Below are 128,119 nucleotides of genomic sequence, written 5' to 3' on the forward strand. Positions count from 1 at the left end.
CACACAGGCAGGTAAGTAAAGCTGGCAGGTGCAGGCAAAGGAAAACCCCGTGCAGCAACGAGAGACAACCCGACAAAGAAGAAAAGGAACTGAGGTGGTATAGTGACATTAACAAGCTGCGCAGAAGGTGAGGTGAATGCAGGACCAATGAGGAACAAGTTAAACTGATCAGGGCGGAAAAGTCACAAAGACGACGGGATGTAAATCCAAACACCACAGATGAGGAGTGAACTTTCAAAGTAAAACAGAAAACAGACGAAACTAAATAGAAAGACAGTTTGTGTGTTCCAATAGTATATGCCAGAATAGAGTATGCCAGAAAAAGATTTAGTGTGTCTCTATACATAGTATGTCAAACGCAGTTTGCCAAAAATACTAGAATGTAATGCATTCGGTCACATTTTACAGTGTGCAAGCAAGTTGGGTTTTCTGGCCATTCTGACCCACAATCCTCTGCACAGCAGACATATGAGCAAGAAGGTCAAAGTTTAAGGTGCAATGTTGTGACAAAGTGGTTTGTCTCAATTGAATGCATGCAACCAGTACGTACTTTGTAAGGTAAGCTGCAGGTATGTACTGAAAGAAAAAAAGAAAAAGCATGTGATTTGCAACTCAGTGCATGACACCAAATGTACTTGAGATATTACGGGCAGAGTTTTGCAAGTTTAAAAACTGAAGCATAATAATTTACCCTCCCTTCTCACTCCAGTCATTCTCATACGGTCCCTAAGAATTCGGGACGATGCCAAACAGAACAAAACCATAAAGCTCTCAACGCTGCACAATGCTGCAAATTCATGTTTTAAATACTTTATTCCATATCTGGGCCAGGGTCTTCCTCAAAGCATGCATTTATACGCTGATGACTTGATGTAGCCATCGTGTACCATATAAAACATGTACATGGTAATACTACATCAGCTCCAACATGGCCTGGATATGTGCAGCCATAATTATGACCTGTATAACAGTACAGTTAATGTTCGGGGGTCACAGCTGGCTGCAGTGGCTGCTGTTGTACAATCTCATGGCTGTCGGCACAACGTCTGAGTCCTGGCGGCAGAAGGGGCTCCCATGTGCTGCAGCAGTGATCTCACCATTCACATCACTCTTCCTCAAAAATGTTCATCATCAGACCGCTTGATGTATTTTTGATGAAATAAACCTTGCTGCTGTCTTGCAGACGGCGGTTAACTGTCGCATCGCCATGGTGATGATGCAGTACAGCATCATGGCCAACAGCTACTGGCTGCTGGTGGAAGGCATCTACCTCCACAACCTGCTGGTCATCACCGTGTTTACAGAGAGGAACTACTTCAAAATCTACCTGTGCATTGGCTGGGGTGAGCTGGCGGTTAGCGGACGTGCAGGGTTATGCATTATGTGCTGAAGTGGTACTTTTTGCATGAAAGGAAATGAAATGAGAGCAGATGAATTAAAATGTCTGATTGAATGTAAAAGGCTGAAAACGCTGGTGGACAAAATGAGTGCTTTGCATTTAGACGGCTCTCATTCTTTACAGGCACCCCGTTAATATTCCTCGTGCCCTGGATGATAGCTAAACACCTTTATGAAAATCAAGAGTAAGTTTCCACAACGCTCCGCCTCTCTCTATTCACTAACGTCTTCTATCTGTAGCTGCTGTCGGAGATTGCCAAACATTTGACATTTTAGCTCACATGTGTTGACAGAACCTCATATCTGAAAAACATCTGGCAGGTGTTCTTTCTCTTAAACATATGATTGCTGATACTCACCAGCTTGCGGACAATTTAACGCTGAATTACCACACGAGGAGTTGGCTGCACCTTAACTTTTCACAGAAGCACTTTTTGTGTCAGAACAGCGGTGTTGGCGTGTTTTTAATATTTCATGTACCCACACTCAGGATCTGGAGTGCACTCTTAAGCAGCAAATGCGGGTGAAAGGGATCTTAAAGCTGCACTTTCTAAACCGCCGACACAGTGTGATGCTACGTAAAGTTTTAAAATCCCATCATGGTGCCGTCACATTTCATCAGCAGCTTTCTGAGTGTAGTGACATGTGTTTGAGAGTGAGCCATGTTTGACAGCATGTGAGGTGTTTCTGGTTTGCTACACTGATCTTTCCTTTGTGATTTTCTCTTTCAGGTGCTGGGGGCAAAATATAAACATGAATTACTGGTGGATCATCCGTTCCCCGATACTGCTGGCAGTTGTGGTAATTTCCCCTTCCTTGCTCTCACTCTGTTGCAGTTTTTTTTAAATTACGTTCCCTCCTTTTTCCTTATGATATGCCGTTTCCTAAACATTTAAATCCAAAGTGCATAAGTTGTTTATTCATTTTTGCATTGACAAAAAAAGTGCATACACTCTAAAATCCTTCATATTTACCACTCCACCGTTTCCATTCATACACGATTCAATATTTAACACTTCATTTATTCATGAAATGTAAAAGGCTGTCTGTGCTTTAGGCCAAACATCTGGAAAACATCTTACGAGACAAATGTTTTTGGATTAAGGAAATACAATTTTTGCGAGTGTAGCTAAGCCCTTTCCATACCGTGACCAGGCCTTTATTGAAGGTGTGCTCTGCAAAGGTCAGTGCTTAACTTTTATATAAGTCAGAGTTGTCTTTGCTCTAACGTCAGCCCAGTTACACAGACATCCTGGTATTTTCCATGCATTAATCTTCCTGCTAAGTGCCCTGTATCTCACAGGAATTCCTGTGTTTGAGTTGTCGCAGGGACGGGAGGGCTGCTTCCCATTCCAGTGTTTCCCTCTTTACCCTGATCCCACCACGTTCAAGGTGCACATCGGTAGAAAACTACACTCACGTGTATGCCTCTGCAAGAACATGTGATTTTGTCATTGTGAGGCGGTTTGGAGGGGTGGATTCAAACAAACAGGACTTTGGTCCAGGAGATCCGAGATGAAACTAAAAGTACACGTTGACACATCACTCGTTAGTTACATGAGTCGTTCGTCACTCTGTAGTGATGCGAGTCATTAGTCAAGATCACATCAACCACGCTCTTTTCCTGAGCCGAAGGGGCTTCATCTACGTACCCTCTCCAGCCGACGCTGGAGAGGGTACGTAGATGAAGCTTAGGGCCACTGACCAAGCGGCGGCGTTTGACGAGTTAGATACTGTACGCATTGCAGTGTATGCATATCAAGTATGTAGTGGTTAAATCAACAGCATGTGTACCATCTTATCATGAGACTTTCAAAGTGGTACGTATTTGTCTTATTTTGAGTTTATATAATTTTTACTGAACAGAAACTGTTTATAATAATCACAACATGTCTGGACATTTGACTGCACTGTGTGTACATGATGTCCTTTCACTTCCTTTGTTCGGGCGTCTCTGCAAATTACCAGTAACATACAACTTAATTGTAAAGGTCACAAAATTAGTGATTTTCATTAGAGGAACTCCTGCCGTTTCTTGAAATGTCAGCTGCTATGAAAGGGCTCCTTGATGTCACTGCACTTTAATACCAATAGTGGAAAGTGCAAAACATGTTTTTTTTGTGATTTATCCTTGCAGATAGTGGTGGTTTTACCTGCAAAAAGTTTGGAAAGTTCTCATTGGAAATACTTTTTTGCATGTACAGTATGTGGTAGTATGAGGATTGTGCTTTGTTTCTGGAGAAACGTATCGCTGTTGAATTTTTCAAGTATGAATTTTCAATGCTTTGAGCAGCAAAGCAGTCAAAACTGTACACCTCAAATGTTTTTGCAGCCGAGTTTCAAAACCTTTGCACATACAACCTTTATCGTGCAATTAAACGGTTACTATAAACACTATAAATGTCTCCGTCTTTTACAGATCAACTTCCTTATCTTCATCCACATCATCAAAATTCTTGTGTCAAAACTTCGAGCGCACCAAATGAGATACACAGATTACAAATTCAGGTGAGCTCAAACGTCAAAACATTTTATTTATTTTTTTGCTCTCTACATCAGAAAATTCTCTCCACTTATTCTGTCCTCCCTCTCTCATCCCCGTCCATCTCAGGTTGGCTAAGTCGACTCTAACCCTGATCCCTCTGCTGGGCATCCATCAGGTGGTCTTCATCTTTGTCACGGACGAGTCCACAAAGGCCACCATCGGACTGCGTCTCACCAAGCTCTTCAGCGACCTCTTCTTCTCCTCCTTCCAGGTTAGACTTGAACCAACGCCTCTATTGTCATTTTCACAACAACCACCCCATTCATGAAAGAATTCAGCGTCAACAGTCAGCTTAGATCAGGGGTTTCGAGTGAGAGTTGAGGCATTGATGAGGCATTTTATGGTTGATAATTTGCTTTCTGCACCGAGTCAAAAAATAAAAGCGGAAGCAACAATGTGCTCTGGGGAGAGATGTGAGATAAAGGGGTAAGACATGGCAAAACAGGAAGTTCAAAGCACGGCCATTGTTCTCCAGCTTGAATCAACCGTAACAAGATTAATTAGACGACAACTGCAGCTGAAAATTACATTTATCTCCTCATCAAATACAAATCTCATAATTCATTCGACACCAAATGAACAATAAAAATTCATGCTTTCATCTTGTCTAAGTGTCATTCCAGATGAGTTGTTTTCAGCGATACAGATGTTGCTTCGTGTCTGGGTTTGTCTTTCCCCAGACAACTGAATACTGTGCTGTATTCACTCATGTGTCAGGAGGTTTGACATTAACATAATGAGCTGTCTGTGCTGCTACATGCGGCACACAGCGACACAGTGACAGTGACCTTTTCGATACGGGGACACAGAAGACGTGTGTCAAATATAGACACGGGAAACGCCTTAATTAAGAAAGAAACAGCGAGAGACCACAAGACAAAGTCTGTCTTCAAAGACAACAGGAGATACTGTGACATGCGTGTGATTGCACTCCGTAGTTTTGTCATAAAGCAACACATTTGCAACTGCCCCATTTAACCAAAAAAAAAGGTGCATGCATTGACAGCAACACATTGGATTGTCAACAATATTCACTCACATTATTTTGTCTCCACAGGGTCTCTTGGTGGCCATCTTGTACTGCTTCGTCAACAAAGAAGTGAGTCTCCTCACTTCTGTGACAAAAAACAAAAAATGACTTTTCCCCCGTTATCGCATTAATACCATCCGCTTTTGTCTCCATCCTCTCCTCAGGTGCAGTCAGAGATCCTGAAGAAGTGGAAGCGCTGGAAGCTTGGGAGGAACATCGAGGAGGAGTACCGCCACACCTACAGCAATACCCCCAACACCAAGACAGCCAGCCTGTTGAACCACGTCTCCCGAGTGCCTCATCTCCCGGACATCGGCAAAACCTCGTCCCCGGTCTGCAGCCCCGAGGAGACGCACATGCTTGTGGCTGGATGCCACAACGGTGGGGTCGGCAGTAAGGGGGCGAGTCGGTGCGCCTCACCCATTCACGAGGGAACCATCAGCAGCTGCACGCTACTGGAGGACATCAGCCTTACGGACAAGGTGCGGTGTTACGAGGGTCAGAGAGAGAATGTGGAGAGCCACCTTTGAGAGGAGCTGTGAACAAGAACATGATGAGGAGGAATGTTGGAGGGCCTTGAGCTCTGACATACTGAAACCCCGGGTGGTTGTGAAGAGCCGGGCTGACTCATCCGTCAAAGCGGTCTTAGTCCAGAGACCGATGTCACCTGAAGGCCGAGTGGCACTCGGCCCTCTCCACAGCCTGAGAACGGAGAATAATACGGCAGACTCCCACGCTGAGAAGTCGAATGTGATGTGAGCCTCGTGAACGGATTTCTGTAGATGTTTGTCGGACAGCGAAAGGAACTGCTGCATGTTGAACAATGCAGCATCTCAAGGCAGATAAGCCATGCAAAATAATAATGAAAAAATAAATAAAAAAACCTCAAACCTCAAATTGCAACAAAACAAGACAACAACAAACAAAAAAACAGGGTCATTGCTTGAGCCTCTACTTTACTTTGTGCTGTGTATCAAATGTGTGTTTTGCGGTACTGGAGGTTTAAGACAAACTGGATATTGAACTGCCTACACAAAAAAAAAAGACCAAAACTACGTATAGTAGGGAACAGAGGCGTTTCTATTTCCTTTGCTCCTGTATCTGTAAATGATTTCTTGTCTGTACTGACTTTGATGAAAATGTACAGAAAAGAAGAAACGTTCTGCTGGCTGTAGCTGATATGGTGACCACAGTGCTGCTCAAGCAGGTAAAGAGAAAGGGTGAATTATAAATAGCTTAAAATGATCATCGTTTGACGAGGTGTTTTACAATAAAAGAAAAGTGTGTTTTTGATATCTTGGATATTGCCGAGTCTACAGTTGTGACTGTGTTCATGTGCCAGGTGTGTTTTCAAGGGGAACAGTTGCAGTTCTGTGCCATTACAGGCGTTTCCCTTTCCCCCTTGCTGTCAAGATGTTGTCCGACTCAATGTCAACTCTGGCACAAAGGTGTTTTTTTTTAAGTCTAAATATAGGTTTAAGCAGTGCCATCCCATCAGTATTTACATTGTGCACACGCCAGATAAATCAGAAAGCCTGTGTCAGTGATGCATCCAGTACAGTGTTTAATATTCAGACTAATCTTAGACGCTTAGAACAAAACTCTGTCCCCTGAAAGCAGAACAAAAGCTCTAATGACAAAGAAAGCCAAATCAGCAGCGGTACATTGGCTTCTGAATATGTTGCATTGATTTTTAAAGAAAGGACGTCTCCTACAGAACGTTAACTTTTAAGTTGCTAAACCTTTTGCCAGAACGAACTGAACTTGACTGTGTATGTATGACTATTTGCACAACGTTAATTTATAATTGGTAAACTGTGTGTGTGTGTGTGTGTGTGTGTGTGTTAAACAGGTGATTTATTTGATTGCTGTCAATATTGTATTTGCCTGTGTGTATATTTTTTCAGGTGAGTGTGAATGGGTGTGGCTTCAGTGTTCCAGATTTGTGGATGTTGGATGAATCGTCGGCTGCAGCGATAGGTTGATATGAACCAGTACAACTGGGTTCACACCGCACAGAGGTGGTTATCAGTCCCACTCTAGCATATACAGTATGGTACCACGTGACATTCCCAGAAGTCATGCCTATATGGAGGCATAAGGAGGACACAGCGCTGTATTTTATCATGGAAGCTATACTCTCAGTGTCATTTTGTAGTTTCACAGCTAAATTAGAGCACGACAGCAGCATGTCTGTCATCCAGATAAGAGCTCTGTGCATTTACACCTCAGCCAGGTGCAGGCGTTGAGTCTGTTCAAAATAAAAAGAGGGTATTTTTCGTCAACATCTGCTGAGGATTGTAATTGAGCAGTCCAATACTCAGAACTGAGCTGGGAGCATGATGCACACACTGGCGCTGCTGTTGCCCGAGTTTGACTTTACAGTGTTTTTCTCGTTTTCCAGGGCGGGAGAAATGCTCGGATACTGACACAGAAACAAAGGGATGTTGTGCACCTTGAGTGAAATTGTATTCAGTAGAGTATATATATATATATATATGTATGGTCAAAGTATATTGCTAATTGTATTTCAAACTAATACATGTATTTTAAGCTGTGACCATCACTATATGTTTTTGAAGCCAGCAGCTCGGGTCACTCCCCTTTCTGGACCAAAGTGGTTCGGTCTGAATGTATTCTACAGGAGCCCAGATCACAATGCTGCCCTTTGCTTTCTCTTAAAACAGTGCATTCGCTGTGAGGAACTATTCAGTAAAAACTGACTGTGTTTGCTGTTCATCATATATTGTGTCTGCTTTTATATTTGTCCTATTGGTAAAAGAATAAATTACAATGTATGTGAAAGAGTATTTTAACTTGACTGTGTCTTTTCTATTGGTGCACATGCATAACGTTTAAATAAAAGAAGAGAAAGCACGATCGACTTTCTTGGCCTGTTGGTGATGTTCGACGGCTTTGGATGAATTTGCTTCATGGCGGAGAGTTAAATGAGAAGATAGATTCCACGGTTGCGTCGGTATGCTAGCGCTGTTTCCCCATTGTCTCTCTTGCTTCCAGCAGCTAGCCAGGCTCTGTCCAACAAGCCAATTTACCAATTTACATCGGCTTATCTGCTTGACTATTTCCAGCCCAGTCGCCAGAAGAAGGAAAAAAAAAAGAGTAGGCATTCTACGTTTTTGCAAACCACGGGATACATTGAATACAGGATGTTGTTGAGCAGCATGCATTATTGCCCTTGTGGAGTGAGAATGCAGCGCACGCAAATATTACAGTGTTTTGGTTTGAAACTTACTTCAACTAATTGACATGCCGTATATTATAAGCTATATTCATGCAGGTAATATCAGGGCTCTCAGATTATTTCTGGTGTCTAAATTGGTAAAAAGTATTTCTCAATCTGTCACAGAGAGCACAAAGTGAATACAAGTCCTTTAAGTCAACAATTATTTTCGACTGGCTGTTTGGAAACAATCACAGAAAACTATCACATACTTTAGGCGCTCATCTTTGCTTACTCGGTTTAACTATTGATCCCTTTCAACTCCATGCAGCCTCTTTTACTGTTGTATGAATCAACCTCGCCAAGCAGCGCCCATTCATGGCCCACACCAGTGGCGGCTGGTGGAACATGTTCTAGGTAGGGCCATCTTATCAATTTCAGCAAACATCCCAGTATGATTTAATGCAAAAAAAATGTAAGTATCAAACACGCATTATTACTTGGCAGTTAAATATTTAACATGTATTCCAACACGAAAACAATCAGTAAATAACACTTCTATAATATAATATAACATGTTCATTTCTTGAGATGCCCCTATGGACCTTGTTATAGGAGGTAAAGATCAGGAGAAGTAAACATGAAGTGTAATTATGAATACTGATGTTAAATTAAGCTGTGATGAGTTTTCACTGTTAATTTAACATCTCTATTACATGTTGATGCCTCCATGACCAAGTTAAGCAGATGAGACTGAGGACAACTATGTAGAAGAAAAGATGTTCACTTTGTCTAATATGTAGCTTGACAGAGTTCTCATGTGTGTCCTGGTGTTTCCTTACCTCCTCATCCCTCACTCCCGTAACTGTCCGTGCTGGATCCGTCCCCGTTGTTTTAAAAAGCTCAATAAATTATTAGCATGACGTCATCCATCTAGCCAAACCTGTCTGGTGTTCAGCTAGTACAGAAGCTCCGCATGTACTGCTTCCCTTTCCCGCGAGTCTGCTGTCTGATTGTGAGGTCAGGCTGATCTGATATCAGCTCTTTGGCTGCAGAATCTCCGCCAAAGTTCTCCTCTCAAACGGGTCTTGGAGGAGGAGTGCTCGCGCTGGCGCGGGCGCCTGTAGAGACTTCTCCTGACGAGAACGCTCAGCGAGGGGGGCCTGATCGTTCTGGCCCATAGCTGAATCTATTTGAGGGCGCTGATTGGCTAAATTGTATGTCACTCATTTATATCTTGAATCAGCAATTGGCTAAACTGCTTCATAGACCCGTCTCTTTTGGGCCAAAACGATCAGGCCCCCCAAGCTGCGCGTTCTCAGAGTGTCGTGCACACAGAGAGCACGAGCAGAGAGCACACAGACAGAGAGAGCACGAGCAGAGAGAGCACGAGCAGAGAGAGCACGAGCAGAGAGAGCACGAGCAGAGAGAGCACGAGCAGAGAGAGCACGAGCAGAGAGAGCACGAGCAGAGAGAGCACGAGCAGAGAGAGCACGAGCAGAGAGAGCACGAGCAGAGAGAGCACACAGACAGAGAGCACGAGCAGGAAAAGCATATATTTTGCGCAGATCATATTTTACACACATTACTGGGTACATTCCACAGTTCAAAAACACAAATATTGACAATTTGTATAATTTATGATTATTATAATTATTATAATTATTATTATTTTTTTGTTTTTTTTTGTGGCTCATGGTGGGGCCATGCCCCATGGCCCTCTATTGACCAGCCGCCACTGGCCCACACAGAGAGCGAGCGTGGTCGCTGTCGGTGTCTGCAGCAGCTCATGCAAACATCGTTTCTAAGGGTAGCCAGTGTGTACATTATAACATTTACTTAACCTCTTGACTTATTGTAAACTCACATGAAAACAGTAGAAAAATCAATAAATAGAACCATTTATTTGTATAAATACATATATATACATATATATATAAATATGTCCTTGAGTTCGTTAATGTGTGTCGAGTTTCCCTAAAAAGACGATTGATGATATCTATTTATCCAAATTGGACCAATAAACAAACAATTCAATGCAGACAGTACATACAGTGTGTAGGCTGATTCATGTTAAATGAATATACGTGACAATATGAAGATGTCAATTAAACGTTATTGCCTCTATTAAATGGGCCGTGATGGTAAATGGACTTGTATCGCGCCTTTTCTAGTCTTGTGAAAACTCAAAGTGCTTTAACACTCCATGTCATTCTTCTATTCACACACTGATTGCAGAAGCTACCATACAAAGTGTCACTTTGAACCAACTAATCATTCACACTCAATCACACACCAACGGCAAAGCCCTCAGCAGCAATTTGCGGTTAAGTGTCTGGGAGAGCCGTGGATCGAACCGCTAATCTTCTGAGCCACAGTCATAGTGACTGTGGCAATTAGCAAACAACATCAGAAACATTGCCACTCGGCCAGCAGATTTATTCTCCCCTCAGAACTACAAATGTTTGCCACAAATTAGTTTAGTCTCAGTCGCTGAAAGCGTGGCACGACTTACACACAAACGTTTCCTCAGATAAATTACCATAATTTACTGATGTAGAAGAGAGACAAGAGGCGAGAGACCAGCTTCATTGATTGGGTTAATGTCCGAGCCTCATCAGTCAGGTTGTTAGAGCTCATTAGCTGTGTTTGAGAGGTCGTGTTATCGTGCTTCTCAAGCAGAGCAGAGTCCCCTGGGCACACACACTGTGGGTGGAAGCAACCCAATCTACCATACTACATCCGCATGTAATATGAAGAAGACCCTCTCAGCTTACGCACACGCACACATCTCTGAGAGATCCCCCCCCCCCCCCGTCACTACGGCCTGATAGTCTGTCAACAGCCCTGCACGGCCTGTTCTCAAGCATGGCAAATTGAATCAACTAAATGTGCAATCACATTATCGCCCATGAAACACAGAATAAGTTGAATCAATTCAATATCTCAGACAGCGCGGTGTTTGGAGCGGAGGCACTGAGGCAGAGTGACTGACGTGGCTCTGGGTAAATTCACAGGTTAAGATGGGAGTCCGATAGCAAAAACGCTTCTCTCAGAGGAAGATTGAAAGAACAGCTTTCAGTTCAGCAGTACGGACAAAATTGCCAGAGGAAACAAAAAGCAGTTGCTGACAGGCCCACAGTAGAAATGGCAATTCAAATTTCCCTTTGAAAGGAATAATATGACATTTGGGGTAATGGCGGAGAGTTAAATGAGAAGATGGTTGCGTCGGTATGTTCGAGCTGTTTCCCTTTGTCTCGAGACAAAGGGAAACAGCTCTAACGGGGCCCATTATACGTTGGCATATCTGCTTGACTTGACTTGCAAAAAGTATCAACCGTCTAAAAACGTCCAGGTTCAACGCTCAACCTTTCAAACATAATACATCATAAGTCATGTCAGTTTAACAGTACGAAACACTTTCGTCTACTCTGCTCGATTGTCATTTCTGGAGGAAATTTGAATTGAAAAAATACAGCCGCACTCTTAACAATTTACTCAAATCAGACTGACAGTGACAGGACAGCAAATGTATAGAGGTCTAAACTCCAACAACACTTGAGGTGGCCTGTTGATGAAGATATTACATCAGAAATCCCTACAATGTAACACATGCTATAAATGATTCCTTCAATTGCTTTCATCCTGCTATTACTTAAAGACATTTCTGTCATTTTCTTCAATTATGTGTTCCAATATCTGTCCATCTATAATTTGACCGTACACTTAATATGACATTCACTCTGATTGACAAGATAATAATGGCAATTATGAAACAGTGAGGAAAATAATTACAGATTGCCAAAAAACAATATGTTAATGATTTTGATTCAGAACGTAGCATGTCTGACATTTAGCAGTTTTTAATGGGATACAGTCAGACGTAGCACAGGGTTATGCACTTCATTGGAGCAAAACACTCCAAAAAACTCTGGTTCAGAAAAACACATGACCCAGCGTTTCATCACATTTTAACTTAGACAGATTTGTGGGTAATTATTATTATTACATGCTGTACTCGGAAATACAAAACCTTGCTGCAGTAAATTAGAAATGATGGTATATGGAAAACATCCCAAAGAGTTTGGGAGGCCAAACTCATGAAACAGGGTTTTCATGGTTTCTCTGGAAAAATGACAGGAGCCCTAATCGCCTGGAGTTAAGAGGCACTTACCACCTCTGTGGGGTTTTTTTCAAAGCTGGAAGTATCCTTTTAAAAGATACATTCATCTCTATTAAAGCAGGGACCATTCGGTGGTTTTTCAAAGAAACGTTGAGAGTTTCTTTGAAAAACCACCTTTTGTGAGAGACTGAACAAATAAGAGGATAAAAGCTTGTCAAACATTGAAATTGAAATGAATAGTAATTAAATGGATTATTTAATGAACTCACTCGTCACAGATCTATTAAACTGTCCGTCTTTTATTTCATTGAAAACCAAATTGAAACCGCGTGGTTGTGTGCCGTTACAATCGTCCCTGAATAAACTGACATGCCACGATTTGTTTCTTACGGTTGAAAATAAAATATGTATCATTTCATCATTATGTACAACTAACAATACAGGTGAAAATTGAGCTTGTTGTGCCCAAGTCGTATATGTAAATAATGAACAGTGGACCTACAGTAAAGATCCTCTTACAGTCAGCCTGCAAGTTGCTGCCAACACTCATGACGCTCACACCACAATAAAGTGACATCATCCTAATTGTTAAGTATTGAATTTCAGCTGTATATCATAACTCATCAGAATGAAAGATTACATCATTAAAAGCTTTGAATCGGATGTGAAGTACACGTCATTATAAGATAAACCCCCAAAATGGAGCAGCGACGCCCCGGCTCGAATGGATTTTCCAGCCTACTGAAATCGATAAGCCTCGTGACCAACGAGTGGACAGCTTGACATCCGCTTGGCCCCCTTAATGGGACTACCTTCTTATTACAGTGTCACATCTTTGGATACACCCCCGCCTCGCCTCAAGGACCACATGTAACTTCCTGCTCACGGTTTCATGGCCTCCTTGATGGTCTTGCTGAAGAGTTAGCGAGAACATGCATGTCATTTCCATCTGGGCCTTAAAGTGCTTGTCGAGACTGTTGAGCGAGAGGCGACATTAGCGTCACGCTGCTCTGCTTCATGATGCAGCTTCACACCGTGGAGACAAATCCAGTGAACAGAAGCCGCGGGGGAGATTAAAGCCGTCTGTCTGGCTCTCTGCACAGTCATTTACCCAGCAGCCCGGTGAGTGAGTTTCTGATGCAACACTAAACCCCACCTGGTAGGAGACGTAAACACAGAAACAAACAAGTTAATGATGCCTGTTGGGAGTTGGACTGTCTGCTCATACAAAGCAGCTGGATTTCAGCTAAATACATAAACTTGCCTTCTTTGAATTCATGTCTGCTCATTAATCCGCGCCATATGTAGCGCGAGAACACTAAATCCTCGGTGCCGGTGGCTGCTCTGGGTAAGGGGAGTGTTGCAGACGGTGAAAGCCTTACTGAGAGGCTCTACAGATTGGTCACTCGCAGGTGTTGTACTGCAATCGGATGTTTCATGAGTGTCCAGTCAATCAGGACTCATGTTCTGCTCTCTTGTGTGGCAGTCACAGCTGAGGGAATTCAGGATGGGTAGAAGCAAAAGGGAAATAGGGCAGAGTTCACCGAGTAAACTCTTTATTTAAAGTGGAAAAAGTTGAACTTGCTGCAGGACTTCGACAACTCCTAAAGGAGTCAATTCTTTTTGAATTGCAGACCACTAAATCAAAGGCCAAAGCTGCCTCAGCTCCTTAAGTTGATTGAAACATCTCATGGTTGGCCTTTACAGGTTGTATTTATTTCTTCATCATTCGTGATATGGATGCATGGTTCAAATGTTTTATCTGGAGAGGGAAATCAAACGTTCTATGAAAACAAACAAAAACCAGTTTGACCAAGTCAAAAGGTGTGTTTCATAGGCGTGAATGCAGGAAGCAGGCTGTAATGAATTGACCAAAAACAACCTGTTGTAAAGCAAACTGTAACAGTTTGACACACGACATTTTAAGGCAAAGTGCCTTTTCCTATCATACCCTCTTCTCATGGACATCACAGTCCCAACTATTCATTCTACTTCTGCAGTTTTCCATGCATTTTCCACAATTGGTATTCCGACCACTTTACCTTCTTCCTACACATTCAATCAAGCAATTCGGCGTCCACCATTCACTTTGCAATTTTGTGAGCAATTGATGTTTGGAGTTCTTTGTAATCTATTTAGCACAAGAGCCCTCATAAAAAAACAAGCCATTACCCCCTCTCCACAAAGCCACATCCTCTGACCGCAGACGTCCCTCTCCCTGTACAGCCTCTCTGTGCTGTCCCATCTGCAGTCCGCCTACAAGCCTCTGCAATCGAAGGAATAAGCTGAGCTGAGTGTGTCTCTTGAAAGGGATGTGTTGGTTTTTGCCTAAACGGTACATCTAGTCTTGTTGATTACGTCATCCACATCTATTTATTTGCTGTGCCAGCGGACATTCGGAGGTGGTGAGAGCTTTGAGGAGGAGTTAGTCAATCGTCGACAGGCTTCCTTGGCGATGAACAAGCTGCTGAGACGACGTCCCTTTTTGTCCGGGATTGTCCTGGTTTCAGGCTCGAGTCCCGTCAAAAATATTTGTAAAAACACAAACATTTTCACCACAATTAAAATAATAATGAACTTGTTTTTCATACCGAGACGGCCAGATAGCAATAGCGTGTACATGAACACTATATGTACTACATGTACACTAAAAAAAACAAAAAACATCACCCTACAACAAGCAAATCACACAACGTCTCCACTGACACATTCTCAAGACTGTTTCTTTATACTGGACTCACGAATGACACAATACAGGGAAAGTAAAAGTACCATGAAGCAGTGCTGGCAAGTATACACATGTTGCAGTCAGGTAAGCGAATGCCTTTGACTTCAGCATGTTAAGTGTAGTAAACTATAGCAGCCACCCGGAGGCTGTATTTATTATTTTCAAAAAAGTTTCAGGTTGACATATTAAGAACTAAAAGGGAACAGTTTATTCTATTGAAAGAGTCCACTCTAACTTGTACTTTGTTATCTGAAGTCAATCTCACCCTTTTGGTGTACCCACCCAAACCTGTATTAATTGCTTTTTTGGCCATTTGACGGCATGGACTTGAATTCACAAAGCAGCTTTCTGGTCATCCGAACACTACATACCAAAATTCATCACATTCACACACACACACACACACACACACACTCACACACACTCACATTGCCCTCCCACGCCCCCAGACAACAGGTGTGAACATGTCAAGCTCATTCATTGTCACATTTATGTTATGGGGCTAAAAATAAAAACAGTTGCTCCCACCACTCGTGGCTAAAAATAAAAAAGTACTCTCTTTAGAATTCATTGCACTGATTCAGTTTTAGTTCCTTCATCGTGAAGCCGTTATAGACTATGTCCCGAGGTTAAGTGTCTCCAATCTGCACTGTTTTGAGGTGATGGAGCATCCCAAGAGCCTCACAGACATAAAGCAGCACATTATCACTTTGAGCATCAGCTAGTTCGCCTCAGGAGGATGAAAGCTAGTTTGCCTTGCAGATTTAATTCAAACACAATAGAAGGAGCTTCACATTCCAGATGCCCAGTTCCTTAGAAATGTGATTTAAAAACAAAAGTCCTCCAGCAGCATCAAAAAAACACAACTGGCACTTACATATCCTTAATATGAAATGGTAATAAAGTATTTTATGATGAAAAAAGTGGCCTTACTAACACAAACATGTCTTGCTCTCATTCATGTAACTTGTTTCGGTTAGGCTAATCATTGTAAACCAGGCATAGCCACAGCAACTAGGGGGAGTAGCATAACTGATGAGGAAACCAAATGATAGAGTTCAGCTGTGTTAAAGTTTGACAACATGATGCCAATTACTCCTTAAAATGGCTTCAGGGAGTCCTGCTGTTGAATGTGCTCAATGATCCCCAACTCACCAAATGTAGTGAGCCTAATTAGAGTCATCAGTGTTTAGAATAGCCCGCCGTTGTCAGAGCTCGCAGATATTAAGGATCAACCATTTTCTCTCATTTTCTGAAAAATCATTATTGCTTTTTAAGATAGAAGGAAAAACGCATCAGGAAGCTAGATTGTAATATAAGGAAATTAAATTGCAAGCTAATGAGTGGTTAGGAACAATGATGGGGTGGGTGGGTGTGCATTTGTGTGTGTGTGGGGGGGGGGGAAGGGGTAACAAACATTTGCAATCAACCAAACCACTGTTGCTATAAGACCAATTGATTTTGTGAACTTACTGCAAACTGAGTGAGTATGAGTTATCCTGGAAACAAATTCAAAATACAGACGCTTGGTCAGCGCCCCTTGGCATCGGAGATTGACGGACTATGGCGGTAGTTTTCAACCAGTCATGGTTTTTTGTAGATGAGACTTGACAGATGGAGTTAATTCCAATGAAGGCACTATATCAGTCCCGAGTGGCTAGGACCTTGGGAAGAGGTAATACATTGAAATTTGTGAAATCATGAATGTGATTTGAAGTTTGCTCACGAATGAGATTTTGAAGGGCTTTCATTTTGAAACGCGACATCAGAATGTGCTGGTTCTGTCTGAGTGGTCCCTTGAGGGTTAGGGTGATAGGCAGGTCTACCAGCAGGCTCTACCCCCACTAAAGCGGTCATCGTTCGATTGGATGCATCAAATCAAATAAACAGTTTATGTATCAAAAGAACATCAGATTGTGGCTCCGTCGATGAGCTCCAAATTACTTTTCATGTCCGGGTCTCTAAATCTTCTTAATCTGCTTTACAGTGTCAGTTCCCAGGAATCCTCATCAACAAAAACATCACAAAAACAGCCATTTCCTCAGACTCCGTGGTTTCATATTGCCCACAAAGCTGAACATGAAACTGTCGTTAAAATAGTTCACAGCCGTGACAGTTTGACTCGCCAGCTTGGAGGTTGTGAGGCACGTGGAGGTATTGTGGTGATTGGAAATAGATTGGAGGAAGAAGGCGGAAAGGAGTTATCCTTGGAAGGCAGGCTGCAATAATTCGGCGCCACCATAGGAAACGGTGTGTGGTTCACACCTCACTGCAGACTGAGTGGAATCAGGTGAGCCGTCCGGGAAGTGTGGAGTGGAAACGGAGAGCAGGATAAGACAGCTGATCAAACATGTCCAGTGAGAAGAGAAGAGAAGAGGACGGGGAGTTGCTGTCATGGTTGGGTCCGACTGCCAATCCACTGCTTCAACATATGTCGGCTACTGGCCACTGTGACCATGACCACAAATAACAACCGGGATTTGTTTGATTAACCCCTCTGAGTAGGTTCATGGACATCCATCTCTCTAGCTAGCTAGAAGTATAGATTCCTCCTTTTATCTGTGTCATTAATAATACACAATTAATTTGGCTCCATATCATTGAACAAAACATCATCAGGGCAATGAACATATTCTATTTGACGCTCAAGGATTATCCAACTATTTAAAAACCTTAATTAAGGACTGTGTGTTTTAATTACAAATGTGCTCACTCAGTACATTGGATGTCAATCATGCCTTTTAGATAATGAGATATCTGCTGTGCAATGCTGACATTTCCAGACGGGTGAAGCTGTCCAAGATGGATTGCGACAGAGAGCATATATGTCTCGTGAAATATTACACACAATGCTGGCATAAATATTCCACAATGCAATGCACTAGTTATAACGTTCATAACAGACAATTGAAAGCTGTAACGTCAATTACGTTCCATTGAAAGTGTAAGATTCCACTTTGCTCGCGGAAATATATATTTTTTAAAGTTCAGACTTCAAAATAATGAATTAAAAGATACAAATACAGAAAAGTATGTTGAAGGATGGTCCACATAATGAGTATAGAGCATAGTATGTGATTTTAGAGGCAGCCAAACTGCTCTGACAGCCCTATCGGCAGGATGACATCATTTTACAAATCACTGTTAAAATAAACAAAAATCTGCTGTACTGTATGTGACAAAGCTCTGGTTAGGTTTAGACACAAAAACTGGCCTACTTTTTCAACAGTGCCATTGGGTGCATAACCAGTAAAAAAAGGTTTAATCATCGTTAAGTTGCTACGGTATTAAGGGAAAACAAATAAAATGCTGTGTTAACATTCAGAATCAACATTTTGATACTTGCTAATCACATTATTTAACATTCCTTAATTATGTTGATAAAAGAAAAATACATTTTTTTAAAAGAAAAATACATTTTTTTAAAAGAAAAATACATTTTTTTAAAAGAAAAATACATTTTTTTAAAAGAAAAATACATTTTTTTAAAAGAAAAATACATTTTTTTTTAAAGAAAAATACATTTTTTTTAAAGAAAAATACATTTTTTTTTAAAGAAAAATACATTTTTTTAAAAGAAAAATACATTTTTTTAAAAGAAAAATACATTTTTTTTAAAGAAAAATACATTTTTTTTAAAGAAAAATACATTTTTTTTAAAGAAAAATACATTTTTTTTAAAGAAAAATACATTTTGTTTAAAGAAAAATACATTTTTTTTAAAGAAAAATACATTTTGGAGGCATTACGTTTCCCCCAAAACGTAGTAACACAGCAGTTGCATGAAAATAAATAAATAAATAAATAAAAATCGAAGCGACAGACAGACCTGTACAAACACATTAGTAAGGAACCGAGATAAACACACACCTAGCATGCAGAACCACGGAGTTAAATTCACAGAGCGGATGTCTCCCATATTCAGGTCTAACATGTTAACCTTAAGGTATGATCCTGCATGGTCGGCACTGAGTCAGTTTAAATTAGAGCTCTTCCTAATGTAAAGTCGCATTACATCATCATGGGTTCAGAGAAGGTGGTTTCTTTTAAATTGTTGCTGGCTAGATTAAAATACCTACAGGAGATTAATGCCAGTTCCCTTCTGAAATTAAGTTTTATTTATCTCATTCGGTTTAACATTTCAGACTTCAGAACTAAAAAAAACGAGTTGGTCTGACAAAAGTAATAGGACTTGAAATATAAACTGCTGTGACTTCACTCAACTCATTAAATAAAGTTGCTAAAGAAACATAATCAGCATATTAGCAGAACACCCTGCATGCGTTGAGTCCCCTCCAGGGATCCAGAGTGCGACCAAAAAAACCATCAAACCACATTGAAGATGAACTGGAAATAAACGTTTGTCAGAAATGACAAAACATCACCTAACAAATGGAAAAACATGCGTGAATCTCACTTGTCACACACGTGGACCATTTGCAGACAATTAGCCTACACTCCATGTACACAGTGATGAGACTACATTGTAAATTTCCATCTTCAACATGCCACCGAATTGTTGTTTGGGGACTTCAGAGCAGCGTTGTACGTTTCTCCACGAATACCTAAAAGGATAGCTCCTCATCTGCATTTCATCAGTTAAAATGTCTGCGGTCCTTATCCTACAACCACTTAAAACCCTCAAACATCTTCCTACATTCTGAGTTATAAAAGGAGGATTGTCTTTGGGCTGTTTTCCCCTCAGTGCTCCAGTGTTAACAGTGCCGTTCGTGCCATGGCACCGGCATCCTCCCTGACGAGATTATTACTGTAATAATCTGTTTGATTCTGCACACTTCCACTTTGTTTTCATTCAACAGCCTGCATGCCAACTGGTTCTGAGGGAATGTGCTGGAAGAGATGATGCTGCTAAGATGTAATTGATCTTTTTCGACTGGTTGTGGTCGACAGCACTCTGCCCGGCGCCCATTAAAAACACTGGCAATTAGCACAGAACACAAAGTACAGGTGATACTGATGGGTGTGGCATTGGTTCCGCAGGTTTTGGGTCATAAACGAAAGTGTTACATTGATTGAACCAACGCTGGTTTTGTAACAGTTCCATCCAACAATGCTGGATGGGACCCAAATGCAGCAAGCTAAGGCAACAAGACAAATTCAGAGGCATCAAGAGTCCAAACAGGCAGTAAATCCAACAAGCAGGTAACAGAAAAACACACTAAAATAATCTGAGAGGAAGAGGATTTGTAAATGTGAAGAGTGGCTAGATGAGTGAATTAGATGCAGGTGAGGAGGAAGGTGGGGAAGGCCTGGCAGAGCTGATTAGGGAAGTGTGGACAGGTGTGTAGGTGCAGAGGGGATGTCAGGTGACTTGGACTGGCAAGAGAGTCTGGGTGCAGCTAGTGCATGGTTCAGAATGGCAGGTGTGGGGAGTGAGGGGGGAGTATGTGGCCTGAGGGAAGTGAGCAGGGGCCGGGGACAGGGAATAAGAAACAAAAGTTGTCGTGACAGATTGTTACACTGGATTAAAAATGAAGGGATCACCAAAGGTACAATTCATCCTGAGGGGACCACACATGTCTGTACTAGTTGTGCTGCTAACTAGGTATGTCATTCTGACTCCAATATGTGATCGATCAGATGGAACAATTCTGGAAGGAAATTACTTTAATTACAAATAGCATGTGGAGATGGAAAATGTCATTGAGAATGAACAGCAGCACAGTTTACGCCGTGTTCGTACAATGCTGATCCATCTGCACGTTAGCAGATGCTTGAGGAAACATTTCCGCTGCCTGCCTGCCCACACATGCACGTGTGCTGCATGCAGCGAAAAGGTGAGAGCTGGAACTCTGCTTGCAACCACACTAACTGTAGAAGTCTTGCGGTGCCTGCTGGGAATCATTATCCAGCACTGGAAACTGAGCAGAGGCCGCCAAGAGTTAATATCCAGCTACCTTTTCTCACAACCTTGTGCAGTCAACTGAGGGATAAAAGACACTCACACACACACTTACATACACACTCGAACTCTCTTGTTTATGTCTCTGACATTTTCACTCATGAAGCTGTTCTGAATCTCAGCAGGGATAATTAATCAAATAGAGATTCAAGAGGCTTGTTGTCCTCTGTTGAGTGGGTTTAATGGGCCCATTATGTGATGACAATGTTTTTACCGGGGGCTCCGTCGCTGTGTTAGACGCTGCATGCAGACAGGACCATGGCGGCGGGTTGCAGTGTTTAAACCGCCACCTTGTTAGTCTGTGAGTCGGTTATAATCATGTTCCCCTGGCTGCAGCTGATAAGCACCAGCACTTTTCCCATTCAGGCCCTGTCGTATCGCTCTGTCATTTCTCTGGATCATTTACCTCCTCCATTCTTTCCCCCGAGAGACATTTTCAACCGAGAACCACAGGACATAAAATACAAACAACCCCAGCGATGAGAGTGGCTGATGTTCAGCTGCAGAGGCAATCGTCGCCTCCATTCCAGCCACTCCTGTGTCTGAATCACTGTCGTCAAGAGCCCCCTCGGTGGGAGACGTGCACACATTCCTTCACCTTTTTTGGACACATTTGGGTGCAAAGTGGATCTCATTAGTCGAACTATCAAAATGAATGCGGTAAACCAAACATAGCAGTAAGTCAGCCCAATTACAACATGCATAAAACATCTTTTATTTGTTTTACTTGGAGATATACTCTCAAGTGGTGATAGATTACATTCGTCTGAAATAGGAAAAGCACATCGGAGGGGAAAAAAAGAGGACAAAGCTACTTCGAAAACGTATACATTTTCGGACTTAATGAGTGATTTTATGATGTTCTGTACTGGGCGTATGTGTGCGTTTTCATGTGTGCACATGCTCATTGAAAGGTTGAACATCAGACCATCTATGATAGACTATTTTATAATTACCGCTGTTATTGTAGCCAAATATGTCTTATGTTTCCTCTCCCCTGCTCCTTTTCAATATAACAAAATATGCAAATAGTAGCTTATATTTTCTGTGGAATTTTGTGTTGGAAGTGTTCACTTCAGTGAATGAATGAACAAGAAAAAATCAAATCAAATGAACACAAAATAAAATAAACATATTACACAACGTACAATAGGCTACTCCATTACAACAATCAAAAATAAAGTTATGCCTGTGTCTGATACATTTCTCTGATTGCTTTTTTTGTGAAATATTGTTTCATTTGACCTCTTAGGGCCTTCAACAGTTATTTGCATGTATTTACAACCATCTGAGACGGTCAAGAAGCCCCAACTAGACATTGCTTTCTTTGTCAAAGCTCAGAAACAAAAAAGACAAGGATTTAATATTTCCTATGCATCGTACTTTATGAAACTATAGATATATTGTTCTTGTAAAATTGTTTAATCTGAGAAGTGACTTCCAAGTATAGCTGTCCGACAAATGTAGTAGAGCAAAAAGTATGAATAATATACACTGTGTACTAATAATACTATTGAGCGAAGTACAAGTACCTCAAAATTATACTTGAGTAAATGTACTTTGAAAATTGAAAACAAGTCAAACTCTCTAATGGATGCAGAATAATGCCACACTGAAATAAGCCCCAATCGTTGGCCCTTTGCAGCTCAGTGTGTCTGAATACATTGTGCTGAAACCTATTGACCTGCCACAGTTGAGGCAGAAAATGTCGATGACACACGACTCTGCAAATGACTCGCATCCGCCTCACCCAGGATGCCGTTGATATCAGAGGCCAAGGTGCGAGCAGAACAATATCCCACTAACTCTGTTCTTCCGCTGTTTATTGGAGGAGGCATATTAGGTTTGTAATGAGAAGCTTAAAGACATCAGCAACAAGCAGAAATAACATTTGAGCTATAGTGTCAGGTGTTTTTTTTCCATCATCGGAAATATGCATCAATAGGTAAATCTGCTGTTTATTTCAAATCAAGTCAAATTGGCCACAGGGGAAAACATACAAGAACAGGAAATGAAAGCAATTGTTTTATAATGTGGCCACAAAACAGTATTTGACTCTTCACATGTGTTAATGGCAAAAGAAGTATCCCGAGACACATCGTGGAAAATACAAAAGTGAATTAAAAGCAGGTAGAGGCTCGCAAAAGTGACTATTTTAGAGATCTGTTTGGACTAAATGTCAGACCAGTTTACAACAAACAAGGCTGTAGTGAAGGGGGACATTGTTGTATTTGTTTTCATTTAACTTATAGCCACTTTAGAGAGCCAGAGACATAAAAATAAAAGCCATTCGGATCAAATTCATTCTGTATTGTCTCCATCTGAAATGCGACAGAAACTTGTTTTGGTTGTCTGGTTTCATGCTCCATTAAAACGGACATAATGTTGCTGCAAATTGAATATAAGAAACAGAACCTATGTCATCCATCTAAGATTTCCTGAACATGTCAGATGTGTTTGGACTAATAACATACGATCGGGAAGTAAGATGCTGCTCATCAACAAATATGTTCCAAAGAAATGTGATGAATGAAAAAAACACTCTATAGCTACACCTCACCTTTTTCTATTCATCATATAAACTGTAATTTGTGATTGCAAAACAAATATTACGTGATTGTTTTGTCGCCTCAGTTTGAGACATAACTGTGCATATAGAATATTATTTGGACTGAAACAACAAGAACATGTTCTGTATGTTTTAAGCCCATCGTCTATACAAACTACATGAGATTTTATAAAGCATCAGTTTAAGACAGTACTTTACATTGAAATATTGTTGTTTGTATCATTGCAGCATAGAAGTGCAGTTGAAAGCACTGACTTGAGAACTTCATGGTCCATTCAGAACTGCCGAAGAAGCAATAATGTAGATATTCCTCGCTATCCGTGAACTGTGCAGCCAGAAAACAGAACTCATAACACACGCATTAAGCAAATGACGATTGTGAAAATAATGAAATTGTGTAGCCTTTTGCATTTCAGGTTGATGTTCTCAAAGATGCCAGTGTTTCTTATTAAAAAGAAAACCTCCAATCATAATAATTAAACTTTTCCAATTAAGACTTAATAAACAAAACCTGTATTAAATAAATATGTATTATCGTGCTGCACTGGCATTAAGCGAGACAACTGCTGCCTGAAAGGGAGTAAAAACACATCAGTCTGAAAATCTGTAGTTTATATATAAATTATATCTGAAGCTGTCAAGTAAATGTAAAGGAGTAGAAATATAGAGTAGCATAAAATGAAAATAATCCAGTAAAATACAAGTTCCTCAAAGAAAAACTGAAGTACATGTAATTAGTTACATTCCACCAGTGAAAATCATCGGCCTCCATGTCGTTCTTATGGCAATACGAGCCGGATGCCAGTGTGAAACATGTGCAAGTCATTCATGCATAAGACTGTAAAGTAGTCGGCCATTAATCAGTTCACTGCAATCATTGTTAACACTTTTGTGTGATGCAGCAGCAGCAGTTTTATTTCAGTAAATCCAACCAAAACTTGAAAATGTATCTCCATTGTATAGCACTACAGAAATGCACATTCTGATTTTCAAGTAATTCACATGCGTACTGCCTTTTAAGGACAGATGAAGGAATTGTTGTGATTTGTTGTATAACTTTAATGTGAATCTTCACGTAACGGCATCCCCCGAGGATAAACAACAAAAGAATGACAAGCATGAGGATGAACTTCCTCCTTCAGAATAGCTGCAGATCTGCACGAGTGAACTTTTCTGTTTATCACAAACTTCCACTTCATTTAAAGTAAAATTTAGGGCACAGGGCATAAGAAGTGGATTACATCATTAGAATTAAGAGTATTTTTTAATTATTTCCCACCTTTCACTCTCCGTTGTTGTAGTCATGCCTTTATTATAGGACAGCCAGGGTTCAGTGTCAAGGACTGAGTTTCTATATTGGGATGAAAGGCAATATGATTACCTTGGTCCACTAATAGCTTCTGTACGTCCACTGATGTTATTAAGCCTTGAGATAAATGCAAACCCCACAGTTCAGTCATTAGTTTTGTTTTGTAACTTCACTTCCTGCTGCACCAAATAGGCTGAAATTAAAGCACACACTAAATTGCTCTGACAGGGAAAATGGGCCTTGGTCCATTTGTCTCCATCACTGTTGCTGTTATTTTGGACTCAGGAGTCTGACATGTCAAGCGGCTGGATGACAGAACCACGGTGGGATAATATCCTTTGTCAGCATGAGACTTTGGGTAATTCTAACAAACATCTCTGCTGTTCCAGATGAATGGTTTGCTCTCCTGTGATCTGTTTAATTTTCACTGAGAGCAGGACCTGCTGGCTTTCTAAAAATCTTCATCATTATCATTAGCAGTCGCAGCAGCCTCTTGTTTTGTCTTCTCCTATAATTATGTTGTCAGATTGAAAGAGCTCCTTAGCTCTGCTTCATAATTAGAGAAAATGCGAGAGAACACACAGAAACACAATTTTTTTTTGTGTGTGTGTGTTCCGCACCAAATGCTGAAATTAGACTGACGCTCTGGTCTTGATGCTCTGGTCCCACCATGATCCTCGTCTAACGTCTTTGTGGCATCTTCCCCATTTGGCTTTGCATCATGTTTGTGTGAAGATCACGGCTCTGGCTGTATGTACGATGGCTAAATGCCGGAGCAGAGAAGGGAGGCACGTATAGGCTCAGAGAGAAAGGCTTGGCTCCCACTCTCCATCCCACAAACGTTTCCATAACATGAAACCATCGCTCATTCTCTCAACTCTGTCATTGTTCCAAACCAAGGAGATCAGCACTTCCTACCACCCAGTGAGAAACAGGCAACAAAATACCTCAAGAGAGAGTAATATCACTGTTGTCGAGTTAAGATCTGGTTATTTCCCATATAATTACACAGATGTATGGCTCCTCTGTTGCACACATTTGGTCTTCTGAAGCACTTCGAAAAGACTTTGGAAAAGTGGCAGATGGACTGTACAGGTGGTGCCATGAAGAAGTCCTGCATAAGTAGAGATACTGCAGACATGGATATTAAAAAGGCAAACAAAGATATTCTCCAGCCACCAAGAGCATTGGGTTGGCAATGGGGGGCAAACTAGCGCAGTCCTGTTCTCCATGGACAGTGGGAGGGGACCTCAATTGACTAAGTTATTGTTGCTATGTCTGTCAAACTTTCCATTATCGCGCCACATAACTGCACCAAATATGCAGTTTACGATGATAACGGTGGGAAATGTAGCACTCATAAGTCCTTTGTATTAAGACAAAAGCAGGTTTCTCATTCATAGCCGGTGGCTGTCAATGGAATCTCGACTGTTGCCAGCAAAATCTTTGAACTTGCAAGCTAAATAAGCTAACGTTGGCTTCATGAGTCGCTTGCATGGGTGTATAAAGAGATAATCTTCTTTACATTGTGACCTATTAACACCCAAAAAGTAAGAGCAGTGGTGGCCCCCTGGTGTCTTTACACCAACCTGCCAGAAAGTCGCAGCTGTGCACAGACAGTATTGTGTTTGCAGTGCATTTAGTTGTTGGCGTATTGCAGCTAAGCAGTGTTGCTCCATGCAAATGTCCACTTCAGTCAATTCAATTTAGGCAACATATGAATCACTGGGGTGTTTGTTGTCCCACTGGCTCGCATCTCTCACACACACACACACACACACACACACACACACACACACACACACACACACACACACACACGTGAAGATGTAGTGCAGTTCATTTGTTAACAGGTGCACGCTAATGTGCTGATGTTGCGGGATACGGGTTTATCAAACCAGAGCTGAGGGGAAGAACACAACACTGCTTTTACATGCTCATTCATTTTACAACAGATTATGTGACCCAGAACGTTTTAAACATGGATCCAAATTACTCTCAGTGTAGTTTACAAACATCTTGTTGATGGATGGGGAATGTTGAGGACAGTCACAGTTAAAGTAAACAGCGTTATGTTCTCCTTTAAAGGCTTCAGAACAGTTGAAGAGGAGAACCTTCTCAGCGGACCTAGACCATTCTTTATTAAAATGAACTTGGACTTTCAAATGCAAAAGAAATCTTGAGGTTGACAATTTATAATTTTATTGATCCAAACACATTCAGTCAGGATTAGTCATTTATGTTTCTTGAAATACACATTACCGATATCCTGATTCAGGTAGTTGCATTACAATACGCATTTTCAATTCCTGGGCTTTTTTCAGGTGATCCTGTCACATGCTGGTAAGAGACATGAGTCACAACATGTCTTGGTGTTGACTTTCCATTAAGAGGCAAACATCTCATCAGTGTTTACCATATCAGTGGAACACAAACCTTGTTAATGCTCCTGTTGCAACACCATGAAATTGAATGCCTGTCCTTTGCCCGTTTTTCATCGAACAGATGTCTCCACCGTGTTTAGTCTTTGGTATTTGCACTGGCCATGTTTCTGTGTAGAGAGAGAAATGTGCTCTGTCTGATGAGCCTCACAGCGACTGAAACGTTTTCAGACGATTTTCAACGATTCAAAAGGGACAAAAAAAGCTACGAAACATATTTGTTCACATGTACGCAGTGAGCATCTTCTCTGGTTAAAATCAAAGCTAGAAATAATTTTTCCTCACGTGCTTATTTATGTACCCACAACATCTGGAATAACATTTATTCCAGTCGGAAATCTCAAATTCAGTCATTTTGAGGTCTCTTTCCCCTGTTTTTCCATAAACAAAGATTGAGAGAGAAAGAAGGTATCTATGCTTCTCTGTGTGTGTGTGTGTGTGTGTGTGTGTGTGTGTGTGTGTGTGTGTGTGTGTGTGTGTGTGTGTGTGTGTGTGTGTGTGTGTGTGTGTGTGTGTGTGTGTGTGTGTGTGCGTGTGTGTGTGTGTGTGTGCGTGTGTGTGGGTGGGTCATTACCATCATTGACTGCATCCCCAGTGGATGCTTCCCAACCCAGTGGGCATGTGTCTGTAATCTATCAGCGATAGAGTGCCTGATAAAGCAGAAACTACAAACGTAAGCCTGCGTCTGTCACTTACCTACAAAGTAAAGCAGGACGTACTAGAAAAGGACGAATGCGCTGCGTTACATGTCATTACCAGTATATGTCGTCACGCCGCTCCTTCAGTGAGCTCCAACACAACCAGATGATAACTGTCTCACCACTAGATCAGGTTTTTGCACCGATTCAACATGGTTATATAACTTGTCCATTAACTATAAGCAACAGAAGAGCTGATGAAAAGGAAAAGCTGTCACAACTACCATTCCTCTAACACCGGCCTCGGTGATGCGTAAACCGAGGGGGCATGGAAAAATATCAGGTGTCTTTTAAAGCTGAATTTGATGGATTGTACGGAGCAATACTTGGAAAATTACACCTGGAACAATATGAAAGAAGCCACCAACCCACACACTGCAGCTGAACCAAGACTCACAACTCTTTTCTCAGAATTTAAGAGTCAAACATCTGCATCTCCACGTGGAGATTGTTTAACAAAAAGCTGCTGATTGTCCTCGCGACAGCAAAGTTATATTGTATAAAAGTGCTCTTAATTGGCAGCTTTTGTTCAGTCTTGTACATGCTGAACAGGCCAACTTCAGTAAGTATTTCTGTTTAAGAGAGAGGAGACCTGACAGGCAGCTGAACATGTGCAACATAACAGTGCTCAGACTGACAGAAGTTCAGTAAAGAAAGAAATAATCTACAAGGTGGTGGTGGATTGTTTTATTGAACACATCATGTCTTGTTCTCACTACCAACCGCAGCATTTCAAGTGCAATGTCAAGAAACATCCTCTTGCCTTCACAAACTTTTAAATATGAATTTTTAGGCAATGGTCACCAAAAATGATCTGGTACAAATGCGCTAACATTCTGCATCACTACAACAACAAATACACAGTAAACATAGGCACACTGTTTGTCAGTGTAACACTGTCCCCCAGAGGGCAAAGAAAGCCTAGCATTAAAAAGTGTAATTGCCTGGTGCTCGACCACACAGGAGTGATCAGTTGATATATGAACTTTAAAGACCTCTGGCTTCAATACACCTTCACAACCCTTGTGTGAGATTTATTTATGTATGCTGTACATTTCATCACAGGTTATGTGACTCAAGTCATGTGTTTGTAATGCTGTTGGAGACACGGAAACAATTAATTAAATTTCTTAAGAGTGGGTACGCAGGTCTGGCTGGTGGACGGGGTCCGTGGGTGCTCCAGCTCTGGGCGTGGTGTCAGGGTCTGGCTCCCCAAGGTTAGGGTTAGGGCTTGCGGAGTGAGGTGCCTGTTAGGGGCATTGGAAGAAGGCCAGTGGTGCCTGGGTTCTGCCCTCCGGCCCTGGACCAGGATGGTTAGCTGTATGGTTAGATTCATGATCGTCCCTGATGGTCTAGTGGTTAGGATTCGGCGCTCTCACCGCCGCGGCCCGGGTTCGATTCCCGGTCAGGGAACGGCTGTTTTGTAAATCAGTTCGAGTAATAAGCGGTATACAGACTGATAGTTAATTCGCCTCGTGATCACTCATCGAGCACGGCACCTGAAACACTTCACTCCCAATGACTAACGTTAACATGCAGATTCCCTTTATATTATAAACATGTCTGGTAACAACTAGAAACATCCCAGACAGGAATAGATGTGTGAATTTAAACCTTCTTTACAGTCTATGGTTTAAAAAAAAATGTTTCAAACAGTCTGAGATCATTAAAAGCATCTAGTGGTCAAAAACCAGAGGGCATGACGCACTCTACCGTAGTTCAAAATATTCACATCTACCCTTTAGTCACAGTGAACTTTTCAGTCTGAGCGTCATGATACATTTAACAGAACAGTTTCATTGTCATCATTAAGTTTTTATATCCAATAGTTTGCATTAAATCACACACAAGAACATGTTGCAAATATTTATGATATTTCAACTTTGATCACATTATTAACAATTCTATTAGTAATAAGGACTCAGCCTGCCATCCTGAACTAGATACAGAATCTGGTGTTCTTCAACATAGGCAACCATGTCCCTACTGCTTAATCTTTTTTTCTGTAAAAAGTTATACATACACACAAAAAAAAAATCACCAACTGCCATACTTGTCACAAGTATCAGAACGACACACGAGCAGACAAAAACAAACGCAAACATCTGGGCGGCCATTCGTGCAGCCTGTGTGCCTGGAAAGTTCAGTCCGAGTTGTACTGCCCCATCTGATGCTGTTAAGACAGTATTAATGTCAGAAGGCATTTCTCTGTTTCCCAGGACGCTCCTCTTTGTCATGTTTTTAAATTAAAAAAGGAAATAACAGAATGAAGTGCATGAGCAGCAAAACAGTGGAGAACAGGTGGGGACGTAGATCTACTCCAACACGACGGTGCCGCCTGCTGCCTCCAGGGATGCTTTCAGTTTCTCTGCCTCTTCTTTTGATACATTGGCTCGGATTTCCTGAGGAAGAGCCTCCACTAGTTTCTTAGCCTGGTTTAGGAAAGACAGAAAAGAAGATTTCGTGTGCCGTGTTACCCAATCTGTGAAAACAGGAACTACGATACTGAGCCAACGTGCAACACGTTGCAGAAACCAATAATATACATTTCTAAAAAGGGACCAATATTAGAAAGTCTGATTGTGGTGTTGAAAGAGAGGCTGTCGAAATATTCCTGCTTTATCAGATTAACGATGACACTTCCATAGATATTACAGATATTACACCAAACACCATAAGAAATAAAGAAAATCTGTGATTAACACTATATTTTCTTTATACAGACCTTCCCTGCTGTCATATATTATTGTGAGTTTACTCTTGGAACTACAAAGCTGTATTATCTGGGAAAATACAAGTATAGTCTAAAAGCATATTAAGGGCACCCTGTGGAGTTTCCTTGTAAACAAAGTTTCTCAAATTAACACACTGTGTACTCTTGACGTGGAACAAACATGTTAAATGCTTCAGTTTCCTAGAATATAAAATCTGCATTGTTGACAGTCTCTAACATGCAGCCGTCCTCTACAATGTGCATTTATTGGCACCTTGCTGCCACCTGCTGTCAATCAGCAGACAGTATTCCTTAGCGTTGGCTACATTTAGGTGACTCAATACCAAGGACTAAGCACTAATGATGAGACCTACCTGCACCAGATTCAGGCCTTGGATGCAGTTCTTCACTTCCTTTATAAGTTTTACTTTTTCAGCTGCCTTTAATTCTGTCAACTTTACAATGAAGTGGGTCTGCTCCTTCTTGACTGGTACTTCGTCCTCTTCTGCGGCCTAGTTTCACACGGAGAAGAAAAGGGAAATTCAATTTGAGCATGGAAAACGATAAGAAACGAGTAAATAAAAACATGAATATCCTGTGGCAGAGAAGTGTTGATTAAACTCAAAAATATTTTTTGAAGTTGTGGTGTCTGGTGGTGTAGCAGATGAAGTTATATTGCAACGCGTCTACTTTCTGTACTTACAGCCACAGGTACAGCTGACGCCATCGCCCCCATCGGCATCATTCCAACATCCTGAATGTTCAGAGTTTTCTGCAACAAAAAAAAAAAAAACAGATCACTCAAGATGCACCACAGCGGTCTGACGAGACGTACTGCGGTTCAGATTCAGGGACTTTTCACACAAACCTTGAGGAGCTCGTTGAGGTCCGACACCTCTAATAAAGTGAGGCTGGCTATGTCACCGACGAGCTGTTGGATTTTGGCGGAATACAGTTTGGCTGCTCCATCGAGAGGAGGGGTGGCGATGGCGTCTGAGTGGTTGGCTGGGCTGGTCTTCAGAAGTCTGAGCGCACACCAGGCTGGTGTTTGCCGCTGAAGCTGTTGCCTGGAAAATGAGAAGATGGATTAACTGAGGTCCTCAGAGCTCAAGATGCAGCATATCCAGATGTGCATCCGTCATCAGAAGACTTTGTCGATGCAGAAACTGAAACTACCATTTACCAAAAAAGTGCTCCGCCTTACAAAAATATATGAGGTTTACAGTCAGCGTATGGTCCAGACTTCCAATCCGTGTCTGGCATCAGCACACTGAATGTTTAGGCAGTGTTTCTCATTCTGCAACATGTATTCAGTGGATGCATTCACAATGTACCACTGACCAGTTGTTGACAATGTGGCTTAAGTTACTGGATCATGATGTATTCATGTCGGTCTACCTGTGATCAGCTGGCACATTATGAACATTTGTGACCCCTATTAAAAACAATTCGGTCTACATGAGTGCACTTATCCGAGACCAGTTCAAATGATTATTCTTTTTAGGGTGTTGAAGAGGTAAAAATAATTTATTAATTCATAAGAACTAAAACAATATGTCAATTCATTGATTACTTGACCAACCAAGTCACTACTTTGATAACTGATCGCTGGTCAGTCAAAACATGCTTGTGATCCCTCAGATATAGCCAATGACTCTTTGTTGGGGAAGTTACATATACACCAAGATGAGAACCAAAGCTGTGCTGGCCTGGCATCAGTACCAACAGATCTGGGGGCTTATAGTTGAACCCGGTTGGTTCCTTAACAAATAATCTCAAGTTATATGTTAAATGACCAGTGCAACGAGCCAGTTGAACAGATGCAGCGTGCAGTTAGTTGAATGAATTCCCAGTCACACGAGTGTGACCTTGGTGATGTTCGCCGCTTCATGGAGGAACATGTCACACAGATTGTAGTTGTACATGTTTACCACCAAACTAATGGAGAGGACAACGTGTTTTGATATGATTAAATACAGATTGTATGTCATGGTTCCGCAGTTAAAGCCTGCAAGTGTTCAGCTAACGTTCCTGCTGGCTAAAGCTAACGTTAGCTAACATACTTCACATAAACGTCACATGACTGCAGACTAAATACAGCTTCTGAGCTCGCACGAGCAACAGAGGCATGTTTTACAACTAGAATAACCGACAGCAGTCACCGATTGTCTGCCCTTGAAGATGCAGGCAGTCAGATCGTGATGTACCCGTGAACCGTTGCCTCCATTGACGTGACTGACCGATGCCTGTTGGGCTGACGTTACGTACCGGTGTGAGGTCGCTGCAACCTGCAGCGCGGTCCGGAGGCAGCGTCTGGTGCAGTACATGCTTAACGTTAACGGGAGCCGTTTCACCCGGTGTGCCTTAAAAATACAACAAGCCAAGTCTGTCACAGCCGGGTCCCCTTTTTACTCGCTCTGCCTCACAAGCACATGGCGTCCTCTCTGCTGCTGACCTACCCACAAGGCATTGCGTGAACTGGAGGAAAATCTACGGGAACTCATAAGGGACGTGGGAAAGTATAAATAAATATCCGTGCATACCACTGATATTTAATACAGATTATATTATAAAAAAGTGTAAGGTATCAATACGTGTATTTATAGATAATACTACTAACTAATGTTAACAGTACCTGCATTGATGCATCGCATACTGTTGTACCAGACATATAATATATAATACTATTAAATTATTATAATATTAAATATATAATAATAATATATGTTGGTTTATATATGTATGAACCAACATAATAATTTAATATTATTATATTGTTGCAGTTTTTCACTATGACCACTAGGTGACAGTAAACACTCAAGGTTGTAAACATACCGGTACTCAGGTGCAATACACCACCATGCAATATGATCCCACACAGTATGACGATGGTTATCATGTTGATTACCATTGCTATCCAGAGACAAGCTTATTGTATGGATTGATCTCGGTCCCTCTGTTTGTTTGTGTGTCATACCTGTACTGTACCAGTCAGTGCTGAACACTTGGGAGGAGCACAGAGGGAATCCTCTTCAACCAGGTAATCTCTGCACCCATCTGCTGTTGCAGTCATCCACCACGTTCAGTCTCCACCACTATGCCATTTACCAGCTAGTTTCTATCAACCAGCACAAGTTAAGGTAAGAGGAATCCTCTGAGACAGAACAACAACGCATAGACTGGCATACAAGATGATAGGGTAACATGTCCCTCTGCTTTTCTCCTCCAGACCATGCTGTTGTCTCCACTGGCAGAGAGGAACTGGGAGGATCTGTGTTTAGTGCTTGAAGAAGTGCTGGAGCACCAGTTCCACAGGCAACTGTTCGCCTTAGAGCTGGGCTCTGGAACTGGGCAGCATGTCATACGCTTTGCCCAGAAGATGCCCTTTGTTACCTGGCAGCCATCAGACATCAAAGAAGAGTCTCGGGACAGGTTTGTGTCTTACAGATAAAGGCTTCCGATAGTTATGCTGGCTATTTGTGTGTGACAGTAAGCTTTGTGGTTTTGCATTTTTCAGTTATATAGATATGAAATAGTTGCAAGTGATTCATGTATTTCATGTTGAAATACACATGTAAGATTAAGTCTGCATACTCACTTACAGTATTAAGGCATACATTGCTGCAACCCATGCAAAGAATGTGCTGCAGCCTGTCCACCTGGATGCCAGTGAACCGTGGGAGAAATGGGCCGGCCTTTCTCACAACTCCTGTGACGTTATTGCCATTAACTTACTGCAATACAGCTCATTTCAAACAGCACAGGTAGGCCTGCTTGTTTATTTATTTTTTTTAAGATTATGAGCTAAGTAATTGATAATATTTTGTGAAGGCTGTGCCAGAACCTGTTTCATAAACATTTTTTTTAAATAATTTCCCTAGGGTGTCTTGCCGGTCAGACCCTCAGACAAAATGGCCTTTTGATAACATATGCGGTTCGTAACCAGAAGTCAGAAAGTTTCTATGCACTCAAAATACTATGACGTCATCATGAGAGTGTGAAGTGCAAAAGCTGACACATTTCCAAATCTTAAACATGTTCCAGGTGTATGCCATCAATGGCACCATCACACCGAGTTGTAACGAACACCTGGAGGCAGAGCTACGACGACTGTGAGTGGCCGTTTATTTCCCCCGAATGCAACAGTATGCGTCCAACTGACATGTTTCATGCTTTTTTACACAGGGATGCGCATGGAGGATGGTGAGTCACATACTTCAGCACCGGGTAACAATACCTGGGAATAACTTCAAGATGCTTTCACACCAGTATCATTTTTCATTTCCAGATCGAGATGGAAGAATACTACAAATGCCTCATCTTCAGAAAACTATGAAGAAGCCAAAATGAATAAAAGTTGTCATACCTCAAAAAAAAAAATCCAAGTGAAAGCAAGTTGACAATAAGAATCAGATATTTATTAAATATAATTTTAAAATTACTTTTAAAGTCAGACAGATCAGTATGATGGAATAAAGAAGTTCACAGATGGCAACTGAAGGGTTACAGAAATCACAGATTGGGTGCGTGATACATAATACATACATGCGGCACATGTTTGCTCTGCAAGCATTTCCACATTTCTGGAGAGCCAAGTACACTTTAGAAACGAGCTCCCACCTTTATTTACTACGTAGATGTCCTCACCTGTGCCAGTAACGCCCGAATGCAGACGGGATGGGGTGCCTGGGGGTCATTTTCAGTTAATAATAGGTTCCCGTACTGTGTTTCTTTCACTTTTATCATGTGGCAGTACTTTTATCTGCAACACAAATCATTTTAATGAAGCGAAGCGGGCTGCTAGAGCTACTGTACAGCGTTACTTTGTCTATGGTCACTAGCTGTGTCATTTAAATTATTTAAATTATGAAAGTGTATTTATTGAGGATTAAACAACCACCCAGCTAATTTTATAACACTCCTCCCACAATGTCCAATCCCTGAAATAAGTTTCATTATTTAAGAAACGACATAAAAGACCTTTGTTAATCCAAGCAGTGCACAACAAATGAATGCCAAAACAAGATGGAGCCCACAGCTGCGAACATGATGGAGATTTGAGTTAGTGCCACATATTTCAGGCCTCTTCACTGTGCTTCACCCTTCATCCTCACGCCCACAATCTCTTAAACAGCATGCAAAGATGCCTCTCAATCACTGCCCACACTGACAGGATACGTCGAATTCACTTCCATTTCAGAAAATAATGAAACTTTAACATGCAGATTTTGCTTTAGAAAAATATGAGACAACGGATGGTTATGTCTTGTCTTTTTTGTCCTAAATTATGATCATATGTTCTTATTCTTTTTTTTACTTTAATAGCACTGACTATTTCTGACCTTCAGTTATTCATTTAACGAGGAAACACTACATACATATCAGCTGGAAAGAGGGAGAAACGGTTATGGTGCCCTGTCTTGCAGCGTCACCCTGCATTCCCATACTTTAGTGGGGGAGATGCAACATCATCACAATATCTTACATTGCCACAACATCACAGCAAGGTGGGAGAGGTGTGTGTATGTTTCTAGAGAGCAGAGAGTCCGGAGAGTGGAGGAGGAGAGAGGGTGTAGTGCGTGAGACTCTGCAGCATGCAGGCTTTCAATCGAAGGAGATGAGCTGTGCCTCTGCACTGCCGGGCACAGCCTGAGGGACCTGCTGCTGCTGCTGCTGTGGGCCACCAGGGGGAGCCACCTAGCAAGAGAAATGGCAACGGTTAAAATAAGAGAATTAGCGAGGTTTGAATTAACTTTAAAATTTAAAAATCAAGAATAAATCATTAACGTAGAAGGAAGACGTAAAAAGCGGCTGACCTGTTGGTACATGGGCGGCTGGCCTGGCATGTAATGCTGTTGTGGGGGCATATTGGGGTCCTGTCCTGGCAATGCTGAAATCATGTTCTGCATGGGGTATGGCTGGTAGCCCATGTAACCCATACCGTTGGTTGGGGCAGGCTGGGGCATCGGGGGCATACTCTGGGCCTGAGAGACCACATTCTGCACAGAACAAGGACAACATTGAGTGGCCTGATTATTTCTCTTTGAATATTTTGGCTATAGTTTTTTTTTAATCGTGAAAAGAGAATCAATCAGACCTGGTAGCCCTGTGTGGGTGTGGGCTGATAGTTGGAATAGGGTGGACTAGTTGTGGGCGGAGCCTGACCAGGAGGAGGAGCAGGCTGCCCGTTAGTGCCTGCAGCCTGGTACATGTATGCATTTACCATGTTGGGATCTGGAGGAAGAGAGGACAATCAGTCACACACACAGCAGCACACTGGAATACACTGAAAAACATGGTATTGATGGTTTTCTAGTTGTCAAGCTATCAAAACGCCTTCTCACCCGGGGCAGCATTGGGCATGGCCTGGTACTGTGGTGGGGCTGTCTGCCCAGGCTGGTTCATGTACATGTTGTGCATAGGCGAACCCTCCACAGAACCAGCAGGGCTGAAGGTACCCGGGTAGCTGGGTGGAGCACCGGGCTGGTACACCACCCCTCCTGCCACATTGGGGGGCAAAGATTGCATCTGCGTAACAGCACATGCATATATAAATCAGACATTTAATCCCAAAGAGTTACGAATCACCATTTTATTTAGATGTCAAAACCAAATAAATACATTATGTAACAGGAAGGCCTGTGTGTCTTGCCAACGGGTTGCAGTCGGAGCTACCCTCTCGATCACTTTTGTTAATCCTAAACGCGGTGCGTACCTGAGCGTAGGGCAGAGAGAAAGCAGGCATTTGGGCTCTCATCTGGATCGTGTGCTTCTGCTGCTCCAGACGCATCTGCCTCTCCTTCTCCTGCTCCTGGAGACGCTGGATGGCCAACTGTCTCTGCATCTCCAGGTACTCCTGCAGGTCAAAGACAAAAACACTTGTGAGCATGGTAGTGAATAGTGTGTCAACGCGTGCATTTTTCCGTGGAGAGCCTTGTTTCCTCACCTGTTTCTTCTGCCTCATGATCTCCAGTTTCTGCGCCAGCTGGATGTGCCTCTGTCGCTCCGCTTCCTCTGTGGCACGACGCAGCTTCTCTCTGTGTTCGTCCCGGAGTGCGTTGAGGGCGGCCCGAGCGTCACGCACCTGAGCCAACTTGTCCTGCAGCCCCTCATAGTACACTGCGGACGGCATACGTGACGCGACAGTTCAGGGACTGGGACACTCGGAAATGCATCGGTACACATGCGCACACACACTCAATCTCGTACTCACACTCATACTAACACTCACATCGCTTCTCATCTAGCTGGTTGAGGATGTCCAACAGCTGCGGGTGCATGTTGTTGATGGACTGGAAGAGTGAGAGCACAGCGCTGTCGTTGGTGATGCTGCGCCCGCGCATGTGGTTGCTCTTCATGCGGTTGAGGAAGGTGGTGACGGAGTTCTGCAGAGCCTTCAGAAACTGCTCGTGGTTCTCCTCCGACTCGCCGTTCTGGTACTGCTGCTGAAGGACGGAGACGAGAGGGAAGCAAAACACGGAAAGTCATTTTGTGGTTTTGCTCGACATAAAACAACCAACATCGGCTCTCAGCACAGAGCGTCAACATACCTCCACTATGCTGACCGGCTGGACGGGGACATGACTTTCTACTGGCTGACTGATTGGTGGTGGTGGTGGTGGAAGCGGCTCAGCCAATGGCACGGGGGCCGGAGCTGAGGGGGTGGGACTCTTGCGAGCCTCTTCCTGCTTCTTCTCCCAGTACGTTCTGTTCAGGTAGCGAGCCAGCTGGAATAATGTGACATATTACCATCAGCACTACAAGCAAGAAGTCAAATTCCCACTAGTGTATTATAACACAGGTATTGAAGAAGAGAAGGATGCGACATGTACCTCGGGGTCTACATCTTCAGCTGATGGAGCAGAGGAGTTCTGAAGAGAGCGTATAGTTCACATCGGTCAGTGACAAAAACATATTTCCAGAACTTGTAGAGTAAATAATTAATTTTGCCAGAGAGAGAAAGGCAGCATGAGAAGAGGTCTCACCACAGGGGAGGTGTAGAGCGAGTTGACTGGTGGAGCGGAGGAAGTCACTGGAGTGGGATCAGCTTTGGGATACATCGAGTAGGAGTTCTTATGCCTCTGTAAGAACACATACAGGCATGCATCACTGTGTCTTTAGAGTCTAAATACAAAGCAGAAATGTCAGCTGTGCAACCCACCATGCGCTCCTTCTCCTCGGCCTCGCTTTGGGAAAGGGCAATGGCCAGCTGCAGCTCCTCTTCCTCCTGCAGGGCTGCCTCGTCTTTCTTGGGAGGCACCTGGTGAGAGAGCAGAGCAATTGTAGGATCCAGAAACAGCTCACAAACTACAATAGATATATACGAATAATATACAATGTTTGGATGAGTGAAAAAAATATTCTTATACAGAGCCTGATGAAGCCATGGGGATCTGTTTTCCTATGGGGGAGTCCTTTGATATCCACTTCCTATCCTCAACAAAATGCATTTCAACTGTAACCGGTTACACCATCGACTAAGCCATCTCATTTTTTACTTCTACCTGGGATTGTTGAGACAGCGGGCTGGTCAGGTACTCGGGAGGCAGCTCTGCGGGGCCTGGGGTGGGGGCTTTCCCTTCAGCTTTCCTGAGTGGAGGAGAGAGGGAGGGGTGGCTGGAAAAGAAAAGAGGATCAGGGAGGGAGGAATAAAAACAGTGTCAGTTAGAGGAGAGCATTCTGCCGGAGGCACTGAGAAGAAAACACATTCCTCTGTCAATGCTGCAAACACACACACCCGAGCCGAGGAATGTTGAGCTCTATAGTCCGAAGGTTGAACAGTGCAATCAATCAATCCCATTAACACGAAATTATGGCCAGCTAAAATGTTTGTGTTGCTATATAGAGCCATTTGTATGCCAAAGGTCGTATTTTGCAGCATTGCTTAAAGTGGGTGTATACATAGACCATTGAAAGATTTGAAAGATTTTTCCAGGTTTCATCTAAGTGTTAAATACCAAATCAGCAAATTCTAAATTGTGATAGAATGCATTATAAATGGCTAACAAAAAAAACAAACGGGGCTAAAAATAATCCACTCCTTGGGGGAACTTGTGAAAGAAAAAAGAAAAGTTTCCACACAAAATGAAATTCCACGCATGGACAAAGAAGACAGTGGATTTAATCTTTGTAAATATTTGACACTAAACCAAGAAGCTATCAAGGTTTACAGTGATCAGGAACAAAATATAGTCCAAAACCAGTGCATACTTAGGCTCAGCAACCAAAATAAATACAGCATAACTGGAGCAACAAAATAATATACAGTGCATACTAATGAAGCAGAGCTCTTTAGGTAGAGACACCGTTCAGAGCCACCATCCATACGTCACACTCTGAGACAGAGAGATGTGGCGACTCACTTGTTAAGCAGCTCAAAGCAGGGCTCACACACACGCACTTCCTTCTCTATGCCAAACTTCGGGATGGTGGAGTACTTAGACGAACACTTGCCGCAGAAAATCTGGCCGCAGGCTCGACAATGGTGCTGGAGGAGCAAAGAACACAAATCGAGGTCAACTTCCTTACATGCGCCATAAACATCTCACTCACACACACGTACGGCTGTAAATGGAAAAAAGGAAAACCATAAAATCTCCAAGCGCCCTAGTTTGAGGAAAGGCCAGCCTACCTTTCTCGTCATAACTCCAAACTGGACTCTGCACCGGTGGCACTCCTCAGCATCAACCCAGTCGGGGGCCTGCACCAAGCAGACAGACGTCACATATCACTACAGCCGTGGTCACTGCAGCTTTGTGCACAATCATCTCATCTTCTAAATAGAGCAGCGCCAATGACCAGCACCAGACTAAACTATACAAACATCACTGACTCTATGTCAGCGAAACAAGAAACGCTCAATGTCTCACTCTCTCAGCTGCGAACATCGCATCACTCTCCTTGAACTCGGGGAACACATGACCTGCGAGAGAAGAAAAGCAGACCTGTTAAACATACGGTGTGATACTAGCAGTGCGTTACAAGACCTCGTGGGATTTAGAAATGTAGAACTTGCAACGCAGCCTTTGCGGTGGAATTTTCACTTGAAAAATTACGGACATGGCAGCTTCGTACAGGATTGAGATCACAGATGACCTAAGCAGTCATTACAAATTAGTAATTAGCTGGAATTGTGATTGCATGAATATACAAATCTGAATGTGCTCATTTTAAATGTAATTGTAGCCACGACAGACCTGGGAAACATTTATCTTTCAGCAAAGCTCGGTGGGAAGAAAACAAAGTGAAACCACCGCATGTGTCCGCTCACCTTCCACTTTCATGATCTGATAAGTGTCTTGGACCACCTTGTATTTGGGCTCGTTGCGGAAGGCGTGAGCCCAGGCCTGGATCAGGTACAGGATCTTGTTTCTGACATTTGCTTCCGTCTGTTTTTGGTGGTAAAAGAACCACACAGTGAAATAAAAAAAAAAGTCTCAACAATCCCTCTTGAGTTTATATATAGATGTTTGTTGTCAAATAACATTGGTACAAGTCAGCTTTTTCAAACACACACACACACACAGAATCAAACAACGTCGGTGTTTGGTAACAAGTACAGGAGGTGGGAAGTCCCTTGTTCGGGTCTGAAAAAAACAACTCTTGTCACAAGGCTATGACATCATCAGGAAGTGTAAACCAGCAAGGGCTACAGGAGCTAAAGTCACATGACGACGCAAAGAGCCAATCAAGCATTGCTAGCTCACGCTGTTCTGCAGCCGGCTGCCTGACGTTATAAGACAAATCCCCCGGTCTGTGGAACAAAACACCGCATCCAAACTCCCCACTGCTTGTTCACACAATACAGAGTCGCACTATTAAACAGAACAGGGTGATGAAGTAAGGGCAACCTTGAGTAAATCCTTTAGTTCCTCCATCGTTGTTTTACTCGCCACCTCATCGTGGATGGTCTGGCCACAGTTCTTCACCACCGACTCCAGGACCTGAAGGGTGAGGCGCCATGATCACTCACTACGCCAACTATGTTACGCACATTTCACCAAAGAAGCTTTTCTCACAAAAAAACAAGTGAAAGAATGAAAGAAGACAGTTGCACATTGTCCACGCGTGTTACCTCGAGAGCATAGAGGGCCACGTGGGGGTTTTTGTCATTCAGCTTCTTCTTAATGGCCCCGATAGCATACTTAGCTCTGCAGGGACAAACACAAATAATGCTAAATAGAAAACTCAAGGCAATAAATTAAGTCAGCAAAAACAATAAACCTCATAATCAACTTCAACAGCTGATGACATGATGAGTGTGGAGGGCAGAATCACTCACTGTGCGTCTCCTTGTCGAATGAGATCACAGATCTGCAAGATGGATTCCCAGTCAGTCTCCAGCAGCAGCTGACTGGTGGCTTTATCTGAAATTAGTACAGATGGTTGAATCTTTATAACATATGTATTATTATATTATAATAGAATAGACTTGCTTCATGGAAACCATGTTCGTCGAGTTTTTGTATCTCTCTCTCTATATATATATATATATATATATATATATATATATATATAGATATAAAGTAGGGTAAACGTCCCTATCTACAGTCTTAGGTACACCTAGATAAATGTAATGCCTATAAAAATGCCTTCCTCCATGAAGAGTATTCAGGTTTCTTTAAACTGTTTTAGAGAGGTGTTCAATAAGCTTTTTGGTCATTTTGGAGGCTGTCATTTGTGACGATGTTGATTTGCATTGTGTTATACTAACGACAGTTTCTAATATATATAAAATAAAACGGCAACCAAGTGTGTGTGTATGTATGTATGTATGTATGTATGTATGTATGTATGTATGTATGTATGTATGTATATATGTATATATATATATATATATATATATATATATATATATATATATATATATATCAAATATAAATATCATTGACTCACAAAAATATTGCTGCATTACTGATTCCACTGTAAGTGTTGTGACATTTGATTTTGTCTCTGGGCTCAGACCAAAAAAAAGCATGACTGTTTGGCAATTGGTTTGTGGTAATAATTCAACCAAATGCATCTTTGGTAAGATGGAAACATGCACATCTATCGTACACTATCCACGGACATGATGAGGGCCTTGTACCTGATCTTAAGGCTTACATGGTGGATGTTTCTAAATTCCTGTGTTTCTAATGAACACAGCACAGTACAGAGCACCACCCAGCAAACAAAGATAATGTACAACATGCACACAGAGCTGTTTATCAGCTGGGTGTCAGTTCTACCAATCTACCCATCAATATCAACGGAAATACAAGGAAGAAGTGTGTTAATACGTAATTGTGTCTAACAATTATTAATAGACGTTCAAAGTTGTTTTTTTCCTGGGTAGGGCGAGTGAAAGCTAAGCTAATTAGCCACCTTACGTTACCTTTGCCAGCTGTATTTGAATAGCAAGGATCTAAACAAGGACTAGTTTAGGAGCTAATCAACCTGTTGTGGAGTTGAAAAAAAAACAACTTCGGACAACAATATAAGTCATAAGTAGGTAATCTCACAAATGTCATTGTTGTGCTGCTTGCGCCCTTAAAACAGCCGAGTCATGTTGTGCAGTAAGGTTATTACTACCGTTAAATCACGAGCTAACGTTAACATGGTATCGTGAGTGTGAGGTAATGAACATAAGAAGGAAACCATCAGTGTAGCCTGGCTAATAGCACGAGATAACACACAGGTAACGTAACGCGGCTTTAATACGACTGTGAGGGAAAATAACGGACAAATGAGATCGTAAATGTATTTAATCGGGCTGGTGGATTTAAGTGAGCCCGTCTGGGCCTCAGAACAATAGCTGCGAGATTGTTAGCAGGCTAAAATTAGCTGGCCTGAGAGCCACAGCCCCAGCGTCTGTCAAAACAATACGCTGGAAGAAGAAGAAAAAAAAACGCACTTTGACTCACAGTTGGCGAATAAACTACTAACTTCAGGAATGTGCTGATAACTCACCCAGAAGCCTCTCAAATGTACCGCCACCCTTTCCCATCTTAGATTCAAAGTCTCAAAGTAGCTGTCGAGGCGTCTTGTTTGGTGAACGAATCCCGGATATCTTCACCGCTGAGGGTTAGCTTCCCTGTTAGCTTCTCTGTTAGCCACGGAGCACAGCTGTACGGCACTTCCTACTTCCCACTTCCGGCGTAGAAACAACAACATTACGCGTTTTTTTCTCCCTCTAGCGACTGACAAAGACAATGGCAAGTACATTTGACAGAATCAGCATTATTGGCCAAGTATGCACAAACAAGGAATTTGACGAAGGTTTTGTTTTTGCATCTCTTTACTGACACATAAATACAAATAACAACACAGGGACAAGGAACATAATATACAGGACTGTTGTGTACGCAAGTAGTGAACAACTAGGTGTAACGTTAAATATTAATATTAATGTTATAATAATGTAGACAGAGGTGGAAGCACATTTACAGGAGCAGTATACAGTTGTGAAGTTAGATACTATTTCAAAAGAAAATAGTGGTGCCTACTTTTTACTCTACTACATTTACAGTATGTGAGTTATATCCAGTTAAAATGCAAAATTAAGATTTTAGAAATCTGTGATTATATGAAATATGATGAATTGTTGAGCAGTAAATTAAACTACCCACCTTTATATAAATAGGCGTGTTAGAATTAGCTGAAGGGTAACTGAACACCTCTGACAATCTTGTTTTTCCTGACCTCCAGTGATGCAGTGATGCACAGGTGTACCCCAGCACTCTGTGACATCACTGATGGCAATGGCTACAGGTGCATAAAGTACACTTATTTCTGTCCTCACCTAATCAGTGTTCTCAGGGGTGAAACAGGCTTAAACACTTTCACCAAGAGAGGATAGCCAGGCACTGCTCTCCGGCCTGATATTTAAGATTCTCTTTAATACGCTGCTTAGATGCTGATATAGTGCTCTTGTCTTACATTTTCCCTGTCGTTGTGTAAAATAGCACAGTCTGCCTTACTGTATTCACAGCGTTACTCTCCCAGCATTGGTATAGGCCTACTTAGGTCATGTATGAGTCACTACCTGGCACTTGGAACACTGGTGCCCATTGTTATTGTGGTGCTGTAATGCTCTATAAAGTGTCATTGTGTTGCTCTGTCCTCTGCTGATAAGAAAGAAATCATTTTACTGTTTACAGCAAATATAAAGCAAATACCAGGGTGAACCTTATATGCAGTTAATCTAGTTTAAAAAATATATAGCTTAGAAAATGGGATTCAGAGTCAGCATGTACAGTAACCAAAGTTCAAGGGTCTGTAATGATTTTAATTCACTGAAATTGGTTTTGAAACTCTGATGATCATTTACTTCAACCTAAAGGAGTACAGAGATTCGGACAGAAATGAAGCTCTAGCGTAAGTTCAGACAGGAAGACTACTCTCACATGCTTAATAAGCCCATAGCTTATTTACCATATATCTGCCATGCCATCACTCCTCATGCAGGCACACTCATTGTTTCCTGGCTGTTATTGTTCGGGGCTGTTATATCAGCTGTCTAGATCAGCTGGTCTCTCCAGCCAATAGCACAATGACACAAGGACATCGTTATCCTATCATCTGGCTGCTGTCTTTCTTTAAATATGATTGTCTCTCTACCTTCAGTTCGTTCAAGCTGCTGTTACGCAACCCTCCACCTCCCCATCTCCGCCCCCAATCTTCGCAGATTCATCAACCTCATCAGCCACCATCACCACCAGTGTCTGGACTCCACGGGGGGATTCACATTGTTGCCACTCAGGGCAATCACAACTCGATCACCAATCTCCTCGTTGAGTTCAAGCGCCACAGAATTTCTGTGTAACTCATTAAAGCAGCATCTCTCATAATAAATGTTAACTACTAATCATTCACTTCTCTCTCCTGATTGAAATACTGACAGATATGAACACACGTGTTACAAACTTGCACATTCTGTGTTGATCTGTTTGTCAGATAAAATCATATCAGTTTGGATGTCCAAGACAGGTGATGGGATGGCTGGTCCGTTGTGATTTGACAAAGAGTTGGAGGTACTTTGAGATCACTTTTGCTAAGAGAGTCTGGTTTGCTGTACTTGATGTTAACTGACAGAATTGCAGGATTTTTATGTCATGAAAGAAAGATGTGTTTTTCTTTGTCCCTGGTACAAGGAAGAGGAGATGGAAGCTAGGAGATGGAAGGCCACACACACACACACTGACACACACACAGACAAACACACACACACACACTGCTCAACAATATGGTGCCACAAGCAAACGTACACACATCCCCATTGTTCTATTGTTCTTCTCCACTCAGTATAACCACATAGTAGTGTTTACATAAAGGAGCAAAACAAAGGTTTTCTTATTAAAACGACTATAATACTTCTCTCAAGTACATGCAGTTGTTAGATCTTATATCTGTTATCATACAAATGTGAACACACACCATTTGCTTCACCAGAGAATTTGAAGGACCAAAACTTTTATTGTGTTTTACACTGACAGACAGAGAACAAGGTTATTGAACAATATCGGATATGAAATAATAAAATGAGTTCAATTTTTGCTAAACAGCTTCCTGCGGCTTATCAGAGAAAAAAACGAACTGGAAAAACATTAAATATAAAATAATTACAAGGAGCGAAATCAAAAGGACAGGAATCAGGTTTGTCACCGTTTGGGATGCATTTGTGGGACTTGAAGGCATTCAGACATTTTGGAAATTCAAACGTAGCCTTTGACTTGTGAGGCGGCCCTGCGAGGACTACTTTCTCCACTGCTGAAGGTGGGAGAGCCTGGGAGGCCAGGGGGACTTGACCCGGCATAGAGCAGAGATCCCCCAATGAGGAGCAGGCCTGATGCCCCCCAGCCGATGTAAAGGGCAGGGCCAAGCTCACGCTTGTGTGGGGCCGCCACATGTGGATCATAGAAATCCCTGATGATGGAGTGGGCAGTCCAGCAGACGGGTACAAGGTAGAGGAACCCTGCGATGGCAAAGAGGGCGCCGGAGATGCGAGCAATTCGGGCCTTGGCGCTGTTTACGCCAATGCATTTAGTGCACTTCACTCCGAGGACCCCCAGAGCCAGGGCCAGGCCACACATCAGGATGGAGAACACGGTGAGGCCTCGGGCTGCCTGCATGTCACTGGGCAGAGCCAACAAGCTATCATACACCTTACACTGGATTTGACCCGTGCTCTGCACTATGCAAGTCATCCAAAGGCCTTCCCAAATGATCTGAGCCGTCACTATGTTGTTACCGATGAAGGCAGTGACCCGCCACAGGGGGATGATGCAGACTACAAACCCACCCACCCACCCCACAAGGGACATGATGAGGCCCATCAGCTGCATGCCCGTGGTCGCCATGTTGAAAGGTGTTGTTTGAATCAGATGGATTTGTCTTTGTTTTTATTTCAGTCTCTGTTTGTCGCAGAGGGACAACTTATAGTCCCACAAATGAATGTGAAAGTCTACAGTACTGGATATATTGTGCTCCACTGCAGGATCCTCAGGTGATGATGGTGTTGAGTTTAGCTTGGGTCAGACAACGACAGGTATCCTGGAGTTCAGAAAATAACAAAGAAAAACATTTTTATGATTTATGATTTATGATTTATCCATCACACAAACAGTGCTACAAAATAAATATTTATAACTTCCTACCACTTGGAACAACGAGCATTATATTTTAATGTATGAAAAGGCTAATGGAGCATATATTTATCATAAATATTTGGAAACGGGCTGCGAGGCCCATGTTTAGTGGATTCCAGCGAGAAGCACAGAGAATAGCCGTCTTTGACACAGCTGTGGGTGTCGAGCTACGCCTTGCCTGGTGAGTGGATTATCTCAGAAAAACATGAGGAGACTCTGAACACAAGCATCTTTCATGAGGGCTTGTAGAGTGGGCCAGGAGGACCTATGTCATCTATTTATCTCTGCTCTCAGTGTCCACATTTCACCAATTCTGTGAATCAAACCCTCCCTGCACCAGGGGTCCAGGGGTGGCTCCGTGACATGGATGGATGGGGAAATGTCAAACGGATACGTTTTAGCCTTTGGCCCCCTTTTAGATAAACATGTATCCAATAAAAAACAATCTGAGATATTTTTTATTTGATTTGATATGAATGAAGTGGAACAGTCTGTTTTGTAAGTGGGCAGATAACAATGGATCATACGAACCCTTGAAAGCAGAATAATCAGTCTGACAGACTCACATTCTCCCACTTTTACAAAATATTGTGCACAAATTCATGAAGTCTCTCAAAGGCCCCTGAAGACCCCACTTTCAAAAACGATGCCTTATCTCTGATACAACTAACGACTCTGTCTATTGGGATACTTTTCAGGAAATGATCGCAAATGAGGCACGAGTGATCCATACACCTGCCTCTAAAACTGAGACTATTTAAATATGTGTTACTGTATTAAATTGTGAAACAGCCAAACATACAATACCCGAACAACTAGGAACAGTCAATATATTCCATCAAACCCATCACATTTCTCATAAATGTATCGGTTTTCAGTCTAATTAATTTTGACATTTTGAGAAATTTATGGATATTTACCTCAAAAGAAGTATGTTGGACTCTCGCTGCTCCCCTTGGTCCACAGGGTAGTGTTGCTGGTCCTTTGCCTGTGTTGATCAGTTGCAATGCCTGGAGTTGTGGATGACAGACGGCCCTGAGGATTCAGTTCAGTCCCCAGAAAGGCTGGAGAAAAAGGGAGGCTCTGTCTCAGAGGTCAGGTGAAGTGAAGTAGAGCGGGTCGATCGGCTTGGACACCCAGGACTGGACTGGAGATGGGGCTGCCCTCCGAGATGCCAGCGCAAGTCTGTGTGGCGGTGGGCAGAAGCATGCGCTTGTGTGGACGACTGTGTCAGTGTGTGAATGAGTGAATGTGTTTGAGTGTGTCTCCCAGTGCCTGGCGTACGAGCACAATGCCCTGCTGTTTGGCTGTGCCCTCCCTCCCTGCTCCTCGTCAACCTCTGTCCCAACCCCGCAGCCCCTCACGTCCATCCAACTCTGCAACCCATGTTCTCTTCTTTTTGACTCACTTGTTCATTTATGAGAGTCTTCTCTTTTTCTGCTACCCTCCTCTTTCCCTTTCAATCTGTTTATGGCTTTCATTGAACATTTTTTCGAGTGAGTCAGTCCTTATTCAACCTCTTGTTCACTGTTCTGACAGGGAAAGTGTGGTTCATTGTAGTTTTTCATATTGGATTTGTCATGAAATAGATATATTTGACACACTGGATTGATACTGAAAAGATAATCACATGCATAACAACTGTAGTTACACTGGATAATTATAAATATAGAAATAAAACATGAATGCTTAGATGCTGCAGAAACTAGAAGAGATGATTAGGGGGGCATCGTTTTTGCCGCCATGCAGGCGACCGGGACTGAAGAACGGATGAAGGCTGTCAGTGAATGCATCTGTGAAGGTGTGAATGTGGACTCCAGATTCTGCGCAGTAGAAGGACACGCGGCCCTCAGTGTAGTCCAGAAACACGCCCACCTTCCTGGGTCTCTGCTCTAGAGCCAACGGCGTGACAGGAGAGGTGTTGGCAATGAACTGGCCTCCAGCCTTCAGGCTTAAAGTCCAGAAACCATTTGCAGGGCAGACAGAGAACTTGCCCTTCCTGTTCATGGACCGTCTGACAACACCCAGATTCCACTCGATCTTCTCCCCGACCTCCACCTCCCAGTAGCACCTCCCGCAGCTGAAGCTTTCTTTGGCCAGCACGTTTGCCACGCGGTCGAACCGCTTGGGGTGATCTGGCACCTCTTGAAGCTTGTCCGTATGTCTCACCTCTTTTCTGTCATCTGAGACGGAGAGGAAGGGGTGGGCTGTCTTGGCGCTCAGATTGACATCCACTGATAAAGAGGGAAGAGAAAACGCCAAGAACGGGTCAAATCGTCCATGTTTTATGTGTGTACATCGCTTTATATTTGTTTCTGTGTGGACAAAGCCTTACCTATGTATTTCTCTATTCTCTTGAGTTCTGTCAAAGAAGAGCCAAAAAGAAAAGAAAAAAATGTATTGTCGAATGCTCATTTAATGATTTAATAAGACAAAAGTTGCATTACTCACCAGATTTGGAGAGCCTGTTGACTTCTACCTTAATCTTCTCCATTATGTCTGCCAGTGCTCGTCTGGTGACCCCGACACATGGGTCAGTTTCTATGGTAACTTTGGACCAGTCCTTCATCCCAGAGGGGCACACAGTGGGAACACTGTCCTGCACGACACAAACACAGTTTTCACGGATGGAAGCCAGTCACCAATACCATTGCATCATCTACAGAAGGTGAAGGCGATTACCGCGATAACTTGGTCCGTATCGTCATCTTGATCACTTTTTTCAGGAATAAGGGGGTCGGGTTCGGTGTTCTCCTTCCTCAGCTCCTGGATCTCCTGTTCGATCTCCTTCACCAATGTTTCTACCTTCTTCTCCTCCTCTCTCTGTCTCCCCTCAATTGCGTCAACCACGGCTTTGTGATTCTTCTCCATAGCGTACACGAGGGCAGAAAAGACCTTCTGGCTCTCTCGCGCCTCTCTGAGGTAGGAGTTCTGATTGGACGCCATCATGTATCAACATTCAACTATATGCACATTTCTGTTAAACAGATTTTTAATGATGTAGAGGTTTTAAACGCACCTTTTGTAGCTCCAGAGCATATTTCAATCTTTCTGCCTTCTGCTGCCTCTCCTGAATCATTTGCTCAACATCTATAACCTGTAACAGTGACATACACATAAACTAGTTGTATTGATATTCATCAGATCACTTGTGATTGAATCCCTGACAAATGCAATGAAGTACCATTTCCTCATCAGGTGGTTTCTCTGGTCGAGTCTTCCTGTAGTTATCTGAGACTTCTGCCAGAATGCGGTTGATGCTGAGGTCAGGCTTGTCACTAAACAGTCTCCTGCAGCGCGGGCAGTATTTGGACAGGTGTCGTGTCCAGTAGTGGCTGAGACAGGACAAGCAGAAGCTGTGTCCACATGGTATGGTCACCGGGCTGGTGAAGATGTCTCTACACAGAGAGCACAGGAAGTGCTTCTCGGGGAGAAGGCAAATTGTAGAGGCCATACTCTGAAAATGACAACGTCAACAAAGTATGAGAAAGCTTTTTTCGTTGATGTTTTTGTTTGTTTTTACATCTGGTGAATAAGCTTGCAGTTGAGTGAATGTCGTGTAAACAATGGTAGCTAAGGCAATACAGAAATAACCAGTAACTTGACTTAAGAAGTGCCCATCATTTGACGAATCTTTGTATTTTATGCAATAAACATCTAAAGTGGATTCACATTTCTTTGGGAATAATAATGTTATGGAAAATAATTTATTAATTTATCAAAGCAACAGTACAAAAGTAATGTCAGCAATGTACTTGGAGTAGTGGTTACGTGTATTTCTTTACCTCTAATATACTAAAATCTTGTTTGTATTACTATGGCAAGTGTAACATGAAATGTGTGCAATGACAATAAAGGCATTCATTGAGGTTCTGCTGTAAAATATTCCTTATGACATTATTAGATTGTATTTACTGGTGCATCAGTGTGTAAGTAGTGTTTTCTTAGCTGGTTGAAGTGGAGCTAGTTGTAAGTACTTCTATTCTATTTTTTGAAAATTCCCATAAAATGTTCTTAAGTATAGTAATGCACTTTCCGTCACTGTATTTGAGAAAATATTGTTCCAGGGCTATCTTTCAAAGCTTCATATTGCAAATTGTAATATCAAATCAACTATTCCATGTTGAACGATACGTACTTCCCACTGACTGCTTAAAAAAGGAGCATTTTCTCTAAAATATGAAAGAACAAATATGTTTAACTCAGCTATGCAGCATTCACACTCGCAGGACAAAGGGACATGTTCTTGAGCAGAATGTCACTCCTCTCATATTATGTAATGATACACAAAGTACAGGATACATGACTTATTTTTTTAATCTAGTGAAGTAACATTCATTCCACTGGTAAAAGCTCCCCGCGGTGAAGCTTAATCCTCTAATTGTTTCCTCTTCTTAATGTCACTGTCACAGACGTTTCAGTTCAAATGAATTTCTTCGTGATCGAGTCGATATACTAACAGAGAACGGAAGAAGCTAATATAATGTAAAGTATGTCGTCAAACAGGTAGCAACCACACTGTTTATGCGTCACTGGGGAGCAGTACAAGTCAACACAAAGCAGCAACTACTAAAACGTTTTGTCCTGACATTCATGTCAGAAACACTCTTGGATTATGCCGTTCATAAATGATTTTAAAGTCTGAATTAATTGACAGAAAAAGTAGTTTTCCAAAAGTAAAACAGAAACGAATGTGAAATATTTACTGCGTGAAGTGTGATCTTACCTCTCCAGGTTAATCTTGTCCAGATAAGTCAGTCCGCACTGCTTCTATTCACAGTTTCAGGTATGTGGAGACTGCAAATGATTTACAATGAACAGGTGCACTAAGGTGTGTGTGTGTGTGTGTGTGTGTGTGTGTGTGTGTTGTGGGGCAGTGCGTTTAGACAATGGCACTCTCAGTTGAGACTCCGCCCTGAATGTTATCTGAGCTACTCGTCACAGCGAGGCACCAGGAAATGTTGGAGGTTAACTAAAATGCTATGTGGTTAACAAAGAACAAACTCTCACATGCTGTGTCACAAAACTCAATGTCATTGATTCAATTTACACATTTACAGTTTAAATCAACCATGACATTTACTGTTGACCATGACTAAACCCCTTACGCTGCATAGTATAGGTCAACTTTCAGTCTCAACCTAAGGGGAGTTGCACATTTCCTTATATAGTTTGGTATCAAGTCAGCCTGAAAGCTACATAAGCAACAGTTTGATTACAAAGAGGCCATGATATTTATTTATTTATTTTCCATTTATTCCAGAAAAACAGGCCATAATCAGTCAATACCACACTGTCATGGACGAGGAGTAGCAAAGAAGCGGTTGATGAAGATTGAGCTAAAGTTGAGTCTGGCAGGAGGGGCCACTCTGTCCTCCATATGCTCTATAGCTACCTGGGCTGTTCCTCCTGCTGATCCCCCAACTGCACCACCTATGATCCCATAAAGAACCATCCCCCCTGACCCCTCTATGCACCCATGACAGCTCCCACAACAAAACCCGTACCCACTCCTCTTGCCAGGGAGGTTCTGAGCCATCCGTTGTCCATCTCCGCCTTGGCTCAGATCTCTGCGGTGTAGGTATCCTTCTGGTGACACAAATCCTCCGCGATGTATTTTTTCTCCATCTCAGTCCACGCCTTCTCCATCTCTCCCGTCCTCTGCTTCTCGAGCTTCTTCACCTCCTTTTCCACGCAGTCCTCTGCCTTGAGGAAGGTTCTGCTGGAGAAGCAGACCCCTCCTAAGGAGGCCACCATTCTCTCGATCTTCTGCAGCAGCTCTCCGTCTCGGCTGCGATATCTCCGCTTCTTGCTGAAAACATGAAAGCGTCCACCGTACTGCTCGATCAATTCTTTCAGGGGCCAGTTAGTCTTCTGCACCCGGTCTTCCAGGGCAGCTCCCTCAAGGTTTCCATCATAGGCCAGGATCACCATGCAGTGCCTCAGACAATGTCAGGAATATGTGAATATGGAGGGGGGGGGGGGGGGGGGGATTTATACATTTTATATAGCCACACATAAGTAATTTGTAACCATCATCATCATCCGCATGCACTGATCAGAGGTAATTATTTGAAGAGAACTGATTGCAGAGGTGAGTTTAAGACATATAAAACATTTAATTAACTGTAACCCTGATTAGTGAATAAATTAATAAACATTCAAACTGAGTTTTTGTTATTCTTTTAAAATGACACTCTAAAAAAACACTCAATTCATCACAATTAAAAATGTGACCCTACGCGGTTATCTCAGTCCACCAGACAGCGTATTTTTCCTGGGATCTGAAAAATCAATCGCTCATTAACTTAGTTTGATCCTGTGTGAGTAGAGCACATATGTAAATATAGACTAGTGTCTTGTTGTGACTTGTCTTTGCAAACACAAATAACAGTGTTTATAAAAACCTGTATATACATATGGCCTATGGTACTTATTGTAGGTTTTTTGGATCTGTAATAACAGCTTAACAAGTTCCTAGAGGGATCAGGCACCTGGACATGCACCATTATTCATTTAAAAACAGAAGAGCCACCAACAAAAAAAATAAAATAAATCTTGAAACATTTAAAAGCACATTTAAGCCATTTTGGAGAGGTTTTGGATAGGTTTGGCACACAAACGGACGCCTAGGAGCACTGCTAACTAGCCTTGTAAAAAGTACTTTTACACATTATGCTGAAACTTGGTAGACTTGTGGACAGAGCCGTGTTATTCATATTTTAGTAGGTTCAGTGTTGGAAAACAAACAGGTGCCTTTTTTAGTATATTCACTGTCCTGTATTCCCATGGATGAAGTCAATCATTTATGTTGATCTATTGGTTGTTATAAACCACATTTCTAAAACGTTTACATTACAAAAGCAGGTGAAAATTCAAAGTAGAGTCACTGTCCGCATAACGGTGGGCCTAACTGAACGCCAGTAAAACAGCCCCTCTGTGTGGTCAACCCGCGTAACACACACAGAGGAAGTCACATTGACGTATTTCCTGGTTGGAGCGACGTCACAGCTACCAGGAAGAAAACAGACCCACAAAAACGAGTTTACGCCACTTTGAAGTAACTTCGGCCACATTGTTGTCATGTAAACTTCAATGCAATTTGTATCTGTATGGTGGAGCCTGACTCGTGTTGCCGCTGGCCGGGACCACGTGTCCAAGTGAAGGACACCCGTAAGACAGACAGTTAATTAAATATACCGTAAAACAGACAGAATGATTAAACACACCCTGCGCGCGGGCCGACGTGCCGTCTCTCCCGGTCTGCGCTGCTTCTCTGAGACTTCCGGCGGAGGAGTCGCTGAGGACGGACTCGAACGGACCGGCTCTCCACGTCTCACAAAGCAGGCGTCTCTCTACGTGCACGTGAGCTAGCATTGGTCGATTTAACTGATACAAATAGTTCCATGCAGAGAAATATGCATACCCACGCATGCATTGAGTCAAATCTATTGTATGTTAGTTTTTTTAAATTGCAAAGTCTTTTAAGTTTGCCCAAATTATGTCAAAGTGACCTTCCCCCTCTCTTCCTCTTCTTCTCCAGTGGCCTTACTGCCTTAGGAGGTGCTCCTACTGCAACTTTAACAAGTACATAGCCAGAGAGAACAATGACCCCGTAATGGCCGAGTGCCTTCAGCGGGAGACTGAGACACTGCTGCAGCTCAGTCAGGTCTCCTGGTATGCTGACCGTCTTTCTTCCGCGTGAAATCAGCTTTCAACGCGTGCCTCCAACCACCCTTTCATTTTGATTCCTCCCCGCAGCATCACCTCAGTGTTTTTTGGTGGTGGGACTCCAAGCCTGGCTCACCCCTCGACCATTGCCGCAGTCCTCCAAACTATTTCGAGGCGGGCGTATCTCTCGGACGAGGCCGAGATCACGCTCGAGGTTAACCCTACTCCTGTAGGGAAGTCAAAGTTAGAGGACTTTTGCCGTGCGGGGGTGAACCGTTTCTCCATCGGGGTCCAGGTGAACATATAATCTATAGAAGACTGATGATTAGATTATGAACTGTGTAGTTGCACCTATCACATTTCCAATCCTTCAGTCTTTGCAGGATGAGGATTTGAAAAGTCTGGGACGAGACCACAGCTCTCACCAGGCTTTGCAAACTGTCGAAGAGGCCAGGAGGCTGTGCCCCGGGCGGGTGTCGGTGGACGTCATGTTCGGTCGGCCCAAACAGAGCGTTGCATCTTGGGAGAAGGAGTTGTCTGAGCTGCTGAGGGTGTGCGATGACCACGTGTCCCTGTACCAGCTGACCCTGGAGCGAGGCACCCAGCTGTTCAAACAGGTGCTGGGAGGAGGCGTGACCGTGCCCGATGAAGACGTGACGGCAGAGATGTACCGGTGTGCGAGGAGGACTCTCCACCAGCACGGCCTTCTGCAGTACGAGGTCTCTAACTTCGCAAGACATGTAAGAAGGAAAGCTCACTGATCGCCCTCCACACCGTAGGAGGCAAGTTCATCAGCAGAGAACCTTTATGCAAAGTGCTTTATATATATAAGGAGCACAACAACATTCATAAGACAAATAACTTCAAATAGAAAACATAGTAAAGATAAAAGAATGCCGAATATCAGTAAACATCTAATGATGAGTTGTAGGAAGATTTAGAAAAGAGACATTGCTTCTGAAACAAAACGTTTTGCTTTTCTGTTTTGTTTTTGATGAGACGTCACGTCTTTTTTTCTTTGCGCCACACTGCATCATGAACGCGTCTGGGAGGAACAATCACGGCAGCACGATAACTCTTCACTTTGTGTCACATAGCAGGCAGTGAGTCACCACAACACCAGCTACTGGAAGGGAAGGCAGTACATTGGCGTCGGCCCAGGTGAGCTGCTCTCTCGATTGAAGGCACCGATCAAAGGAAGTGCTGAAAGTTTAATATTTTTTTTGTCCGTGTCAGGAGCACACGGGCGGTTTGTTCCTCTGGGGGAGGGAGGGGTCCTTCGGGAGGCGCGGACCCAGACTCTGGACCCTGACGCCTGGATCCGTGAAGTCCAGCAGAGGGGACATGGGACACGTAGGCGGATTCAGCTCAGCCATCTTGAACTGTGAGCTGTTTGCACTTACAGGCAAAAGTGTGGTGTCTTGTAATGAGTGTATTCGGCAGCTGCCATTTCCATGTGAAATATAACAGTTGTGTATCGGCCAATCCACGGAGGTCGCTGTACATGTGCTTTGTCTAGTCACCGAGAAGTTCTCTGATGACAGATGTTTCTTTTGCAGGTTGGAGGAGGTGTTGGTGATGGGAATGAGGATGACGGTTGGCATTAATCACAAGGTGAGGTTTATACCTGCATGACATGAACTATTACATAGTTTTTGTGTGATCTTCTCTGTCAGTGCAGAAGTTCAGTGTTCACATCTTGGTCCATGTGATAATGTTGATCACTTTCTGATCTTTAACAGCACTGGGAGATGTTTAGCCCTCAACTGGGTCTCCGTGAAGTCTTTGGCACGTCCAGCGATGTCCAAGAGTTGCTCCAGTGTGGACACCTCATTCTGGATGACAGGTGACTTATGACATTTTACAATACATGAACTCAAACTTTTATTTGTTTTACTGGTGAGAAGAATATTTCTCGTTTACGTAAAGCTGCAATGATTCATGGTATCGGGGAATGTTTGGCATTTTTGCTTTAAAAACGACAATTACTCGATTAATAGTTGCAGCTTTGCACTTGTGTCTGAATCTCCTATCATCACTTTTCTCCTTTCCTTATTATCAGAGGTCTGCGCTGCTCCTGGGATGGACTGGTCTTACTGGACAGCATACTGCCGGCTCTGCTGGTGGAACTGGAAAGACAAATCAGTCAGAGGCTACAAAGTGATCACCATGATGGACAAACAAAAAGCCAAACCTCCAGCCCATGATGACAGTAATGTTAACACAGCAGATACCTCCACAGATGTCAGACTGACAGGAGGGTGAAAAAATCCTGAAAACAGGCAGATATTTACATTGGTTTCATGTTCAACATTGAAATCCCTTATTTAAGGCTTTGCCAGATTTCACATTGTATTAAAGTTTTTCCTCTTCAGTGTTACTTTGCTGCTGCATTGGGAATAGTCTTGTATTTGGGAATAGTCTTGTATTTGTCAATAGAGAAATGAAACGGGCGTTTATATTATATTCACGCTGCCGCTCTGGTTTGGAGACTCAGAACATTTGACGTTGATATATTTTTTATAGTCTCTCGGCGCTATCATGCAATTATTGCTTGTGCTGAACATTTCTCAGTAAGTCATCGTAATGTCATCGAAACATGATTATGTCTCTCCCCGTACACAGGAAATTGTGTCTTATTCTTAAAATAGACTTCAACTCCCTTTTGGAGCATTCATTTATTAACTGATCCACCTTACGAATAGTTAAATGGGAGACAAATCATTTTGATTTTATTTAACTGGTCCAACTATTAAATTAAGAATTGGAGGAAGTGAATTAGAGGACGTTGGCCGTTGTGAAACACTGAACGACATTTTTCACCATTTTTCACCATTTTATAGACCAAACAATCATTTGATTAATCCAGAAAGTAATTGACAGATTAAGCAACACTGAAAATAATAGTTGGTTGAAACACTTTCCTAAGTATTTCCTTGGAATGTTTTCCTGGAGGATGTCTGAAATGCGTCACTGATTACAGAGGAAATAAGAGACAATGTTCTGTTGAGTGAGCAGATCTTTGAAGGAAATTCCTCTGGCAACCTCACTGCTTATAAACGCAACAAACTAAACCAACAAAAGTCAAATAACAGTCTCTGGCGTTTCTCTAGAGTTACCAAGTTGTATTACTTAATAAGTGTCAGTTTGATGTGGATTTATTTGAACAGCTCCTTCAGCAACATATCAATTACATAACAAACCTAACAGGAGAGAATATACAGTAAGTGATGAACACCAATGTCCTCTCACTTTCTGCTAAGAACGAGTGTTCTTACAGCCAGAGAGATTCATACACGCATACTGATCCAGTCAGTTCCAGCACAAGTGCACATTTGACTCAACCGTGTTGTTGCTGCTTGAGAATACTTGCCTGACGTATGTGCATTTGTGATATTGTCATTCGTGACGTTGCTATGAGCAGTACTTGACTTCTGCAGCGATCACGATGCTCTCTGGGGTAAAACAAACTGGTGAAACAGCTCTGCTATATGATTCATAAGGCTTATATAGAGTGATGAGTCCAGCTTCAGTGACTGCACACTGGTTTTAGTTTACACCGTATAAAGATATTTCTAAAAAACTGATGGGAACTTTAGAAAGGAAACAGTGGCAGGTGTGTCGTACATTGAATGACTTTAAATTGCTGAACTGAGCAGCTCCAAGTCAGTCTGTTGCTCAATAACTGGCTTTGTCTCAGTCAAACCATCCTTTTTACAAACCAAGGACACTGAAGGAATCGTTTCGTCTCAGAAACCAGCAGAGTGGGTTGGATATGTAAGAAATAAAAGGCGGAGTGTGTTTTAATACATTTACCAACAGAGATTGATGAGGGCTCTCTCCATGGTGCTGATTTCACAGAGTCCAATACGTCTCTCATCTTCCCCCCCTCTTTTCATAAACGATGCTTTTCCCCTCCAAACAGCATAGTGCCCCATGAGTGTGTCAGCTACTCGTGCTGATTAATCAGGCATTGTAACACCTCAGCCTTGATGCCACAGCGCCGTGGGAGGGTTTTGAGATGTGAACAATCTCATGTATGGTCACAAATACGAGAAGACTTTAAGGTTGCTGTGTGAGTCATCTCCTCACACCGAGGAGCTCCCTCCCACACACGTATGGTCATATTTCGCATCATCACTTGCAACAATTGATTACTGACGTCCGTGAGCTCAATCTAACAGTATGTGTCTCACTGACCTGTTTCCTAAATCCTCTGAAATAAACTGAATGATAGAGCAGAGGCACATGTGACAATTATAAATGTTTTATTATAGGATTATATAAATACAGTTTACATATACAAAATATGAACGCACTGGTCCAGCCAGGTGCTGCAGAGTATAACCCCTTACATAATATGACATTGCAGCATACTACTACAATTGGTTTATCGAGAAGGCGCACGATTCATTGAATGTGACACCTCTCGGGTTTGTTGTGTTTGGTGCTGGATCTCAGCACCAGCCGCAGGTCGCTGGTGAAGCTCGGGCGGCGCGCCAGAGGCTCCACGGCGGCGCAGGGCGCGCCGAGTCCCCGGCTCCCTCTCCTGCCCCGCTGGCCGATGCACATCGACTGGTAGCTGAGGATGGATATGGTCTGATGGCGCGACGGACTCGTCTCGTCGGGCAGTCCGCCCAGAGTGGCAAGAGCCCGGAACACACCTTCCATGCCGGTGCCGTCCTTGGCAGAGGTCTCGAAGAACGCGACGTCCTCGCCGAGCGCTTCCATCACCTCCGACCGCCTGACGGCCCTCGGTGCCGCCAGGTCCGCTTTATTTCCGCATATCACGACTGGCGCCCTCGCGGGATGTTTTAAATTCAGCAGCTTTGCCTTGGCAGCCTTGATCTCGTTGAGCCGCTGGCAGACTTCATCGAAGGACTCTCTGTCATCCAAACTGAACACAAGCAGGAAGGTGTCACCTAGAGATGAGAGAGAGAGAGAGAGAGAGAGAGAGAGAGAGAGAGAGAGAGAGAGAGAGAGAGAGAGAGAGAGCGAGAGAGAGACAGAGAGAGAGCATCACGTTAATTCATGACAATGGGATACATTTCACACTGATGTTATAAAGACATATTAATGTTAAATCATATTCCTAAAACACCACACATGCACAGCTTCTCTCTTGTAAAATTCTATTTCTAAGCATCTTATTGATACTTAAAACAACTGCAGTGATTCTTAACGATCAAGGGGCTCACCTGTCAATATGGATAACCTTCGTTTTGCAGGGAAGTCCCTCTCACTCGCTGCGTCCAGGAGATCTATCTGATACGCCTCCCCTCCTATGTGGAACAGTTTTCTGTGGAAGTCCTCGGTTGTGGGTTCGTAGTGCTCTTCAAAGTCTTTACCCAAGAACCGCTGGAGGATGTTGGTTTTACCTACTTTGGGTGCGCCGAGCACAACTATTCTCAGACAGTTCTTGCGCTTGGTCAGACCCAGCTCCAGCAGATCCACGGACCTTTTTGGGAGTCGATCGGTCGAAACCTGCCGATTGCCAGAACTGGAAGACCTTGGGGAAACCGCTCTTCTATCTTGATGTTTCATGCGCCCTTTAACCGTTTTGATCATGATCATGCTCGTCTTCGATATGTTTGAGACTTTGGGGTGCTGCGGCACTGTGGTGAGAGCTGCGCTCTGAAGAAGTGGGCGCATAATGTCTGATTCGTGATGCCCGGTGAGAGAGTTGAACATTCCGAGGATGCCGTCAACGGGAAGGTACATCTTCTGAGTTGCGTTCACCTCCATGTTCTTTCGAGCGTCTCCAGACACCGAGACGATCCTATCAAAATCCTACCAACCCAGTGGCTTCCCCATGTGTGCGCCGTAACAAAGCCGAGTGGCCCCTCTTATACACAAGCACCTATGCGCAGTGTCTGCGTCACCGTCTCATCCAGAGAGCACGCTCCATATATAGAAGCACAAAGAAGCCACAAACAAAAACAGCACACAAGATCTCCACTTTACACCATTGCAGTTTTCCTATAGTCTAAAAATATATAGAAAGAGTAGTTTTCCAAATGTGTTCAAAATAATCCAAATCTGATTTATATTATGCTTTTGAACATTTCCCGGGACAAAACCCTTGTAAAAGAAAAACATTCTCATCTGTTCTGACATAATGAATGTACTGTTGAATCACCTCACGTTCAGGTGTTCCTGCTTCATTGTGGATAAATGGATGAATGAACTGATGGACATAGTGTCCAGATATCTACCGCAAATCCCTGTTGTCATGGACACTGGAGGTGTGAGCACTAATTAACTCTGTTCATTCTGTAGCTGTCATGGTGACAATAATCATCGGTATGTTTTCAGTTCTATTTATTCCTGCTTTTTTATTCTATTTTCATGTTAATATAAGCATCACACACCACTGGGAGTTAGTTATTCATGACGCTGTTATGAGCAGTAGTTGCAAACCTCATTGTTTTCTGAAGTGGTCACGACACAGGGTGAAGATGGAGAAACAGCTCACTCTCTGCTGGATTCATGAAGCCTGGGGATGCAGTGATGAAGACGCCACTATAAGGGCTCTACAAATCATACCTTTGCTTTATAGTGAAGGACATGAATGCATTCATTTGTGTCAATAAATATGGTATAGCTCTATTTGAGAGTGAAGATTTAGTCAGGTAACTCAAGAAAGTTGAAGGACACCTGACTTAAAAGTACATTTGAACAGTACTTTGTTGGTTGATTGCAGGAGGCAGAACATATTGAATAAGTGCACAAACCAAGGCCACTCTGAACAGCCCACATAACAGTCTCTTTCTGGAAATCTGAAGAGTGGGTTGGATATGCAGCCATACAGATAGACAAGGCTAGTTGCCATGCAGTTCAGAGAAAACTGAAATGTGTTGATGGGAAAAGCAACAGAGGTTTGATGAATCCCTGTATAGATCCATTTCAGTATTTGATGTCAGTTCATGGCTAATTGGACTTTACATTTTGGTTTTAATAAGGTCAGAAGAAAAGAAAAATATTAAAAAGTCAACAAAACACAAGAGTTAATGCTACTACTGCTCCGATAATTTCCCTCTGTGAAGGGCTCAGTCGTGTATCGTTGTTATTACTAAACTGCCCTTAGTCACAGTACTATTAAGATAATGTCTGTTAGTTGTTTATGATATTATATATATATTAGTGCTGCAATGATTACAATTTTTAATCGCATGATTTTTTGCGATTAATCGCATTGTTATGCGCAAAATTCAAAAATGAATTCAAAAGTAGTGTATTGCGCAAGTAGCCTACTGCTATATGAACAAAAGTACAACAACATTTGGTTTGCAAACATTTGAATTAAACAAATACTATGCGATTAAAAATTGTAATCGTTGCTAATATATATATTATGCACTGACACATGCTGGTTACACGAGTAAATATAGAAACCACTTTCACACAAGATTCGGCTTGGTAACTCTCGATCTCTTTGTGGTGCTTTGCAACACCACGCAAATATTGTTTTGGATTATTTCCCAAGGCACAAAGAAATCAAACCAATACTCTGAAGCTTAAATTTTGATAGTGACAATTCCCCAAATTCAAAGATCTTGGCATTTCACATGTGAATATTTGTTAGTTTTCTTAAATCAGCAACTAATATTGGTTGGTATTGCGGAAAAAAACGATATAAAATTGATACACGACTTTAAAAGAAATGAGTCAGAGTTAAAAGGACCCTTTATAGTAGATATAGAATCACAATCAGAAACACTATTGATACGCAGGGTAGAATTGGTACATTACAGTTGCTCTTACACATGAGCAAGAAAACAATTAAACAAAGGATATGTAAAGAATATAAGTAAATAATAAATAAGGCATGACAAATAGACATGTGCAAATATGTGCATCAAACAGTCAACAAGCATTCACAGTGCAAACAAGCGAACACAAAATGCTGAGAAGTGGGCAATATTAAGTGTGTTAAATATAAATGCAAGAATAGTATAAACTAGAAAATGCATTTCCTGCTGAAAATGCATTGGAATGCTGAAAGCTGAAATGAATCTCAAAAACATTGCTGAAAATAGATATCCAATTTTAAAAAAATTGCAAAAAGCTGAATAATTCAAAAAGTTGAAAGATTACAAATATGAAGTTATGTCACCCCTCTCCTGAAAGAGCTGAACATTTTGATATTCGAACGGTTTCTGTAGCTTAAAAGAATTCCAGCAGTAGTGATATTTGTTGTAGTAGTAGTAGAAGTATTATTCGCAGTATAAGTATGAGTAGCATTTGAATAAGTACTAGTTGTAGCAGTCGTGATATTTGTAGTAGCAGTAGTAGTAGAAGTTGTCGTTGAAGTATTTGTAATTAGAAGAAGTAGTCGTATCAGCAGTCGTACTAATAGCTGTAGTAGTATTAGTACTGGTTATTAGTACTGGTAGTAGCAGGAATAGCAGTATTAGCAGTTGTGGTATCAGTAATAATAGTAGTGGTAGTGGTAGTAATAGCAGTAGTGGTAGTAATAATATTTATTGTAGCAGTAATAGCAGTAGCAGTAGTAGTAATAGTAGCAACAGCAAAAGTTGTAGTAGTAGTGGTAATACTAGAAATATTAGCAGTAGTAGTTGTTGTCGCAGTATTAGTAAGAGCATTCATTATTTCAACAAAAAAGCCTAATTTTGAGCGAAACGTTTAAATACAGTTAATCCATGAGGCTTTTATTTTGAAAGGGTGGGACTGGGTGGGGGAGGGAGGGGGAGAGGAGACATAATCATCATGTTTGACACATAAACAGAGGTTATTAAATGACAGGCTTCATCACAAGCATTTCAGTTAGGATTCATTCTGTGGGGCTTTTATTTTAAAATGGCATGTGTGTGTGGGGGGGGGGGGGGGGTGGAGGAGGGGGGAAAGACCTCTAAAGATCCCTAAGACCTGAATGACTGTATGAGAGACACAGAGAGAGAGGGAGAGGAGTGTATGTGCGTGTGTGTCTGTGAGTCTGTGTTTTATCAACATCACTAATTGGCTCAATCGCGAACACCTGTGTGCCTGAAGCCATTTGAAAATATTCTCCATAGAGATCCTATTGAAAAAATAAAAAGCTTAATAATTCAAAAAGTTTAAAGGTTAGAAATATAAAAAGTCATAGCACCCCTCTGGTGAAAGAGCTGAACATTTTAATAGTTGAACGGTTTCTGTAGCTTAAAAAATGAAGGAGGAGAAGCGGTGCGACGGAAGAAATAGAAAAAGTTGAATAAACAAACAGGATAACAATAGTTGGAATGCTTAACAGCATTCCAACAATAAGAATATTTCTTGAAATGTGCAGTAGTAATGGCAGGGTATTGCACAGTTGAATTATAGTACAATTTGTTGAATGTGGCCTCGGTAATTAATCTACAGTTTAATATCTCAGAAGCAAGCGGACGGAAACACAACACTACCCACCAGAGAACAAACACAAAACCACTAGAGGGCAGCAAAGACAAACAGATTCATACAACAACGCTTACGAAACAGGATCCTCCAGTGGGCAGATCAGTGATCGCATACATTTCATGTTGTTGTTTTCTCTGGTTCATGCACACAAACCCAAGAGAAGTCAGACTTCCTCTCCCACATGACGTCACCTCCGTGCAGTAGCAGGTCCTCTCTCCTCCCCCTCTGGTCTCCCAGACCTCGCCTGCTTGCCCCCCCCCCCCCCTGCACTGACCTCATCAGGCCTTTGTTGCAAAACAAAGAGTGTTCAGGCATCTGTTTTCAGGAGAAATAAAGACTGAGGGGTGCCAAAGCAGGGAGGAGGAGGGCTGGAGGTGGTATATGACGTTTGGCTCCACCAACCTGATCCCTGAGTCACATGGAAGCTAAACAGGGAGCAGCAACAAGTCAACTGTCCTCCTACTCTACAAACTGATTTGAGACCTTTGTGAGAACTAGAAATTCCTGGTTTGAGAGGCAGGTTCACTGCTTGATAAACCTCCGATTTGTGTACACTTTGCCCTGTGCTGTTGTTTCAAGGTGGAGTCTGGTATTTCCTGTATATCCTGCTCAGTCAACCAGCCACAAGGCCCACTGCTCTCTCCTGCTACTTCCCCCTCAGCCTTAGGTAATCATTACACACTTGGCGTCGTGATATGATCCCTCTGTACTTCCATTCAGACAGCTGGTAGACGACAGAGATTGCTTTGCACACCTTAACACAATCCAAGCTAACGTAAATACAGAAAAAGATGTGGCTCCTGTATAATGGATATGAGCATGTGACTTCAGACAACATCCCATTAGCTGAGATCAATAAGTAAAGAGCAGAGATGCAACCATAAAGCTGCTGAAGAGGAAATGCAGTCCGTCGTTGAATCCCTCTGGGATGTTCACTCATTCTGCTGAGCTACCAGCACTGAACTATGGGAAATTAAAGGGTCTGTGGTGTACAATGATAGGTTTAGACCCACTGTATCACATGTTATGGTATTTGCAGAACTGTAATATCCCAATATGTTTTCTGTCTGTGTACTCTCTGTAATATTTAAATATCAAATGACTTGCAGATTGATGATTTTTTTTTTGCACAGTGATATAATTGAGCCTCACTGTCATTTAGGACAAAGAGATCAGCAGGTTTGTCCGAACAGCGTGTCTCCATTTACGCCGCGCAGTCTGTGATGACTTTGCGCCTCGCTGTGCGGTACAATCCTGTGTGGGATTCTTCCGCGTGCTCTGATCACCTGCTCCAGTGAGCTCAGATTATTTCCCACCCGGCAGTGAAAGGGTTAAGTCTGACTCTGCATGCACCGAGTGGGCCTCCCTGCCTCCCCACCCTCTCTGTCCATTTTTAGTGTGTGTTTTATTTTAACGGGGGGGGGGGGCTGTGTCCTCTGCAAGCCTGGATTGTGATATGCGCGCACACAACTTAGTTTGATAACAAAACAGCACCGCCTCGCTGTGGTTGTGGATACATTTTTGAGCACGCAAGGCTTTCCTCTGCGCTTTGAATACCTTTTTTTTTAAACTCTACTTCCTTTCTCCACGGGATATGCCGAGAGGCGGAGGCGTTTCTTCCTCCACCCAAAGCCTCCCCAAGTTGGGACCCCACTGACGCGCTATGACATGAAGGTAAGAGGGAAAGTGGATCGTGGTTCGTAGCGATTGTTCTGCTTTCTTTTTATTCTGTCGAGGTTTCAACTTTTAAACTCTGAAGCACAGCTGAGTCACGGTCACATACTTCACCTACGCGATCCTTTTCCATTTGACGCAACGTGCATGACAAATGGCTCCAGTCGTCCGAGTTTGGGACAAAAAGGGCGCAAGTTGAATCGAAACCTGTGTTTTTCATCCAGCGGTTTTTGGTGTTTGCAGTCTGTGGTTTTTGTCGACACATCTGTCGGGCACAATGGAACATACGAGCGTGTAGGCCTGATCCGGGAACAGTTTGCTTCCTATAAGTGCCCTATGGATAAAGAATGTTCGCTCATGATGGCCTCACTTTTCACTCGGCTGGATTTCTCAACAAGAAAATGTGCTTACACAGAATAATTGAACAACCTAAAGTGGAAAGCAGACAAAGTAAATACTTTGAGAGTCCAGTGTGTCACCATCTCAAGGTCACAATTTACAGGACTCAAACCTGTGAGAGATTATCTTCCTTGTCTCAGGAATGTGTCTTGTGTGCAGAATAAATACTGATGTGTGAGGTGGAGGGAGTGTGCTGCCTCCCCTGGCTGCTATCAGTTTGACTTATGTGATAGTAGTTTGTACGATAAGCCACAACATGAATGTGTCTTCATTATGGGTGTGAGTGCAACAGTAATGGAGGCATCCTGGATTAGAAACCCGGCCAAAAGGGTCGGTTTAATTGCCACTCTTTGATCTCTCCCGTTACAGCACTTCTCTCTGTCATTAGCTGAATCAAAAGCACCACTTCTACCACGTTCAGTTACAGGAACTGACTATCTAGGTATTCCTTCTCTCGTGACCCCGGGGATCGGGAGATAATGGGACTTCGTCATCACAAACATTTAGTCTCCTACTACCACTTCTACTATTCACAGCACAGCACGTTCTCTCATGGTGTGACTGATATGAGTCACATTGTATTCATAGTATGCCCCAAAGCCTGCTGAGGTCTTTAAAGAGTTAACACTGTAACGTTTTCAGTTTACTTTCTCGATTACTGTATCAACATGGCACATTGATCTAATTCAAATATTTCATAGTATATATTGGCCATTTTAAAGCCCATCTCTCCTCATCTCATGCCCCCTTTTTCTAACATTTGGAAATGCTGACACATGACTCAGCACTTGACTAAGTGCATTTCAGTTCTTAGCTGAATAGATGAGACAGATCTGGGGGGGGGGGGGTTATCGGTTCAACTGACTCACTGCCTCAGCTGTGTACAGAGAAGCAGTCCAATGTCCAGGGCAAAGTACATACACGATGCATGTGTGTGTATGTATGTATGTATGTGTGTGTATATATATATATATACATACATACACATATATATGTATGTGTGTGTGTGTGTGTGTGTATATATGTATATGTATATGTATATATATATATATATATGTATATATATATATGTATATATATATATATATATATATATATATATACACACATACATATATATATATATATACATACATACATACATACATACATACATACATACATACATACATACATACATACATACACATATATATACAATCTATTAGTGATTATGTTGGACTACTTACACTTGTGAGTCTCTGAATGCTTTGAAGCCCTACTGCTGCTGTGGTGATATAATCAGGTCAGAAAAACAGGTGGAGCCCCCCCCCCCCCCTCACTCCAAGGTAAAACACATTTCTACACCGGCAGGTTGGGTTGAAGTCCCTTGGTCTAAACTAATATTTGCTTTCCAGGGAAGGAAACAATATTGAGATAAATTGAATTAAGAATATAGCGTTCAAGCTGATCATTGCTTACTGAGGAACAATGCATTGTACGCACTCGCACAGGTCTCTTCGAGTTGTTTCAGGGAGAACTGAGCCCAGGTGTTGTGTTTCACATCGCTGGGAGGTGCCGAGTTGTTTCTCTTTCCTTCCAAACACAATTAAAGCGTGAACAAATGTGTGAGAGTTCAGCTGGAGTCCCCAGTGCTGTTCGTAACCTCATGCAAAAGGAGTAACGACACTAAACATGGTGTTTTGTGTGTGTGTGTGTGTGTATGTATTATCGATTCAATAGCTCTCCCCATGAATATTTGACACAAGAATGCTTCTATTTCTTTTCCAGCAGAAACCCACTCGTGGACATCCCTGCAGTTCCCAGTAGAAGGCCGACTTCATTGCATTTTCCCGCTGAAACGACCCACCTCGCCTGAGGCAACACGGTGGGCCGGCCTGCTGTTGGACTATCTCTTGACACCTGGGAAACACGACTGTCATCATGCAGACCTCATCGCTCCGCCGCCAGATGAAAAACATGGTCAACAACTTCACGGAGCCCGAGATCAAGGTCCGCGAGGCCACCTCCAACGATCCCTGGGGTCCTCCCAGCTCGCTCATGTCTGAAATCGCAGACCTGACGTTCAACGTGGTGGCCTTCACCGAGGTCATGGGCATGATCTGGAAGCGGCTCAACGACCACGGTAAGAACTGGCGCCATGTTTATAAGGCGCTGACCCTGCTGGACTACCTGATCAAAACAGGCTCCGAGCGTGTGGCCCAGGACTGCCGGGAGAACATTTACACCATCCAGACACTGAGAGACTTCCAGTACGTGGATCGGGATGGACGCGACCAAGGTGTCAATGTCCGGGAGAAGGCCAAGCAACTGGTGGCTCTGCTGAAGGACGAGGAGAAGCTGAAGAAGGAGAGAAGCCAGGCGCTGAAGACCAAGACGCGTATGGCGGGCTCCACCAGTGGCTTGGGCTCTGGATCCCTGCCTCCTCCGTACCCGGGGGGTCGCACAAGCCAGCCCAGCGCGGCAGGGGATGAGCATGGTATGTGCAGAAGCTCGCCGTCCTCTTTTCACTGTGAGTAGCAGGCAAATCTAACATCTACACAATCATGCGAGAGTACATCTGAATACCTCCTTTGGCATGTGACCCGTCATCTGTCAAGTTCATCAGATAAATCATCCCATGTCATGTTATAGATCTTGTTTTTCAACTTATGGCGACACTTTCAGGCGTATACCTCTAGTCTCTGCACAGTTTGAGACCTGTACGTCAATCAGTTCTCACCTGTGGAGGTCCGTGTGCTATTTTAATACCAGCAGCACGTTCCGACATCGAAGCCTTGATGAGTATTCATTGAATTGCTTTGTTCTTTTAGCTTTTTCGGTTTTGCTCCCTTCTGACGGTTGGGCAGCCGCATTCCTGTCATTCTCTTGTTTACAGTCACGTCAGCTAAACTGGATTTACAAAAGAGAGGAGGCCTGGTGTGTGGTTGTCTCAATCTACTGTGAAACCACAACTGGACACCATGTTTACTTTAAAGTATGATCTGTTATGCTACTGCAGAGATGTTGGTTAGGTGGCAAGATAATATAAGACCTAAGTGATCCATCTGTGAGTGTGTAGGGGGTTTGGACATCTGACGTCATTGGCTTATCAACGACAGCAAACAGCTCAAACCTGAAAACACATTGTGGAAAAGCACCAAGTAGCTGTGTGTAGCATTCGTGAACGTAAGGCTGGTGTGTACCATATACTTTTGTGGTCTGCGGTGGTTAATGGTGTTGATGAAAAGGTGTTTGTCAGTCAGTAGCAGAGCTGTGGCTTCATGATTGCATCAGTCACTTTGATGTCTGAGGCTTGTTACATGGTTTAAACAGAGCTATGCCCACAGTTAGTGTCTGTTTTATTTCCAATCATCCATCAAAAGTCCCTTTTCTCCAACACATTTTCCTCTTGGTAGATATTCCTCGCATACTTTTCTCGGTGACAACGTGTGGCAGTGGAAACATCTGGCATGAACAGTTGCCACGTTCAACAGGAGCAGGGCTTGCAATACGCAGGGAAATCATATGGAGGAGGCAGCTTTCAGGCTGGACAACCACAACAATGTCACACCTACAGACTTGTGTCTTGGAGATTCGAGGACACTGGCACATGGTTGGAGTGTTGGACAGAATGCTGATTGATGGTGATGGGTGGGGGTCAAGAGGTTGGCAGCAGCTAATTGGCAGCAAGCATTCCAGCTCAGACGCAGGATATTGAGGGGCAGCACACTGGAAATGATTGGTTTCTGAGACATAATTTTGCCAATGTGTGGCCTGCTTCCCTCTCTTAGCCTTGTGACCGAAAGTCTGACACCCAGTCTGACAACCCTGCCAGCAACCCCCCCCCAATCCCTTCTTTCAAACCAGGACCCGCGCCCTGGGACCCACCCAGAGTATTCAGGGTAATAAGGTGGGCTCTACTCCAATCGTCCACTCCTCCGCCCTCCACCACCCCAACTCTCCACACAGGAGCACCATTGTTCTCAGTGCAGGCAGGCAGTGGCAAGCAATGCCAGCAAAGGCCATTGAACCACGGGCAGTGGAAGAAAAAAAAAAAATGAACATGGGTGCCAGCTCTTTTTGTGGCCTTTAAAAATCACCCTTAGTATTTATTTCTTTGTTTTCCATCTATCTGTTTATGTTTCTGCTCCCTATCCCTCACTTAACACCCTCTCCCCTCTGCTCTTCCTCTGTAGCCTCCTCTTCCTCTCCTCGAGTTGCTCCAGACATGGAGCAAGCTCGGCCCGCGACCAGTGGAGAAGAGGAGCTGCAGCTGCAGCTGGCGCTGGCTATGAGCCGAGAAGAGAGTGAAAAGGTACCTCTAACTAAGATAACGCGCACACACACACACACACACACACACACACACACACACACACACACACAGTGAGCACAGACAAACCTTTAATCTCTACAGCACATGCGCCTGACAGAAAGGGGCTTCTCAGCCGATATGTCATGTTGTAACGCTGCAGTTAAACATTAAACGTCTCTCTCACACACGCACACACACACACACACACACACACGGTCTGTCATGGTGGGTGAGGCGCTCCAACTGCCTGTCTCTACGAAGGCCACCATTTCCCAGAAGCTTTAACAGAACGTGATATCATCAACTCTGATGTGGTCAATAACGGCGTGAGCGATGCCGAAGAATGAGGAAGCTGCGAGATAACGAGTGAGAAGCCAGACAGGATGTGTGCATTGATCCACTCCTAAAGCAGCCACAGCCTGGCAGAGTCTCCATGGCAAGGGCAGCCGCCGCCCTCTGTGACTTCTGTCCGGCTACGACAGGAATATATATTCTAGCGCACTGCCGTTTCTGTGATACTCCTCTGTTCTTGATCCACCTTAAATCGTCAGATTTCCTTAAGAATCACTCAAGCAAAATCAAGCGTTTACCTTTCCCTTTGATTAGTCTTCCTCCTTATCCTCCCTGCTTGACCCTTAGCCACCTCCTACAGTGGATATTGATGAACAGACCCAGCTCCAGATCGCTATGACGCTCAGCAAGGAGGAGACCCAGAAGGTATGCTGGGACCAGGGAGGGCTGACGCTTCCTTTGCATCTAATGCCCTTTAGCACATCTCCTGTTGCTCTGTACACTGAAACCAGCCTCACTGCCCAGTCTGGGCCCCTCTGAGAGACACCTGCATGTACTTCTCACTCTCCATGGCCTCCCTTAACCCATGAACAGCAAAAGGACGTGTCATTGTCTCCAGCGACTAATCGAACGAGGCTTCATCCTTCTGTCCCACTAACCATTAAATCTCTCCTCTCAGTTCAGTAGTATGAGATACTCACGTCATGTTTTACTCTACCTGGGACACCTGTACACCTGCATGCAATGTTCAGTGCTGTGAGTTCCTCCCAAGCATTATTTACACTTTGTTGACCAAATACTGATTGCAATTCCCTCCCCAGTCAACTTCACAGCCAGTCCCAGTCCCAGTCCAACCTGCACCTCCTGCACTGGAGATGGATGAGGACTCGCAGCTCCAGTTAGCCCTGAGCCTGAGCAAGGAGGAGCACCAGCAGGTAGGGTTCCGCGGTGTCACCGGGGGGCAAAGAGACACTTTTTGTTTTGGAGCTGCTGGGATTTAAACAATGTAATGTGTACCTGAGTTCTTTAAATGGAGTAGGGAGTCATCCTCTGTTTTTTTCCCCCACTTTTAGCTATTTTCTCTGACTCTGTTCATCACCCACTATAAAAAAAAACCTTTCCTTACCTTTTTTTTGTTTTTTGTTTTGTACCTATCACTCTGTTGTATTATCTCTTGCAACATTTTTTCTCTCTCTCTCTCTCTCGCTCTCGCTCCCTCCCTCCCTCCCTCCCTCCCTCTCTCTCTCTCTCTCTCTCTCTCTCTCTCTCTCTCTCTCTCTCTCTCTCTCTCTCTCTCTCGCTCAATTTCCTGGTTTCGTGTCCATTGCACACACATCTATATCTGGGTCGTACGTACGTTGCCTAGGAAAACTGGCCTTTGTGCTCGTGGGCAGTCGCGGAGTCATAAATATAGTATGATGTAACAATATGGGAATTTTTGCTGGAAGCTGTCATGCCCAACGGCGTCCATGTGTCTGTATCTGGTGACAGGAGCAACTCAGTCGCCAAGGGAATGAGTCGATGCTGAAGAAAGCTCTGGAGGACAGCAAACGTGAGATGGAGTCTAAAGGCGGGGTATGATTTATTGGGGTATGGAATATCTCAATGGGGGGGTGATGAAATATGACTGCAGCTTACTGTGGTTTTGAGAACATGCATCTGTAGAACAAGGACCTAAATCTAAATTATAATACATAATAATGATGGGCAGGATTAATGGGCCTGATCAGGTTTTACATCTTAACCATTAACATACACTGTGAAAATCTCAAACCTGTTTTTCATTAAAACTGAACTATCACTTTGTCACTATGGATCGGAGAACTATCTGAGAGTGTTGAAGCAATATACTGAACTGACAGATTTTTTTTCTTGTTTTTGTGGTCAGACCGCCTTCATGGACCTGGTAGATGTTTTTGCGTTGCCCTCCGATCAGCCTCCTAGTGACCCCCGATGGAACAATGTCCCACGCCAGGCAGCTGCTCGTCCGGGGAGCACAGACCCCTGGGACGCCATGGGTGAGCCTTCGAGTTAGCGAACCATGACCAAAGCAGGAGTGGTTAAGCACCAAGTTGTAAATAATATGTAGTAAATTATAGTCATCAAATATTTACTCTTTGAGGACCGAAACATTTGCGGCCTGATTCATTTCAGGAGTTTTCAGAAATACCATAATAGTCCTGTGTTTTTAATTAAAACCTCCTCATTCTTCATGTTCACAGTACAGTTTGTTCTGCTCACATGCTACAACGGGAGCCTCGCTCTCTCTCTCTCTCTCTCTCTCTCTCTCTCTCGCTCTCTCTCTTAATTCACCTCTCTGTTGCTAAAGTAGGCAGCAGCAACACCTCGGGAGTAGATCCTCCCTGGATGGCTCCGCCAACATCCAGCAGCCCCCCTCCACCATGGGAGCCCACAGTCAACCCCTGGGACGACCCGCAGAGCAACCTCAACGCCACCGGCCGAGAATGGGCCTTCCCTGCCAACACAGGTGATACGTGCACTCATACAGCTCAGTATACGAGAAGCCAAAATGTTTTTAAAATGATATATTTATTTTTAAATGATAAAAGTAAATTGTGTTTTGGTATGTTTGTAGCCGCCTCAGGAGTTGATCCATTCTCAGTCCTCAAAGGAACGAGCAGGGAACCTTTTCCCCGACCTGGAAGCCCCTCAGGTGAACAATACATTCCTTTTACTCTTCTCATTGTGATTCTGTGCATCCCAAGAACTTGCATTGTCAGAATTTGCTCTTTTTCTGCTCTTAGATGGGGATCTGTTTGATGAGGCCATGGATGGAGGTCAGATGAATTTAAATGGGCGAGGGGAGTACAGTCCTGAGATATTTGACCTGTCACGTCTCGGAGAAAGCCTGGCAGCCCCCAGCCCTCGTGCATGCCGGACACCTGAGGCCTTCCTGGGCCCCACAGCGGCATCCTTGGTAGACCTGGATAGATTGATCCCAGCGAATCCTCCTGCCAAGACCATGAACCCCTTCCTATCAGGTATTTCGTGTATTATTGACTGTAGATGCAACACTCGTTTGTGATCCCGGGGGAAGACCAGGAAAGTGCTTTGACAGCTGCAAATTTAGATTTAAATCCGTTCTGTGTTAAGTTCAATAACTTGTTGAAGCAAACCTAAAAGTGTTCTGTTGTGTCTTTCTGTTTAGGCCTCAGTGCTCCGTCAGCCAACAATCCATTCCAAGCTGAGCAGCCCAAACTAACTCTGAATCAAATGGGCTTCAGCGCCCTCTCTTCAGCTCCCCAGGGCACCTCTCTTCCATACAGTGCCTCCTTGCCCCTGCCTATGAGCCACCAGCCTGCCAACCTCCCCGTGTCACTTACTCACCCCCCCCAGCCTGGCCTGGGCCTGCCAGGGACCCTCCCTGAGCCCCTGTTGCCCTTCTCTTCAGCCAGCACTGACGGATCACAGGCTGCACAGAACCCTTTCTTATGAGGATCGACTAAACTGGAGAAAATATCTAAGAAAAAAAGGGGGTAATGCCTTTAAGTTATGCTCTCCAAATATAACTCTAACTGCAGATTGAACTTCAGCCCCAAGGACTTGTATGAAAACCCTATTCTTAGTTTTTATATTGTATTATAATACGGTCACCCTTAGATTGATGCAAGCTGGTTCTGCTCCTTACTGCAATAATCTGTCCTGCTCCTCTTGTCGATGATGCAGTAACACAGTATAAAAAATATAGTGCTGGGCAAGTTAACGCGAAATTAACGCGTTAACGCATTCATTAATTAACGCCGACAATAATTTTATAGCGCGTTAACGCATTTTTTTAATTAAAAAAATATATAGACAAGAGAAAATACATATACATAACAACAAGAGGATGACAAGAACAGTGGGATAAAAGCCAGCAAACATCCTATAGTCAGACTGTCTCATGTTTATCGTTTTGTATTGGAGATATGATGTCCCTTCAGGGTTGCCGTAGAGAAAAGGCGACTTCCGCTGCTCTCCCTGGGGACTACTGTACATCGCTGCAGTAAAGTCAGACGAACATCCGGTTTTCAGAATAAGATGCCAACAAAGTATGAATTATATTCACATTAAGTATGAAACATGCTGCCTGCATCTCGTGAACCAAATGTTATTTCCCTTTTGTTCATATAGCAGTAATTTTTAAATAAAAGTCCGCAATACACTACTTTATAATTCATTATTGAACTTTGCCATAACAATGCGATTAATCGCAAAAATTCCATGCGATTAATCGCGATTAAATATTTGAATCGTTGCCCAGCACTAAAATAACATCTTTGTATCAGAAACCATTAGTGTCATGTAAACATTCTTATGGCCATAACCTATTGCAATCTGAAATCAGAAGAAAAAAAACATACACAAAAGCACAGTTTGATAATATTTTGTTGTCGCTTCACTGAGCCACAATTACCAGGCAAATGTATTCGGGCTTTTCAAGTCGTCAACAAGTCTCCTGCTCACTCAGCTTTGTTTTGTGTGATTGGCTTCGCTGGCTACTGCTGCTGGTACATACAAGTGTAAAAAAAAAAAAAATAGATTTCTTAAAAGAGACCCGAGCTATAGACCTGTCCGGTTCTTGAAATGTTGCCGCATCAATACAGTTACTGATGAGAAACATCAGTGTGTAGTACTTGATTTTACTATTGTGAAATGAATTCCTGGGGTTTAACTGATTGAAATGTAGTTTGGGAGGACTGGAAGTGCTTCAGAATTCACTATAAGCAAGGCAACATTAGAAAATGTATGAATCATGAGTTTTATTGATTGCTTGTGAACCACTGATTCATCAAATATAAGGGTACAATTGGAACACTGCCTCATTCTTCAGTTGGTTTCCTTGTTTATTATTTACTCAATTCCTGTGACATCAACACATTTCATTCTGAAATCATCACAACCCAGGCACACGCCCAGTACCAGTTACAATATTTGGTGTGCGCTGTATGCCCCCTGCTGGTACTGACTCAATACCACTATGCTGCATCACTTACAGTCATCACTCTCATGTGTTGCTCACACTTAACTAGTCATTAAGTGTGAGAGCTTATTTCGTTTCAGAACAAAACTACCGGTAGTCCTTTCTTGGAGGAGCATGAGCATCACACTGTAGTCGGTCACGAATCCAAGCAGTTCGCTGTTTATCTGTGCAGGATTGAATTATTCAAAGTAACCAGTATAATTAATACTTAACATGAGGTAAGAACTACAGTAGTGTTGGCTTGACAAATGGTAAAATGGTCTACAATCATTCACTCCTGCCATGATATCACCAATACATCTCCTTCCCCAGTCACCCTTACTAACAGTCACTATATGGTACCAAAAATACAGCAACATCTTTTCAGTGGGTCCAACACTAAACACATCATTAAATCCTCTGTATTTGCACACGGAGGATACCGACATCTTTTACCAAAAGGCTTGAAGTCCAAACTCATGTGTGAGTAGAATCACAAACCGATGATGGTTCACTTGACTATGATGGACTCCAACCAGCTCAGCACCTCCTGAAGTCCCTGTCCAGTGTGGGCACTGAGCTCCAGTATCGTGATTGGCTGAGTAGCAGATGCAATGATGTCGTCCATTCTAAACAGTGATTTTATCTCTACGAGGCTCATGGTGCACGGCATGTCCCTGGAAAAGGGTGGAGAGAAAATATACAATGGCATGAACAGCTTGCATGTATTGCAAGTGACAGTAGGGATTGTTGTGTATGTGAGTGTTACCTCTTGTTGAACAGAATAAGCACAGAAACACTGTGCAGAGGCTCAGAGGAGAGAACCGACAGCAACTGGATGCAGGACGAGGATATCTGAGCAATGTTGGCTGAGTCCACTATGAACTGTGAGAAAACAAAACACATTCAGGGAAATGACTCCGACAGTCGGTTTGTGTACCTCTACCAAATGTCACAAATAGATGCAGCTTGTTTACAAAAAAACAACATACAATGACAGAGGAGCAGTCTTTGAAGTAACTCGGCCATATAGGGCCCATGCAGCCTCCCAGCTCTCTGAGTGTCACCTTCTTCTTCTTCTTCAGTGTCAGGTCTGTGAGGTTGGTTCCTACCTGTGGAGGTTTAAAGAGATTGGATTACAGGGATGGCCCCCCTCATCAAAACTGAGCCTGCAAATGTGTTAAAACCAGGATTAAAAGTACCTTCCAATATTACTTACTGTAGGCAGAGTAGAAGGAGGTTCCCCTAGTTCACCTAATCCATGCAAACTGAGCTGTAAACTATATCTGTTAGGAAAAATATCCACAGGAGGCAGTGCATTAGCTGCTATAAACTGTTCATATGATATTATATATTTGGTAAGTTGTATAAAACTCAGTTATTTAGGTTAGTATATTGTTTAAATGTAACGTTACTTAGTTAACGGTTGTGTATTGCGTTAGTTACTCGCTAACGTTATAGTAGTTTACCAGGCTAAACTAGCTAGCTAGCTAACGTTAGTGAAGCTAGCTACACAACACTTTATATTTACAGTTTCTTTCACGAGTTTTAGATAACATTCAGCATTCAGGCCAAAAGGATATTTTGTAAACGTTTCATCAACAACGTTTTTCCGACACCAGTCGCTCCGAGAAGCAGACAAATGTCATTGCTGCTCATTTCGGTTTTGCAGCAGAAGGCCACTGAAGCTACAGTGGTAGCATGTGACCGATGTAGCTTCATGTGGCACCATGGCGACGATCACATGACCGTGATACGTCCCTGTGATAGGACGAAGTAGGAATCACGTGTAAATATCACGGAAGAACAACAACATCCACGGAACTAAACTAAACTGAATTTCTGGCGCTTGATTGCGTGTTAGTGCTAGTATTAGTCCACTAAATAATTGGTTGTGGGAAATAATAATGGAAGCTAAGTTAAAGAAAGAGTTGGGCACCGCCATGCTGAAGTCCACTGGTCACTCAGGAGGAGGATGTATAAGCGAGGGCCAGAGTTATGATACTGACACTGGGAGAGTGTTTGTGAAGATAAATCACAAGAGCGAGGTATTTTATCATCATTGTTTCAGATTATTACAGTGACGTGTGTTTAGCTGGTACCCGCTAGCTACACCCTCTGAAAGCCAGATAGACTGGCACTGTACTGTGTGCACATATTACGATGGAGACCCATTTAAGTACTTATTACGCACAATGCAAAGTACTGAAGATATGTGCCACTGCACTGCTCACCAGCCCAAATCCGATGATTCTTTTTTTTGATTCAGGCCAAATTGATGTTTGATGGGGAGATGGCCAGTTTGGAATCCATTTTAAAGACAGAAACTGTTAAAGTCCCCAAGCCTGTGAAGGTGATTGAACTCGACACAGGAGGATGTGTACTTGTGATGGAGCATCTGGACATGAGAGGTCTTACCAAGTAAGATCTCTCTCATTCAATTTGTTCAGCACTGTATCAGTAGAGGGCAACATGAAAACATAGTTGTGCAAGTGTAGTTTGTGCTTTAAAAAAAAAATACAAAATACTTTATTTTCTTCAAATCCAATGTAGGTACTCAAAGCACCTAGGAGAGCAGCTGGCAGATCTGCATGTTCACAACAAGAGACAGTTGGAAAAGTTAAATAAAGAGCAGCAGACAGTGGGTAATTCACCTTAACCTAACTTTCGTACATGTAGACAAATGCACAAAAACATCTTTCATCCTCTTGTCATTGCTAAAGTGAATACCAGTTAACTGTTATAATTTAAATTAGTTTATTGCTGATTAAACATAACTTATTTGACTGTACACAGGAAAAGGAGCTGGACAATCAGAGGTGGCGGTTGTTGAAAAATTTGGCTTCAGTGTACCTACATGCTGTGGATATCTACCTCAGGTAAAAAGAAAAGTATTGTGTCTGTATACTGGGCTGTATACTAAGTATGTGGTGTCTATATCTTTAAGATGTGACGGTAGTCCTTACTGCATTTGTCCCTTACCTCTCCAGGAAAATGAGTGGCAGGATGACTGGGTGATGTTTTACTCCCAGCAGAGGCTGCAGCACCAGCTTAACATGGTGGAGAAATCGTATGGAGACAAGGAGGCCAGAGAACTATGGGCCAAGCTACAGGTGCAACCTCCCCGTGACCTCATCAGAAACAAAACATCCTTTACACACGTGATCGTATAAATGCTTTGACAGAACAACTTACCTATTGTGTCTTTTATTTCCAGCTGAAGATCCCTCAGTTTTTCACAGATGTGGAGATTGTCCCCGCTCTCCTCCATGGAGACTTATGGGGAGGCAACGTGGCGCAGTGTGCAGAGGGCCCAGTCATCTTTGACCCAGCCTCCTTCTACGGCCACTCAGAGTATGAGCTGGGTATCGCGGGGATGTTTGGTGGCTTCAACAGCTCTTTTCACTCTGCTTACCATGAAAATATTCCTCAAGCACCAGGCTTTGCAAAGAGAAACCAGCTTTACCAACTCGTTCACTATCTGAATCACTGGAACCACTTTGGTGGGGGCTACAGGGGCTCTTCAATAAGTATTATGAAGAACCTACTGAAGTAATTGCACTCACATTCACTTGTAGAAAGCGTCATAGTCTTAAACTCAAACCAAGTATTATGTATGTATAGCCAGATGCTAATTTGACCATAAATAGTGTGGCTAATTGTTGAAGAGACTAAACATAACATTCTAACATTGTAATGTCTGTCACATTGTGTAGACGATACAGAATCAACATAGCTAAAGAGTTTTGCCCTGTCTGCTTCATCTGTACCAACCTGCTTCATATGAAATCTTTAATTGTATGTTTGAACAAGGATATATACTCTATAGGTATTTTTAAATTCTGTATTTCCAACACTGACTTGTGTGTAGGTTGCTGACAACCAAACATGACCCGTATATGCAAAACTGTTCAAAAAGGAAAGGCTTACCACACACCAAGACCTCAGCTCTTTTCTTAATTTTTTAAATTATTTTATTGCCCGCATTGAACCAGCCACTGACTGATTGTACTGCAGTGCAAAGGACATCAAATCTTCCTAGTGAATGCGATACTTTATACTTTATTTACGTCACGTACACCTACAAAATGTCGCTGTATTTTAAGTAATCCTTGAAATATTTAATACCCAATGCTTAGTCAACAGTACATCCTGGGATGAACCAAAGTATTTGTCCTGACCTGCTGTATTTGTTATTTATTTGGTATGAGAACGGTAGGGGATCAGACTGCAAGACCTCCATCATCATAAGTCTTAGTTTGATCCCTGCCACAGCTTCCTCTCCCAGGCTGTTGTACACCTTTCCTCCCAGCACTCACATACAACTTAGTAACATAACCTGCAGATATTAACCTAGTCATCTTAATTTTGGTTGCTACTTTGCTTATATGTGTGGTGTTATGTTGATATGTATGTTTTTGTTTGACATACTCAAAACTTGCTCTCAGGTTTTTATACACCCATAGACTTTATATATTTTATGTTTATTGTTTTTATGCTTTAATGTTTTCTCAGGTATAAATTCACAATCTTTTATGAACTTGACTTGAAATGACAAATGACAATGGTACAGGCTGTGACATTGAACCAGTAATTCACAGCTCTGCTATGTAGCGTAACAAATGCTTGGGAAATTGCACTAATGGAAAAAGTATTCCATGATTTAAGATAAAAGTACTAGACTAGAACGACTACGAATAAAAGTCATTCAAAATGTAACGAACTTGAGTAAAAGTACAAAAGTATTATCAGCAAATTATGATTATGTGTCTGTCTGAATGTGCCCTGTCAGCATGACATTACCACATTACTGGACCAATATTATTGATGCATTAACATGTAAAAACACTTAAATGTTATCGTTGTTTGAGGTTGAGCTCATTTTAAATATTTGATATACTCTTGTTAGATCTGTAACGAGGTATGATATAGGCCTATGATCACTTTCATTTGTAAAATCTTGATCTGAAAACTAACTTGTAGGTTAGTTATAGGTAACTGTCAAAAAATGTACAATATTGTCATCTGCAAGGTAATAGAGTGAATGTATAAAGTACCCATAAAATGAAATGAGCAAACAATGTACAACATTGAGCGCTTGGCGCATCACGTGACCTACGATAGGCGTGACCGTCGGAACCTTCTCGCTCTCCGTACGAGCAGCCTGGGCGTGAATATAAATCGCTACGCATTCAAGAAAGATGCCATGAGAGACTCCTGCGTAGCTATTGTTCAGTGAAATTCATTTCAGTTTGCGTGCAGTCATTTTCACGCCAATACCCTCCAGAACAAGTCAGTGTCGTAGCTATAAATGTAAAACATTTAGTTATTTCCTCCGCTACATTTTTTATTGACATTCGTCCCTGTTGCTAGTCAATGCTAATGTTAGCTAGCTAACGTGTTCATAAGTGATAACAACAAACGCCAACGTCAGCCTCTGCAACAAAGACAGTGCTTGTAGGTAGAAGCCCGGCACAATGGCCTTGTCGGAGACTGAGAATGGATGTCCCGGTGGTGAGGGAGGAGAGTCCATCGTTCAAACGTGTGTGTTGGGAGGCTTCAGTGAGAGCAGTGAGACCAGAGCTCTCCTCTCCAGCCTACTGGAGGTCCACGGCGACATTGCGACAACCGAGGCCGCCACACAGAGGTTCTTAGGTGAGATGATCACCCACGAAGACAAACAAATGAATCAGCGCTTTGGTTGTTTTTAGTCTCGCAATTCATCACACTGCCCATTTCCTCCCACAGTGATAATGAACAGATATCAAGAGCAGCCTCATCTGCTGGACCCACACTTAGGTACAATATATCTTAAATAAATCTGTGTCAGTACTGTAGATTGACTTGAAGAACGTGTCTATATAATATATATACTGTTGCTGCTGTTCAATTTGGTTATAGAATGGATGCTGGACATGATACTGGAGTTGGTGAGGAGTGAAACATCTCCCCCTTCATTGGTTCATTTGGCCTTCAAGTTTCTCTACATCATCTGTAAGGTCAGTCAAACACAGGTTTTACCTCACCTCTGTTGTACTACTACTACTACTACTACTCACCAGACTGTACTACACAGAGTACAACCTAGAAACTCTTATTTCACTGACACGGGAAAGTTATCCAGCTCATTCAGTTTACATGTGTGTATATATTTTTTTTTTTCCTGGTCAGGTCAGAGGCTACAAAACCTTCATGCAGCTTCTCCCCCATGAGGTGGCAGATGTCCAGCCAGTCCTGGACCTGTTGTCCAAGCAGGATCCCAAAGACTCTGAGGTGAGACTGGCCTTTCTTATCGAAGGCAAACATGATCATTCAGGCCTTCACAATTACACCTCTATAAATTTGCCTCAGACAGGTTTGCATATATCATTTTTTGTTGTTGTTGTTCGCCTCAGCAAACATTGAATAGTGCATTTTACCACCTACTTGTTCCAGACTTGGGAAACCCGCTACATGTTGTTGTTGTGGCTGTCCATGACCTGCCTCATACCCTTTGACCTTTATCGTCTGGATGGTCATCTGGGGTCAGACGGTGGAAAGGTCAGAGAGCCCACCATGGACCGCATTCTCGCTATTGCAAAGGCAAGTTAAACATACGATACACTTTTGATTCCATTTTGCTGTTTTTTTGTAAGAGAGATTGGACTGTATGTCTAGGTCTCGCTCCTCATAGTGGCTTGACTCTGTTATCAGGATTTGTTCATCTTCAAAAATGTCTGAATAAACTTAGTAGTAGCTTTAAATCTGAACAGATTTTTTAAGCCTGGCTGGTGTTTGTGGATTTGTTTGTAGTTACTTCAACGTTTAAGAATGGGACAATGAGCTACAGTCATGTTATCATACACTACGAGTAACACAGGTATTTTTGTTCCAGTCTTATCTACTCGTCAGGGATAGTCCTCGGGATGCTGCATCTGTACTGGTATCAAAGTAAGTGCATGAACACCACATAAGTAATACATCATATTTTCATATTGTGGTTGTATCCAAAAACATCACAGTTTGAAACAACAATACGATTCACAAAAATAACAGGTTTTAGTTTTTCAATACTTACAGCTGGACTTAATTTTACTCGGGACGACATTCATTATAAAACGTGAATGTATTTTTGCAGCCAAAAAATTCCCCACGTCTTACCCTGAGCATTCCTGATGCGATTTTTTTCCTGCAGGTTACAGGATTGAGGAAGTAAACAACTAATTCCAGATGGCGCTAAGCTAATGATAGCTCGGCTGTATTTAAGGAAGAAGTGATGTTTTATGACCTCATCTCTTTGATGTTTGCTAGAATCTGGACGCTACGGCCCGTCTTCGTTTTTTAGCGCGAGGCCACGACGGCCAATTAAACTAGTGACCGCTCCAGCGAGTTTGAATAAGCGTTAATATGGACGAGAGGTTAGTGCAAACATGTCAAACACCGGAGGCCGACGTTAACGAGCACAATGTCTGACACCCTTAAGGACGGACAAAAGACAAGATGAGGAGCAGGTGTGAGCACCTGAAGGGAATCTCGGTGCCCGAAGAAAGATTGCGATTAACCATTTAATTTTATTATAACAATAACTTCCATAATATTTAACTTTTTAAAATGTAGCTTTATTGGACTTGGTCTTTACTCAGTCACTCTCAGGCCTGTTTTGGAGTCAGGACTTGAGTTTGTCTGTTCAGTCTTATCCTGGGCTGGTTATGACGGCCCCATCGGTACTGAAGTGCTCTACGGTTGACCAATAGCATTAAATTGAATATTTATTTCGTAAAAATGTTTGAATAAATATCTGTTGTTGAAATGACTGAGATTAAAAGATAACACAAGTAGTTACGTGGAGTTGTGTCTCAGGTGTTTGCAGTTCATTCCATTAAACATTTAGATATTTTACATGTGATTTTTGCATAATTTTGTTTCCTCAAGATAAAAATCAGTATTGTAAAAATATCCGTTTTAATATTGTGATTGATTTACAACATATTGACACGCCCTATTAGACTGGAAATAGTGCATTTGCTTTGTTGAGGTCTTAAAAAGCATTAAAAAAGAGTGCACATAACTCTGTTGTGCATGATGATAATCTTCAATCATCCACCTTCATGTGATGTACTGAATGTATGCTATGGTCGTGAAGTGTACAACTAATCATTATTATTCAGTGTATTTGGGATAATAAAAGCTTGTTGCATATGTCAAGGCCAGACGTCTGCTCTATGTCTAGAATGTAAAGCACGGGCCAATCTCCAAACAGTTCTATGAAAATATGGCAACTCTCATCAAATACATAATACAATCCAGATAAAGTTATTGTAAATGTAATTATGTGTTCAGCCAGTAGAGGGCAGGGTTGCTCTTAGACTCTCTTTACTGGCGTTTGAATTTGTTTCTCCACATGAAACCTTTTCACTGCTTGTGTGTCTTCATTGTACGTGACTGTACAGGTTCATGACGCGCCCCGATGTGAAGCAGAAGTGCCTCGGAGAGTTTTTGGACTGGAGCCTGACCGCTATATCCCAGACCAATGTTGAGTCAGTGAGAGACATTATGGTGCTAGACGGTGCCCTGCAGTCTCTGGTAAACATACTGTCCCCCCTCAAACCTGTAGTGTTGTCATGCAGCACCTGTCTGAGTGTGTCTGAAGCCAGTGTAATCTGTGTGCACTGCTCTATTCAATGATGGTTTACAAGAGCTGACATGACTGGTATGTCTCACACAATGCCAAATGTGGTTTTGGCAGGTGTGTAATGCACCTGCTGCGTGTGTGGGATCTGCTGTTTCAAGCGACTGGTGTCACTTTAATCCACTGCTTTTAAGAGAAACGCTTCTTCATCAAATGAGAATGGCGACGAGAGTATTTAGTCCCAATGAAATCGCCCTGATGCCCCTCACATTACACCTGTTCTCACGACAAATCAAGGCTCCATTTAATGTCGGCTAAGTGTAATGCAGCCCTCAAGCGAGTACATTACGTTCATATCATTGGCACTTAAACTTGCATAACATGTTTAGAAAGCTGTCCTTTGTAATTCATGTAACCTGGTTCCAGCCGATGTGGTGCTTAGGGCGTTCAAAACTGTCTCTCTGTGTTCAGTCAACCTACAGGACCCATACTCGTGTGTGTGCATCGATGTTAAAGTGCTGCACAGAATCAAGATGGAAGGACACAAACAATTGTCACGAAATTAGCTAGTATGAATTTAGTTTTTGAGAGTAAAGTGTGTTTGTTAGTGCAATAAAAAGGTGTGATGCCTTCCCAAATGTTACTGCCTGTTATGTATCTTGAACTGATTTTGGTCATCTTGTTTTTGTCCCATAGGCGACGCTTTTCAAACATGGAAAACGAGATGACGTCCTGCAGTATGGTTGGTTCCTTTTATCTGCTCTAATCTCTAAAGTGGAGGTCAAAGCAAAAACAGAATTTCCCGACTCGTGTGATTGTGACATTGTAGTCTTTGTTCAGTTGCTTTTGTGTTTTGCCAACAGAATTATTTGTGTTCGCACACTAAGTTAAACGGCCCATGCTGGAGGGGAGATATAAAAACAAAGCCTTCCCAGACTTGAATATGATCTACAATTCAACTACATGTGGCACTTTCTGTAGAGACTCTCCAGACGTATAGCTGACATGTGACTCTTGTCATTAGCATTCAGGATTATTTATTGTTTGTTTACCTGTGTGATGCAAATATTGACATTTTTGAATTGTCAACATCGTGAGAATTTTTCCCAACAAAAAGGCACTTGTAGCCTCGAGCCAAATATCTACATTCCCGTCTACATGTATCAATGTATTCGTTGTAACGGTGTTCCGACAGATGACATTGATGTCTTTATTTGTCCCCAGCTCCTGCGGTTATGCGGTGCCTGGAGCAGAAATGTCTGTCAGAGAGCAGCCAGGCCATGCTGAGGAAGCTCGGGGTCAAACTAATCCAGAGACTTGGCCTCACCTTCCTGAAGCCTCGTTTGGCCGCTTGGAGGTCAGACTCAACGGCAGCTCATTAAATCTAATGTTGGTAAAACTAGGTCTCCAACCACAGTGCCATTTTTAAAAACTTTAAATCCATGTTTTTCTTTAGGTACCAGAGAGGCAACCGCTCACTAGCAGCAAACCTTTCCGCGTCCCAATCTACGACGGTGGCGACCGCTGCCACTCCTGTAGCGGAGGCACGAGACATGGAGGAGGACTATGACATTCCTGAGGAAGTGGAGACCGTTATTGGTGAGTTTCAACCTCCACCCTGTTTAAGTCGCTTGTCATTGCATTACTGCTGCTCAGAAACTTTAATGTGCGTTTTTATTTTACAGAGCATCTGCTGTTAGGACTGAAAGATAAGGAAACTATTGTGCGCTGGTCTGCAGCAAAGGGGTAACTGTCTGTTCGTGTGTCGCCTAACAAGTCCTCCTCACTGCTGCTTGTCTTTTGTGTCATTTTATGGCAAAATCAGTCCATGTGTTACAATAACCATCCGTTTTATTTAACCCGTCAGCATTGGAAGGGTGACTGGGAGGCTTCCCAAGGAGCTGGCAGATGAGGTGGTTGGATCAGTGCTGGACTGCTTCAGGTAGGTTCATGCTTGGGGTGTTTTGTCTCTCTCCATCAGTTACGTTATGCCATTTATCATTGATTTAGCGTTCTTTTTTTTTTTTTTCAAGAAGCCGCATATTTCACTGATGTGTGTCATGTTGTCACCCGTGGTGTGTTTGTGTGTGTGCTTTTTCAAGCTTCCAGGAAACAGACAATGCTTGGCATGGAGGCTGCCTGGCTCTGGCAGAGCTGGGTAGGAGAGGCCTGCTGCTGCCTTCCAGGTTGACAGATGGTATGTGACCACACATTCCCATTGAGATAGTTATCATAAAATACACGGAAGAGTGTGATTAAGTCAGTTCTGGTCATTTTATTTATTCAACATATTTACATTTACAATACATTAACCACATCTTACAAAAATGTACAGATTTCAATATTAACGTCCCATATAAAAAAAATGCTTTTCACATTTTATAACCAAGTGTGAGAACGAGACAAAATATGCAAAGTCTTTGAATTTAACGATTCTTTCTTACAGTTGACCCTGTGGCAATGCTGTAGACATTTGAATTGTTAATTATGTTCAATAAAATTGATCTTTTCAAGTTTCGGTTGAAGGTTGGAGATACTCTGTGCTTCATACCAAATAATTACAGCAGTCAGAGTTTAGCAGCAGCGAGGCCTCCTCCTCCTCCTCCTCCTCAGAGCCCATCCTGGTGCTTTTGCTCTCTTGTTTGGTTTATGGCACTTGCTATCAGCCTGGCCACTGTTTGCTCGTTTCACACCAGTTTTCTTAGCCATAGCTGTGTGTCTGGTCTTCTTCGGAGAGCCAGAACTTCTAGTCTCTGTGGAATCCTCTGAGGGCCTGTCTGCAGCGCTAAAGTCACACGAAGAGGAGGTTGCAATGGCCAGCTGACAGAGTGCCAGTGCCGCAGTCTGCCTCTGGTCACATGGTTCTTCATCCAGCTCGGTGTCCGGCCTCGGCTGAAGATCTTCTGAAGGGCTCGGGGCAGCGCTGTGCACGGGGCCGCGATAAGAAGCTCGCAGGCTGAGGTTCAGAGGCAGCTCTGTGTCTGAGCACCTCGGCCTGTGCTCAAACAGACTCTCTTCTTTGTCCTGCTTCCTCGTCGAGAGGTTCAGGGGGGTCAGATCTTCTCTGCTCTTCTCATCATCTCGGTCTGGTGTTGTTTCAGGACACGGCTCAGAGGAATAGATGTTGCTCTCGGCCGATCTGAAAGGATGACAATAACCAGTTACAGGACTGAACTCCATTAATTACAAAAACAACACACTGCAGCTCAACTAAGCCGAGAACAAATATTTGGACATGTTTACTCACCTTCCGTCCACATGTAGAGTTCTTAACTGCAGCAGGCTTTTGGCAGACTCCTCCAGTCTCATGTCGGTTATGACGGGTTGAACGGGTGCGGCTGTGTGTCCTGGTTGGGTGGTGGCCTGTGGGTCGCTCTCGTTGGTGTAGTGCGGGGCTTCGGTGTCTCTCTGGATGACGTGTGCGTGACTGGGTCTGTCAGGGGACCCCAACGCCGAACAGCCCTCTTTAGGGCTCTGCCTGGTTTCTTTGTCTCCACTTTGCCCGTGTCTGCTCTCCTCTTGTGTAGATGTGTTGAGGCTGTCGAGACTGGACCGGGAATGCACGTACAAGTCGTAATCCTTTGGCCCGAGGGCCGGCCCATACAAATCCAAAGGGAGATGTCGCTGTCCTGGGATTGGCATGGAGAGCTCGTGGGGTCTGTACAGGGTGAAATGCAGAGGGGGGCCCGAGTGAAGAGGGTGGCAGTATCTGTATGGGTATGGGGGGAAGAGGGAGGCGTGAGGCAGGGCGATGGGCTGCGGCACCACGGGCCTCTGGGGATCCATGAACTCTGGCCGGAAAGGAGGAGGATTTGGCTCATTCGCGTGGTGGTTTGCCGGGAGGTAGTATGGTTGATACAGGGGCCGCTCAGGCAGGAGATAAGGAGTGTATTCGGGAACCATGGGAGGGGGGAATGGTTTTAAGGGAATGGAAGAAGTGCCCCATGGGAAGCCTGGGTGGTTGAAAGTGGGAACGGGAGCTAGTGAGTCCTCTGGCTGCTGCACAGATGACTTGAAGGCTTCTGTGCCGTCACTTTTGGGCGTGACATGGGAGAAGGCAGACGGGCGCGGCAGAGACCTGTTCTCATTGTTGTTCTCTCCCTCTATTGCAGTATTTGAGTTTGTCACACTCTGGCTGTCCTTATTGACTGGACTGTCGCACCCAACGTCTACGTCTTCTGTGTCATCTCTGCTCTCTGCACCGTGGTTCGTGGGACTATAGTTCTGCTCTGCTGGCGGGGGGCTCGGACAGTCCTTAGACTTGTCGGGGACTTCCCGTACTGCAGGCTTCACCTGTCGGGCCGTTTGCCCACTTTTCTGCGACATCAGGGAGATGGAGTTCTTGCACAAGTTATATTTCATGTGGTTGAAGAGATGGGACTTTTCATTGCAGGTGAAAGGACACTGGAAACAATGGTACTTGTAAGGCTTGCCTGGCGGTCGAGGAATGTAGTGGGGCCTTTTCGGCTTGCGTTCCTGAGGGGTTTCCATCTTGATTCCAATGGATGTTTTCTGAAAGAGAAATACATCACAATACAGATGAGCAAATGGTGTTTTTTTTTTTTTAGGCTCTTAAGTTATTTGGGAATGTGACACTAAAGTGTATAAAAGAAATAAATGAAACTCCCGAATCATTGCAGCTTTTGCACCCAAATGTCCACTGAGCTAAAGAGGCTAATGGAGTTGTTTGACTGGTTCAGGTGGAGGGAGGCTCTCATTGGGAGGCTTTTTCTCGGTGTTCCTTTAAGCTGCTTGCGCAGAAAGAAAAAAAAAAATCTCGCCGCACAAAACACTGCACCCTCAGGCTAATGTATTTCTGTGACTGTTACTGCACACTGGACTCGAAATAAAAACAGAGAAATAGTTAAATAGGGGAACACCTGTCTACTGTATGCAAAAGCGTACCCACATGTTTGCATATGTGCACACCTGTCTTTGTGTGGTTCTTGGCAGCAGCCTACAAAACGCCTCTACCTGACCGTCCACCCGTCTATCCGACCTGATGTCACCCTACCCGTCTGTCCTATAGAGCGAGAGAGCCGCTGAGGCGCTAGGCAGACAGGTGTTGGGCAGGCTTCGCGCTGACTATCGCAGCCTCTGCAGACCCGGAGGGCATGCAGAGACTTGCTCTCTCTAGCAACCTTACTAAACTCTGTGCTGTCGGCGTGGGAACCACAAGCCACCTGCTTCCCATGACTACACCTGCGGGATGCATTCAGCCTCCCAATCGTCATTCGATGAGCTCAACGGCTCTGAAGATGCAAAAGTATGATAAATAACTGTTTTACGAGACGTCTGAACCGCTTCAGTTTCAGCCTTTTGAAATTAAACCTCTCCTAAAGCTGTGAGTTAAGTGCTGCTGGGTGCCGCGTGGAGGAACCTGCTTGTCGTGCGCTGTCGCAAGAAGTTGTCACTCAAGTTTCTGTCCAGTTTGTGTTTCATGCAAAGCCACTCCTTTCTTAAGAACTAAAATTCACTCGGAAATCCCTTTTTATAACCGTTTCTCTCCGACTGTCAATAGAATCCAGTCAAAACATTTAGTTAAAATTTTTTTTTTTTTTACTGAACTAATATAAATATATATTTGGTTTCAGCTCAGGTGGTGTGTGTTTTTTAAAAATTGTCAGATGACCGTGTTAATGTTATAACAATGTTTTGAAGAGTTATCGAACGAAGTATCTAGTAACTAGTCTTTAAGCAGTAACAGGTGCATACGCATCTTATACCAACTCTATATTATACAAACTCGGTCATGGTGCCTTTACAAAGTATTTTCCAATGACACAGAAAGGCTTTGATGGAGTGCTCTGAATACTTCAATTTAAGGGATGATGAGAGAGGAAATTACCTGCTTCAGTTGTAGCAACAGTGTCCTCTCTTCGGTGTTCCGCCTGCAGAGAGCCGCTCCGCCGTCTTCAGCCAGCACGAGTCAGGACGGTCGCTCCAATATCTGCGAAAAGTTCAGACTAGACTGTGTGTGTGTGATGGTGCGTGTGTGTGTGCTGTATTTGGTTAGTTGTGTGGGGAGTTTCTCTCTCTCTTGAGATGTCGTCTAACTAGTGGGTGGGGCTTCAGCCCAAACAGCAGGGCCCTCAGGCAACATGTACCTGATATTAGTCAAGCCTCAAGCGATGATATACATGACCGGGTGGGGGCTCTCGCTCCTTCTGTCTCTAACCCGCTCCATCTCTGTCTCTTGAGGAAGTGACCACACAGGCCTCCAATTACTGTAAATACTGTTGATTTCCACCGAACTTTGTTTGGGGTCTGACGCTCACCACAGCATGCAATATTGTGCACAGTACATGCTACATTTTTTCCATTGGCATGGCTATCGTTCTTTGATCTTGTGTTTTTATTTCTTGTTCTTCATCCTTGTCTGCTGTCCAGTTGTGCCGCTCATCGTCAAATCCCTGACCTACGACGAAAAGAGGGGCGCCTGCAGCGTCGGCTCCAACGTGCGGGACGCTGCCTGCTACGTGTGCTGGTCTTTCGCCAGAGCTTATGAACCCAAAGAGCTCGAGCCCTTTGTCACTCAGATTGCCAGGTAAACCTCAATCGGCTTGTGATGATGTTCTGATGTTTTTGAGCTCTTGCTGCTGTTTGTTGATCACACATTTCCTCCCTGTGAATGTACTGTACATTTACACGGCACAACATCACCAGTATGCCATAATTGCCGCCCTCGGCACTAATATATTTGTGACGAGTTGACTTATCCGCCAATAATACCAACCCACCAGCATGTACGGACTCTAAATATGTTCCTCTGCTGTTTAAAAAAGAAGTAGCAGCTAGAATCAAGAGATGAAAGCAGGATGAACTGTTTTAATAACAGTACGTTTTTATGAGCCGTTCACCGCCTCAAACCAGTTTCTCTGAGCCACATCAGTCCTACATGTCCCCACATAACCAGCTGATACATGTATGTTGAAGTATGCTGCAGTTCTTAATTACGCAATGCCATTCTCAGAAAAAAGATCGAACCTGCATCGCCCTGTTTTAAGACATGTGATCTGTAACATTGCTGGCTTCATGTACCTGTGTAATTGTTGGCTTTTTGTCAGTAATGCACTCATTTTCACGACAACCTCCGGTTTAAAAGGCAAAGAGCTGCATGCTCACGTGATATTTGGCAGAGAGACACAAGTGAACTTATTTGCATTATTTAAATGCTTTAACGTCATAAGAGAGCGAATTCTACTCCCTGGAATCGAATAACTCATTGACTGGCAGTTGGGACTTGTTTTTGTCTTGTTTGCTGACATGCTGCGTGTGAAACGTTCATCAATTCATTCACGTTATTCGATTTCCTCGAGTAAGACTTTTGTGAAAAAGTGGCCATGTTGCTCATTCAGACATGCGACCGCTATTGAAATCACCATCAGATTATCAGAAGCGGTGCATGTCTGTAAGGGGCTTGTGATTTATCTCCAGAGTGGGACTAATATTTTTTGGGGAGGGGTCAATAAACAGTTTTATTTGCAGTTTGCGCCGCAGTAGGGACAGCCCGAACAGTACTGAGTAACATCTGAAAACATGTGCTTCTTATTCAACCAACCAGGCTGCCATATCGTCCAGTGACGTACGCTCGGCCTTTGTCAACAGTAACGGTTTGCCTCCTCCTGCGTGTATGAACCTGTGGCCTCTGACTGTGCAGACCAGCTCTGCAGTGTCAGTTTGAACCCCTGCGACTACCGGTACTCCATTACCACCAGCAGACGTGACAACACCCTCCCTTTCCCTAGCCTACAGGATTGCCAGGTTTCGCCTGTTGCTGTAGGTTTCGGTCGCCGTTTGGCAGCAACGCTCCGACAAGCTGGTTCCTGCTCGATTCAACACAACTTGACAATCACAGAAAACTTACTTTTGTAAATGTGTGACTAAGTGACTTAGAGGCACACATACACACAGAGTTATATCTCTGTTCACTTATTAGTTGCATCAGCCACAGACTCAATTCAATAATATCCTGTAGGGGCATTATCCAGACTAAAATCAGGAGTGTTTTATTTGTTTCCAAGCCCTCGGGCCGGGGCAGTTAGTAAAGCTCCAGGCCTGAGTCTTGCTGTTAAGGAAACAGGGAACATGGGAGGAGAGTAGGGCTGGGCGATATGGCCTAAAAAAAAAATCTCCGATTTTTTTACAAAAAATCCGATTCACGATTTAAATCGATTTTTTTCCCCCAAAATTTTTTGCAGATGACAGAAGCTGTTGAAAACAATTTTTTCTTTTATTTTGTGATGATTTTCCCAAGTAGGTTGATAAAAATAAAGTGCAAACAAAACCTGAACATTGTAGAAAGGTGCCTGTAGTATACAAAAAGTATTTGGTCACTCTTTTGTTTGCCTGAATCATTTAAATATAAAATTAAATTAAACATAACATTAAATGGCATTAAATAGTAGCCTTCCATTGTAAACAACTGTGCAAATGTAACTTTTTACAGTAAGCTTTTCTAACTGAATACACTGATACAAACACAGCATGAAATAAAATGTATATGACCCTTTAACATTCACATTTTCAAAAGTGCAACATCTGATCTAACATCAACATAACATATTTTGCACAGTAAATAAGTGCATGTAAACAAAATCAAGTGCATTCACAACATAACCAACAGTATTAAACAGTAGTGCATGTTTTTTCTAAATATTTTTTGCCAGGAAGACAAGCCTGTCTACTACCTCTGGCTTCAGGCATGCACGGTGGCATGTAACAATGCCCCCCCCCCACACACTGAAAAGCCTCTCAGAGGGGGCACTTGTAGCTGGCACAGAGAGGTATTTCTTTGCTAAAGTACTTAGCCTTGGAAAGTTAAGTTGGTGACGCTTCCACCAGTCAAGTGGATCGGTGTCTGGGTCAACCTGCTGGACCACAGGTCAGTTGTTGCGGAGTAGAATGATATCCCCTCCAGCTCCGCAGAGATCCTTTGGCGTGTACTATTGTACAGCCGAGGCAAGGCAACGTCAGAAAAATGTTTACGGCTTGGTAGCACGTACCTGGGGTCCAAAGCTTTGAGACGGTGAATAAACCCCGGCTTTTCCACGGTGTATATGGGCACCATATCTTTTGCGATATACATCGCGACTGCATCCGTGATGGCTTTCCACCGGGCACTCTTCTTCTCATGCGGAGTACAGTTGGTGAATGTCTCCAAAATGCTGGGTTGTTGTTGTGAGGTGGCGGCTGCGGCGGCCAGCAGTGAAGCTGCTGGCCGCCATTGTTTTAGTTTGTAAACAATGCGCGCGCACTCTACTACGGGAAAAAGGGGTGGGGGCGATTTTCTCGATTTTCAATAAAACACATCGCCTTAAAGCACACATTCGAATTAATCGATTAAATCGATTTATCGCCCAGCCCTAGAGGAGAGCAAACAAGGCCAACAGCAACAGGTCTCAGGCTGTCACTGTGTGTGGTGTGAAAGTAAATTGGCCCCCTCCTTCAATAACTGACATTCACACACCCTCCTGAGACTTGTAGAGACGGCGTACAGAGGAGCGATTATTGGGGTGAAAAACATAATCTGACACATCTTCCAGTATTGCTCCAGACTCGTGGTTAATCATATTGTGTCTGCATTACATGCCTTTCCAGGAACATGTGCACCTCAGTCACAGTTTCGCTGTGATGATGTAATCTAGATCACTTTCAATCTGCGTCATTGACCCGTACCTAATTATTGAGATGTTGAGAGACTCTTACAGGACAGAGGTATAGAAGGTAAACGTATCTATGTAAAGTATCTACGCTGCAAAAAGGGACGATACCGAAGCATAAAAATGGTCCAAAGTGTTTATGTTACAGAATAAGGAGAACAAATAAATATTGAAAAGGTTAACTGTCAAAAAAACAATGCTACCTTTTTCACACATTCATTTTTAAGCATTCTGGGTCTGAAAACACTCACTTCTACGTCTACTTCTTTTATCAGATCATTCATACTCTTTGTGTTTCTCTCTGCAGTTCTTTGGTGATCACAGCCGTGTTCGACAGAAATGTCAACTGCCGCAGGGCGGCCTCCGTAAGTCCTCCAATCAACGTCCTTAATTAAAGATTTTCAGTTACATTGACGGATGTTAATTATTTTTTTGTGTCTCATTTTGTTCCAGGCTGCCTTCCAGGAGAATGTCGGCAGACAGGTTGGTGACTACTTTGTGTATTATGGGTAACTGAATTACTATGATGTGTATGTTTATTTGCTGCCAATCACTCGGCTCTTGCTGAAACTTGCCTTGCTAGTGAAAGCTTTTGAAGCAAAGCGAGCGCTACAGGGCACCAGCAGACATCTGATTAGCCAACAGTCCCTGAGCCATGAATCTCTCTTCATGTCGTAGGTCATTACTTTAATTCTAAAACCAAATCACCTACGTCCCGTCTCCGATTCATCCGCTCAGTGTTTGACAGCGCCGGTCGTTCCCTACACAATGCACTGAACACGTCTCGGCTGTTTGTCGCTTGCTCGTGTGTCCACAGGGGACGTTTCCTCACGGTATTGACATCTTGACTGCAGCAGACTACTTCGCTGTAGGGAATCTCAACAACTGCTATCTGAACATCAGGTAAGAAACTGTGTATTCTGCACATCGGCAGCCATATTTTCTCAAGTCACGCGGTAATCGAGGGAAGCTGCACTTTGGCCGAAATAAGTAAATGGGTGGGAACAGGTTGAGTCCCATCCTTCCTCGTTGACAAAAAGAAACCAGTCCAACTTCATGGCTGAACTTGCGGCCACAAGATTTTCTTCTCGTCTTCCTGTCCCGTTGGCCAAAGGGAGAAATACACTGGGGTCAAAGGAGAGTTGTGGGCAGACATCATTACTGGTTGGTGAAGTACCCAGAAATGTGCAACTTTTTAACGAATGCAACTAAATATAGCAAAGTTTAGTTTCACTAAATTAATGTGGCGCTAAAAGCAAAGTTATCGAAATCTGGTGCCGAACGCCATTGCTAATGTAGCTCTATCTGTGCAGTTTACTGCTCGTGAAGAATATGTTGTTTCAAATACAATGATGAACTTCTGCCACCCTTTTTGATCGCAACAAAATCAACATCAGCTCCAAAACCCTTTCAGGAATTGTCACCTTTAGCAGAAGTGTGTCGCCACCAGCGGAGCAAACATTCAAGCAGAACAAATGGAGAAAGATGCTAGCCTCAGGGTATGACTGACTGTAGAACTGCACACAACAAAGAAAGCATAATGCAGATGTAGTAAAGGATGAGAGGTGGGTTTACAGTGAGATGTCTGAAGCTGCTTTTCATTTTCTGTCGACATCAGCAGCTAAAGTTGTCTTTTTTTCTGTTTTCAAAGTGTCTATGTAGCGAGTTTCCCACAGTACACCAAGGCCATGATAGATCATTTGATAGCCATGAAGATCAACCACTGGGATGGGTACGTACTTGTTTTATGTGTTTTGAATACGTGTGTGTGTGTGTGTGTATGTTCATTTGCATGTAACCTGTGTTTTCTTTTCTTTAGTTTGTTTTGTTTTCTTACTGACTTGTAAAGTACACAGAGTCTCTCTGGGTGACGTGCACTATAACTTAAATTCATTGAAGTATTTGCCCGCCTTCATAAATGTCACCACATACAGGGGGGGGGGGGTGTAGTTGTTCTGACCACAGTGCCGTATGCTTTACATGTGCTTTGCAGAGTGATCCGAGAGCTCGCCACCAAAGCACTCCACAACCTGACGCCTCAAGCTCCTGATTATATGGCTACAACAGGTAAACAATGCCACCGTACCTGTTCCACAGGATGCGGAGAAAGCCTGATTCTTAATGAGACGTGCCTTTTGGACATGGTCTGAAACCTAGAATCAGATGTGCGCTCTCTCTCCCCCCCCCCCCCCCCCTTCTTTGTGTCAGTTTTGCCACAGCTGTTGCCCGTGGCAGTGGGTGTTGACCTCCATGGCCGCCATGGAGCCATCCTAGCATGTGCAGAGATCACACACGCTCTGTACAAACTGGGCCGTCAGACCAACAGGTAGACTTTAATACCCAGGTGTCCGAGTCTATACACGTGTTTAAAACGTCTGCCTGAACAGTGGTAGTACTCTGTGAAGATGAGCTGTCACTAGGAACAGAAGGCTATGAAGCTTTGTGTGGCTCAACAAACAAGAACACAGCATGTCTGCTGATGATGCAGCGACTATAGGTTTTCTTTAATCATTTGGTTCTCTGCTCTATGAACTGTTGCTTTGAACTGGGATGAGTCTCTCATGTATTTGTCCTACAGGACTGTGGTGGACATCATTTCTTCAGAATGTGTGGATGCATTAAAGAACATTCACGACACGGTAGGTGGACCTGAACGAGCTTCATAGAAATGTTGTTCCAAGCTGAATAAACTGTTGCTGACGTTCATTTTGTGGGCTTACTTTCAGCTTAATGACAGGAAACAGTACAGGTAGGTGGAAAGGAGGTATTTTGCGTTAGCAGCATGTTTGAAAAATCTCTTAAAACGTCTTCAATAACAATTCTGCTTTTGTTTTCAGAGGTTTTGGTGGAGAGCTAATGAGGCCAGCAAGTAAGTAACAGCAATTAGAAAAATGGCTTCCGCAAGACAAATGATTGGTTTTAATGAGTTGTTGCACAAAGGCGATGAAAGACGATAAGCACTGCTAAGTTCTCACCATGCAGTCGATGTGATCAGCTTGATTTTTTTTCCCTACAGTGTGCTGTCTTATCGAAAAGCTGTCGCTGTCCAAACTGCCTTTTAAGAACGACCCCGTCATCTGTAAGTTAACTTTTGCTTTTAAATGTTTTGTATTTTCATCGCAACGTCTGTAATGTTGCGACACTTTGCTTCAGCTGGCTGGCAGTGGCTCATTGACGACACCATCAAGAGTAGTGTGAAGGATGCCAATATGGTGAGCTTTTCGTCATACGATGCCAGTAACATTATGGATCGAAGAGAATACACATTTTACCTTTTACTTTGCCGATTTAAATAACAGTTAAATGTTACATTAAAATGAACAGATCTGTTTCATTTTGATACTTGAGAGTGACACTATTTGTTTATTTGCTGCTGTTCATTCAGTAAGAATATCTGTCGTTTACTTCTCATTTGCTTCGTCTGCAGGTTGCCGTCGTGTCCGCTTTGTCCGCTTTGTGTGAGGAGTACTACCAGTCCGAGCTCGGCACGGCGGACTCCCAAATGCAGGGTGAGTTGAACACTATTTCCTGGTTCCACCAGTTACACTTGTGGCTGAGTTTGAAGGCAATCTCTGCATGGCACGTGTGTGTGTGTGTGTGTGTGTGTGTGTGTGTGTGTGTGTGTGTGTGTGTGTAGAAGTCCTGGTGTCTCAGTACATTGAAGGGCTGAAGAGTCACCAGATGCTCACTCGTTGTGGATCTGCACTGGCCCTCGGCTGTCTGCCAGGATTTATGATCCATGGAAAACTGAAGCAGGTACGTTTGGAGGATGTTTACGTTTTCTAGCCATTTTACAAACTCACTGCCTCAGTATTTGTGTGTGTGTGTGTGTGTTAGATCCTTGAAGGCCTCACACAGATGTGCACTGTCAGCCAGAAGGAGGGGACTTTTACAGAGTCGAGAAGAGATGCAGTCAGAGCAATTGCTCAGTGAGTTTCTATATCCACTTTCATTTATTGTTGGAATGCTGTTAAGCATTCCAACTATTGTTCTTCAAATCTTCATTGTTGGAATGCTTAACAGCATTCCAACAATAAAGATTTGTCTTGCATTTACCCTCAAAATTCGAACTTTCTCATTTCCCCAGGTCATCCGCTTCTGTTATCGCCTCTGGAGTCTTTTTTTGTTGTTGTTTTTTTTAAATACATATTTCTTTTTCTCCCTCCATCAGAGTGGTTGTGAAGGTGGCCGTCTGTGCCCACGGCTCCCCAGACTCCGCTCTGTGCTCGGAGAACGTCGCAGAGGTTTACGGCGCTCTGCTCAACCGCATGAACGACTACACGACAGACAGCAGAGGGGACGTCGGCGCTTGGTAAGTTAACTTCCGCCTCATCGTCAAAAAACGCACACGGGTTGCACAGTATTACACACATTCGCTTTTTAATTAGCCTGAGGGATTAGGAATGCTCACCCGGCCTGAGGCCTCTGGTGTTCTGTCCCTCCACCGAGGGACACAAAGACTTGACACACATGCCTGTCTCACTAGTAGCCCCAGGACATGCTTGCCGCCTCGCCAGGAATGTCACCGGGCTTGTCACCGGGCTTGTCACTTGTCCTCACTACATGGGATGGGCTTCTTCTCTAGTTTTCTTTTCTTCCTTCTTTCTCGTGAATTGGCTTCGTTTACGTCCTTATCTCTCCTGCTACTCTCCACTTTTCTTCTTCTTTTGCCAGGCCACACCCACGCAGGGAGAGATTTCTCTCCGCCGTGCACCAGTTTCTGGCTGCGACGTCGTCTTGATTAACATTTCGCATTAAACAAAGTGTGCCCTGCGGCCATGAAGCTAGTTTGACTTCAAATCTTTTATACGTGTCACCTTATCATCTGTCATCTTTGTTTTAAAAGAGTATGTTTAAGGAGCTGCTGCTTAATGCAGGTCGTTGGAACATATTGACCCTGGTCAGTGTGTGTGTGTGAGAGGTAGATTCAAGCCCATGTCATGGCGAACATAAAGCCTTTGCTCTTCCTGTGCTGTGTCCAGGGTCAGAGAGGCAGCTATGAGCAGCCTGATGGAGGTGACTTTGCTGGTGGCCGGCAGCGCTCCGGAGATCCTGCAGCCAGATCTGTGAGTATCAACTGGAAAGACTCCACGCTGTGTTAAATGTCACCAGCAGGTGACATGAACGTTGTAATGTCAATCAGTTTATGACTTCACTGTTGTTTCAATGTCTCAAGGTGCGGCCACAATACCTCAGCCTTAGCCAACCCAACGTAGGATAAATGAACAGGATAAAAATCAGATTACTCAACATTTACTTTTACTCTGTTTGATTATAGTTAGATTCACACGCACTGTTGCCTTCGGGCTTATTTATTGTGTCATATTGATTCATTCGTTCCCCAGAACCAGAAAAGTTGGTTAACGTTAGAACACTATAGCCGATTTGTTGATGCCTCTCTTGTGAAGTTCAGTGAAGTGACGCCCTGCATGGATTTCTGATGAGGTCGGGTAAACGATGGCACTTCCTTACTTTATTTCCCACTATTCTGTCTGCAGGGTGAAGTGTATGATGTGCTTCTTGGCCCAGCAGGCAGGAGAGAAGATTGACCGCTACAGAGCCCACGCTGGCAACGCCTTCCTGCGCCTCCTCCACAGCACGGAGCCTGCAGTGCCTCACATCCCCCAGCAAGAGGAGCTGATGAGCATTTTCCCCGTGTGAGTCACCCCTGCCCTCAACCTGCAGTTGGCTGGACTGTTAAAATAAGAAAAGTTTGACGTGGAACCATTGTATTTGCGAAGACTTTTAAAACTGATATTTGATGATCTTTCCCCTCCACTTGTCTTTCAGTGAGACCACAACCAGTCTGAACTGGAATGCTCCATCCCAGGCTTTCAAGTACATCACCCAGCTGCTTGGACTCCCCCAGTATCAGTACCACACCCTGCTGGGCCTCACCGTGTCCGTGGGAGGGATCACCGAGACCACAGTAGGTCAACTGTGACGAGAGGAGTAGAAAATGGTCCAATCGAGAGCATTGTGACGTATAGATGGGTGATAACTTTGAAAGATAAAACGAATGCCGACGAGATGGTCACCGGATGTTATCGTAAGCTTTGGCTTTTGCGGTCACAACACAGTCATTGTTGTACTTTTGCTCATCAACAAGCTGTTGCGTAGCGCATTTCATTCACACAGTAACACCTGACTGCTCGTTCTGTGGTGAATCTTGCTGCTTGCATCGAGTTGGCACAGTCGGCTCTTTTTAGGCCAACAGAGGGAGCCATGTGTCTGAAGAAAGTCACTGTAATGCCAAACTCCAGAACGCCTGACTTTCAATTCGTCATTGTAATCACAGATCTCGGGCTGTGTTACTTTCACTCGTCTCACCGTGTCCCTGCTCGCGATGCTCCTCCTGAGCATGAAGCATTGATCCAGACTCATCCACAACAAATTGATCCGACGGGTCCCTCGTGGTGCTGGCAAGCGAGAATTTCCCATCATTTGAATCTCATAACGGCTTAAAAGCATGTCTGACACTTCCCACTCATGACCTCTTACACAGAATCACTCAGGAGGCTCAGCAGGGGCCCCAACAGGGGCCGATCAGGTTCTCCCTCCTGTTACAGTTTGACCTAACCCGTTACAGCCAATGAAGGCTGTGAACATCTCCCCCCCCCTCGGAGACGATCTGGCTCTCGTCTTGATTTTACCTCCTATGTCTTTGCCGCAGATGCATTCTCAAGGACTGATATGTTTGTACTGGATTGCATGCCAGGAAACTGAGCCATTGCTGCATCAATGCACGAGCCAAGATTACCATTCTCACACCACAGGCACACATTCACACAGGCCAGAGAGAGGCGGAGCATCGAGAGCTGCCTCAATGTAGAGAAGATCGTAAGGCCGCGCTGAAGCCAAACAACAGAAACATTTACAGTCGGTCCCAAGACGGAGGAACCTTATTCTGTTCCAAGTATTTGTCTGTATTATATTGATGGTGATATGAATTCTCAATGCTTTAAGTAACATTGAAGCATTGAAACACATTTTCTATGGATATAAGTGTAGATTTATGGATATCAGAATGTGAGATAAACAGTCCCAGCTAACGCCGTGGACCTCACCATAACGAGTGGACATTTCATTCCACTGTGTTACTCGCGCGGCTGCTCCACAGTAACCGTCGCTCTCCGCTGCTTCCTTCAGGTGGCCTTCTCTTCCCTTTCGTTGTTCGACCATCTGAGAGGGATTCAGGACCACAGTGCTGCGCTCACTCAGTTTGGAGACGTGTTGCGGAGCATCTTCAGAGACAACCTCCGCAATGACCGGTACACACACGCACACACACACGTGTTACTTCAGAGTGGTGTGTCAGCCTGTCTTTAAACTTTACCTTTGGTTTCGTGTTGCAATGTTTGCATTTTGCTTTTATTTTGTGCTTTGCGTATATGATTATGTAAATTATTGCTTTTGATGGAACTCTTTTATGTGTTTAAAAAGCGATATATATATATATATATATATATATGCAGATTGTTCTTCCAGTTAGTTTTCCCATGTGTATTGTCAATGTTTAGGGATTCATTCTTAACAAATACACTTACAGACAACCAGTTTAACATACTCCTAACATAATATACTCTCTCTGTGACGTGTTTTCTGTGTTTTTTTTACAGGGTGTCTATTCCTTTTCTTAAGATGCTCAATCAGATCCTCGCTAACAGCTGCTTTGAAATCTTCACCACACAAGAGAAGTGAGTGTTACAACAGTTTTATTTTTTAGAAGGAATAAACTATGAACGCTGTATGTGAGTTTATATTTTTCTGTCTCCTTTTCTTCTCAGCCATCCGTTCTGTTTGGACCTTTTGAATCTTTGCAAAGAGTTCAGGAAGGCCAAAGATATCTCTAAGCTGCGCGCCTGTATATCTGTGTAAGTCTCCATCTTATTGACGTCTTCAGTGATGTGCCGAACACAGCATCCATGCTGACTGTGCTGTTTTTGTCGTTTCCCAGCTTGTGTGGGCTGATCCAGTTCCAGGGTGACGTGAGGAAGAAAGTATTGTCCCAGCTGCTGATGCTGCTCTGCCATTCCTTCCCTGTGGTAAGTTCACAAGACGGGAACACTCACCTGTCCTTACTAGATCTATAAAAAACCGCTGACGCGCTGAAATGTGTCTTCATCCTGCTCAAATTGCCGGTGATATTATTGTATCGCATTGTTGTTTTTTAGCTCTGGGTGTGGCAATGTCAGTTGTTTGGTTGGTCGGTTGGTCCACCTCTTTGTTCCAGACTGAGATATTTCAACAGCTATTAGATGAATTGCACTGAAATGCATGGTCCCAAGAGGATCGACCGTAATGGCTTTGGTGTTCCCCTGACTTTTTTTCATCTAACCCCACCACGAGGTTGACATTTGTGGTTTTGAGTGAAATTAATCGACAACTGGTGGACGGATTGACATGAAGTTCGGTTTGGACATTTATGTCCCTCGTCGGGATGATGGGGTATTGTCAAGTAATTTGGTTTATGATCAAATAAATGCGAGACTAATAATATTCCCATCAGCCTCAGCTGTACTTTGTCTTGAATGCTAATTAGCAAATGTTAGCATGCTAACACGGGCAACTTTCCTCCCCCTCCCTTGTGTTTCCAAATGGTATTATAGTTGGCACAGCTGACACTGTCTATTTCCTCAGAGCCTAGAAATGTCCAACAACACAGGACATCTTGTTTTCCACAGTTACTTTGCTTATTCCCCCGTCCACCATATCTGCCACTGGGGATAACGACTGCAAAGAACTTACATTGGAACTCTTTGGTAACTTGGGATAGCTACCAACAACTGTCAACAGCAAACGGGGGGAAAACAAAAGTGCTATTTTCTTCCTGTTTTGGTTGCGCACGCAATTTCCTTAGTGCTGTAACACAAGCCTTCATTCTCCTAAGAGATTATACCCAGTGGCAGATAGAATTGCATCGTGAAAGCGAGTATTACAGGGAACCAATCTAAATGCCGATGATCTCGTTATTCCAACACCAGCAGCATGGCGGCAGACTTCTAGTCATTGCTTTATGTGACGACAGCGGCAGCACAAACACAATGAACTGTTCCTCTCTAACAACTCCAGATCAGAAAGACCACGGCCAGCCAGATGTACGAGATGCTTCTGACCTACGATGATGTCATCGAGCCGGAAGTGTTGGATGACGTCATGACCCTGCTGAGTGATACTAATTGGTTAGTGGTTGCAGTTACTAAATATTGTTTCAGCGTTAGAGGTGTTTGGTGTGTATGTATAATGTGACACGTTGTCGATTCCAGGGAGGGCGACCTTTCCACAGTACGGACTCAGAGGAATCAGCTCTGTGATTGGTTGGGAGTCCCCAGGCCTCAGGCGGTTACCAAGGTAAGATGCAGATGCAAACAGCAAATATTTGTATCTTTTATCCCCATGTTGGACTGAGTTAACCCCGCCTCTCTCTCATCAGCAGGTTTCCTGATCACCTGTGGCTGTAAGTCATGTATGTGGAGCACATGCTGTAGAATCTTCTAAAGCTGCGCTGTGTCATCGGTCTGCACATCTGACAACATACAACACATAGAATGAATCACAATCGGACAGTTTACATAACACTAGATGTGCTGAAAACATCCGCTATCGTTACTACCGAGTTCCTGCATGTGCACAGATCTAGAACTCTTGACTGTGATCAACTAATACAACCCAGCACACCGTCACATTCACGTGTACTCGCTTACTTTAACAATGCTTCGGCCCTTTAGGCTCCTTGCCTGAAGGAGGTCTAAACATTAATATTATTAAAGTGAGTGAAAATAATCAACCGTGTTCTTGATTTTTGTTGTTACAAATTCCAAATCTGTAAAACCGCTTCCATTGTCATTTTCTTTGCCTTTCTCACGTGTACCATTCAGGACAAGGTTTCAATAGAGCCGGTAACTTGTAACCTGTACCTGGAACAACACCGACAGGTGAAACTGTAGTTTGCGTACACTCCAGGGAAATGGTTGCCATTTAGCCTTTTTTTTTTTTTTTTTTTTTTTTTTGGCACAAGCCGTGGAATGACACTGGGGCCCTGCTGCCGCTCCCCCTTTGGGTCCCTTGCGGTAGGCCTACTTTTTCTGCATCGGTGGAGGAGCACCAGGCCTGATAGCGGAGACTCCCTGGTCGCCTGTTGAACAGAGCCTGTTGTTCTCACCGTTGGTCCAGGCGTTCTCATTACAGTCCAATAGTGGCCACATTGTCTTACACTGACAAAAAGATACAAATGTTTCATTATTTTAGAATTAGGTGGTTTCTGGTTGTTTCTCCGACATCGCAGAAACTCCCCGGGCCGAGTAATCACTATATTGCATTACATTTTTCTGTAATATGATTAATTTAACTAGTTTCCCATGGAAGCTGATGTATATTTTGAGTCTCATAAAACTGGGTAAAAAAAAATGTCTTCCCCCCATGTGTTTGACTTTCAGCTCTTGCCAAATCATTTGTAACATCTGGGGACTGTTGACATCTGTTAAATAACTCTGCATTCACAGTTTAAAGTAGTCTTCAATGTACTCACAATACATTTCCATGTTAAATGTACAGTAACCAGCCAAAGAGCTGCTTCTATGACTGTTTAAGTATCTCATAATTTTGACTTTCTATCATAGTTATGACTTTCTAGCTAATAACTTCGACTTTCTATCTCATAATTTCGACTATGGGGATATATTTACTATTAGTCTAACTTAAAAAAGATAGATTTTTTTTTTTTTTTTAACTTTTTTTTGCTGGCGGATTCGCGGGCCACATAAAATGACGTTGGGCCAGGAGTTTGAGACCCCTGCTTTAAAGGGTCTCTATAAGACATTCAGAACATTAATGTTGCAGCAAAGCACTATATTCTATGTAAAGATATGTCGTCACGTTGCTTTAACAGTCAGCCCAGCTGTGCAGGCTTTGTGTGTTGACTTTGATTCCAAACACTGTTAAAATGGGTCTTCACTAACTTTTCATTTCCAATCAACTGTTTTAAAAGAATAATAACTTCATTGGTTTCGTATCTCTGCACCGTAATGTAACTACAAATTTACTTCTGTGGTGATAAGTAAAATATCTTAGCATGACTCAGCATATCTCAGGCACCAACTCTGAGGTTGTTCAAGTTTAAAGCCACACTTTGTATGTTTCAGCTGCTGCCCTTCATCTTCTATGTATGCACACTTCTGCAAAACAAGTTTGGTCATTTCAAGGGTTTGTGTTCGAGGAACACGGACTATATCAATGGTCACATTGTTATCTGCCTCATGGCTCTCTTGCCCTATAACTACTGAGCCAGTGCCTCTGACGAGTGGCTTTGCTCGCCTCGTACTGTGCTCGTTAACAAGGCCACATTCACTCTTACCCTCCACGGGTGTTGTTGAATTTGTCTGGCTCGTCCAATATTGCTGCAGCCCATAATTCGACTTTAATTAATTCCCAGCCAGATGGAAATTCCTGGAGTTTCTAAATAAAAGAAATGGTATGTTCCTCTGGAAGGCGGATTGATGGTAAAGCGAGCGGTTTTTGCGACAGTGCTCGGGGTAGAGAGGAATGCTAATAATTCTAAAAGGCTTACAGTTCGCAGGCAGTAGCCATGGCAATTCTTCACATACAATGGTGGCCTTTTAGAGGAGCGGGGAAAGGGAGGGCAGCGCTCCCTCGTCCACTCAGTGTGGTGTGATATTAGGAAAGACCTCTTTTTTACTTTCCACTGTTGTGGTTATTAGGAGATGAAGTGGTACCCATAGTTCACGACCATGCAGCGGAGAGGGCAGCCATGTTCTGAGAACATGGCTCAAACATGGCCTCAAAGGCTCGGTCACCATGTGTCTTAAACATGGTCGGGTTTGTCCACAGCATTGTTAACGTTGATACTGCATTCATATTTTATTCATACGTTTATGTCTCCATACCGAATTCCTTCTGAAAATAAATAATGCAGCAGATTATAGACCTTCAGAGTTCATTATTTGTGTCATGGTTCAACCTTGTTTTGTGCGCCGGTGGACTTTGTGAGTGCTTGAAAGACGTGTTACTGTTATTGCTCCGAGAAAAACTGTGTTTCTAATTCCCCTCATGCTCCTCTGATTGGTATCAAGATCACGGGAGCATGTATAATTGTTATCATTTCCCCTTTTAACAAGCAATGACTCAACTTGTGGTGGGACACACAGGCAGATGTTAGACTAACTGCCCTCCAGATAACCTCTCTATTCGTTCATTTTCTATATCCGAATACTTTTCCGCTACTAATCCTACTTTCTCTCGCTATATATAAATAAAGTGGTGCACCAACTGATTAATATGGGGGTCTTAGTCAGAAATGTGGCTATTATGCCAATCGAGTTGTTCCTGATAACAGTTTAGAGGTACTTCTGAAGTGCACCTAATTATGGTTAAACTGTGTTAGTCATGGTGTTTAGCTTCTATACGCTGAAGCTTTTATCGTGTTTCCGTTGTGGCACAGCCCTGAGATGGAGCTGTTGTCTGCTGAGAGAGTTTATTACTCCCAGGTGTTACTCCTGCTGAGACTTCCTGCGTATGGCCTCAGCACCTGGTGTAGGAGCAGCAACCCTCCTCCAGCGCGTTGCTCAGCTTCATTGGTGGCGCTCGGGCCTTAATTGCCCTACATTTATGGAGTGAGGGTACCGTGGAGCAGCTGTTACAACGAGACTGGCTTTGAGTTCAGGACTCTCTACAGCCCTCCGAATGAAGATTAAACATGTGACCATACATTGTTTTTAAGGTTGACTTCAGGAAAGAACAGAAAACGAAGTTTCTAGTAGAAACGACTGAATATGACAATTATATGACTGATAGAAATAGCGGAGGTACGAAAATGACACGACTGTTAGAAATAGCAGAAATGCTATATTTATGAAATATGACAGCTGATGCGGTCTCCCTCCAGGAAACCACGGCCTTTAAAAGTTTCCAAAAAGCCATAATCAGCCTGCGCCAGGCATGCGCTCTGTGCCTCGTAAATTACCACGTTGTTTAGAATTATAGTCATTTGGAAATGAAGGCAGCTGGCTCAGTTTGGGAATGTGGGTTAATTGCTAAGAATCTGCCCTTTTTTTTTATGGACCACAGGTTAATGGGCAGAGTGTTTTTATACCAACGGCACACACACACAGATTGTTTTAGAAATAATTTGGCGAATTGAATAAAATAAAAGACATATTCAGCTGCTGACCTGTGGTTCGTTGCTGTTCCTCTTGATCCCATGTGGGACAGAAAGCCACTTGTCTGCTAAAAGTTGACCAAACCGGATTGGGAAAGCATGACAATGTCTCACAGCCTTAAAGGTTTCTTCCATTCCGTGTTTTTTTTTTTTTAAACAATGGCCACTCTGTATGTGCTCTGACCACCTTATCGCTGCAGTCGTGTGGTTTAGACCTGATAAACGGTTTCCTTGGCTCGTGTTTCTGGCTGGCCTTGCCAGAGAGCAGCCTTCCTTCCTTTACTGCTGCCGGTCCTGGAGGAGTCAGACAGCCATCATCAGCTCCAGCTCCTCACAGATTCCACACTCACCATTCATGTTTACTCTATTTGAAACGTGAGTGTGTGTGTGAGAACTATGTCTGTCTGACCAGTGAGGGACAGATGCTCTTGCGTTATCGCTGAGTTGTCCGTCGGCCAGCTGGTCTGTTGGGGTTAAAATGATATCAAGAGGCCTGCTGAGCATCTCGCAGACTTCTGGGAATCTTCCTTTGTGCTGCGTCTGTGTGATGAAAGGCGCTGTTGCTGACTTGGCAACACTTGGGAGTTGTCATGGTCTTTCTTGCAGATAAGAGTTGTTGTTATTTTTTCACATTACCCTGGTTATGGGTGTGATAAGACTAAATTTAGCCTCGAAGGCATGTGTTTTTTTTTTCTCCTGCCGAAGCATCCTTCTTTAAGATGAACCTCCTCTTTCTGTCATCGCTCTGGCCCCGGTTGAACTAAGTCTCAAGACTTTGTTTTGTGGTGCTGTCTGCTCAGGCCGTGTGCTGCTGCTCTGTCTTGATCTATGCTCGGAGAGTGACAGCTCGGACGTCAGGGGGGCCTGGATTGCCTCGAGTTTGGACGGTGGCCAAAATGAGCTCATCCATGACAGCGAATCCAGCTGCTCGGTCGTAGGAGTGCGGGGTTCTCTCTCTCTCGACCTCTGCACCCGGCCCTGATCCCAGGAGCCGGCTGGTGTGAGGGTTAGAGCGAGTGCGACACGGTTCCCAGAAGCTTCCAGCAGCGACTGACCACTGGCAGCCTGCCGCCCCCTCGGCGCCTGCTAAGCAGCGTCGGCCTCGGGCCTCCGCTGTTTCCTACGGAGAGGCCCAGTTTGTTCTGGACACACGCCAGCACTGAGCGGCGGGGGGGGGGCATGGCCAGGTCAGCTCTCAGGGGTGGTCTTGTAGTCCGTATGTGTGATGTGTTTTGGAGCCATAATGATCAGCTTGTTTTTTTTTTGTGTGATTCTATTATTTTTGCTTCAGCGCTAAGCCTCCGGGCTGCAAGAGCTCTCCGTCTTTGTCGAGCCCCCCCCCTGTGTGTCTTGGGAATAGGGAGGAGGACGGCGCATAAAAGATGATAGTTCTAACTCATTCAAGTTTTTCGGCGAGTGATGGGCTTCTGGTGCTGAGGAAGAGTTGTGTTAGTTAAAAGGCAGAGAGAGTCGCAACCCATGCAACATGAACGGTCTGAGTGGAGAGGTGCCGCTCTATCGGTAATATCAGCCCGAGTTAAAGATCTCTGGAGTACATGAGATATCCACAGCCCACACAGATAGCCCCTGTGGGGAAGATAGCGCCACTGGGCTGTGTTTTTCGCGCGATACTGCTCGTGAGATTATTCTGTCACTCAGTCATCTCCTGGGCTGACGCAGTCAATCTGGTCTCAATCTGTGGCAAAGCGCCTGAGCGTGGGGGCAGCCAAAGGTCGGGACCTGAGACGGAGTCATATCTCTTTGCTCCTCCTCCTGATCTCGTGCTCTCTTCCGTGGCCACCTCCTCCAACCCTGCCCCCGCCCCCTGCCCGAGCTCACCATTTGGAAACCATTATTCCAACCCGGCTCTGAGTTTTCTGATAATTAAAAGGAGACGTTCTCCAACGTTCTCCCTCAGATTAACGGCCGTTCCCTGGGATCAGCCCGTGGGAGGGCCCTGGAAGAAAAGGGCCTTGGGGGGGGGGGGGGGGGGGGGAGGGGGGGGAAAGGCTTATGATGGTGAGCCAAGTCCATGAGTTGGACAAGTTGTCTTAAATTGCTAGGATTTAGGATTCAAGGTGGGTCTTTAAGAGGGCTGGAGAAGAGACGTTCATCTGGGGTACAACGTGGCGTATAGGCCAGAGCTGTGGTTTGCTAAAAAAGAAATCTATCAAAAACATCTGTCGCTTAGTGTTGTTCTACCCTGTTCTGGGTAGTCCTATCCGTGGGTTAACTCGGGACCCAGTTGGATCTGCTTGCAGTGTTTGGCAGAGGTCAGAAACACTGTGATTGCAGCTCATTGCTACAATATCATAAAAGCATCCCAGCAGAAAGAAGTGCACGTGGTCAGGTTGAGTTCATCCCACGTCTCTGAAATTGTGTTTGACAGCGTTGACTTTTTTTATGATTAGATCTTGGCTTAAACGGGTATGTGCTTTCCATTTTGATTAAAAAAAAAATGTTACCTATTATTCCAATGTCCACGTTATACGAGGACAGAAATCAACAGCTGTGATGGCGGCCAGAAGTAACATTAAAAACTCTGTCCAAATACATTTATTCAGTAAAATGAAGTCATAATTAATGTCAAATGAAGTGTAAGTGGAGAGGACTTTGTCTGGCGAAACATAATGTGTATCAAGCAAAACTAAAATAGTGATGATGACTTTTTATTAGTTAGAAAAACAGATGAGTCACATCAGATAGCATCAGTTCTAGTTCTATGATTCATTTCCCACTCGCACATCCTCCGTATCTGTGTGCACATCTGTACGTCTCGGCCATGTGGCCTCGGATGATTATCTTCAGTTTGGCGTGGAGAAACGCGGAGTTTGCGCTCATTTTTCCTTTGCAAATCTAAAAGCTACCAATTAGCAGCGTGAACTGGGTCATAGACAGTCACTAGTGTGTGTGGTTGGAGCATGTGATGAGGCTGCAGCATCAGAGTGTATCTGATGAGCCAAAAGTTGGTCTCTCCAGGTCAGTGTATTAACCGTGGCCGGTCTTGAACTTGTGACGTGCAAAACAGACGGACACTTCACGACTGCGGGCGCCCAAAGATCATCACAGGACTCTCAAATCAGATGATACGGTTCGCTGTTCGTCTTTTTGTCTTGTTCTGACAGCTTCTTCACAGTGCTGTTCTCCTGTCATGTGACGCAAGAGGCTGCCACCGTATTTCTGCGGGGCCGTAATGTTGAAAATGTGCAGTGTGATGTGTATATATGTTTTCGGGGCTTTAGGGTTGTTTAGTTTCGAAGAATTGTAGTTCAGAATGGTGAACTACATTTGGCAAGGACAGGGTTTCAATCTTCTTTATGGACTTCACTTCAAACACAAATCTCTTATGTGGTTCGCCGCATCAGCTGTTAGCATCCTATTCTAGGTAAAGCATCAACTCAATTTTGACAGTTGACTTTTGTAAACGGCACATCTGTTGGTCAAATTCGATTTTTGGTATGTTTTCGACACCTTCCCTCAGTTCAATAATCCCATGTGTTTGGCTGTGTATCGAGAGTTGCAACATCTGACATGTGGTTCAGTCTGGTTAACCTCAGCGGGACGCATCAATATCTTCTGTTCAAAAGCCGCCTGTCTCTGTTAGCACGGCAGAACTATTTTCTTTTTCCACTATTTCTGCTGTTATTGTATCGTCTTGTCTTTTAACAGCGCTCCAAATGACAGGGCTGGGCGCTGCCTGTGCCTTTCAGGTGGTTGGAGTACACATACTCAGCATAACCTCCGCTTCCTTTGAAATCTTTCAGCGGTTCATGCCTCATTTCCCACCAGCCTCCAGTGAACACAATGACCAGAGCGGTTACACTGTGCCAGACGCGTGTGGGTTATTAACATAAACATCATACAGAGCTGCACATCACACTTCTGATAATGCACCCAAAATACATTTTTCATCCAGAAATTTGATGTTCAGAGATGCATCAAGGCTCCCAAAGCCCGTCCTCTTTGGTTGGGCTTTTACTCGTACAGTGGGGTGCACTGCAAGCACATGTTTGTGTTTCCATTCAAATGTAAGGAATGTCTTTGAAAAATGAAATATACACACACACAAAAAAAAACACGGGCTGGCAATGCAAGAGGCAGGGGGAGTTTTGGCAAGGGGGGAGAGGGGTTTCTGAGTGAGTGATGCCATGCCCCTCTCCCCCACATGGCAGGCCTGCTGGCGCGGTCGACATCAGACTAATAACAAGTTGCTGCTCTGCTCCAATCAGAGGAATTCAGACATCCGCCCGGGCCAGCCGTCCTACTCTCTCTATTTCTCTATTTTAAGAGCCAGACCGTGGGGTGGGTGGGGGGGGGGGGGGTGGAATCACACTCCAATATACTTAATCATTTCCATCAGAGACGGGATACGGAGCCGGGACTGAACTCTTCTGCAGCTACGGGGCTGTTTCCATGAGGCACGTTCACCATCCACATGAATGTCCTCAACCGGTTTAGAGAAGGTCGCCGCACTACTGCCATTTGTTGAGGAGCCTTTGGAACTATCCGTGATTTGCGTCACTCATGCTTAGTCATTTAGCAGACGCTTTTATCCAAAGCGACTAACAATTCACATGCTATCACATTTCTACACCGTAGGCACAGATAGTTTTGGGGTTAAGTGTCTTGCTCAAGCACATCGACATGCGACTAGCGGGGCCGGGGATCGAACCGCCATTCCTCTGATTGCTCTCCACTTAGCCACAGTCGACCCAGCAAGAGTGGTGCAGCGTGTGCATACTAATTCTAGTGCTGAGGAGAGAGAGAGAGAAGAGAGCAGAGATGTGGGGATGAGTAGACGGAGGAAGAAAGGACATTGGATGCGGTTGCAGCGGTCTACCAGCAGCTGTCATCCCAAATGACTGACTCAACTCTAGGAAGTGGCTTTTGACATACAGTCTCGAGCAAAGGAAGTACGCACATTGCTCGAGACTGAACTGTTCATCTGTACTTATTCTCCACAGGAAAATGAATGTGCCCAGTGTCAAAGCAGCAGCAGTATTGCCACCGATGTCTACTTTACGCCATGTCTTTTTTTTTTTCCTTCGCCCCTTAAGTAAGCGTATCATATTTTTCTGAGGTTCCTCAAACCGACAAGAAGATAAAATTGCAGGATGTGGGATTCCCCCTGTGAAATGAGTATCCCTCTTCCCCTCTCATCTCTGTGGTTAAGGGGGGGGGGGGGAGGCTGAGGAAAGCGAAAAAAGCGCGTGCAGGGGCGCAGGCGAGGCCGCACGCTGCAGGGAAGATCACAAAGACTTTGGCGGGAGGCTTTCTGTCACGTGGCAGCCCGCTGACACACATGGCCACCAATTCTGTCCCCGGTGCTCATCGGAAAGCCTCGGGCTTCTGCTGGATGATACAAAAAGTACTTTAAAGACAGCAGTGGATGCGTTTCCTCCCCCTGTAGGGTCCCGAATCTACGAGACAACTGGTGACGCGATACAGTCCAGTTTACACTGATCAGTCCAAATGCAAAGACATACATCGCGTGCGTGACAGGTTCTCTCATGACCGCACATTTATACAAAGCAGTCCTTGCTGTCATGCAGGTGGTGCAGTCATTCTTCTACTGTGTGGTCCTTTCTGATATATATATATTTATTTATTATTATTATTCATCACTTTAAGGTATCTTGAAGAAACTCTTGACATCCAGGTGAGCCAACTGACGTCCTGAGAGCAGTTTAAGTTCACCATGAGTTCACTTGTTAATGTGGGTGAACCAAATGGCATTTAGATCACAAAGTGTGAAATATGAAAAGCTGATGTAGATGGGAAACAACGTCAACTGATTCTTGAAGTGTGAAAATAAAAAACACATCAAACAAAAGAGGGGGTTTTTATTTCTATTCTGAGCTCGGGGCTGTTATGAGTGATTGCACTCATGACAATAAATTGCATGCTTTTATCTGAAGGGTATCTGTGCCGTTAAGCAATTTGTTTGAATTACAAACACCTTCATTTAATTCAATCAAACAGTGGAGTCAAATCAATTCCTCTCTGATAAAGTGCAGCAACAACTACACTTTTAAGATTGGATTTATTTCTTGAAGGGCTGTTGGATTGTATTTTTTTTAGATTGCACACGTTTACTTAATAAATCAAGTAAACGTTTTGGAAAATTGTTCATCTTTGAGTCAGTAACACCGAAACACTTCCTGTTGAGATCGTACAGACAGCCATATAACCTGTTTATCATGAGCCAAATGTATACAACCAACTCACTAAAACCAGAAACTAAGTCAAACTAGATAAAAAGTTAGTTATAAGTCATTGAAAAAGCAGCTAAAATAATCTGGTTATTTTGTTTGTATTGGACAAACAAAATCGTTAAAACTGTCATTTAGCTAAAAGTGAAAAAACAAACTTGAAATTGTCAGATAAAAGTAGCAAACGGACAACTTAACTGATCCGTTAACTTAAATAATTAGCTAACAGTACAAGCAGTCAGCCTAATAGCTAAAAGTAACAGATAAATGGTTAAAATGTCCAGTTATACCTCTCCCTGTACAAATGCAAACCAAAAAGATGTAATCAATTGTACAAAAAAAACCCCGTTATGTAACCATATCCACGTTTCAGTAACAGTGCGTTAGATAACGTGCACTTTATTAAAATCAATTGAAAAGTGAAGGTCGTGGATCGACAGACGGACAGTGAAGTTGGGAAACACCGGTCTGGCTTGTGTGGTCTGAGTGCTTTAGAGGAAATAAATAATCATTTTCAGCCTTTTGAGCCACTCCAGCAGAATTATTGAACTTCACCATTTGAACTGGTCTCTCTTGAACCTCATAGCTGTATAGTTGAGCACCGCTTAATACGGTGAGCCATCTGTAGTCGGTCGTTCTGAATGGGTGAGTCATTAACAAGGAGTTATGAGTGGAGTCCGGGGTTTTGCATCCCCCGAAGAGCAGTAGCCATATTATGGCTGCTCAACTCTGCTGTTTACAGTCTGTGATGGCCTTTGACTCCCCCCCCCCCCACCCCCTCCCTCCCTCCTTTGCTGACTCCCTCCATCAAATCCTGTATTTATTAAACGGCCCCACCACCTGTCTGCGCAAGAGGAATGTGTTGTGTGCTGTCGGGGTGCAGGAGAATCGCTGCTGCTGCCAGTTTCTGCCTCCATTTTGGAGGAGACAGGAGAGGGAGAGGCAGCGAAAGGTTAACCGCTGGACTGCTGCGGTTCCAGGCCGGCCTTACAGGACCACGCAGCCTGCTGGTTCTCCCATTAGCTGCCTCTTTTTCCTTCCAAAATCTCTCTTTCCCCCTCATTCCGCTGCGATGTGCCAGTGGGTCTTTTGCCTGGAATACTGAAATAGCCTGTGTCTTGTTTTATTTGTCAGGCATTCAGTGAGAATTCCCCCTCCAACCCACAGCTGGCTCAGGAATGTCCTTTTGACTCCCCTCTCAAGTCTCCACTCACTTCATCACATCCCTATCCCCCCCGCTCGCTCTTTATTTTTCCTCTTCTTCCTCACTCTCACTCTCTCCACATCACATTTTGCCTTTTTCTATCTGCCTGCTCGTCTTTTCAGGGATGGCAGTGAGGAAGGAAGGGGCAAAAGCGGGGAGAAGAGTCGGTCGGTGCCAAAGCTCACAAGCTGCTCGCTCCAAACACAAAGAGTTGCTGTGGCGATAGGATCACATATGGCGAAATTGGATTTGCTCACTTTGTCGTCTCCGTGCCTTCTTTTATTATTTTCGCTCGGTGTCCCTGCCTCTTGCTCTTCTCAGTGTTGCTTAAATATGAAATTTGAGGCGAACAAAGAAAGTATTTTTAAATGAAGATGTAAACGCTGTGGAAAAAAAAATCTGCCCCAAGCTCTATCTGTCACCAACTCATTCACTGGAATGTATTAAGAGATGTATAGAAACGTGGTTCTCGGTGCATCCTCAACAGCTCTTAGTTGTAACTAAGGACTCATACTTAGAATATGGAGAATATCTTCTTTGGAACGAATTCAAAAACAATTGGAGGCTGAAGAAAAGACAAATAAGTGAAAATCAGAGGCTGTATTTTGTTTAAAACAAGATCTAAATGGCTTCGCTACGTAAAGTGATAATCAGGTACATGCAGACGGTTGATGTGTTATGTTTTTATGAATTTGTTGCTATAGGTTTGTTTTTTTAACATATATTCATGAGAGCATGTCTTAGTGTAAAGGTAAATGCTTTCTCAACTGTTGAAACACGATACATTTGTGAAACCAGTAATATTATGACTGTGGTAGTAGCATAAACAAGCTTTTAAACCAAATCCAACATTGTATCACCTTTTAAGTTGATATTTAACTTGTTATCTAGTTACTCATCCAGCTACATCAGCATTTATTTTGATTCCTGTTCTTGTTCACCGGGTTAATATAAGTAAAACATTCAGTGTTCTTCAGCTCTATTTGTTTTCACCAGCCAGTCTCTAACTTTGTCTGTTTGCTCGGCAGGTATATTGTAAAATGTTTTTTTTAAGCCTTTCGCTGAAAACAGCTGCCTGCTGTGAATGAATACAACGTTATGACAGCGAGGAGACAAAGCAAAGCTGCAGACCATAACAAGAAAGACTCTAACTGTAATTGCAGAGTGTGGTCGTGTTCATTTTCTGTGGGTTCATCATTAAATCAAGTCCTGTGATCCATAAATGTTCAAATGTTGGTTGTAAATTCGAATTAGCAAACCTTACTTTAAAACAAGCATGCAAACTAATGCATTAAAATGACCAAGTACACGTTTATTAACTTAAGTGCTTTAAACATCCTTTATACAATAATAAAAAGCTGCTTTAAGGACAACCAGTCATTTAAATGTGCATATGAACACAACCAAAGGAAATCTTTTTTGAAGGTGTAAACATTCCCCCTCCTGTAATCGGCCCCAGGCACGATTCGTCATGAACCACTCATCCGCTGGAATGTATCAGTCCTCCGTAGAGAACTATTTCATGTGTTCAAATAAATACCACAGGAGCGAGCGCCGGCTTTCTGCTGAGCTACCTGCAGTCAGCTCTGCAGAGAAAAGAGCTCATGGGACTGATGCTCAGCAAGCTTAGCTGTTATAAACTACAACCAAAACCTGTGAACCCGTCTGTTTCAAATGATTTACAGCAGAGGACCATGGTCGCCTTCATTTTCCACTCCTCGCACGGGGAACAAAGGGGAGCGTTGTTCGGGATGCAGCGACCGTATAGAAGCAGCTTTATAGATGGGGGTCAGGTCAATGTTAAGGTGGTTCAGCCAATGTTTCATTTTCTTCGGAACATGCACGGTGCCCGGGGTAAAGTTAGTCAGTTCCAGACACGCTTTTGATGTTGAAAGATGATTATCCAACACATCACGGCCTCTTGAGGAAGTTTCAACCTCGTGGTTTCCCGCCGTAAAACATTTCATCACGCTACAGTATCTTCCAGTCCACAACGAAACCTTCCGTTTCCACCCGCCTCTCTCATCCGGCCTCCATAACATGACTCGTTTTTTTTTTTAATGTAAAGAAATTCCTCTGAATGATTTCCAAGAATTCCTCCACAGAAAATCACCCAATACAATAAAGAATGGGCCCCTCCAGTGAATAAAGAGTGCTTGTGGGCTTGTGGACTGTAGGTATTCTAATCCTCCATCACTATGCCATGAATCTATTGTTCCGCTCTCCGTCTCCCAAACAAAACAGAGCAGCATGAATAAAACGGCATCTAATGCCTCATGAAATATACATACATCGGGTGCTACGCTCTCAAGCTTTGCAGCACGTCATCCTCCGTGGTTCCAATATGTGCCCTGCAAGAGTGATACAAGCGCATGCGCTGTGGAAGTGGAAGCACTTGTTGATGCTGAAGCTAAAGTGAACCAGATGTAGTGGATGGATTTGCTGCGTTGCTCCGCGCTGAGGTCACTCTTGGGCTCGGTTTTTTTGGCGATAGTACATCATTTTGCACGCTGGTATTGGTGTTAACTTTGAAGACAAACAAGGAAGTGTTTATGGGCGGGTGAGAATGAGGTGTTGCCCTTCCTGTCAGCGTGTTGAGTGATCCCAAAGCGGATAAATGGGATTGAATTGAGCACAGCCGTGGTTGCTCTACATAGTCTTCTTTCGGCAGAGTTGAGCAGGTTTGTGCTCCATATCCTGGTAAGAGTGGCTGCAGTCCTTCCAGCCAGAGCCTTTGGTTTACGCGATGTGAAGTGAATAAAGACAGCTTATTTATAAAGACTACAGTGTCACTCGTGCGTGAAAAGATTGTTATTGCGCAATGATGACAGATTGCAGAGTGAGACTCTGGTGTTGGCTGATTATGGTTGAGAAATTCTTTCTCAACTCTGTCTTTTTTTCCCCTTCTATTTTGTTCTGTTTTTTGTCTCCTCTCTTCCACTGGTCGTTTACCATTCTGGAATATGGATCATATCAAACACCAAGTAATTGACTTGGCGCTTTTCTTGGCAAATACTTCTTTGCAGAGGCATCGAAGGCCACATTACAAGTTTTTCCACGTTAGACAAACGAGTTCTTATATGTCCTCGTGTCCATAATGGTCCCAGACATAGATAGGACCTGCTGCGGGTAGGAGACACGGTTTTACTCACTCATACTCTCCAGGAGGGAGGAGAGAGACCTTGAGTCCAGAACAAGCCCTCCAGCTGGGTTTGAGCTGTTCTAACTTGTCTGATGCTTACATATCAGCACATGTAAACACAAAGCACACACAACAAAGACCGCAATGTCAAGATAACACAAAGCGCGTCTGTCTTGTGACTCGAGGTTCCTCCTTCTCTGCATGCAAATACTGCTTGAGGTGATCTTTGCATAGTTAACGTTTCCAAATGTGTGTTTAGAGGTTTGGGTTTACAGGTCAGACGTGGATCGCTGTGGTGGTTACCATACCGGAGACGAAACAAAAACACTTTGTTCTAACAACAAAAAGTGTCATGCATGAAGCCTCTGATTGCAGCCAAAATAAGCTCTAATCTGTGAAGTGAAACTAGGTGAGAATGAAAATCAATTGCAGCTGGCAATTACTTGAAAGAGTAAATAGTTTGAATTGTTTGGGCTGTAAGGGGCCATGTGAAAGTGATTGCAGTGGTTGGGGGGGGGGGGGGTTAAATGTTCTGTTCAACTAATAGTCATTTTCACAACAGCTGCCAATGTCAACATCATAAAGAATAAAGAATTAGCAATTTCCAAATGTATGCAAACAACAAAACAATGCATAGTCCAGCCACTGGCTATTTTTTTGAACAAAGGTCAACTTTAGATGACTAATTCAACTTTTTTCAAACTTCCTGTTACGATACAAACTAAAGTCGAGGAGGAATCAGTGGCGATAACATTTAATCACCGCTATCTATAAAGATCTGCGTGTAACAGCACCTTTTCTCATCAGATGTCCATTTCCCCCATGAACAACATGCAGGTCCACTCCAAGGTACACACAGAAGTCGCAAAAGAGGCCCCTGCTGTCCTAGTCCATTGTCGAGGAGGGGGGGGGGGGCACAGGCATGCTTGGACACATCAGCCGAGGATCAGATTGCTTTTGTTGGGACCGGTCCCAGGTCCACGCTGCTCGCCATGACTTCAAAGGGCCATGTCAGTGCGTGTTAGAGAAGATGAGAAGCGGTGCGAGCGCAGGTCAGCGGAGTGTGATCAGCAGGGGCCTCGTTGCACCCTCAGGACGACACCATGTTGTCTCAGCAGGCCAGAAAGTCACGCGGGACTGACAAAACACCCGTGCACAGGAGCTGAGATGAGGCGGAAAGCTGGCCAACAAATGTGTACAGGACACGACATATATATACATACACAGTATATGCTTATGGAATAGATACTGTCCATGGAGGGGGTTACATGACTCACAAAACAATAATGAGAACAGCGGCTGGCTGCTCTGATGTGAGACAGAGCCAGTGTTATCTCCTGTACGGGCCAGTGGACTGAATGTATACGCACAACATGCAGGTTTTTGAGAAGAGCTACAATGGGACAGAGGTGAGGCAGGTTGGGAGAGGATGGTGGGGGTCAGGAGTCACCACACAGGAGGCAAAACATCCTCCGCAATACTCCCAAAAATCACATCCCCTGGTGTCGCTGCAGCCAGACCTAAGCATCCTCTCCCCGGTCCAAACACAGCAACTCTCTTCCCTACACACCTAGTCTGCTACGGGGAATTCAGCTGTAAAAACGGTCCAGATTGTGATGTGTGAGAGGGCCGTCTGTTATCTTTCAGGGTGTTTACGCACTGTTGGCATGAAATACAGAAGAGGGGCAAAAGAGGAAGTGTTTGCATGATGTTTTTGTGTGTTGTTGCGGTGGTGGTGTGAAAGCCACTTACCTTAACCGCTTTGGGATATTTCACGTTTTAACTTTAAGTGAAGAGAAATATGAGCTTTAAATACAAAGTGAATGTCCTCAAAAAAACCTCAAAAACTAAAAACAGGGCCATTATTCTTATTTTCTTAAAAGCTGATGTTTTTTTGAGCTTTTCCACCACACAGTGACACTGATGATGTTTTTCAACTTGTTATTCTTCAGTCTTGACACGAAAGACGTTTTCGCGTGCAGAGGCAGCTCCGAGTGTCTACAGTGTTCGAGGTGACGACGCCTCGCGCACGGAGAAAGAGACGTTTTACCGACAGGTGTGACTCCTGACCTCTGTCAACACATACAGGCCCGATGCCGGGGCTCGGGCGTGGAGAGACACGCTGCGCCCCCCCACAGGCTTTGTCTGCTCACCTGGATACAACAACCACTCTGCTGAACAGCAACAGCACCGCACTTGTGCCTGGTTTTGACGATTCAGCTCTTGTAAGCAAGTCTTTGACAAGTTAAAAGCCATAGAATTATGTGGTGGTTGAACATAAAGCGTGTAGATATTTCAGTTTTCCTCAGATAATGGCACAGTTATACACGGTGGGCCAGTAGTGAGGAGGGGACTGATTGTAAACTACTTGTTGACGCTCAGCAGGAATTTGCTCACTGGAGATGATGTCGAAGCCCAAACATCTGTTGGCAATTCACCAGTGAGCTTCCTTCATTTATTTGCTGGACAGTGAGGTTAATCTTTTACACAGTGATAACATTCCTGGCAAGCCTCCTGAAATACACACACATGCACGTGCATGCTTTCATTCAACCGTCAGATGATTCCAGATGTTTCCTAAACGGATGAAAGTCAGGGAAGCTCCTCACAAGGCTGCATTAGGCTCAACTAAGAGTTGGAAGCAGACCAGCTGGAACCACCCAGGCCTCCATACTGTTTCCTCCTCACTGGCCCCTCCCAGGCGCAGACCCATAGTTGTGATTTATGTCCCCAGGATGTGTAAGGCGCGTGGGGAGGAGGCTGACATCCCTTTCGTTAAATGCAAAGCCCCATGATAAGAGGCAGTCCAGCGAAGGAACAGAATAAATAAATAAAACCAAAAAGAGAAACCCAATCCTGGAGAATATAGACGTTCTCTTTTCAGCACATCTGTTGATGTTCCGTCAGAATGGCCTGCTCGTGGAAAACTGATTTCTCAGTTGAGGGTTGACATTGGCAGCGAGGGATTATTAAACTTCTCCAGTGGACTCTGTTCTCTCGTCACAGATCACCGATCCACCTTGTGGAAATATCAGCCTGTTATTAAATCTGTCACTCCGGCTCAACGGAGCTCGTGGTCTGGACCTCGGCTCACACAGACACACATGCAGACGCAAACAGGAGCTTAGCTGTAGTTAGGGCTCTCAAGCCACAACCTCAGGTGTGCGAGCCACCCACGCCCCCCCCCCCCCCCCGCATTATATCTGATTAATGCTACATCGCTGAAAGCCACAAACCTCTCAAGATGTCACTGGGAGTCAAAAGTGGGTGTGGTTTTCACCTGAATGGGAAGATTGTAACAATTACGGTGTTACCTCAGCACGTACAATGGGCCCCATTGTGCGACGTACAACTCCCCAGGCTCCTGGTGGATCTGAGGCTTGGCGAGAGGAGAGCGGGACCGGGTGGAGGTGCAGCGCGAGCCCACCGCTGAATCGCTGGCTTTGTTTGCAGACATGTCCTGGGATTTTGATCATACGGTCGAAATGGCTGCGGCTCAAAGCTGCTTAGCTTTGCTTGTAGTCTGGCCTGCACATTGTCAGACACATGTGAAGGCACATTGAATCATGCTTTGTGGAAATCTTATCAGTTTCTAAATCCATCTGGATTTAGTTTTAGGCACACATGATGCATTTAAGAATGTTACAGTGTTAAATACTTGTGTAGGTTGTGTGAATGCGCGCTCTGTTTGATTTCTGATGATGATTAGTCGGATTTCAGCCATGACTTTGATTGAGTTGTAGCTTCATATAGGACGCTACACACTGCACTAAGCACTCTGCTCGTGCCTCCTTTGTGAGAGTGTGTGTGCTTGTGTGTGTGGGCGTGTGTGCTTGTGACTGTGTCACCTGCTGCAGCTCTTCACCTGCATGTCTCATCATGACAGAGTCTCCTGTGTTTCAACAGGTGTCAGGCGGCACAATAACATGAACTCCTTCACATGACGCCATATTCAGCAAAGGGGTACACAAACACAAGTGTGTGTGTATTTAAAAAATATTATGCGAAACCAGAGTTTACATGCTAAAGAATACAGAGTATGATTTAGTTGTTTTCCGAAATCTATGAGTACACATTTGATCTAATTTAATTTCACAATACGTGTTGTTGAGGTTGTATCCAGTGCCAGTGACGTGCCTTCAGTGTGACTGCTACCACACATTTGTCCTCACACTGTGAACTTGCTGTGCTTTGCTGTGAGCATATCTGATATGTTTCCACATGTGGCTCCACACGACGTTTGACCCGCTGAAGCGTGTCTGTGTACTGGGGACATGTGACCCTGGGGGTGCGTGCGGAGTGTGCCAGCCTTGAGTATATGGGAGGATCTAGATACGTGTGTGTCAGACACACAAACCGGCCAAACAACTTGCTGATTCAACACCGCAGTGCTAAAGGTGTGTGTTTGTGTGTGTGTGTGTTAGAGCTACTTAGCCTGGCAGGCGAAGAGTGGAGCAGAGTGCCGTGCAACACAAAGCACAATAATAAGATCACAGCGCACGGCCTCAATGCCCGGCTCGCATGATCCCTCAGCTGATCCCGCAGCTGATCCGGCCTCCATGTTCCACTCAGTCAGCACATCAGCCGCTTTCAACCTCATCCAGGTTACTGAATATTAAGACTCGCTCTGCATTCAGCGCCACCTGCTTAAGCCCTGAAATAATCTCCTGATGTGGAGGTGGCCTTTGAGCGTGTAGTCACTCAGTGGAAGTGTAATAATGCAGGTGGTTTCATCCAAGGTGTTTCTACCAACCCTCCAAAGGCTCATTGCTCACGAACAGTATTCATCTGAATGGTGACTGGATGTCTTTTTCTTTACGTCAGAGGTTAGTTAGTCACCAGGAAGCCATTGCCATCATTGTTTACTGGATACCTGTTTGACCTAAAAGGGCTCTTCATTTCACAACAGGCTCTGTTGGCAGACTGCCTGACATAACTTTAGAATGAATACAGGAAGATACAGACCTAACAGGTTATTTGTGTGTTGTGTTACGCTCTGTACTCATGCATTGTTTTTTTTTCCTCATGTGAAACCACAAAACAAAGGAGGGATTTGAGTATTTAGCAATGACTTGGCACTGAGCTCTGCAGTATATTTTTTCCTTCCATGTTCCTCATCAGTGAGACGGGCACTTTACAGCGTACCGAGGGACAAGATGATGATACTGGTATGTTTTTGGAGTTTGTCTAACTGCAAATGTATCATGCACATTTGAGATGAAGTCGATTAAGGGCCATAACAATTACATTTGTGCAACAGGCTTATCTTGGAGGCAATATTCAACAGAAGCCAAAATAAGACTTGTATCTATTAAGCTTTGCTTCTTTTTCATTATTGCTTTGCAGTGAGCTACTAAACAGTTGGCTCGCCACTTGCAGAATCTTGATCGGCTCATAAAAACCGAACCTAATCGCACTGGAGCGGAACATGTAAAACAATTAGATTAAGTTTCGAGGATTTGCTGTACAGCGGGATCAAGCTCAATAAAACTCTCGATTTCAGTGTCTGAAAACCTCAGGAGTGAGTGTTTGTGTCTGTGAGTAACCCCAAACATGAACTCTTTGTCTCATTGACCCTCACATGGTTTTCCCTGAACCCTACCTTTCCCACCAACCTGCCACCTTCCTGTCACCTGTGACCACGGCTGTCCCCAGCTTGTGAATCAGCAGATGAGGCCAGTATCGCCTTCAGAGCAGACCACACAACCGACACGACTCTGGGTTTCCGAAATCCAGCTCTCATTACGGGCAGAATGAGATGCATTCAGACGGGTGCCAGAGGATCTTAAAGACCCCTCTGTATCGGCGCTGCAAGAACCAGACCATTAGGTCAGGATTTCCATAAAGAGCCACCGTGCTTAGTTTAATGATTGTTATGTTCTTAATAGTTTGTTGGTTGTTTCTCCAGGCAAACCATGTGCTAATATACAACATTGCATGTGGATGGACACAATAGGCCGACTGTTCTCCTCTCCTGCGTTTCCTTTTCTAGCTCTCTCCCTGTGTAAACACACGAGCTTGTAATGAAAATGAATGTGCTTGTTGGCTGTGTCAGCTGTGCATCGTTGGAAGAAATACTCAGGTCCTTTGCTGAAGTAGAAATATCAACACCACAGTGGGAAAATACTGCATTACAAGTAAACGTCCCGCATCCAGACTTTACTGAAGTAAGCGTAGAAAGGGTATAAGGTAGAAATGCTTCCGATCTCGTAAATAACTATTTTAAAACAAGGCTTCAAGGCCTCAAGTATGTATAGGCAAGTGTTCTTTGTTCACTTTTCAACCCTCAAAACCACACAGGGGTGGAGAAAGCCAGGAGATACCTCCTGAAAGATCTCATCCTACAAGTATAAAGACCAGAAAACACAACTTCAATGAACACTTGAAAATGTCCAGGGAGTCTGGCTAAGCCTCATCTTCACTGGCAGATTACTGCATCTCTGATTGAAGACAGACGACATCTCCTGCAATGTTGAAGCTCCATAAAAGAAATCTGTTTTGTTTTGTTTCAGAGTCGCAGAGATCGGCACGGCCTTCGTGAAATCAATATTATTTGGATAGTCAGATGTTGAAATGTTCTCCTGCAGTGTTCAAGGAGAGAGCCAAAGCGTTGCACAGGAATGATGCCAGAGGCTTTGGGTAGATAGAGGGAGCTCCCCGTGTGAGCCAGAGAACTTGGGCATGAACAAAAGAAGGCGCTGCTGCTTCTCTCTCCCCCCCCATAGTCTCTGGGTCTATCATGGCTGTCACCCAGCATCAGGGAGCCTAATGGCTGAGGCTTTTTGTGTACAGCATCCTGGACTGATCGAGTGAATCGAAGAATGAGTGTACACATCAAGGAAGCTCTCATGTCACAGGGCCATGAACAAAAAAAGAAGAGAAGCCATGAGAATCAGATCAGCGAGGCTAATCTGTCGAGCGGAAGTCGTCCTGGAGAAAGGCTGCTGTAAAGACACAGAACTGCTTTTCCTTAGTGAGCCACATTTTACCTTCAGTGCTGGTCCCTGTCTTCCTCCTCCTCCCTTGCAAAGTTGTGTTTGATTGGCAAATCCTGGAGCCTCTGAGCCACCTGGATCTGCGGGCCTAATCCATATCTGATCTCTGTGAAATTTGAAAGCAGAGCGCATGCTTCACTTTTATTATGTTGCTTTCATAAGAGTTGCCCACCTGCCCTGTCAAAATGAGCTCTGACCCAAATTCCTCTCATGAGCACGCAGCGCTGTGGTTCCTCAGGTTTCTTCTGCTGAGTGAGGGATATGAAGGAGCCGATAGCATGGTGTTGGAAACAGCTTGAAGGAATCAAGGGTTTATTCAGCATGGACTTGAACATGTCGCTGTGTGGAGGCCTTGGCAACAGCTAATCTCCTCTGCCACCCCTCGCATTGCTTACAGTAGTAACACCAAGGAACACCACCGTGACATTTTCTGTCTTTCTCCTCATCGGCCTCTCTTTTCTCCGTATTTCAACATGTTTTTTTTGCTCCCCCTCCCCACAAGCACGTTAGCTATACATCACCATGACAGGGCTGAAACAAAAGACACTTCCTCCCACTTATGTTCCACACTCAATGGAGGTATGGACTTCACTATTGGCAATAACACCACTAACCAGGGCTGCTGATTGACAGCTGGGAAGTGTGGTACCATGTTGTTTAAGCATAGAAAAAGTAATTTCAAGGTGTTGGAAGAGTCTCTCTTCAGATACGGCTCATTCCTGTTTACCAAGAGAAATGTTCATGCAGGTTTGAGCTCAGCTGCATGTCTGACAGTCTGGAAAGCAGCCAGAGAGGGATGATGACAGGCAGACGGCCTCTCGGTGATATCAGCCTCTGCCTTTGCATACCATGAGATATCGGACATGCTTGTGTGACTTTACGGTTTATCTGTCCAAGATAGCAGACTTAAAGAAACAGGTTGAGACTGGCTCTGTAACAGAGCAGTGGTTTCGGTGTTCATCCCACTGGTTCCGAGGGGAAGTTTGTTAAAAATCAACTCCAGACAAGCTTTCAGCGCTCAACACCAAAGATGTCGGCCAAACGGGTGAATAAACTGGACCTTTTAGAACCCGGAGGAGAAAGTGCAAACAATGGGTTTGTTCATGGTCTGATGTTTTAAAAAAAGAAAAAAAAACAGTTCTCTTGCTTAATTATTGACAAGCTTAGTTTCTTGTTTTCCCACAGTGAAAGGATTAAAGAAAAAAAAACAGAGTCAAAGAAAGAGGGGACCGTGAGGACACACACATAAACATCACATCCTGTCAGCAGCCTAATCTACTTTATGACTGCTTTTTCACCTGGAGGCTAGCTCCGGGCATGAAAGTGAGTCACACTCAGCAAGAGTTTGTGACAACAGGCTCGACTAAAAAAAAAACAATCCTGCCCCTCCCCCTCAAAGTTCAGCAGCCTCCCCCTCCTTGACTCGCAATAAACTCCACTATCCCAGGCATACGTAACTCATATGTACCACCTAATCCTCCAATTAAATCTGCACCTCGCTCTTTACCTGTTGAACATGATGCTTTCTCTGCCAGGTTTCAGTCTAAAACGGGAGCACACTGTATGATTAACTGTCACAGTCGATGCTATCTGTCATCGATTCGGGTTTTTTTCCCGCCTTCGTTTCCCACTTTCCGCTCCCACCACCAGTGAAACTTCTGACAGGTGGAGGAGTGAGAGAGCTAAACCTGCTTCCTTTAAGACAATAACAAACACTGAGAGCAAGTGATCGAGCAACTGGAATAACAAGAAAAGGGCAAACACCCTCTTCTTGGAAGATTATGTGTTGTATAATATATACTCATGTAACCAGGATTAGGGCTGCAACAACATCTTATTTTCACGACATTCTTATTTATGTCTGTCGATTAATCGTTTCGTCGATACAATGTCAAACAATCGTGAAAATGCCCAACACAATTGGGCCAAGGTGATGTTTTCAAATGACTTGTTTTGTCTGGCAGACATTTCAAAAGCCCAAAATATTCCTTTTACAATGTTCAAAAACAGCAAAAATCTCAATGTTTGGCATTGACTTAAATGATTGTCAAAACTGTTGTTGATTATTTTTCTATGGACCAACTAATTGTTTCTGTTCTAGCTGTGACATTGAAGTCCATCAACAAACGGTCAGTGTGCATTAAGTGCTAAAATACTTTGTTAAATACTCAAAGATGGTAAAAAGTGAAATATTTGTTGCACACGTTGTACAATACAGTAAAGTCATTTTATTGTAAACTGGCTGTTAAAATGATGCATTGTCAATATTAATATATAATATATTTTTTGGACTTCTTTAACACTGTTAAACTCAAACAAAAAAAGCTTACATTACCCACAATGCAACTTGACATTCAACAGTTTGGTGTTCAAGTGTGTTATGCCACTTGAGTTCTCCTTTAATCTTAGAATAAAACAAGAAAGCCACACTTTGTGTAACTATGATAAAATGATTGAGAAACTCTTTCCAGGTAGCTTTGGTGTAACAGTGCAGGTGTCATTGTGATGGCTCCTCGGGGCTTCATGTTCGGACACGCCGCGTGGCTCTTTTTACGTCATCCAGAGGTCTTGTGCCAGACAGCGTGCAATGCAAGGACTACAGAAACCAGACAAACTGATACAATGACTAAATTACACAAACGATACGACAGCGTTGCTCAATTTGAAGTCTGGAAGATGGCTGAGAGTTTGAGCAGTTTTATTAAAGAGAGAATATTTTGTCAAATTATACACCGTTCTGCACTGTGCACCTGATGTTTGTGGGGCTCTTTGGTGGCATGCGGCCCAGGCTGGGACATGTACCCTGCATGTCGGGTCGTATAGAGACATCGATCACCAACCAGCCACAACCAAATCCTGAGAAACCTGAGAGGAAAAGTAGCAGTTAGAAACTGCTCTGGTTTTCCTCGTCAGACAGGTTTCTTTCCCATGCCAAACAACATCTTGCTTGAAAAAAAAAGATCCACGACCTGAGTTATGACTAATTTATGTTTACAGATGCAGTCAGTGGTTAACGGACCCCGCCGCTACAAGTCCCTGCAGCTCTTGTTGCACTTGTAAACAGAGCTGAACTATAAAGGGAGTGTGTGTCTTCAAGTTTTGTGTCATAAAGTTATCAATCAAATGTCAAAGTATTCATAGGCAT

General features: G+C 43.5%; 14 protein-coding genes across 23 annotated transcripts in view; 6 read left to right on the top strand and 8 right to left on the bottom strand.

The window, feature by feature from the left end:
- gcgra (glucagon receptor a) overlaps nt 1–5,503 on the top strand; it is a gene marked incomplete at its 3' end in the record, with an annotated part of 26,039 nt that extends 20,536 nt beyond the window's left edge. The window contains exons 8-14 of the mRNA XM_079282081.1: nt 1,184–1,343; nt 1,523–1,583; nt 2,130–2,199; nt 3,818–3,906; nt 4,010–4,154; nt 5,001–5,042; nt 5,138–5,503. Of these exons, the coding sequence (XP_079138207.1) occupies nt 1,184–1,343; nt 1,523–1,583; nt 2,130–2,199; nt 3,818–3,906; nt 4,010–4,154; nt 5,001–5,042; nt 5,138–5,503 (933 nt within the window). The remainder of the gene's footprint in view (nt 1–1,183; nt 1,344–1,522; nt 1,584–2,129; nt 2,200–3,817; nt 3,907–4,009; nt 4,155–5,000; nt 5,043–5,137) is intronic.
- A 24,252-nt stretch (nt 5,504–29,755) lies between these two features.
- Nucleotides 29,756–33,113, bottom strand: mrpl12 (mitochondrial ribosomal protein L12). The gene is made up of 5 exons (XM_079282726.1): nt 32,927–33,113; nt 31,527–31,725; nt 31,362–31,430; nt 31,033–31,170; nt 29,756–30,377 (listed from the first exon to the last, which is right to left on the bottom strand). The coding sequence occupies exons 1-5, from the start codon at nt 32,983–32,985 to the stop codon at nt 30,261–30,263; spliced, it is 582 nt and encodes a 193-aa protein (XP_079138852.1). The 5' UTR covers nt 32,986–33,113; the 3' UTR covers nt 29,756–30,260.
- Nucleotides 33,114–33,890: 777 nt separating this feature from the next.
- Nucleotides 33,891–34,774, top strand: LOC306787407 (methyltransferase-like 26 B; the record flags this gene model as incomplete). The annotated part of the gene is given in 5 exon segments (XM_079282527.1): nt 33,891–34,090; nt 34,263–34,422; nt 34,540–34,543; nt 34,546–34,592; nt 34,703–34,774. Coding segments are annotated over 5 exon segments (483 nt in total).
- A 280-nt stretch (nt 34,775–35,054) lies between these two features.
- Nucleotides 35,055–43,750, bottom strand: hgs (hepatocyte growth factor-regulated tyrosine kinase substrate). 4 transcript variants are annotated; one of them, XM_079281500.1, is made up of 20 exons: nt 43,610–43,750; nt 41,940–42,024; nt 41,733–41,808; nt 41,509–41,601; nt 40,929–41,046; nt 40,528–40,580; nt 40,290–40,358; nt 40,021–40,145; nt 39,163–39,274; nt 38,820–38,918; nt 38,644–38,739; nt 38,491–38,529; nt 38,209–38,385; nt 37,890–38,100; nt 37,605–37,777; nt 37,374–37,514; nt 37,003–37,186; nt 36,756–36,892; nt 36,475–36,657; nt 35,055–36,355 (listed from the first exon to the last, which is right to left on the bottom strand). In XM_079281500.1, exons 1-20 carry the CDS (start codon nt 43,644–43,646, stop codon nt 36,263–36,265), a joined length of 2,301 nt encoding a protein of 766 aa, XP_079137626.1. In that variant the 5' UTR covers nt 43,647–43,750; the 3' UTR covers nt 35,055–36,262. The 4 variants fall into 4 exon arrangements, with proteins under 4 accessions (XP_079137626.1, XP_079137625.1, XP_079137624.1 ...); XM_079281499.1 differs by having other exon boundaries at nt 37,890–38,103; XM_079281498.1 differs by having other exon boundaries at nt 39,157–39,274.
- Nucleotides 43,751–46,100: 2,350 nt separating this feature from the next.
- On the bottom strand, nt 46,101–48,516 carry cldnk (claudin k). The gene is made up of 2 exons (XM_079282672.1): nt 48,207–48,516; nt 46,101–47,191 (listed from the first exon to the last, which is right to left on the bottom strand). The coding sequence occupies exon 2, from the start codon at nt 46,996–46,998 to the stop codon at nt 46,354–46,356; it is 645 nt and encodes a 214-aa protein (XP_079138798.1). The 5' UTR covers nt 46,999–47,191; nt 48,207–48,516; the 3' UTR covers nt 46,101–46,353.
- A 459-nt stretch (nt 48,517–48,975) lies between these two features.
- btr02 (bloodthirsty-related gene family, member 2) lies at nt 48,976–50,740 on the bottom strand (the record flags this gene model as incomplete). Its single annotated transcript, XM_079281230.1, has 6 exons — nt 48,976–49,520; nt 49,622–49,648; nt 49,738–49,885; nt 49,969–50,217; nt 50,306–50,383; nt 50,471–50,740. 6 exons carry the CDS (start codon nt 50,738–50,740, stop codon nt 48,976–48,978), a joined length of 1,317 nt encoding a protein of 438 aa, XP_079137356.1.
- A 1,842-nt stretch (nt 50,741–52,582) lies between these two features.
- LOC306787408 (uncharacterized protein) lies at nt 52,583–53,235 on the bottom strand (the record flags this gene model as incomplete). The annotated part of the gene is given in 3 exon segments (XM_079282528.1): nt 52,583–52,761; nt 52,764–52,848; nt 52,852–53,235. Coding segments are annotated over 3 exon segments (648 nt in total), but the record flags the coding sequence as incomplete, so codon positions are not given.
- Nucleotides 53,236–54,314: 1,079 nt separating this feature from the next.
- On the top strand, nt 54,315–57,375 carry rsad1 (radical S-adenosyl methionine domain containing 1). The gene is made up of 9 exons (XM_079281961.1): nt 54,315–54,651; nt 54,830–54,963; nt 55,048–55,252; nt 55,332–55,697; nt 56,055–56,118; nt 56,194–56,341; nt 56,517–56,571; nt 56,700–56,803; nt 57,020–57,375. Exons 1-9 carry the CDS (start codon nt 54,502–54,504, stop codon nt 57,162–57,164), a joined length of 1,371 nt encoding a protein of 456 aa, XP_079138087.1. The 5' UTR covers nt 54,315–54,501; the 3' UTR covers nt 57,165–57,375.
- A 1,992-nt stretch (nt 57,376–59,367) lies between these two features.
- Nucleotides 59,368–60,767, bottom strand: rasd2a (RASD family member 2a; the record flags this gene model as incomplete). Its single annotated transcript, XM_079281309.1, has 2 exons — nt 60,156–60,767; nt 59,368–59,879 (listed from the first exon to the last, which is right to left on the bottom strand). Exons 1-2 carry the CDS (start codon nt 60,700–60,702, stop codon nt 59,368–59,370), a joined length of 1,059 nt encoding a protein of 352 aa, XP_079137435.1. The 5' UTR covers nt 60,703–60,767.
- A 5,039-nt stretch (nt 60,768–65,806) lies between these two features.
- Nucleotides 65,807–75,824, top strand: epn3a (epsin 3a). 6 transcript variants are annotated; one of them, XM_079281258.1, is made up of 11 exons: nt 65,807–66,027; nt 68,197–68,938; nt 70,605–70,723; nt 71,363–71,440; nt 71,836–71,949; nt 72,506–72,589; nt 72,903–73,032; nt 73,344–73,502; nt 73,611–73,688; nt 73,780–74,016; nt 74,184–75,824. In XM_079281258.1, the coding sequence occupies exons 2-11, from the start codon at nt 68,350–68,352 to the stop codon at nt 74,468–74,470; spliced, it is 1,875 nt and encodes a 624-aa protein (XP_079137384.1). In that variant the 5' UTR covers nt 65,807–66,027; nt 68,197–68,349; the 3' UTR covers nt 74,471–75,824. The 6 variants fall into 6 exon arrangements, with proteins under 6 accessions (XP_079137384.1, XP_079137386.1, XP_079137387.1 ...); XM_079281260.1 differs by having other exon boundaries at nt 73,347–73,502; XM_079281261.1 differs by having other exon boundaries at nt 68,197–68,905.
- A 136-nt stretch (nt 75,825–75,960) lies between these two features.
- arl16 (ADP-ribosylation factor-like 16) lies at nt 75,961–77,636 on the bottom strand (the record flags this gene model as incomplete). Its single annotated transcript, XM_079281264.1, has 5 exons — nt 75,961–76,654; nt 76,747–76,862; nt 76,970–77,089; nt 77,197–77,250; nt 77,559–77,636. 5 exons carry the CDS (start codon nt 77,634–77,636, stop codon nt 76,489–76,491), a joined length of 534 nt encoding a protein of 177 aa, XP_079137390.1. The 3' UTR covers nt 75,961–76,488.
- Nucleotides 77,637–77,884: 248 nt separating this feature from the next.
- fn3krp (fructosamine 3 kinase related protein) lies at nt 77,885–79,824 on the top strand (the record flags this gene model as incomplete). The annotated part of the gene is made up of 6 exons (XM_079282299.1): nt 77,885–78,025; nt 78,247–78,398; nt 78,531–78,622; nt 78,774–78,856; nt 78,968–79,090; nt 79,195–79,824. The coding sequence occupies 6 exons, from the start codon at nt 77,885–77,887 to the stop codon at nt 79,531–79,533; spliced, it is 930 nt and encodes a 309-aa protein (XP_079138425.1). The 3' UTR covers nt 79,534–79,824.
- A 1,355-nt stretch (nt 79,825–81,179) lies between these two features.
- On the top strand, nt 81,180–104,010 carry tbcd (tubulin folding cofactor D). Of its 2 annotated transcripts, none has more exons than XM_079282667.1 (39): nt 81,180–81,632; nt 81,726–81,776; nt 81,879–81,976; nt 82,149–82,250; nt 82,413–82,559; nt 82,852–82,907; nt 84,407–84,539; nt 85,282–85,327; nt 85,810–85,942; nt 86,042–86,184; nt 86,271–86,331; nt 86,453–86,527; nt 86,688–86,782; nt 90,976–91,132; nt 94,555–94,612; nt 94,701–94,730; nt 95,065–95,150; nt 95,899–95,979; nt 96,241–96,314; nt 96,456–96,573; nt 96,826–96,886; nt 96,974–96,996; nt 97,085–97,116; nt 97,264–97,326; nt 97,401–97,459; nt 97,675–97,756; nt 97,885–98,003; nt 98,085–98,176; nt 98,419–98,559; nt 99,230–99,313; nt 99,746–99,904; nt 100,038–100,176; nt 101,397–101,518; nt 101,867–101,944; nt 102,035–102,121; nt 102,205–102,292; nt 103,320–103,429; nt 103,514–103,598; nt 103,681–104,010. In XM_079282667.1, the coding sequence occupies exons 1-39, from the start codon at nt 81,455–81,457 to the stop codon at nt 103,690–103,692; spliced, it is 3,558 nt and encodes a 1,185-aa protein (XP_079138793.1). In that variant the 5' UTR covers nt 81,180–81,454; the 3' UTR covers nt 103,693–104,010. The 2 variants fall into 2 exon arrangements, with proteins under 2 accessions (XP_079138793.1, XP_079138794.1); XM_079282668.1 differs by having other exon boundaries at nt 103,684–104,010.
- On the bottom strand, nt 86,850–90,565 carry znf750 (zinc finger protein 750). Its single transcript, XM_079282625.1, has 3 exons — nt 90,434–90,565; nt 87,833–89,097; nt 86,850–87,724 (listed from the first exon to the last, which is right to left on the bottom strand). Exons 2-3 carry the CDS (start codon nt 89,074–89,076, stop codon nt 87,160–87,162), a joined length of 1,809 nt encoding a protein of 602 aa, XP_079138751.1. The 5' UTR covers nt 89,077–89,097; nt 90,434–90,565; the 3' UTR covers nt 86,850–87,159.
- Nucleotides 104,011–128,119: the final 24,109 nt, after the last annotated feature.

The sequence above is a fragment of the Melanostigma gelatinosum genome, assembly GCF_949748355.1.
Source record: "Melanostigma gelatinosum genome assembly, chromosome: 13".
In the NCBI taxonomy this organism is placed as follows: Eukaryota; Metazoa; Chordata; class Actinopteri; order Perciformes; family Zoarcidae; genus Melanostigma; species Melanostigma gelatinosum.

What these genes read in the sequence shown, in the direction of transcription:
- hgs (XM_079281497.1), bottom strand. Translation starts at nt 43,646, where the DNA reads ATGGGAAAGGGTGGCGGTACATTTGAGAGGCTTCTGG. An exon ending in TGCTTTGAGCTGCTTAACAA is followed by an intron (nt 39,275 to 40,020) that starts GTGAGTCGCCAC and finishes TTTCTTTTCCAG; the next exon opens with CCACCCCTCCCTCTCTCCTC. An exon ending in CCAGCTAGATGAGAAGCGAT is followed by an intron (nt 37,778 to 37,889) that starts GTGAGTGTTAGT and finishes TGCCGTCCGCAG; the next exon opens with TGTACTATGAGGGGCTGCAG.
- rsad1 (XM_079281961.1), top strand. Translation starts at nt 54,502, where the DNA reads ATGATTAAACACACCCTGCGCGCGGGCCGACGTGCCGTCTCTCCCGGT. An exon ending in CAGCTCAGTCAGGTCTCCTG is followed by an intron (nt 54,964 to 55,047) that starts GTATGCTGACCG and finishes TCCTCCCCGCAG; the next exon opens with CATCACCTCAGTGTTTTTTG. An exon ending in GTACATTGGCGTCGGCCCAG is followed by an intron (nt 56,119 to 56,193) that starts GTGAGCTGCTCT and finishes TGTCCGTGTCAG; the next exon opens with GAGCACACGGGCGGTTTGTT.
- cldnk (XM_079282672.1), bottom strand. Translation starts at nt 46,998, where the DNA reads ATGGCGACCACGGGCATGCAGCTGATGGGCCTCATCATGTCCCTTGTG.
- tbcd (XM_079282667.1), top strand. Translation starts at nt 81,455, where the DNA reads ATGGCCTTGTCGGAGACTGAGAATGGATGTCCCGGTGGTGAGGGAGGA. An exon ending in TCCATGGAAAACTGAAGCAG is followed by an intron (nt 98,004 to 98,084) that starts GTACGTTTGGAG and finishes TGTGTGTGTTAG; the next exon opens with ATCCTTGAAGGCCTCACACA. An exon ending in CTGATGAGCATTTTCCCCGT is followed by an intron (nt 99,905 to 100,037) that starts GTGAGTCACCCC and finishes CTTGTCTTTCAG; the next exon opens with TGAGACCACAACCAGTCTGA.
- mrpl12 (XM_079282726.1), bottom strand. Translation starts at nt 32,985, where the DNA reads ATGTACTGCACCAGACGCTGCCTCCGGACCGCGCTGCAGGTTGCAGCG. An exon ending in CGTCAGCTGTACCTGTGGCT is followed by an intron (nt 31,171 to 31,361) that starts GTAAGTACAGAA and finishes GTGTGAAACTAG; the next exon opens with GCCGCAGAAGAGGACGAAGT. An exon ending in AAGGCCTGAATCTGGTGCAG is followed by an intron (nt 30,378 to 31,032) that starts GTAGGTCTCATC and finishes TTCCTAAACCAG; the next exon opens with GCTAAGAAACTAGTGGAGGC.
- znf750 (XM_079282625.1), bottom strand. Translation starts at nt 89,076, where the DNA reads ATGGAAACCCCTCAGGAACGCAAGCCGAAAAGGCCCCACTACATTCCT. An exon ending in ACTCTACATGTGGACGGAAG is followed by an intron (nt 87,725 to 87,832) that starts GTGAGTAAACAT and finishes TCATCCTTTCAG; the next exon opens with ATCGGCCGAGAGCAACATCT.
- epn3a (XM_079281258.1), top strand. Translation starts at nt 68,350, where the DNA reads ATGCAGACCTCATCGCTCCGCCGCCAGATGAAAAACATGGTCAACAAC. An exon ending in GCAAGGAGGAGCACCAGCAG is followed by an intron (nt 71,950 to 72,505) that starts GTAGGGTTCCGC and finishes ATCTGGTGACAG; the next exon opens with GAGCAACTCAGTCGCCAAGG. An exon ending in CATGAACCCCTTCCTATCAG is followed by an intron (nt 74,017 to 74,183) that starts GTATTTCGTGTA and finishes CTTTCTGTTTAG; the next exon opens with GCCTCAGTGCTCCGTCAGCC.